The 144,179-nt window shown below is 38.1% G+C and overlaps 1 protein-coding gene across 4 annotated transcripts; it reads left to right on the top strand.

Annotated features, from left to right (window-relative positions):
* Positions 1-65,337: 65,337 nt before the first annotated feature.
* On the top strand, positions 65,338-140,646 carry Wars2 (tryptophanyl tRNA synthetase 2, mitochondrial). 4 transcript variants are annotated; one of them, XM_026413708.2, is made up of 7 exons: positions 65,338-65,432; positions 104,705-104,764; positions 107,876-108,133; positions 124,388-124,468; positions 126,843-126,928; positions 136,271-136,389; positions 137,931-140,646. In XM_026413708.2, the coding sequence occupies exons 1-7, from the start codon at positions 65,343-65,345 to the stop codon at positions 138,377-138,379; spliced, it is 1,143 nt and encodes a 380-aa protein (XP_026269493.1). In that variant the 5' UTR covers positions 65,338-65,342; the 3' UTR covers positions 138,380-140,646. The 4 variants fall into 4 exon arrangements, with proteins under 4 accessions (XP_026269493.1, XP_026269494.1, XP_077647212.1 ...); XM_026413709.2 differs by lacking the exon at positions 104,705-104,764; XM_077791086.1 differs by lacking the exons at positions 104,705-104,764; positions 107,876-108,133.
* The last annotated feature ends 3,533 nt before the right edge of the window (positions 140,647-144,179 follow it).

The following is a 144,179-nucleotide window of genomic DNA, read 5'->3' as shown; positions in this document are numbered from 1 at the left end:
AATTGAGAAGTACTTGATGTTTGTAGATATTTCCTGAAAGCAGGTAGGGAAATCAGGGCAAAGGAATATGAACAATGGAGAAGAACTCACAAATCTCAAGAAGGGATTGAAGCTGAGTATGAAGGCAGTGTCTCCAGAGAGCAACTTTCTAGAGCTTCCCTTGGGTGGACTCTAGGAGAGTGCATTGACTATAAAGAGAGCAAGTCCTCTTTAGACACAAAGAGATTTGACCTGAAGATGGGAAGTCATCCCTGCCTGTGCAAACCTGAGGCTAGTTTGCCCACGGGGCTCTTGCACAGGTCCTAACCTTGCTGACCCAACTTTTTTCCTGACTGGGGGGCTGTTCATTCCCTCTCCTTGAATCCCGTCTCTCCCCTACAGTGAATCAGACAGAGAAAAGGATGTCAAACTATGTTACACTGGTAGCTGCTTATTTAAGTCAGTTCTAAAACTCAAACTGTTCACCACCAACAGTGGGCAAGGCTTCTAACCTCTCCAGCCTGTTGTTGGGAATTCATTTGGGATAGCAACTATAGAAAACATACTAGATGTTCCTCAAACAATGATAAAGCAAACGACTATAGGATACAACAGTTCCATTGCTGGACATTTATGGAAAAGGAGTGAAATCAGCATCCTGAAGAGATGTCACCACTACCATGTTCATGGCAATACCATTCACAAGAGTCATTTTGTGAAAATGACCTGCATGTCCTTCAGGAGATGAATGTATAAAGAAAAGGTGGTCAATGCATACTGTGGCTGGTCAGCCTTCTGTCATGAAAAATTCCTGAGATAATCAACTTATAAACAGAAAAAGTTTATTTCGACTTCCATTTTTAGAGATTTCAGGCACAGTTGCACATCGTTTCAAAAACACAGCAAATGCTTAGCTCACCTCATAACAAGATGCAGAAAAGAGAGGAAGAGGAAGGGGTTGGAATCCTGCTATCCCCTTCAAGGTTATGCCCCCTATGATCTAAAGACCTCCCCCCTCTAGACCCTACTTCCCCTGATTGCACCAACCTGAGGACCAAGCCTTGACCATATGGGCCAAACTATAGCACATACAATGGAATATTACTCAGGCTTCAAAAAAGAAGGACTTCTTTCATATAAAACAATATACGTCAACCTCGAGGGTATTATGCTAAATGAAATAAGCCAATCACCAGAGAGAAAAGTACTCTATTATTGTGTTTTAGTCAGCATTTTTGCCGTTACGACTAAAGGATCCAACCAGCACAACAGTCACAACAGTAGAGTAAGAAAAGTTTATTTGGGGGCTCATGGTTTCAGAGGCCTCAATCCATAGACAGCAGGCTCCATTCCTCAGGGACCAAAGTGAGGCAGAACATAATGGCAGAGGGAAACAGCTCACATGATGATCAGGGAGGGGAGAGAGAGAGAGAGAGAGAGAGAGAGATCTCCACTTGCCAGATACAAATATATACTACAAAGCCATACCCCCCCCCCCGCCAGCCCCACCTCCTCTAGTGCACTCCACTTGCCTTCAGCTGCATCTCAATTAATCCCATCAGGTGATTAATTCACCAATTGGGTTAAGGCTCTCTTAACCCAGTCATTCCTCCTCTGAACCTTCTTGCATTGTCTCACACGTGAGCTTTTGGGGGACACCTCATATCCAAACCATACATTCTGAGGTGTCTAAAATGGTCAAATTCATGGAATCAGAGTAGAATTGTGGTTGCCAAGAGCCTGGTGGAGGCAGTAGGGGTACTTACTAATCAACAGGCATAAAGTTTCAGTTAAGCAAGATAAATAATAGAGATCTGCCTTAAAATACTGTACCTACAATCAACAATAAAGTGCTGTACATTAAAAAAAAATTTAGAGGGCAGAATGTGCATTAAATGATCTTAGCAAAGTAAAATAAAATCAGTCCCACTCTCCCACAAGCATACACAACAAAACCAATATCTTTAGAAGATGCTAGGAACCCATTTTTTTTTGAAAATTGGTAAATAAAGGTTTTGTTTTTTTTAAATCCAGCTTTTATCCTGCCTTTGCTATGCAAATTGTACAACAGCAAAAACAAAAAACACATGGTTACTTAATTGGAATATTTCAACAAATTCATGAAGAAAGAATGATAGAATTGGACTATCAGTGCAATCTTAATTAATCAAGGAATAAAACACTGAACCTCAGTGACTACTAACATCACAAGAAGAAAGACACTGAGACATGCATGCCCCCCTAGGGCAAAGCAAATCACCCTTGAGGTCTTCATGCCAAAAATAAAGAAAGGATCCTGCTGTTTTAGTCAGCTTTTTCTGCTGCTGTGACCAGAAAGACCCGAAAAGAACAGTCAGAAGAGGAAAGGTTTGTTTGGGGGCCCGTGGTTTCAGAGGTCTCCGTCCATAGATGGCCAACTCCATTCCTCAGGGCCCGAGATGTGGCAGAACATCACGGGGAAAAGTTGTGAAAGAGGAAAGTGGCTCAGGATGGGGTACTAGAAAACAGAAGGTGGGGTGGTGGGGGGCAAGCTCAGCCCCACAAGGACAAAAAATATACACCCTGAGACCAACACACCCTCCAGGGGATTCATGCACTGATTAGGTTAAGGCTCTCATAACCCAGACATTTCACCTCTTAACTTTCTTGCATTGACTCACACATGAGCTTTTTGGGGGACACCTCACATCTAAGCCATGACACCTGAATTAGCTTTTTATTTTATTTCATTTTATTTGTTACTGGGGATTGAACTGAGGGGGGTGCTTAACCACTGAGCTATATCCTCAGTCCTTTTTATTTTTAACACGTTTAATGGGTACCCTTGCCAGAGAGTGGGTGGTGTTTGAGAGAGGGACTTTAGAAGGTTTTTGTGTGCCTGGAAGAATTTCTTTAATCTCTTATCAAGGGCTGCAAGAATATCAACCTTAAAACAATTATTTCAACCTGCACATTTGCTTTTTAGTTTTCTGTACTTAACATTATATTTATCACTAAAAAGAGTTGTAAAAATAAAGATGAATTAATCAAGTAAAGGCAGTTTTAAAAGAAATGGGGAGGAAAAAACAGGAAATGGAGACAAAATATTAGGAATAAAGAGAAAAAAGTCACATTTGTTACAACACAACAAATTTTGCAGGAAAAGTAGAATCCATTCCCATACCACAAAAGATAATTCTTGGTTCAGGACTTCCCTAATGGATAAAAAAAATGTGGCATATGTACACAATGGAATTTTACTCAGCATTAAAAGAGAATAAAATCATGGTATTTGCAGATAAATGGATGGCATTGGAGAAGAGAATGCTAAGTGAAGTTAGCCAATCCCCCCAAAAAAACAAATGCTGAATATTTTCTCTGATATAAGGAGGCTGATTCATAGTGGGTTAGAGAAGGGGAGCATGGGAGGATTAGATTAATTCTAGATAGGGAAGAGGGGTGGGAGGGAAAGGGAGGGGGCAGGGGGTTAGAAATGATGGTGGAATGTGATGGACATCTTCTTATCCGAAGACTCGGATTGGGTGTCAACATACTTTATATAAAACAGATATGAAAAATTTGGGCATATAGTAAATAAGAATTATAATGCAAAAAAAACAAAGTACATGTATAAAGGCATGAATTGGCATGAACATGCTCTATATACAAAGATATGAAAATTTGTACTCTATATGTTTAATAAGAACTATAAGGCTTTCTGCTGTCATGTATTTTTAAAAATTAAAATCAATAAAAATTAAAAAATAAAAATAAAACTGACTATAAACAGGGGGAAATAAATAAATAAATAAAACACGTAATTGATTTTGCCCCCTGTCCCCTGTGATGGAATCCAGGTGGAGTTGAGAAGGTAACAGTAAAAGACAGAGATCAAGATGGCTAGCTGATAGTGTCCGTGTGGGTTGGGTGAACTGGCAACCGCACAGCTCAGATCACCATTTCATAAAGGCTTGGGCCGCAGCAGCCCTCAAGAAAGCACGTGGAATAGTTTCTACAGTGACTGAGTCATAGAGACACTCGTGTCACGGGAACAGCTGGAGAAGTCAGGACCCATGCAGGGAAATGTCATGCTGTCAGAACCACAGGAGCAGAGAAACTAGACCTCGGTAACAGAAACCTTTGTCTGCCTGTCCACATGTCTGTCAGCATGACATTTTGGGTCAATAAATATTCATCAAGATGCACCATTCCAGCTGACCTATGGGACCCTTTCCACTGGAGGAGAAAATAAACAAGGTTTGTGGGTGCAGAGGACATCGGCCCTTTCAGAGCTGCCATTGTACTCTGTGTGTGTGCCAAGAGCTCCAACAAATGTTTGCCCCGTCACCTTGAATCCCCTTGGATTTGTGTGTCTAATATCTGGTGTGGAGCCCATGCCTTCCCTGTATGTTAAACAGTAACACAGGCCATCAACACATCAGCGACGAGAGAATGACGTTCAAGGAGAGGTGAGTTAATCAATGAGTAAGTCTCTTTGTGATCTGCCAATAGGAGGGTTTGTTTCTCCCTCCTCAGTACCCCTAACATTCATTTCTACAACCCTGTCTGGGCTTTTCCTCTCATTACTATTGTCTTACTGGGAGACTGGGAGCCATTCATTTATTCACTCCATAACTATTTATTGAGGAGCTCATATCCAAAGCATTATGCTAGATAAAGAGGCAAGCATCATAGCCCCTCACAGAGCTAAGAGGCAAATATTATATAACACACAAATACATGCATAATTACACATACAGTGGATGCAAAAGAAGAAAAGGGCAAGATGGATGATTACACAGGGGATCTGTTGCATATTGCCAAATCAGGAAAGGCTTCAGTAAAAAAGAACAAATAGGGATTGCCCAGGCCAGGAGTAGAAGTGGGTAGTGGGCTGCTAGGCAGAGTGTGGCAAGAGCAGGGTGAGAGAGACCTTGGTGTGAACCAAAGATGGAGAGGGAGGCAGTGCCACAACAGGATGAGCCTGGTGGAGCTTGGTAAGGATTTTAGATGGGGCACATGAGGAGTCCAGTTACTTGGTGGAGAGAGGAGAAGGTGATGGTGAAGAAAAGTCCGCAGATTTGAGATGAATCAAGGAAGTATATCTGTAGTTTTCTCAGGTTCATGCGAGTGGTTAGGAACCATTCCACAGCTTCTGGAATGGACAACCAGGAAGTGAAGCTGCCATTTACTAACATAACTCATCATTAATATGAAACAAGAATAACAGCCACATGCACTCAAATGCTAACATATGACTAAACTCATTTATGACTATAAGTACAACTCTAAATTAAAAATTAGCAAATCTAATCTAATAGTGCAATACTAGTAGCTAATATTCATTAAGCATTAATATTTACCATAGATCCAACACTATTCCAATGTCTGCATTAACTCATTAATTAGTACTTGTTTTTAACTTAATTACTTGCATTAATTCATTGATCTCCACAGCCACGTGATGGGGAAAATAATAGTATTATCCACCTTTCACTGGTAGGTAATGTGGCTCAGAGATAGGAGCTACTTTCCCTTGTGTCAACATGGATGACACTAGCAGACACTGTGGTAAATAGAAATCAGAGACTTCTTCCCCTGTGTGATTCTATTTATATGAAGTTCAAGAACTGGTCATCCTAATCCATTGTGTCAGGACAGTGGTTAGCTCTGCGGGTAGAGATTGGGAGGGAACATGCAGGTGCCTTCTTGGGTGCTGAAACTGTTGTTTTTCCAGATGTTGGTGGTGACTATGTGAAATACACATACCATGTTATAAACTTAAGATTTATGCACTGTAGCTGGGTGGCACACATCTACAATCCTATTGACTTGGGAGGCTGAGGCAGAAGGATTGCAAGTTTAAGGCCAGCTTCAGTTACTTAGCAAGGCCCTAAGCAACTTAGTGAGACCCTATCTCAGTATTAAAAAAAAAAAAAATTAAAGGTCTGGGGATATGGCCCAGAGGTAAAGCACCCCTGGGTTCAATTCCCACAGTACCAAAAAAAAAGATTTACACACTGTGCTATATGTATTTTTTTATTTCAACAATGAACAAAGAGAGAGAGAGAGAGAGAGAGAGAGAGAGAGAGAGAGAGAGAGAGAAGGGACATGGAAGACAGGTAGAAGACAAATATTTACTATCTGTCTGTAAAAAGAGATGTAACCTCTATAAAATGTAAACATCAATCCATTAGTAGACAATAGACATAAACACACAGTTCACAAATAAAAAAATGATGTAATTATTTATGCAATCCTAAATGTCAAGTAGGAAAATATATGAAATATATAGAAGTAGTAAACAATGAAATACAAGTTAAAAAATATTGATAAGGTATTTTTCTCCTAACAAATTAATCAAAATAAAAATTTCTCATGTTACCAAATGTGCATGATAATGTAGAGAAATAGATACAAATGGGGCTTAAGGCAGTGAAAGTTATTACACATTTTCTGAGCCCAATTTATGCATATCAAAAGTCTTTTTAATTGTATACACTTTGAAACAGCCATCCTATTCCCATAAATTTATGATAAAGAATTACTTCAGATATTCTGTTCTATTACTATTCAGATAAGCACTACTATTTTATTCACAAAGCCAGCAATTTGGAAACTTCCTATGAATGGGTTAGTTAAAAAATACTGTATAGGGCTGGGGATGTGGCTCAAGTGGTATCGCGCTCGCCTGGGGTGTGTGCGGCCCGGGTTCGATCCTCAGCACCACATACAAAGATGTTGTGTCTGCTGAAAACTAAAAAATAAATAAAATTTAAAAAAAAAAATTGTATATTCACATAACACCACAATATGCAGCCATTAAATGATGTTGATCGGTATTATCATGGAAAGATATGACATATTATTTAAATTTTTAAAAATCATATGAGATTATTATATATATATGAGATTATATGTATATATAATATATATAAAGTTAAATACATTATATACCCTTGATTAAGTACATACATAATGTACTATTACATATTTACAACTTTGTTGGTGGGTTGGATGGTAACAAACTGAAAGGAGAGAGTAGTTATCAGCCAGTGGGATTGTTAGGTGAATACTATTTCTTTTCTACAATTTTTGTACTTCATGAAGTTTTACACAATGAGAACAAATTTCATAATCATATGTATAATATTCATATTAAAAAATTTAAAAAACACATTTGGCTAGATTTCCTGGAAATTTTCATTTATAAGCTTCATCTATCTTGTTTTTCTTTGCATAGTAAAATAAGTTTCAAAAGGCAGTAACCACTGATCATATGGTGCAGGGGCTCTTACCTGGGATCCTGATTCCCACCTGGGTAGAGTTGTTGACTTTATCTAATATCTTCTGAACATCTTTTCTAAGCTTGGAGAGTTCCCGATATTGTGATTCCCACATCAGGGATAGACCTCTCCGTCCCAGGCTTCTTTGCTGCTGACTTTAGTAAACTAGGCTTTGCCCATCAGATACATCTATGTGAATCCTTAGTGTGGAAGGTGAGACTACCGGAAGTAGGTATGCATGGCATCCATCCCAGGACGCAATGGCTGAGCTCCTGGAATCCACCAACAAGCCTTATCAAAGCAAGCAATAGTGTTTCTGCAAGAAGCAGAGCTGTTGCCAAGCATTGGCAGCAAAGGTGTTTTCACTGGACAAGCCATGCAATATGAATTAGTGTTAGTTCTGGCCTCATCATTTCTAAGTCAGCTTCTCTGGCCCTCCAGAGGATTCTCTGATTGCTCAATATTTTTAATAAAACCCATTTCTCTCTAAACTAGGCAGAGTGTATTCTATCATTTTTAACAAAGAACTGTGCCTGATAGTAGTACCTTCATTCACATTTTATAGATGAAGAAATTGAGTCTTTGAGAAATGAAGAAAAATTCTGAAGATTACACAGCTAATAAGTATTGAAACAAGACACAAGCCTGAGACTTTTGAATCAAAGTCTAGTCTCCTTCCACAAACCATGCTGATATCAGAAATACACTGACATGTGTTTTACAAAGATTATTAATAATTAGCCAAATTAGTTGGAGCATGAAATATTCCGGAGAGATCTTAAGATACTCAAATGTTCATTACAGAGCAAGCTCATCAATAAAAATAAGAGTTACCACTTAATAAGTAATTACTATGGAACAATATTGCATATCCACCAGCTGTAGGAAGGAACCCAGAGAGCATCTAACCACCTTCATTTAGAGATGAGGATACTGAGGTCTGAAACATGTTGGAATTTTCCTGTGTCATTAAGGGAAGGAAAAACAGATCTAGGAGAGAAAGCTAGGTTTGTTGACTCCGTATTTCCTTTATATCAGTGGAAGGTGAAGCCATTCATTACCCTACTTAGAAATGATAAAATCACACAAAACCAATTTATAAATGAAAATCTTGCTTAAATATAATAAGAAATAGATGTTAATAAATGCTAAATAAATACATAAGGAATAACAGCATTTAAAATATTGCCTGCCAGTCTCAGGAAAACTCTGAACTGTACCATCATCAACACTTGGAATAAGTAACTAAAAAGCCTAAAATAGCTTTTGAGGGAAACCTGGTGAAAACATCCCCTGGGAAACTGAGATTATATTTCTAGCCTGTTCTGAAATGCAAAATTTAATTGACCAGGCTTGAATAAAACAGTCCCTTTTGCAGAAATTAGGAAAATTGTTCAATCCCTTTTTAGTCCATAGGAATGTGGAACATTGAGAGTATAAATGTTTTAAATACAAGTATTTAAAAATAGGCATTGCTATGTACACATGCATAGATAATATTTTTGTTTCAATAAAATCTAAGATGTGTTATACTCAAGGGACCATTTCTATTGACTCAGAAGAGGGAGAAAAACAAGTTGTTACACAAGAAACCCTTAAATTTCTGATTCACTCCCACTTAAATCATCCAAATATTGCTTTTTATGGGCTATGTAATGGCCAAACAGTCTCTAAGGGGGTGTTAAAGTATTTCAAGCTTTGCTCCCCTTAAAATAAAATACTATAGAATAAAAATCTAAAAGGAGGAAGTAGGCTCCCAGTGAATCTACATGGCCTATAAAAGTTCTCATTGATCTAAGATGTTGAAGGGAGTTCTGAATTTTCTAAATTTTCCTTTTCCTGTTTAATAGTTGACCTTTACATAGAGGCTGCCTTGAGTGCTTAAAATATATCTTTCTATCAGAAGAATAAGCTTTGTCCCTGAAACCAGAGCACCCATTTTTTCCCCTCCTTGAGAAACTACTTTGAGATGTTTCAAAGTAAAGGTGAGTGCCAATCCAAACCACATGCTTTTACAACTCATTCAAGAGGTAAGTATTGGAAAACCACACTTAACTAAGAGAGTCTATTTTTTCAAAATCATTGAATGACTCAAATAATGGCTTGTGCAGTTCAGTAAAGGTTGAATCCAGTAGAATCACACATTTACACAACGAGGACCTGTTGCCTTCTTTACTGAGATGATTGCCTTTGAATGGTTAAAAGAAATTGGGTCATTTTTGCCTTAAGCTCTCCTTTATCTTACTTCTATGAGCCTGTTTATATAAATCACTTAGGTACTATAGAAAGAAGGTTTAATTAAGAGGGTGAGACATTTTTTTTTTCAAATAATAGTTTGACACTGTGCCAGTTTCCATTGCAGAAGAAATCCACTGTAATTTCCTGGTAATAGATGAACTGGCCTTTTTGATTTTTGTCTGCATAAAGACTCACTTGAATCTGAAGCAAGACTGGCAGGATAACATAGCATCTTAAGCAGAAGGCAGAGAAAGCCATTCAGAGAATAGCTAATTCATTCCACTATTATTTATTCAGTCCCTCCTACGGATGATCAACATGTTTGGCACTGGGGATGTAACAATCGACTAGAGAGAGACAGGTTTTTTCAGAGATATTGGATAAGAAGAGATCTGCTTGGGAGAGCTATATTTGACAACGTTGGGGACTTATCTGTAGCATGTTTCAGTTTTCAGAGGAAAGAAATGTGGAAGCCCAGATACCAACTGATGACTCACTTTTAGTCCTCTGGAATTCAGTTCCATGTTTTGAATACCTTTAAGAGCTCTCCCTGTCTGGGAGCTGACAACGCCACTCATTAAAGTTCATAGGATCCACTGGAATGGTCATCATTTACCTATTGTTACCGCCATTCTGTTCATTCCCAGCTTATGTCTTTGGCTCTTTCTTCACCATAAATATTGATAAGTCATTGAACTTGTAATCTTACAACTATCCTTTTTTTGCCACCTTCAAACTCATCTAGGTCCTATATGTTTAATACAATCCCAATAAATAATATTTGCAATATTTAAGAGGGACCTTGAAGGTATCGTAAAGATCACCAAGAAAAATAATCCATTATACTACTCACAGAAGTGCTGAAAAATCAAAGAAACAAGGTAATTAGCCCTACTAAACAATGCAATGTATTTTTAAATTCATTAAGTAAAATGTATTGGTACTAGATTTAAAAATGTAAAATATATAGTGTGGAATCAAGGGTTCAGAAACAGATTCAAATATCTATGAAACTTTGATTTATGATAAAGGTGACATTTCAGACTGGGTAGAGGAAAGGGAAGAATTCAAAATATGATGTTGGGCAACTAGCTGACCACTGGAAAAAAATATTAAAACTATATTTCTCTCGTCAAAAATAAATTCCAGATGTATTAAAGATATAAATGCAAGATATAAAAGATTTAGAAGAAAGCAGGAGGAATAACAGGGACCAGATTGACCTTCCTGCTTGAAACAACTGATAAAAGAAAGAACAAAATATAAGAAACAATGATTTTTAAACATTGGACAAGAAAGTACAGTGTTCCCTAAGAGACAGGAAACAAGTGACATGAGCTCAGGGATTGTCCCGGCTCACGGCTTGCAGAGTTTCAAGTCCTCAGCTTAGGGAGGAGGAAGCCTGCAGAAGCCCAGTGATCTCAATGGAGGTGATGGAGCTGAGAAGGCTGCTGATTCCATGGGTGGAATGTCAGAGAGAAAAGAGCCATGCAGAGAGACCACCCTGGGGATTGTCAAGAGTCCCTTTCTAGAATTCAGCCCAGTATTGCTTAGCAAATGTATGGGTCAAAAGTCATCTGAAAGGACTTGAGAGAAATGCCCAACACTAGGCTGGGAAGAGTTTCCATTTCCCCCAACCAGAGTGAAACACCTCCAAACTTTACAGGGCAGCAAGAAAAAGGATTCAGAAGAATTTTGCCTCTCTGATGAGGTAAAAATGTCCCTACCAAATACTACTTTAGCCCTGCCTAACAAGATTCAAATTCAGAACAAGACTTAAGAAAGGGCTGGAGGTATAGCTCTGTAGTAGATCACATGCTTAGCCTGTGGGTGGCCCCAGATTCAATCCTCAGCACAAAAAAACAAACATACAAACCAACAAAAAATATTCTTGACAAACTCAAGAATATTTACAGGATTACAATAATAATCAGTATCCAACAAGGTAAGGTTCACAATTTTTGATAAATACACACAGAGAATAATGTTCATTACCTTATTATTTATAAAACCAAGTAACTGGACATGGCCCTTCCTTCCTTAACTAACACATCACTTGAATGAATGAATTCTGATAACCCCTTTGATAGGGCCCACTACCCAGCCATTCAAAGAGAACTCTAGGAAATATTGTTAAAGTAGAAATTGAAAGTGTACATCAGTATGAATTGTGTGCTATCATTTATAGTATTAAAAATAAGATGCTTAGAACCTATACAAGGGTATCCAAGAAATTGTTACCAGTGGTTAATTCAGATACATAGAGTAGGAAAAAGCTTCACTTTTTTTATTTTTCATTATATTTACCCCACTACCTAAATTTAGATCAATACAGAAATACATTCAAGTATAAAATTTACATATTTACATACAAAAATATGTAAATGTGCATATATTTACATAGATGTAGATGTATGCTTGGGTCCAAAGCCCTGCTTCTTCCTGTCCTACCCAGAATCAACCTCCTCATCTTTTCTCATCATTCTGCACACCTTTCCCCACTTTGGACTCCCATTCCTCAGTTCCCCACTCTCTTGTGTTTCATTTCTTCTTCTCTAGCTATTTTCATCTACCTGCAATTATGTTTATCCAAAGTATTGAACTCCTTTCTATCCTCAACATGCTATGGGTTTTGGGGTTGTTGTTGTTGTTGTTGTTGTTGTTGTTGTTGTTGTTTGATCCTGAGGGTTGAACCCAGGGGGCCCACATCCCCAGTCCTTTTTTAAATGTTTTATTTTGAAACAACATCTGGCTAAGTTGCTGAGGCTGGCCTGGAACTAGTGGTCCTCCTGCATCAGCCTCCCACTTCGCTGGGATTACAGGCATGCACCCCGACACTTGGCAGCATCTCACTTCTTGATGGAATGATAATAGCTACAGCTAACTGAACACTGTACATACCAGACACATGTCTCAGTTCTTAATATATAAGTCTTTTAACCTTAAAGTAAATGAGGTAAGTGCTATTGTCACATTTCATAGCTCTGGAGACTGAGGGAAATGGAGGTTAGGTGACTTGTCTGAGATCACAGGTAAACAATAGAGCTGGGGGCCAACTCAGCAGCCTGAGACCAGGGTCTGTGTTTCCTACTGTTGCTTCCCTTACAAGGGTTTTACTTTGTTCTCCTCCCCACCCCCACAATTCTTTACCTCCCATTAATTTCTCAGACCCTGAAATCTGACTTTCACTCAGTAACTCCACCGCTGCAACAGTAAAAGAAATTTCTTTTCAAATCCTATTCTACTGATTCTCTTTGGCATTAGTCTCAAGCTCTATCCTTTTTCTCGCTCCTCCTTTATGTCCCTTATTCTTTCTATTATCTAGATGGTCAATCAGACACAAGAGCCCTCCTTCCTACCCACCTAATTTGGTTCGTTCAGGTTTTCTTACCATATCATCATAACTTCAGCCTCTCTCACTTCAAAGATAATTTTCATACCAGAACCAGAGTACTCTAAAGCAAAACCCTGCTCATTTTACTTCCATATTTAAAAGCCCCCTTGATGGCTCTTCATTGCCAACCCCTATGGCAACAAAACATCTAACTTCCCTAGTTTTTCATCCAAGGAATTTAATCACCTGCCCCCACATCGCTTTCCAGCCTCACCTATCTTGGGCTGCAGCTTCTTAAATTTATTTCCCTCACATGACGTCCCTGTGCTCTCAAATCTCTTGGCTTTTGCACATGTCATTCCCTCTGTCAAACAGCACCTCCTCTACAAAGTCTTCTGCTTCCCTAATAATAATTCCCTACCTCTAGAGCAACCTGACCTTGAATGCAACTCTCTATTATAACATATGTAACAGTTGATTGAACTAAACTTTTCATATGCCCATCTCTCCACTAAACTCTGGGCCTATGGTAAGACCCCACGTATTCAGTTTTCTATTCTCAGCACCAGGTAGACATATTTTGTTCTGTGAGATGTCAGAGATGGGAAATATCTTTGGAAAACATTTTAATTTCGTTTCAGATATGGTCACTAAAATGCGAGTTCTAGTTATGCTCTATCCAATTTATAAAACAAATAAACAAGCAAACAAACCCTATTTACTTCCCCCAAAGTGAAACATCCCTAAAAGTCTGTTGGATTTTGTGAGATATTTTTCTCAGACTTTTTATATCCGGATCACCTTACTTAATATCCCACATTAAAAGGAAGCAAAATGACAAGCAATAAATTTGGTCTTGTTTGAGCACCAAGATATTTTAGGTTGTCTTTTGAGGAATACAGACATTTGCAAAGTTTTAATGATTGATTGGACACAGCTAAAGAAAGTATCAGCATGAGAATCCAACATGGCGGCCGGCGAGGAAGCAGCGTCTCCAACGTCTCCACTTTAACGGGATATGAAAGACTCATCGAAACAGCTGCAGCCTAGCTACGGAGGAACTTCTACCATAACTTCCTTAAGAGGAGAGCTGCCGTGAACTGGTAGGTTTACTCGAAGTGACAGGTTGCCCCAGAGAAGTGGATCTTGGAAGGCCACGCGGGCACAGAGGTCTAGTCCCCCAACCATCAGCCGCTCCGGCAGGCGGCTCCCCCTGGAGGCCTAGCTCTCGCCCTGGGAGAAGCGGCCCCACCCGCCCGCTTCCTAACCTGGCAGCCACAGCTACTCAGCGATAAAGGTGCCCACGTGGCGGGTGCAGAAGTTAAGTCCTGTAGACGCCAGCCACCTTTGCAACCCGCGGGATCCCTGGGCGGCTTGGCCCGCCCCGCCCGAACCGGCAGTCCTCCGCCATACGGGCTCCCCCGGGAGGCCTAGCTCTCGCCCCGGGAGAAGCGGCCCCACCCGCCCGGTTTCTAACCAGGTGGCCTCAGCTACTTGGAGATAAAGGTGCCCTCGTGGTGGGTGCAGAAGTTAAGTCCTGCAGACGCCAGCCACCTTTGCAACCCGCGGGATCCCTGAGTGGCTTGGCCCGCCCCGCCGGAACCGGCAGTCCTCCGACATACAGGCTCCCCCGGGAGGCCTAGCTCTCGCCCTGGGAAAAGCGGCCCCACCCGCCCGGTTCCTAACCAGGCAGCCACAGCTACTCGGCAATAAAGGTGCCCACGTGGCGGGTGCAGAAGTTAAGTCCTGCAGACGCCGGCCACCTTTGCAACCCGCGGGATCCCTGGGCGGCTTGGCCCGCCCCGCCCGAACCGGCAGTCCTCCGCCATACGGGCTCCCCCGGGAGGCCTAGCTTTCGCCCCGGGAGAAGCGGCCCCACCCGCCCAGTTTCTAACCAGGTGGCCTCAGCTACTTGGAGATAAAGGTGCCCTCCTGGTGGGTGCAGAAGTTAAGTCCTGCAGACGCCAGCCACCTTTGCAACCCGCGGGATCCCTGAGTGGCTTGGCCCGCCCCGCCGGAACCGGCAGTCCTCCGACATACAGGCTCCCCCGGGAGGCCTAACTCTCGCCCTGGGAAAAGCGGCCCCACCCGCCCGGTTCCTAACCAGGCAGCCACAGCTACTCGGCAATAAAGGTGCCCACGTGGCGGGTGCAGAAGTTAAATCCTGCAGACGCCAGCCGCCTTTGCAACCCGCGGGAACCCTGAGTGGCTTGGCCCGCCCTGCCCAAGCGGCGGCGGGTGCAGAAGTTAAGTCCTGCGGACGCCAACCGCCTTTGCAACCCGCGGGATCCCTGGGCGGCTTGGCCCGCCCCGCCCGAACTGGCAGTCCTCCGCCATACGGGCTCCCCCAGGAGGCCTAGCTCTCGCCCCGGGAGAAGCGGCCCCACCCGCCCGGTTTCTAACCAGGTGGCCTCAGCTACTTGGAGATAAAGGTGCCCTCGTGGTGGGTGCAGAAGTTAAGTCCTGCAGACGCCAGCCACCTTTGCAACCCGCGGGATCCCTGAGTGGCTTGGCCCGCCCCGCCGGAACCGGCAGTCCTCCGACATACAGGCTCCCCCGGGAGGCCTAGCTCTCGCCCTGGGAAAAGCGGCCCCACCCGCCCGGTTCCTAACCAGGCAGCCACAGCTACTCGGCAATAAAGGTGCCCACGTGGCGGGTGCAGAAGTTAAGTCCTGCAGACGCCGGCCACCTTTGCAACCCGCGGGAACCCTGAGCGGCTTGGCCCGCCCTGCCCAAGCGGCGGCGGGTGCAGAAGTTAAGTCCTGCAGACGCCAACCGCCTTTGCAACCCGCGGGATCCCTGAGCGGCTTGGCCAGCCCCGCCCGAACCGGCAGTCCTCCACCATACGGGCTCCCCCGGGAGGCCTAGCTGTCGCCCAGGGAAAAGCGGCCCCACCCGCCCGGTTCCTAACCAGGCAGCCACAGCTACTCGGCAATAAAGGTGCCCTCGTGGTGGGTGCAGAAGTTAAGTCCTGCAGACGCCAGCCACCTTTGCAACTCGCGGGAACCCTGAGCGGCTTGGCCCGCCCCGCCCGAACCGGCGGCGGGTGCAGAAGTTAAGTCCTGCAGACGCCAGCCACCTTTGCAACCCGCGGGATCCCGGAGCGGCTTGGCCCGCCCCGCCTGAACCGGCAGTCCTCCGCCATCCAGGCTCCCCCGGGAGGCCCAGCTCTCGCCCTGGGAGAAGCGGCCCCACCCGCCCGGGTCCCAACCACGCGACCGCAGCTACTCGGCGATAAAGGTGCCCCCGCAGCGGGTGCAGGAGTTAAGTCCTGCTGATACCAGCCGCGTTTGCAAGCCGCCGGCACCCAGTGCGGCTTGGCCCACCCCGCCTGAACCGGCAGTCGGCCTCCACCATCCGGGCTCCCCCGGGAGGCCTAGCTCTCGCTCCGGGAGCAGCCCCCTGCAAGCTAGGGGAACCTTTGACCCATCGGGAGGTTAGGCCCAGCAACCTGCGGAGTGATAGAGGTGCCCCTCGTACCTGCTGGGTAGGCGGACCTTTGACCGACCAGCAGAGCAGACCTAGGGCCTCCCAGCGTGGTAGACGGATCACACCAATTGGAGGAGGATCACAGCCACTACATGCCCTGCAAGGGTGATTATTCAACTATACAAGAGCAATATAAATAAATAGAGGGAAAATTTCAAAACACAACAGTTTCACCAAGCAGAAAGAAACGCCAGCAGTATGAAAAGACAAGGAAAGAAAGGACCACAGGCAATGCAGGTCAACTCAACTTTAGAAGAGGTAATAGGTGCAACAGATGGAATGTCAGATAGAGAGATCAGGATATACATGCTTCAGATGATCTGGAGTCTCAAGGAAGACATGAGACAGCAAAATCAGATAATGAAAGATCACATTGACAAACAAATCCAGGAAGTAAAAGATCAATTTCACAGGGAGATAGAGGAAATAAAAAACAAACAAATAGAAATACTAGAATTGCAGGAAAAAATAAACCAACTTAAAAACTCAATTGAGAATACTACCAGCAGAGTAGATCACTTAGAAGAGAGAACATCAGACAATGAAGACAAAGTATTTCAACTGGAAAAGAACATAGACAGCTCAGCAAGTCTGCTAAGAAACCATGAACAGAACATCCAAGAAATATGGGACAATATCAAAAGACCAAATTTAAGAGTCATTGGGATACAGGAAGGCACAGAGCTCCAAACCAGAGGAATACACAGCCTATTCAATGAAATAATACGAGAAAACTTCCCAGACTTGAAGAATGAGACAGAATCCCAAATCCTAGAAGCCTACAGGACGCCGAATGTACAAAACCATAAGAGATCCACACCTAGACACATTATAGTGAAGATGTCCAACATACAGAATAAGGAAAGAATTTTAAAAGCTACAAGGGAAAGGAAGCAGATTACATTTAGGGGTAAACCAATCAGGATAACAGCTGATCTCTCAACACAGACTCTGAAAGCTAGAAGATCCTGGAATAACATATTTCAAACACTGAAAGAAAATGGGTTCCAACCAAGAATCGTGTATCCGGCAAAATTAAGCTTCAGGTTAGAAGATGAAATTAAAACCTTCCATGATAAACAAAAGTTAAAAGAATTCGCAGCTAGAAAACCATCTCTTCAAAAAATCCTTGGCAAAACATTGCAGGAAGAGGAAATGGAAAATAACATTGAAAACCAACAATGGGAGGTAGGACAGTAAAGGGGGGAAAGTAGTCAAAGAGGATAACAAATCAGGTTTAGTAACATTAACAAACAAATATGGATAGAAGTACAAACCATATCTCAATAATAACCCTAAATGTCAATGGCTTAAACTCACCAATTAAGAGACACAGGCTAGTAGAATGGATCACAAAACAAGACCCAACAATATGCTGTCTACAGGAGACGCATCTGATAGAAAAAGATATCCATAGACTGAAGGTGAAAGGTTGGGAAAAATCATACCACTCATATGGACAGCGGAAACAAGCAGGCGTGTCCATACTCATATCTAATAAAATAGATTTCAAGCCAAAGCTAATCAAAAGGGATAAAGAAGGACACTTCATACTGCTCAAGGGAACCATAAACCAACAAGACATAACAATCATAAATATATATGCCCCAAATAATGGTGCAGCGGTGTTCATCCAGCAAACTCTTCTCAAGTTCAAGAGTCTGATAGACCACCATACAATCATCATGGGAGACTTCAACACACCTCTCTCACCACTGGACAGATCTTCCAAACAAAAGTTAAACAAGGAAACTATAGAACTCAACAACACAATTAATAACCTAGACTTAATTGACATATATAGACTTTACCACCCAACATCAAGTAGTTACACTTTTTTTTCAGCAGCACATGGAACCTTCTCAAAAATAGACCATATATTATGTCACAGGGCAACTCTTAGACAATATAAAGGGGTAGAGATAATACCATGCATCTTATCTGATCATAATGGAATGAAACTGAAAATCAATGATAAAAGAAGAAAGGAAAAATCAAGCATCACTTGGAGAATGAACAACAGGTTGCTGAGTGACATATGGGTTATTGAAGACATCAAGGAGGAAATTAAAAAATTCCTAGAGTTAAATGAAAACACGGACACAACATATCGGAATCTATGGGACACATTGAAAGCAGTCCTAAGAGGAAAATTCATTGCTTGGAGTTCATTCCTCAAAAAAAGAAAAAACCAACAAATAAATGATCTCATACTTCATCTCAAAATCCTAGAAAAAGAGGAGCAAAACAACAGCAAAAGAAGTAGAAGGCAAGAAATAATCAAAATCAGAGCTGAAATTAATGAAATTGAAACAAAAGAAACAATTGAAAAAATTGACAAAACTAAAAGCTGGTTCTTTGAAAAAATAAATAAAATTGACAGACCCTTAGCCATGCTAACGAAGAGAAGAAGAGAGAGAACCCAGATTACTAGCATACGGGATGAAAAAGGCAATATCACAACAGACACTTCAGAAATACAGAAGATAATCAGAGACTATTTTGAAGCCTTATACTCCAATAAAATAGAAGATAGTGAAGGCATAGATAAATTCCTTAAGTCTTACGATCTGCCCAGATTGAACCAGGAGGATATAGACAACCTAAACAGACCAATAACAATAGAAGAAATAGAAGAAACCATCAAAAGACTACCAACTAAGAAAAGCCCAGGACCGGATGGGTATACAGCAGAGTTTTACAAAACCTTTAAAGAGGAACTAACACCAATACTTTTCAAGCTATTTCAGGAAATAGAAAAAGAGGGAGAACTTCCAAATTCATTCTACGAGGCCAACATCACCCTGATTCCGAAACCAGACAAAGACACTTCAAAGAAAGAAAACTACAGACCAATATCTCTAATGAACCTTGACGCAAAAATTCTCAATAAAATTCTGGCGAACTGGATTCAAATACATATCAAAAAAATTATACACCATGATCAAGTAGGATTCATCCATGGGATGCAAGGCTGGTTCAATATACGGAAATCAATAAATGTTATCCACCACATCAATAGACTAAAAAATAAGAACCATATGATAGTCTCGATAGACGCAGAAAAAGCATTCGACAAAGTACAGCATCCCTTTATGTTCAAAACTCTAGAAAAATTAGGGATAACAGGATCATACCTCAACATTGTAAAAGCAATATATGATAAGCCACAGGCCAGCATCATTCTGAATGGAGAAAAATTGAAGGCATTCCCTCTAAGATCTGGTACAAGACAGGGATGCCCTCTCTCACCACTTCTGTTCAACATAGTCCTCGAAACACTGGCAAGAGCAATTAGACAGACGAAAGAAATTAAAGGGATAAAAATTGGAAAAGAAGAACTTAAATTATCACTATTTGCAGATGATATGATTCTATACCTAGCAGACCCAAAAGGGTCTACAGAGAAGCTATTAGAGCTAATAAATGAATTCAGCAAAGTGGCAGGATATAAAATCAACACGCATAAATCAAAGGCATTCCTGTATATCAGCGACAAATCCTCTGAAACGGAAATGAGGACAACTACTCCATTCACAATATCCCCCCAAAAAATAAAATACTTGGGAATCAACCTAACAAAAGAGGTGAAAGATTTATACAATGAAAATTACAAAACCCTAAAGAAAGACATAGAAGAAGACCTTAGAAGATGGAAAAATATACCCTGCTCATGGATAGGCAGATCCAACATCATCAAAATGGCGATATTACCAAAAGTTCTCTATAAGTTCAATGCAATGCCAATCAAAATCCCAGCTGCATTTCTTGTAGAAATAGATAAAAGAATCATGAAATTCATATGGAATAATAAAAGACCCAGAATAGCAAAAACAATACTAAGCAGGAAGTGTGAATCAGGCGGTATAGCGATACCAGACTTCAAACTATACTACAGAGCAATAGTAACGAAAACAGCATGGTACTGGTACCAAAACAGGCGGGTGGACCAATGGTATAGAATAGAGGACACAGTAACCAATCCACAAAACTACAACTATCTTATATTTGATAAAGGGGCTAAAAGCATGCAATGGAGGAAGGATAGCATCTTCAACAAATGGTGCTGGGAAAACTGGAAATCCATTTGCATCAAAATGAATCTGAATCCCTATCTCTCGCCTTGCACAAAAGTTAACTCAAAATGGATCAAGGAGCTTGATATTAAATCAGAGACACGGCATCTGATAGAAGAAAAAGTTGGTTATGATCTACATACTGTGGGAGCAGGCTCCAAATTCCTCAATAGGACACCCATAGCGCAAGAGTTAACAACTAGAATCAACAAATGGGACTTACTCAAACTAAAAAGTTTTTTCTCAGCAAAAGAAACAATAAGAGAGATAAACAGGGAGCCTACATCCTGGGAACAAATCTTTACTCCACACACTTCAGATAGAGCCCTAATAACCAGAATATACAAAGAACTCAAAAAATTAGACAATAAGACAACAAGTAACCCAATCAATAAATGGGCAAAGGACCTGAACAGACACTTCTCAGAAGAGGACATACAATCAATCAATAAGTACATGAAAAAATGCTCACCATCGCTAGCAGTCAGAGAAATGCAAATCAAAACTACCCTAAGATACCATCTCACTCCAGTAAGATTGGCAGCCATTAGGAAGTCAAACAACAATAAGTGCTGGAGAGGATGTGGGGAAAAGGGCACTCTTGTTCATTGCTGGTGGGACTGCAAATTGGTGCAGCCAATTTGGAAAGCAGTATGGAGATTTCTTGGAAAGCTGGGAATGGAACCACCATTTGATCCAGCTATTCCCCTTCTCGGTCTATTCCCTAAAGACCTAATAAGAGCATGCTACAGGGACACTGCTACATCGATGTTCATAGCAGCACAATTCACGATAGCAAGATTGTGGAATCAGCCTAGATGCCCTTCAATAGATGAATGGATTAAAAAAATGTGGCATTTATACACAATGGAGTATTACTCTGCATTTAAAAATGATAAAATCATAGAATTTGGAGGGAAATGGATGGCATTAGAGCAGATTATGCTAAGTGAAGCTAGTCAATCTTTAAAAAACAAATACCAAATGACTCCTCTGATATAAGGGGAGGAAACAAGGACAGGGTAGGGACGAAGAGCTTGAGACGAAGATTTTCATTAACAGGGTTGAGAGGTGGGAGGGAAAGGAAACGAGAAGGGGAATCGCATGGAAATGGAAGGCGATCCTCAGGGTTATACAAAATGACATATAAGAGGAAAGGAGGGGTAAGACAAGATAATTCAAATGGAAGAAGTGATTTACAGTAGAAGGGGTAGAGAGAGAAAAGGGGAGGGGAGGGGAGGGGAGGGGGGATAGTAGAGAATAATACAGACAGCAGAATACATCAGACACTAGAAAGGCAATATGTCAATCAATGGAAGGGTAACTGATGTGATACAGCAATCTGTATACGGGATAAAATTGGGAGTTCATAACTCATTTGAATCAAACTGTGAAATATGATGTATGAGGAACTATGTAATGTTTTGAATGACCAACAATAAAAAAAATAAATAAATAAAAAAAAAAAAAAAAAAAAAAAAAAAAAAAGAAAGTATCAGCATGAAATAGAATAGTGGTTGGCAAATCTTTTCCATAAAGGGGCAGATAGTAAATATATTAGGTGATGCAGGCCCATTCTCTGTCACAACTACTCAGTTCTGCCAGTGTAGCACAAAAACAGCTATAGACAATCAAAACCAAATGAGCAGGGCTATGTACTAATAAAACTTTTATTAACGGATACTAAAATTTGAATTTTATATAATTTCCATGTGTCACAAAACATTAGTCTTTTTTTCCAACTATTTAAAAATGTAAAATCTATTCTTCATTTATCATCCACAGAAAAAGGGGCAGTGGATCAGATTGGGCCCTTGGGCTAAAGTCACTAACTTCTGAACTAGAAAGACAAATGCCTAGAAATACTGGTGGAGAAACAAAGTGATGGAAAGACACTAATTGCAAGTTTCATAAGTAAAGGGGAAAATAGAAAGGAAAGAGTTGGTTGAGATTTTTATAGAACTTATAAAGACACATTCATAACTTCAAGAAGCCCCAGCACTTATTTCTTTGTTTTTTAGGGGATTAAAAACACTCCCCACCTCCACACAATGGAACTGTAAACCACAAAAAACACACACACACACACACACACATGGAAAAAGTCATAAAAACACTAGAGAGAAAAGAAAGAAATTTTTTTTAAATGAGCTACAGTTAGATTTACAGCTGATTTTCCCATAGAAACAATGGAATCCAGAAAATAGTGAAATGATAACTTCAATGACAGGAAAAAAAAAAAAACCACAAATGCCCAACTGGAATTATTTACACAATAAATCTACCCTTTGAGACTAGAGATAAATTTTTAGGCAAAACCAGAATAGCTGAACACTACCAAAGAAAGTCCATAAGTTGTACTTCAAGAAAAAGAAAAATGATCCCAGAGTAAAGGTTAGAGCAAGGAGAATGGCAAAAAATAAAGGCAACATGAAGTGAATATTCACTATATAACACCCCAATATTAATATTTTCTTCTTGGTTTTTAAAAACAAAAAGGATAACAACAGGACATTAATCAAAAAGGCTTAAATGAAGTTTTATTGTTCTAATATCTTTTTCATTTTTCGGGTGAAATAAAAGGTATTCGTTAGTATTAGATTTTGATACAAGATATTATTGCTAGAGTCATAACCAAAATGATAAAAATAGTCTGTAGACCTTCAAAGTAAGGGCAAAACTGAGTGGATTTTTTTTAATCATCTATCCAGAAACATTAAGGAAAGAAATATCAAATAGAAGGAAAGGACAAAATAAGATGCAGCTTTAAATTCAACTGCATCAGTAGTTATATTAACTGTTAATGGACTAAATGTTTTAATAAAAGAAAAGGATTATCTGACTGGATTAAAAAACAATAATGAAATGCTACTTATAAGAGTTACATCTAAAATATAAGAATACAGAAACATTGAAACAAAAAGTGGAAAAATAATACATACAAACACAATCCAAATGAAAGGTTTTGAATATGTTAGTAGTAGACAAAATAAACTTTAGGGCAAAAAGCATGATTAATGATACAAAGTATTACTTTATAATAATCAAGAGTCAATCAAGGGAGATTTATAAAAAAAAATCATAAATTTGTACATATCTAGTTGGCTTTACTGGTGGGTTCTGTCAAAAATTCTTGGAAAAATTCTACTCTTTCACCCACCCACTAAATAAAAGACATATTATTCAATTCATCAAATGAAGATAGAATAACATTGATAGTCATGTCAACAAAGCCAATACAAGCAAAAAATACATGCCAATCTCATTTAGAAACACAGATGAGAAAATTCTAATTAAATACTAGCAAAGAGAATCTAGAAATATACAAAAAGGGCAATGCACAATGACTAAGTTGGGTGTATATTTGGAATGCAAATTGATTTAGCATATAAATAATCCATTAATTTGACTTACTTTACATAAAGAATAAAGGAGAAATTCATTTGATCATCTGAACAGGTAGCCACAAAGATATATGAAAACATCCAAAGTCCACTCTTGACAGAAAGACTTTTGAATGTGACAAAGAAACATACTTCAAACCTCATAAATAATGGTGACATTTTAAAAGCATCTTTTTTGAGGTAGGTAATAAGAAAAGAGGTCCACTATCTTCTATCTTCTGCTTGCTTTTCACATTGCATTAGAGATCTTATGCTATACAATAAGGCAAGAAAAAGAAAAATAGGTTTAAAAGACTAAGAAAAAAAAAAGAGAAATAAAATTTATTTCTAGAAAACAACATGCTTGTATGTATAGAAAAAGAAAATTACCTTATAAAATATCTTATAAATAATAAGATTTAGTAAGACTTTATCAAATTTTCTGAATACAAAATCAATAAATGAAAAGGTATTTTTGACTTCTATATGCCAGATACAAGCAGTTAAAAAAGAAAATATAAAAAGGATGCCAGTTTTAATAACGTTTAAACATTCATTATCTAGGCATATGCCAAACAAAAGATATGCAGAAAATCTGAGAGAGGGAAGTCTGAGAGGAAAATTATAGCATTTTATTCAGAAACATTAAAGAAGCCTAAATAAGTAGAAAAATATACAATATTCATGATTTGGAAAATTTAATGTTATAAAGATGTCAGATATCCCTAATTTCCTCACAGATTTAAATAAATCCCAAATAGGTTTTCATATATAAATATACAATATCATATATAAATATATATAACATATCATATATACATATATGTAAAATCACACACACATCCTTTCATCTCTCTGTGTGTTTTTTTTGTTTTGTTTTTTGTTGGTTTTTCTGGGGTTTTGTTTTGTTTTGGTTTGTTTTGTTGTTGTTTGTTTGTTGCAATATTCAGGATTGAATCCAGGGGCGTTCTACATTGAGTGCATCCCCAGTCCTTTATATTTTTTGTTTTGAGACAAGATCTCGCTAAATTGCCTAAGCTGGTCTTAGTCTCAGTCTCCTGAGTTCCTGGGATTACCCCATGCCCAACTTATGTGTATAACTTTGAAAACTAATTCTACAATAAATAATAAATCAAGCCAAGAATAACCAAGATACTCATATCAAAGAATAAAGAGGTTAAACTTTTTCCCCAGAGTATTAAGGCTTATTATAAGATTACAATAATTAAGAATGCTACCAGATTAGATAAATAGTTCAAGGGAGCAGAAAAGAGCCCAGAAACTGTCTCATTTGTAGAAGTGAACTTCATTTTATGAAAGAGGGAGAACTGCAGGGCAGTGAGCAAAGGTACATCTTTCCATAAATGATGCTGGGACAATCGCTATGCATGACAGTTGAGGAAAGAGGAATGAAATGGATCACTACTTCAAACAACTACCAAACCCTCAACTTATGAACCTGGATGGGAAGGGCAAAATTTTAAAGCCCAAAATTTTGGGCTGGGGTTGTGGCTCAGTGGTAGAGTGCAATAGTATAAAACCAGTCATCTGAATGATTCCCCAGTATTTCAATTCATATTTTAAATTTTTAATAGAAAATTATATTGTTCCAGCCATAAACTCCTCAAACAGAGAACTTGTATTCACATACAAATGATAATAGCTATCCTGTTTTGAGAATCTGAGAGTTTTAAGCCAGACTTTAAAGTGTGTTGAAGCCTTGATTTGTACTATTTGCACTGTGTATGTGGTCTCATCCAGTCTCCCCTGCCACCTACAATGTATGTCTGTTTATAACTGTTTTGCAAATATCATTCATGGACATTAGGTCCTTTGCACATATATCTAATGATCTAATGGCTGGAAGCTAAGATTTAAATGCAGGCATTTTGACTCTAATCCCTCAATATTTCCCTCTGTAATAATTTGTTTCCTCTAAAGAACTCAGGATATCATGCTAAAGGGATTGTGTTAGCAAAATACCAACTTCACTGAACACCTGACATATACATCACATCGTGGTAAATACTGAAGAAATTTGCAAAAGTGGTATGGTACTGTTGGGATACTAAAGGGTGCTAGACATAATGCCATGCCTTAAGGAACAAGCTGACATCACTTCAAGCCTGCAGTGCTATGATCCTGATTCAGGAGATAGTGGTGACACATCAAACAACTACAGAATATGCTAAAACGCCATGAAATTAAGATCTAAGCTATGTTACACACAAGCAGTACAATCAACTTCCCTCTTCTTATTACATTTAATTTTTAAATTGACATAATTTGTGCCTGTGACTGACTTCCACATGTAGTTTGAGGACTAGAAATATGCATCATATGCATGGTATCAAAATGAACTCTATTATATGTAAGTATAATGTGCTAAAAAGTTTTAAGAATTAAAAAAATATTTTAAAAAATGAGATAGAAATTTTAACTACCCTGATTTAAACAGTATATGTGAAGTATCATACCGTACTCCCTATATTTGTAGGATAAAAATTGTAATACCTGGGTGTGGTGGCACAAGCCTGTAATCTCAGTGGTTCAGGAGGCTGAGGCAGGAGGATCACAGGTTCAAAGCCAGCCTCAGCAAAAGCAAGGCCCTAAGTGACTCAGTGAGACCCTGTCTCTAAATAAAATACAAAATAGGGCTGGGGATGTGGCTCAGTACCCCTGAGTTCAATCCCCATTAACAACAACAACAACAAAAAGGTAATAAATAAATAAGGCAAAATTACAACAAGTTTAGTATGAAGATCTTAAATGGCTTTTATTCTCAGCTCTAGAATTGGGCGACATCAAGTAAGTGTTTATATGAGATGAGTAGAAGAGTTTGGCTTTATTAACAAAATGTGGATAAGGAAAGCAGAGCAGAGAACAAAAATTCAATCTGTTTCAAAGTTACTTTCCTTATGAAGGTTAAAACAGAGGGATGTCCCTGTCAGCTGAAACTGGCCTCTGAAACTTTGGCCATTCTCTCTCACTCCACTGATTTCTCAGAAGGTCCCATAAATGACTTAGTATTTGATCTGCAGTGTGAGTAACTCTATTTGGTTTGGTCATCTGGGCCTAGTACAGAAGTTCCATCCAAATCATGGCCTCTTATAAATTTCATTTAACAATAGTTACTTCTACATAACAATTGGTTCTCACAACAGGAAACTGAACTTTAATCATTTCCACTCTTATGATTAGACAGTGGGCCAGGAATGGGTGGAAAGAAAGAATAGCTTCCTGGTATTATGGGCCTAGAATAGCAGTTCTCAATCCCAGGCAACCAATCGCCACTCCTTACCTCACCCCTGCCTGGACACTAGGGCCCATGTGGTTATTACAACAGGGATAGAGTATATCTGCAATACCGGCTTCTAGTAGGAGAGGCCAGGATGCTGTCATACACCCTACAATGAAAGGACAACACCTCCCTCCCCCACTATTCCCGACAACAAAGATTTATCTGTCCCCAAATGCCAGTAAAGGAGGGTTGAGATACCCTGGCCTAGAAGAATCTTTTGGAGAAGCTCAGAGAGAACAGAATAGATTTGGGCATGTGCCTGGGACCTACATAATTAATCAGAAAGCAAAAAAAAAAAAAAAAGCAGAAAGCAAAAGTGCACGTGTGTGGGCATGCACACACACAAACACACATGCACACACACACACGCATGCATAATTAACTAGAAGAGAAGACTGAAGATTCCAATTTTATAATAACCAAAAAGAAATAAAAGTATTACAATTTATGAAAGGGGAACTTTAAAAAGCCACTAAGGGCTAGGGATGTAGCCCAGTGGTAGAGCACTTGCCTGGCATACACAAAGCTCCGGACTCCTTCCCCAAGTACTGATAAAAAAAAAAAAAAGCATGGACATTGAACTGACCAAGAATGTGCCCATCTCTACATGTGGAGATGAGTCTTTCGTGCATTTATGGGTGTGCGCTTCCCTCATAAGTGCCCTTTGCTTAAAAAAATAAAGAATAAAAAAATACAATTAAATGCTATTGAGGAAAGCACACAGATACACATAAACAAATGAAAAACCAGATCATGTTCTTGGTGAGGAGCAATCATTATCAAGATGACACCTACCTTCCCTGAACTGACCAATAAATTTAACGTGCCCCTGATTTTTTAAAATGTGAAAACAATTTTTTTGAACTAGACAACCTGATTCTCAAATTCAGATGTAAAAACAACGAGGGAAACAGAAAACTTCTGAAAGGAAGATAAGATTATTAAAAGGGAATTATTTATATTACATAATGAAAAGTTTTAAAAGCTAACAATAATTAAAATATAATAATTAAATATTGGCATGACAGGTCAATGAAACAGACTAGAAATCCCCAAAAGAGTCACAAACATGATGTAGATTTTATATTACAATGGTATAACATTACAAATCTATGAATAAAGGAAAATAAATCATTTAATAAATGATGTTGGGACAATTGGGTAGTCATCTGGAAAAAATACCTAGATTTATATCTTTCTTATTTTTGTATTTACTTTGTAGTGTTGAGATCAAACCCAGGGCCTCATTCACGCTAGACAAGTGCTGTACCACTGAACCACACACCCAATCTTATGTCTCATTAATATGAGTACTAGAAGAAACTGTGGGATTTTAAAGAATAATCTCAAAGTAGGAAAATCTTTTTTATGTATACCATAAAACCAAAATTCAGAAAGCATGAAATAATAGGTGAATATATTCATCTGTCTCATGACAAACAGAAAAATATATTTGTGACATTATAGTACAAGGAACTAATCTCCCTAATATGTATGAGTTCATCCAAATCCATAGAAGACCAACAACCCAATAAAAAATGTAAACAAAGGAAATGAACTGTTCACTGGAAAGGAAATGCAAATGATAAGAAACCCACAAGACTAAAAGAAACATACACAAATGGCCGGCTTCCCAGCCCCCACCGGATCATCAAAGTATTGTGTATGTGCGGATGTGGGGAAACAGGTATTCTCATATATTGGTGATGGGTGTATCTGTTAATACAATCAGTCAGTAGTTATCACATTATTAATGCACATATCTTTTAACCCAGAAGTTTTATCCCAAATGTCTACTTACACTTGTGTAAAAATGTATAAAGTTATTGAGTGAGGCATTGTCAGTAATTTTATAAAAATGGGTAAGTTCCCTAAATAATCATTGATAGTAACTCTGAAAAGTTGGAAAGATTTTAAATACCTATTAATTGCAGAGTATAAAATTATAGCACATTTATAATTACAGATATTACATAGCCATAAAAAGTACTATGAGAACTAGTTATGTGTGGATATATATTGGTCTCCAAATCTCTAAAATATATTAAGAGAGAAAACATGAGGAAAGCAGTGTGTGTGTGTGTGTGTGTGTGTGTGTGTGTGTGTGTGTGTTTTACACCACTAGTATATAAATAGAGGTGGGGAGATACACATGTACACACAGATATAAATACATATTGGTTGCATATGCATAAGATCTGTCTGGAATGATATATGCAGAGAGATAATAACGTTACTTCTTCAGTGTGGGATGAGCTAAATAACAAGAATAGAAGCAATAGTTTCTGCTCAATGTATATGCTTTTGTGGACACATTATTTTTCCTTATTTTTTGTATGGTATTTTAAAGTAAGTATTTTAAACTCAGACTATGGCAATGAAGTTTTGATTGTATTAGTAACATTGTATATTCCCTATCATTCAATGTTATTGCTTATCTTTATAAAAATTAAATGGGCAATTAGCAACAAACTTCTAATAGTGTTGAGGTCTGGTGCTCAGGGAGTGCAGAATTTTTGTTTTCAATGTTTTTATTAGTGCATCATAGTTATACATAACAGTGAGGCTCATTTTGACTTATTCATAAATGCATATGATATAATTTGCTTCATTATCAATCCCTACTACTTCCACTTTTCCTTTTCCCTTTCCTCCTCCTTCTCCCTAATCCCTATCCTCTATCTTACTGGTCTTCCTTCTATTTATTGTTTTTGCTTTTTAATTAGTGCATTATACTTACACATAAAAGTAGAATTCAATCTGACATATTCATACGTGACCATAATTTGTTCAGTTCCATTATGCAGTTTCTCTCCTTTCCCATCCTCAATACTCTTCTTCAATTCCACTGTTCTTCCTTCTATTTTAATGAGATACTCCCTTTTTAAGTTCCTTATTTCTCTCTAAGTTCCACACATGAAAGAGAACATTTGACTCTTGACTTTCTGAGTCTGGCTTATTTCACTTAGTATGATGTTGTCTATCCATTTTTTATCAAGTGACATTTTTTCATTCTTCTTTATAGCTTAATAAAACTCCATCATGTTTATATATCATATTTTTTCCTTATCCATTGTTCTGTTGGTGGACACCTAGGCTAATTCCATAACTTGGCTATTGTGAACTGTGCTGCTATAAACATGGGTAGGCATATATCACTAGAGTATGCTGCTTTAGTTCTTTCAGATAAAGGAATGGAATATCTGGGTTATTTCTAGTCTTTTGAGGAATCTCCATACTGTTCCAAAATGGTTGTACTTGTTTGCAATCCTACCAACCTTGCATGAGTGTAACTTTATCTCACTTCCTTGCCAGCAGTTATTGTTATTTGTATTCTTTATGGCTGCCATTTTACCTGAAATGAGATGGAATCTTAGTTTTTTTGCATCTCCCTGGTTGCTAAGAATGTTCAACATTTTTTATATATTTTTTGGCCATTTTTAGTTCTTCTTTTGAGAAATGTCCATTTTGTTCATTTGTCCATTTACTGATTGAGTTATTTTTTTTAATTATATATTCTGTATATTAGTGCCCTGCCTGAAGAGCAGCTGGCAAAGATTTTTCTCCCATTCTGTAGGTTTATCTCTTTGCACTCTTGTTTCCTTTGTTGTACAGAAAGTTTTTAATCTGAAGCCCATCTATTTATTATTGATCTTATTTCTTTTTAAATTTTTTGATTTGTTTTTTAAATTTTTTTATTTGTTCTTTTTAGTTATTCATGATAGTAGATATATTTTAACATATTATACAGACATGGAGTATAACTTTCCATTCTTATGGTTGTACAAGATGTGAAGTTACATAGTTCATGTATTGATTTTATTTCTTGAGCTTTAAGAGTCTTATTAAGGAAGTCAGTGACTATGCCAATATGTTGGAATGTTCAGGTACTATTTTTAAAACTTATATTTCAACATATTAGAAAATCTAAACAATCTTGTGTATGCTTTTATGTTTTTTGAATTTTGAACCACATATGGCTATAGCCTATATCAGTCATTAATAAAATTTTTAAACAAACCTCATAATCACTATGGCCTTCATCTCTGGCAGCCAAGTACTTTTCTTTCCTTTCTTCCCACCTTCCCTGGCCTTTACAGTCCACATTGCTTAGGAAAACTGAGAAGAGAGAGTTTAAAACTTGGGGATATCTTGCGTCTAAATGCTGGGTCTCTGCACAGGTTTGCAACGGTCTGATTTTAAATCCACAGGGGTAGAGAATTTAGCTTATTTTAAAATGGGGTGGAATTCAGAAAAGAACTGCCAAAATGATTAAATAGACTAGAGAGACTGGTTTCTAAAGAAAGATGAAAAGCCCTAAATGTGTGTCATTTGGCTAACTGACAGCAGGGCCTGGCTGCGGTTAGCACATACAAGTATTTGACAAGTTCAAAGACTAGGAAAGGAGAGGAGCAGTGGAGGAAAAAAGAAAATATGGAAAAAGAAAAACAAAATTAGAGATGTCCAAACAGAAGTCTTGGTCAGTCTGTCTGTCTGTCTCCAGAACAGCCTCTCTGGGGAAGCAGTGGATGTCTTGTTCCATGGAGCCCATCCTAGATCACCTTTACCTGCTTAGAACTATGAGCCCAGACTAGCTGCTGGGCCAGGGGCTGAGATGTCATCTCTCAGGCCTTTTATCTCTCTTTCCCCCTGCCTACCTCCCTGAGTTGATGCTCCCCTGAATCCAAGTAGACATTGATTTGCTTTTTCTCACTTCCTCTTGCATGTCCATTGAGGATCAGACAGCTTTTCGGGGGAGTACATGCAAAGAATATTACTCATTCAGTCATTTTTCAGAATCTGACTGGATGCCTGTGATGAGCTGGGAAACAAGACTGCAGTTCTCTGCTACCATGAAGGAGTTCAAGATAACTCACAATAGTTCTGTCATCAGTCACACAACTAGGTTAAAAAGTCCAGCTTAACAGTAGCACTGCTCTGTGCACTAAGGTTACTTGCTTAATTAGGCCCCATTGAGTCTATCCTTGGAGAATACAAAAAAAAAATCACATTGTTGCAATACCATTAAAATTAAATACTATGCTTGTTTGTAATCTATGTGCTTAATCTCTTTAGCTGCTGTATGGGTTGCATTTCTTGTATATCCTATTCACTAATCCTAAATTCATATTCCTTTGAGCTTGCATATCAATGTGCCAGACTATATGCTGGAGGATGTGCATATTGATATGGGAGGTATATATAAAAATCAGCATGTAGGTGAACTCATGCATGAGCCTATGTGAAATCACATAGGAATCTGTATGGGCATTTCTGGGTTTGGGTTTGTGTGTTGCTGTGTATCTAAGAAGACATATAAATGGGTAAAATTAGCCAAAAATAAAATTTAAGAAGTGTTCTGGTAGGGATTCCAAAACTAATACCTGAAGTATATTTTAAAATCCTTTGTGGTTTATGTTTATTTTTAAAAAAAAAAAATATTTATTTTTAGTTGTAATTGGATACCATACCTTTATTTTACTTATTTATTTTTATGTGGTACTGAGGATGGAACCCAGGGCCTTACACGTGCTAGGCAAGCGATCTACTGCTGAGCCACAACTCCAGCCCATTTTATGTTTATTTTAAAATTTCCCATTTTTCAAATGAAGGAACTGAACTGCGGCTGAAACTTGACGCTGATGTGCTTCTTATTTGGCAGCATCAGGTGAGGCCACACCCTTGCGGGCAGAGGGTAGGGTCTGAATGAATAATAATGAAAACTCTCAATTATCCTGGAGAAGAGGCAGCTTCTGGGTCAAGAGATGAAAAATTAGCAGTTAAGCCTTAGGCTGGGGATGAGGAAAGAATTACTTCTCTCTGGGTTCTGGTTCTCTTGGGATGAATCTCTATGAAGTCTAGACATGCTACAGGGCTTTTCCACGTGGCTGAAGAGAAGCTGGACTCTACCTTCTGGAACAAGGTCAGTGCCATAGCCAATGAGGGAGGCAAGCTCAAAGTTACTGTGCCATGATTAGGTTTGCATATAGACTGCAGAAAACCCCAAATAAGGGTGACCTAAACATACAAACAAGTCCAGAAGCAACTGGTTCAAAGATGCTGTGGTGGTTTCACCAGGTAATCGGGCACTGCATATCCTGCTTTCTCCTCTACCATCCTTAGAATCTACTCCAGCCTTGTCATCACATCCTTATCTTGGGCATCAGGAAAGTTGAAAAGGAAGCACCTTCTAGTTACATCAACTCCCACAAGGAGGCTTCCCTGAAGTTCATTTCTGCTGCATTAGCCAGAACTTAGACTTCTGAACATAATGTACTTGGTCCATCACCATCCCAAATAAAATTTCTTTTTTGTAATGAAAGGAGAAGAGAATGTTTATTGGATGGAAAGGTTTTCTGCAGCAGCTGAACAAAAAACATAGTCTAGAGCACACTGGTTGCCAGATGATTTGGGGTATACTTCCTTTGGTTTATACCTGAAGTTGTACCAACAAAGCAATAGTAACTGTTAAAATCTGTACTTGATTGTGCTGTGGGCTATTAAAGAAAGGGTCTGAATTCACTCTTGTGCAAAAGAAAAGCATCACCTAGAGGCAGTATAATAGTGTCACCAGTGGCCTCTGAGAGTACCACCCTGCAAGAACTACAGAGAAAATTCCAGAGCAGCAGAGCTACCTCATGCTCACAGGTAATGTGTCTACTGACAGAGGGAGGCATAAATAAGACATCTCCTATAGAATCCTTAGAAGACACCAGAAAATAAAAACACCTCCCAAGTAGGGCTGGGCTTGCTGTCCCACAGGTCAGGATTGTAACCCTCACAACAAAAGAGACAGTGCTATTCTACAAAGCAGGCTGCAAAGTGTATTAAGCCTATTATTTCAAGTGGACAGACAGGTTGAAGATACAAATTTGGTGCAGAAAAGATTGATGAATGGAATCTCATAATAGGAAATCGAGATAAAATAAAAATATCTTGGGACCCATCCTAACCTTATTAGACCAGTATTTTAGGGTAATCCTTTCTGTGCATAATCCCATAATTCCATTTTCTGACTCAAATATTGATCTGGGTAGACCATGAGCTAACATGGATTTTTTTTTTTTGGATACTAACATAATGCCTGTAGTTGACTTTTCCTCTACAACCAAGTTATCTCAAAGCAGTGGGATATACCAACAATCAAAAAGTAGTTTATTGTAAAAAAAAATGGGGAATTCCTTTACACTGTTGGTGAAAATGGAAATTAGAATAGCTATTATGGAAAATAGGATGAAGCTTCCTCAAAAAAAAAGTAAAAATAGAACTACCCATATCTCAGCTACTCCACTACTGGGACAATGTCCAGTGAAAATGAAATCAGTACATCAGAGATACCTAAACTCCCAAGTTTACTGCAGCACTATTCACAGTAGCTGAGGTATGGCTCCACCATGTTGTCCATCAGCAGATGAGTGGATGAAGATAAGGAAATATAAATATGCACAGCAAAATATTATTCAGTCATAAAGAATGGAATCCTGTTCTTTATGGCAATGTGGATGGAACTGGGGGACAAAATTTCAAGTGAAATAAGCCAAACACAGAAAAGACATATACCACAGGTTCTCTCTCATATGTGGAAGCTAAAAAGTTCAATCAGAAAGTAGAACAGCAATTACTGGAGGCTAGGAAGAAAGAAGGTAAGGATAGAGGGAGGTTTGGTAGCAGGTAAGAAAATATAGTTGTTTTCAGCAATTGATTATTTATTTCATAAATAACTATGAAAGGTGTTTCCAACACCATGAAATGATAGATGTTTAAGGAGACTGAAATGCTAATTTCCCTAATTTGATCTGTATATGTATTGTATATGTATTGAATTATCATACTGTACCACATAAATATATACAATAACATTATTATGTATCAAATTAAAAAACAGAATTTATAAGACAAATAATACTATTCCTGGAAGTATATGAATACTTGCTTGCTTTGCTTGATTGGCTTCATGCTTTGTTTATCATAACATGGATGATAACTCTGACAAAGAAGTATTTGTTACACTATGCTAATAAGAGTATTTTTAGTGATCACAGCTCATCACTCCTGACTGAAAATGAAATATCACTCAATGCTGGCTTTGCATTACAATTAATTAAGGTGTTATAATTATATATTTACAGATTTTTATTAAGGCTATATTTTAAAAGATATGATTATCTTTTTTGATTGCTGATGTTCCAGCCAGAAAAATAATTTTTGTTACTGCTAATCCAGGTCTTTATCTTTTAGCATGTTATTTACGTCCAAAATAATGATTTTTGTTGGGGAGAGGGGTGGATCACAGGATGTTTCTTCAGAGAATAATTATTGCACTATAATAGAACTGGCTGCAGTTGGGCGCCCTGAGAAGGCAGTGTGTCATAATCAGAGGCAGAAGACATGATTCATTACTGGGAACAGCAGGATGTGATCAGGCTACTTCTAGAAAGACGTGAGTAATTCCCTTAAGACAGTCTGCTCTCACACCAAGGAGTGTGGCCCTTCTCAGAAAAGGAGACTGCTGCTGAATCGAAAGCTGCAAGTGACCTTCCAAGGTCACTTAGTTCACTCCCTTCAGGCAGAAACCCTCAGAACCTATGTAATTAGATGATGAGGCAGCTGGTCTTAGAGACTCTGGGACAGAGTGCAGACATTCCAGAATCAGAACCTTGACTGTCAAGAAGTTCTTCTTGAGTTTACATAGAATTCCTCCTGCCCTCGCTAGTCTGCTTTTGCTTTTGTTTTTCTATTTTCTTCTCCTGGGAAACAAATAAGCTGCTCAGGAAATACAAAGAACGCAAGGAGCACAACTTGCTCAGGTGAACTCACTCTGTCTCCATTCTTTTCTGCAGGTCTGAAGAAGAGCAAATGCCTTTCTTGGCAGGAAGAGGGCACTGGCAAGAGGCAGTTGGTCTACCTGTTTGTGCATAACTAAAATTTTTTAAATCTCAAAGTAAAGCTCACCAGGGGATATTCACCAGTGCCAACCAAAAAAAAAAAAAGTAGGAAATAATGTGAAGGAGAGCAGCAACTCAAAAATGTATAAAAATGCAGAGCTGCACAGGGCTAAGTTGGCGCTTAAGCATAAGGGTGAGCAGGAGGTCTCTTTCACCCAGGTAATGATTGTATGAGCCCCATAAGGAGATGGTTAAATCAAACACTGAGATGACTGCTCTTAAGAGGGGAAAAATATGTCAATCACACTTTGCCTTTGACACAAGGAAATTCCTTGAAACTGAGAATGGAGAGTGGAAGGGAGGGAGAATGTCTCCTGATGTGGGTGGCCAGGAAACCAGGGGCCAGGAAAGCATGAGAGGAGAGAGGGAGAAAGAGACAGAGAGGGGGGGGAAAAAACACAAGATTGAATTCTAATCAAAATGCTATGAGGCGTTCACACCAGGCCTTGAGAGAATATTAACAAGGTTACCCGAGGGGGGGCCTTTAGCCCCAGGAATTATTAGTGAATATGGAATTATATTTGCACAAACACTACCAGATGCAGGGAACTAAATGTCCTGCAGATGTGGAAAGAGCCAGCGTATGTTCCAAATAGGCGGCAGCTTTATTTGTTTTACCCGTCCTCCAAGAGCCTGGGCAGCACGTTTCTAAGAGGTTACATTTCTGGAATGACCACCACAGCTTTAGCCTGCTCCCCAACTGCGGCTTCAACCAGCCTCCAAAGTGTCTGCCCAGGACGACGTGGAGTGTCCCCGAGGCAGCTTCAACAAACTTAACCAACTTAACTTCTACAATCTCTATTTTGTGGAGAAGGATCACAGTACTCCTAGAAGGATTTTTTTTTTTTTTTTGAAAGATGAAAGAGTTCAGAGCTAGGTAAATCACAGCAATTTCAAAGAGGAGTTTTGAACTCCAAAGTCGATGAAGAAATAGCAACACACAAAAGAAAATAGCAAAACACAAAAGGAACAAAAAGTTTCCTTTCCATATGAACCATCGGATCCTCACAACTCCACTTAATGTAGATTCCCCACGGCCAGAGGAGACACTGTGAATGAACATGAGGTTACACTCAAGGAGTCTCCTGAATATAAGACTTCAAACTCCCACGATCATCTTGCTTGCTTTAAGCAAGAACTGCCAGTATAGTGAGAAGGGATTGTTCACCGCACCAGCATGACCTGCAGAGATTGACATAAAGTCAATCACATGAGTCCCTTCTGAGCCTCTGGAAGGGGCTCTATCAATATGTGAATGTGGTGTTATGTTTTTGTACAATTTATAAATTTTTGAGGGGTAGGTGCTAAGTATTGAGCCCAAGGGTGCTTTACCATTAAACTACCTCTCCTGTACTTTTTTTTTTTTTTTTTGAGTGGGAGGGGGCAGGGTCTCACTAAGTTGCTGAGGCTGGCCTGATACTTTCAATATTCCTGCCTCAGCCCCCTGAATGGCTGGGATTACAGGTGTAGGCCATTAGACCCAGTCAGTTTATAAAACTGAAACTATTTAACACCAATTAATTAATAGTGCTCTGAATTCCCCTGTGTCACATTTCCCTTTGTGTAGGGCGACATAAAGTCGTGTTGAAAATATATTTAGCTTAAGCAGAATGCAATGTATTTATGTGGTTCACAACACTTCTCTGTGGAGTTGATTGCTAACTGTGCACTTATGTAAATGTATTCCAGAAACACTCAGCATTTATATATCTACATGTGTGTGTGTGTGGGGGGGGTAATATTAAAGATTTTTTAGGCAGTTAATATAAGGATTGTGCTATTTTCCTGGATTTTTTGAAATTTGTATTATTTTCCAACTTTTTTTTTAATTGGTGATTTGTTGTGATTTTTATGCTTAAATATTTACTATCTAATTTTGCAACCTGAATCAGTATTCTTTTTTCCTTAAAGAAGACTACCGGTCAGGCATGGAGGCACAAGCACGTAATCCCAGCTCTTTGGGAGCCTGAGGCAGGAGAATGGAAAGTTCGAGGCCAGTCTCAGCAAGTTAGTGAGACCCTGTCTCAAAAATAAAAATTTTAAAAAAGGACTGGGAATGTAGCTCAGCGGTAAAGTGCCCCTGGATTCAACCTCAATACAAAGAAGAAGAGGAGGAAGAGGAAAAGAAAGAGGAAGAAGCAGCTTACACTACCATCTAACCTAGACTGTGCCAGGTACCATCTAAGTACTTCTCAGACTTTCTTTTATTTTGCTCATCAGCTTATGACATAGGCTTTTTTTTTTTTTTGCAGATTTTACAAATAAGGAATCTGAAACTTTCTAGTCACATAGATTCTAAATGGATTTGCTTCCAAGATCTTCCCAGGCCAAGGGCAAAGGAAATCAGTCAGTCCTCTGTCCTCACTCTTGTTGTATTACCTGCCCCGGCTAAGGGCTTGCAGATTCCCGAGGTGCTCTTTCTGTCCCTTATCCAGTCTAGATGCCAAAGGCTTCCATGGATACCCTCCCCCTGCCACAGCACCCCCTAAACTACTTCATAGTTAATCGATCTTAAAGATCTCACGGTCGGAAAACTTTGCTTCATTTCCTCTCCATTACTCTGTGCCTTTATGGATCCTTCTGGTGGTTCCTTTTCTTGTAATATTTACTGATTTTTTGTGTGTGTGTGGTGTTTGTACTTCATAGAGAGAAACACGAAAAGCATCTGGGCTGAAGGATCTTTGAAAGGATTTTTTATTGATTTTTTTTTAATAAATGACAGCAGAATGCATTACAATCCTCATTACACATATACAGAACAATTTTTCATATCTCTATTTTTATATAAAGTATGTTGACACTAATTCGTGTTTTCATTCATGTACTTTGGATAATGATGTCTATTACATTCCATCATCTTTGCTAACCTCCTGCCCACTCTCTTTCCCTCCCACCCCTCTGCCCCATCTAGAGTTTGTCTATTCCTCCCATGCTCCCCCTCCCTATCCCACTATGAGTCAGCCTCCTTATATCAGAGAAAACATTTGGAATTTGGTTTTGGGGGATTGGCTAACTTCTCTTAGCATTGTCTTCTCCAATGCTATCCGTTTACCTGCAAATGCCATGATTTTATTCTCTTTTATTGCTGAGTAAAATTCCATTGTATATATATATGCCACATTTTTTATTTATTTGCATGTAGGTTGGCTCCACAGTTTAGCTATTGTGAATTGTGCTGCTATAACCATTGATGTGGCTGTGTCCCTGTAGTATGCTGTTTTTAAGTCCTTTGGGTATAGACCCAGGGGAAGGATAGCTGGGTCAAATGGAGGTTCCATTCCCAGATTTCCAAGGAATCTCCATACTGCTTTCCATATTGGCCGTAACAATCTGCAGTCTCAGGAGCAGTGTATGAGTGTACCTTTTTCCCTCACATCCTCACCAACAATTATTGTTTGTTTTCATAATAGCTACCATTGTGACTGAAGTGAGATGAAATCTTAAGAGTAGTTTTGATTTGCATTTCTCTAATTGCTAGAGATGTTGAACATTTTTTTCATATATTTGTTGATTGATAGTATATCCTCTTCTGAGAAGTGTCTGTTCAGGTCCTTGGACCATTTATTGATTAGGTAATTTGTTTGTTTTTTTTTTTTTTTTTGGTGTTTAGCTTTTTGAGTTCTTTATATACTCTAGGGATTAGTGCTCTTTCTGATGTGTGAGGGGTAAAAATTTGATCCAAGGATGTAGTCTCTCTATTCACCTCACAGATTGTTTCTTTTGCTGAGAAGAAACTTTTTAGCTTGAACCCATCCTATTTCATTTTGTCTTTACTTGAAATTCAAAACACTTCCACCAGCTCCTCCAGGAAGCCCACTGAATTAACTCCAAGCAGCAAAATGTCTGTGTGATCCTGAGTCCCTCTGTACTGTACTATTGGCTACTCCCGGCCACCCTGAATATGCTTCCTTATAGAAACATATTTTTTCTTATCAGAAAACAAAATCAACAATGCCTTACAATTTATCTGCTCCAATGAATATTTACGTTTCAGAAACATTGTGGGGACTCAGCAAAATTTTCAGGCTATATAATGTACAAAGGTGAGGTCTATGTATTTCTGGAGTGCACTTCAGTATCCATTATGTTGCTTTCAAAATGAAAAATAAGCAAGTTCATTTTGTGTAAAAACAGAAAACCTCATTTCTGTGATGGAATAAAAACTCAAACTCCTGGCCTGGTTCCCTAAATTCAAATGTATGTTCTAGTTCTTTCAGGGTGTAACAGCGGCAAACAACATTGCTTCTGTATCTTTCACTGTAAAATAAGGATTGTATTATTTCTTTCCCATCGACAAAAGTCTCCTGGGGCACAAGAGTTAAATGATTAATGACTGAAAGCTCTTGCACAAACACAAAATGCTTAATAAAAATAATCCCTCATTGCCACAGTGATAGGCACCAACGACTTGATGCTAAACCTGGACTGAGATGGAAGGCAATTCAGGTAAACTCTGGGTCTTTCCATGAATCCAGGCTTCTATTCCCCTTGAGAGCCAATCTCAGCTCCTATTCCTGACTTCTTCCATTGATAGGTCCCCTGTTCTTAGCCAGAACCACCCATAGGAACTGTAGCATGGGCCATGGTGAGGTCAATAGTTTTATCTTCTCTTCAAGTAGCATGCCTGCTCAGTCTATATTGCAACATTATTGGTAAAGCTATGTTATGAGATTTTTCTTCTAGTTTAGACCCTTTTTAAGAGAAGCCCTTGCATTGCTCTATAAAGTGTCTCTGAATCAAACATGATTTCTGTCATGACTATAGAACTGGGGTATGCTGGAGGAGTAAATACATACATACCAGTAGAAACTTGTAAAGATTATTTGCAAAGGAAACAAGTTCTAGCATAGTTTCAGGGTTTTGTGTTTGTTACTCAATACAATGTATTCCTCGTCTTCGGGTATGATAAGGCCACAAGAAATAATGATTTAAATCTGATCCCTGAGCAAATTCAGAAAACTCCACATGCAGTTTACTCAATCAACTTGGACATGTATCAGATTATCTTGCCCTAAAAGGTTTTCATTTTTTCTCTTTTCTAAGAGGATGAAGGGCTAAGTGAGCAAGTTCCTGTTAAAGAAGAGAATCACTGAGATTCATTATATTTCATAACACAGGACAAAGTAAGACAAGAAATTTGGGTTTTGGAATCACACAGACCTAGGTCCAGAATCCTAGTTACTAATCCAGTTACTAAGTGTGGGATCTTGGCACATATTTAATTTCCCTGAGTCTATTTCTTTGCTCATTAAGATAGAAAAATTGAAGCAATGTTGTTTGCTGCTATTATCCACTGAAAGAGCTAAAACCATACATTAATATTTGGGGAACCAGATCATGAGTTTGATGAGTTTTGTTCCACCATAGAAGCAATAGCGAAGATTCACTTATACAAATGAATTCTACCTTCAAAGATCTGACCATTTAGTTTCACTTTCTAAAATGCTGGGAAAGGTCTGTCCTTATGTATTCTGTTTTTGTCTAAAGCATATGCCAGTCATACTTCTATTTTACATGTTCTTAGAGCTGGGAGTGTAGGTCAGTGGTAGAGCATATGCTTAGAATGAGCAAGTCCCTGGGTTTAATTCTTAGCACCAAGATAAAATAAAATAAAATATATAGGTTCCTTAATTGTAAGGCTGAAATTGCTATCACAATATATGCAATGCAACTAATAAAAAAATGACCAGGCACACAAAAGAATCAGTTGAATAAAATCCATAAGTAAGAACTTAAAAAATAAATTAATCAAAAAGCACTCAAAATGATCTATATGATAGTAAATAAGGAGAATAAAAGTTATGTTAACTGTATTCCATGTTCAAAAAAATCTAGAGAAAAATCTAATGCATTAGGCAAAGATAGGAAAGATGTTTTTAAAAAATGAACTTCTACAGATGAAAACTAAAATTTCTGAAATGAAAAATACACTGGATGAGATTAACATCAGCTTAGACATCAAAAGGGAAATGTGAATTTGGAGATGTATTAATACAAACTATCCAAAGTGAAGCACAGAAGATTAAAAGAAAAAAAAATTTAAAGACTAAGAAAGAAGATTAACAAAGCATCATTGAACCATGGGACAACTTACAGCAGACAAATAAGTGTATAACTGGAGATGAAAAAAAAAGAACTCAAGGGAGAAAATAAAAAAAAAATTGGAGAAAAAATGGTGAAATATTTCCAAATTTAAAGAATATTGTAACCCACAGATCCAAAAAACTCAACAGACTCTAAGCACAAGAATTATCAAGAACACATGAGAATACCAAGATATGATCAAATTGCTTAAAATAGTGACTAAAGGAAAACTTTTAGAATAAACCCAAGAGCTAGGCACGGTGGCATACACCTGTAATCCCAGCAGCTCAGGAGGCTGAAGCAGGAGAATTTCAATTTCAAAGTCAGCTTCAGCAACTTAGCGAGACCCTCTCAAAATAACATATAAAAAGGGGTGGTGATGTGGCTCAGTGTTGTTAAGTACCCCTGGGTTCGATCCCTAATACCAAAACAAAGTAAAATAAAATAAGCATAAGAAAAAGTTCTACAATTAAACAGTAATGGAGATGACTTAGATTCCTTGTCCAAACTTATGCAAGTGAGATGATAATATAGCAATACCTTTAAAGTATTCAAACAAAGGTCACCATTAGCCTGATGCCAAAGTCAGACAGGGCACTACAAGAAAAGAAAATCACAGGTCAGTATCCTTGGTGAACGGAGACACAAATGCACTCAACAAAATACTAGCAAAACAAATTCAACAGCATATTAAAGGATCATTCATCAAAATCAAATGTGAGGGCTGGGATTGTGGCTCAGCAGTGGAGCGCTCGCCTAGCACGTGTGAGGTGCTGAGTTTGATCCTCAGCATCACATAAAAATATAAAGGTATTGTGTCCAACTACAGCTAAAAAAAATTTTTTTAATGATCAAATGTGTTTTACCCCTGAGATGCAAGTGTGTTTCAACATATGGAAATTAATAAATGTGATACCCCATATTAACAGCATGAAGTACAGAAGTCATGATTATCCCAATTAATGTAGAAAAGGTATTTGACAAACAAATTCCAACATCCTTTTATCATAAAAACTCTAAACAAATTATGTATAAAGGGAGTTTGCTTTGGACCTCAGCACAATAAAGGCAATGAGTGAGAAGTCCACATCACTCAATGGTGAAAAATTGAGAGCTTTTCCTCTAAGACCATAAGACAAGATGGTCTTTTGTTTGACCTAGTACTGGAACTCCTAAGCAATTAAGAGAAAGAAACAAAACACATCCAAAAGCCAAAGGAGGGAATCGCATTTTCACCATTTGAACATGACTTGTGATCGTATGTATAGTAAACCTCAAAGACTCCTCCAAAACAGACAAAAACTCATTAGAGCTAATAAACAAATTCATCAAAATTGTAGAATTAAAAAAAATCCATGTACAAAAATCACTGTCACCCACTAACAATGAACTATCTCAAAAAGAAATCAATAATCTCATTTACAATAGGTACAAAAAATTACTCTGAAATACATTTAACCAAGGAAGTACACTAAAAACTACAAGATGTTAATAAAAGGATTTGATAAAAACACAAATCAATATCCAATTTTCATTGATTAAAATAATTAATAATGCTAAAATGTCCATAGTACCGAAGGCAATCTACAGATTCAATACGATCCTTATCAGAATTCCATGACATTTATTATAGAAATTTTAAAAACCCTAAAATTTTTTTGGATGCATATAAGACCCCAAAATAGTTAAACAAAATGAACAAAGTCTGATTTCAATATTTAATAGAAATCTGTGGTATTCAAAACAGCATGGTACTGGCATAAAAATATACATATAGTACAAGGTAATAGAATATAGAGACCAGAAATAAATACATACATTTATGATCAATTGTTGTTGTTTTTTTTGACAAAGATGCCAGGAATTAACTATAAGAAAAGGACAGTCTCTTCAATAAACAGTGTTGGAAAAACACTGGCCTATAATTGATAAAGGGTTAATATCCAAATATTCATAAGGAACCCAAACAACTCTATAAAAAGGAAACAAATAACCTAATTTTAAAATGAGCAAGGACCTGAATAGATATTTCTCAAACAAAAATACACAAATGGCCATCAGAGATAAATGAAAAACTGTTCAACATCACAATCACTATTTAAATGCAAATTAAAACTACAATGAAATATCACCTCACACCTATTAGAATAGTTATCATCAAAAAGATAAAAGATTAAGTGTAAGTGAAAATGTGGAGAAAAGGAAACACTTGTGCACTGTTGGTAGGAATGTCTATTAGTGCAGTCAGTATGGAAAACTATATAGATGTTTCTCAAAAAGCTATAAATGGAATTACCATATAATGCAACAATCCCACTTCTGGGTATTTACCAAAAAATATTTTAAATCAGTGTTATCAAAGAGATGTCTGCACGCCCATGTTTAAGTTATGAAATCAACCAAACCATCTATCAACAGATGAATGGATAAAAAAACGTGGCATATGGACAAATGAAATAATATACAACCTTTCTAAAAAGGAAATTCCATCATTTACAACAACATGGGCAAATCTAGAGGACAGTATGCTAATTAAAATAAGACAGACAAATGAAAACAAATACTGCACCACCTCACATGTATGAGGAATCTAAAAGTCAAATCCATAAAAACAAAAGAGAATTATGGTAGTTATCAGAATCTGTGGAGAAGGTTAAGATGTAGGTCAAAGGATACAAAGTTTTGCTTAGACAATAGGAATAAATTCAAGAGCTTTATTGTAAATCATAAATGACTAAGTAAACAAAATGTTGCATACTTGAAATTTTCTAAAAGAATAGATTACACTTGCTCACCACAAGCACAAAAGTGAAGTGGTCTGTATGTCAATCCATATGTTAACTTCAGTATGTTAACTTCATTTAACTATTCATAATGTATATGTATATAAAAAACATGTTGTATACCATATATACATGTATACAATTTTTACTTGTCAACTTAAAAAAAATCACTAAGGGAAAATAACTGTTACACTAGAATTCTTTGGTCAAAAAAATAAAAATAAAAATCAATCTTTCAAAATGAAAGTAAAATAGTTTTTCAGACTATCAGAAAAGAAAGGCAAAAAAATCATCTATGGTCATCTCAATAGATTAAGAGGAAAAAATATCAAACAGAATCCAATACCTATCTCTGACCTTTTTTTAAATCATAACAAACTATGAATAGAAAAAACTTCCTGAAAAACAGTGTCTACGAAAAACCTACAGCTAACATCAAATTTAATAGTGAAATACTAAGTGGTTTCCCTCTGGGATCAGAAACAAGTCAAGGATGTTGCTCCCCCATCTATTTAATATTATACTGGAGATAATAGGACAATAAGGCAAGAAAAAGAAATAGATGGCATCCATATTGGGAAGAAAGAAGTAAAGCTGTCTATTCATAGATAACATCATCATCAACACAGGAACTCCTAAGCAAACACAAAAAGACAATAGAAGTAAGTGATAAGTTTAGCAACGTTAGAGGATTCAAGATCAATATTTAAAAAGTAATACTTCTGTGCAGTAGCTACAAATAGAAATTGAAATTTTAAAGTACCATTTACTATGGCATCAAAACATATAAAATAGAAATTAACCCTACAAATGATGGTTAACATTAGCATACTGCAAACTACAAAATATTGCTAGAAAAAAGTAAAGAAGACCTACATTAATAAATTCATGGATACATCAAATATTCAATATTTTAGGTACCAGTCTTCTGAAAATTATTCTTGGATTCGATGCATCATCATTTCAAATCCCCATAGTCCTCCTTTTGGAAAAATTGACAGACTGATTCTAAAATGTATATGAAACTGTATAGGTCTTGAAATACTCAAACACACTTTGGAAAAGCAGAATGAAGTTAGAAAACTCACACTACCTGACTCCATGACATATTACAAAGTTATAGCAATCAAGATGGTGTTGTATTGGTGTCAGGCAAGACAACAAATCTATGGAACAAAATAGAGTCCAGGAAAAAAACACACACACACAAATGGTCAACAGAATTTTGACAAAGGAGCAAAGACAATTAAGCAAAGATAGTCTTTGAATCGATGATCTAAAAACAAAAGAAAAGTCAACTTTAAAAGTCACACCATATACCAAAAATTATCTTAATATGGATTATACATATAAATGTAAAAACCTAAAATTATCAAACTCAGAGAAGTTTCTTTTCGCTGAGCCATTTGACATGAGTTACAGATAGGGTATTTCAACCCTAAGTACTTCAGTATGTCAGAAAGATTAATTATTCTGTATGTTAATGTTACTGTCATCACACCTGCTAAAGTTAAAATTGATACAATAATTTCACTTAATATACAGTCCATATTTAAATTTCCTCACTTGACCTAGAAATATCCTTTTCTTGCTGTTTATTTCAATTCAGGATCCAATTCAAGGTTATGAGCCACATCTAGTTTGCTTTTTCTTTTAATCTCCTACAATGTGGAATAGTCCCCTCCTGTTTCAGTCATCTATTTTACTGCTGTAACTAAAGGATCTGACCAGAACAATTTTAAAGGAGGAAAAGTTTATTGGAGGGCTCACAGTTTCAGAGGTCTTAGTCCATAGAATGCCTCAGGGCTCCAGGTGAGGCAGAACATCATGGCAGAAAAGTGTGGTAAGGAGAAACAGTTCACATGTTGATCAGGAAGCAGAGAGACAGACTCCACTCCCAGATACAAACATATACCCCAAAGCCACCCCCCCAGTGCCCCACCTCCTTCAGCCACACCCCACCTGCCTCCAGTTACCACTCAGTTAATACCATCAGGGATTAATTCTCTAACTAGTGTAAGGCTCTCACAACCATTTCTTCTCTGCACCTTTTTGCATTGTCTCACATGAGAGCTTTTGGGAGATACCTCACATCCAAACCATAACACCTCTCCCACCTGAACTTTTCACTTTTTATGAAACCGGTCTTTTTCAAAAAGTCCATGCCAGTAGTCATGTTGGATGCTCAACAATCTGAGTTTGTCTGGTTTCTCATGCATGGATGCAGGTTAAACATTCTAGCACCTATACTATGTAAGTGAAGTTAGACACTCCCATTTCATCCCCGAAGATATAACTAAAGTCAGTTTGTTCCATTGGTAATGATAGTTTACTCGCTTAGTGAAGTGGCATCTGGTGAATGTCTCTATTGTGAAGATATTTTTTCCCTTTGGGATGCATAAGTATCTGCTCTCCAACACAGTTTATCTTTGTTGTTCTTTACCTTAATCCGTTAGTTACTCCATTAGTGGTAACAAAATGGTAAATTTGTAATTTTATCATTCCTTTCATATATATATATATATATTAGTTAGCATTCTTCTACAAAGGAAAGTTTGTCCTTCCTTTCAGTATTTTTGTTGTTGTGATGGTGATTGTTTAGTATCACTATAAACACATTTTTTAATTTAGTGTGTTATATCTTAATGTTACTATATAATGTAGTTATGTATAATATAAGTAATGGGCAACTATTTTGGATTTCACACTGTCTCAAATGCAGTCATGAGGTGGGGGTGGGGGTGTCAAGCCTGTCCCTGGGTCCTTCAGATGCGTTGTTGTGCATTTCCTTGATGTCTAGGGCCACCTCATTCGTTCCCTCCTCCAAACTTAGAATCAGTCCTCTGCCCAAGAAGTCTTCCTGTTTTTAATAATGATATTTAGAAACCAAGACCTATTTCTAGGTGTGCAGAGCACTCCTGACACAGGGTTCATAGTGATATTTCAGAGTTCTTGCTCACCTTTCCCCACTCAAGAGTTATATCTCTTGTGCTAAACAGGGAGGACAGGAGTTTTCAATTCTCTAAACACATTTGCTTTATCCTTCAATGCAAATAATTCCAGTACTCCAATGCCACTCTTCACAACAAACCTACATAGTTCTAGATTTTATTACAGTTCTCTTAGTTCTTAATGCCGTTCAAATCACTCTGTTCAAGTTACTCTTCTTCTTTTTACCTGCAGGGTTATGTTATTAACTTGATAAGTGGTTAGGTTTATTATTTCTGATTATATTCAATGTTGAGATTTGTTTCTCTGGGTCTTTTCAATTTATTTTTGAACTTGTAAAACATTTATATAATTTGAAAATTCAAAAGATACAAAAAGATGTACTCAGGGATATCAAACTCCCATCCTTATTGTATCTAGCTCATTCCCATTCCCACCCATTCCCCCTCAGCTTTATAATCACTTTTATTTTTCCTTCCTGCATTTATTTTTTACAAAAACAAGCAAACACATACACATTCTTTTGCTTGTTTTTTTTTCAAACATAAAATTAGCATACTACATATGCTTTGTGGGACTTTGCTTATGTTTGTTCATTTCTCTGTTGCCTTTGTGAGTATATCCTGGGATGACTTCATAACAGGTCACGGAGAACTTCCTCGGGTTTTCATGTCCATATCTAGTCTTCTGTGGATGGATGTACCTTAGTTACCAGGGCCCTGTGAAAAGACAGGAAGTCATTTCCATTTCTTTTTTTCTATAATAAGTATTACAACAGTGAATAATTTTAAATATATGTTGTTTCACTTTTCTGCACGTGTATCTCCAGAGTTTTACATACTAGAGTGTATTAGTTTGCTAAGACTGCCATAACCAAAATACCATAGATTGAATGGCTTGAATGGCAGAAATTTATTTTTTCTAAAGTTTTGGAGGCTGGACATCCAAGATGAAGGTGCCATCAGTGTTGGTTTCTTCTGAGGCCTCTTTCCTTGGCTAGCACATACCTGCCTTCTCCCTGCATTTTCACATGGCCTCTGAATATTATCTGTGTCTTAATCTCCTCTCTGTCTCCTTCTTTCGCTCCTTCTTCTCCTTCTCCCTCTTTTGATCCCTCTCCCTCTCCCTCTCCTTCTTTTTCTTCTTTTTTTGGTACTGAGGATGCAACCCAGAGGTTCTCTACTTCTCTACTACTGAGCTACATCTCCAGCCCTGGAACTTATGACCCTCTTGCCTCAGCCTCCCAAAGAGCTGCACCCAGCAAATCTCCTCCACTTATGAGGACAGCAGTCTAGTGGGATTAAAGCCAAACTAAATGACCTCATTTCACCTTAATTGCCTCTTTAAAGGTTCTATCTCTAAATATCACCATATTCTGATTTATTGAGTATAATAAATACTGCAACATGTGAATTCGAAGTTGACCCAATTCGTTCCATAACAAAGAGTAAATGCTAGGTACTATCAAATTCTACTTCATGGGTTTTATACAATTTTACACTAATACTGGCAATCGAGCACTTATTTTTAATTTTCTCAAAATATAGTGCTTGCAGGACTACTACTACTTAGCAGCAGCCACACTAAAAGCTTTTCCTTTCACACACACAAAAAGAGTATAATTTTATTCCTGCTATTCCAGCTTTCCTTGATGAGAAAATCATGTTTGAGTTCCTTGAATTCCATGTTATACTTGCATAATTTTCCTTTTCACCAATTGCATATGAGATATTTAATGTTACAGAAACATTTTTGTAGCAGACCAGACTAGACTTTAAGTCACTGTAACTCAGATATTTTCTCTTGAATCTGGATATTGTTTTACCAAGAATTCTTTCCCTGAATATCTCCTTTATTAGAGTAATGATTCTCAGAGTGGGACATACGGGTTTTCCAAGCTAAAAAAAAAAAGTGTGAATTTACAGATGGATCCTCAGGTAGCCAAGTTTTCAAGTCTATGGGAGAACAGAGGGAATTGAGCAAAAACTCCATTGTCTAAGAACTTACCATGAGAAGCACAGATTTTATTTGTCTTTAGGGTATAAGAAATTACAACTAAGTACACTATAGTACATACTGATTGTTGTCTTTTACATTATAGGTATATCCTGTAAAGATAGTTCTCATTACAGGGAATATGACTCTCTTGATTCCTGCATTTTTTGGGGGTGGGGGGGTACTGGGGATTGAACTCAGGGGCACTTGACCACTAAGCCACATTCCCAGCCCTATTTTGTATTATATTTAGAGACAGGGTCTCAGCACCTTGCTTTTGCTGAGGCTGGCTTTGAACTGGCGATTCTCCAGCCATTGGGATTATAGGCATGCGCCACCCACCCAGCTTGAGCACCCCCATTCTGATAAATCTCCAATTCCTTCAGGTGAGTAGCCTGGAAGGCTTTTTCCTCCCCCACAGCCCCTCAGTTTGTCCTTATTACACAACTTTAACTCTAAGGGCTCCCTCCCTTGGTCTTTTTATAATGAATGGTTTTATATTCTAGATTTCTGTTACAATTGCAATTTTATTCCAAAAATTGTTATCTATGTTCTGAATCTCTAATCATTTTTAACCACAAAAGAAAACATTTTTACTGCATCAAGTTTACATGGTATAGATGTTGCTCTAGTTTGGACCTTAAATGGCCCCCAAAAGCCCACAAATTGAAGACTTGGTCTCAGCTGATGGCATAGTGGGAAGTGACGGAACCTTTAGGATGTGGGGCCTATTGGAAGGAAGTTAGATCGATAGGCATACCACTGAAGAGGATATTGGGAGCCCAGCTCCTCCTTTTCCTCTCTTTACTTTTCTATTCACCTCCATGAGGTGAACAGGTCTCTTCTACCTTGCACTCTGTCGTGATATACTGTGTTGTCACAAGCCCAGATCAACAAGGTCAAGGAGCCATGGACTGAAAACTTTGAAACTGTGAGCCAAAAAAATAAGCCTTTCTTCCTTCTAAGTGGATGAACTCAGGTATTTTGCCACATGGATGGAAAGCAAACACAAATATCTATGAAAGTTAAAAATAAAAGTCCCTTCCTGAACTCCAATGGTAACCTATGTTTATATGATTTTAATAACAAACAAACCAACCAATTTTCAGTGGTGGGAGCCATTGAAAATACACTTTCATGCATTATTGCTGGGTGTATGTTGGTTAACATTGTTGGAGATAAACTAGGAGATAATTATTAAGATATAAATGCTTTTAATGTCAGAATTTGTCATTCTACTTTTAGAAATTAACTCTGCTTTTTAGAAATTAACTCTTTTTTTCTTTCTTTTTTCATTTTTTAAATTTTATTTTGCTATACTGGAAATTAAACCAAGGGGTACTCTACCACTGAGCTACATGCCCAGACCTTTTTATATATTATTTTGAGACAGGGTCTCATTAAGATGCTGAGGCTGACCTTAAACTTGTGATCTTCCTGCCTTACTCTTTGGAGTCACTGGGATTACAAGTGTGCACTACATGCCAGGTAAGAATTATTTTCTTATGTGTTCAAATATATATATATATATATATATATATATATATATATATATATATAGGCTGGGGATATGGCTCAAGTGGTAGCGCGCTCGCCTGGCATGCGTGCAGCCAGGGTTCGATCCTCAGCACCACATACAAACAAAGATGTTGTGTTCGCCGAAAACTAAAAAATAAATATTAAAAATTCTCTCTCTCTCTCTCTCTCTCTCCCCCTCTCTCACTCTCTCTATAAAATATGTATATATATATATATTTACCTGTCACAGTAAGCACCTTAAAACAATCAAAATATCCACCAAAGAGATATTACATAAAGATACTTTCACTGAACATAAAAACAAAAAAAGACTCTCCCACTTTTTTTAAGACTGAGATATAACATGTTTAATATATGTAAAGATCCTCAAGTTATGATGAGGAAAAACTGTTTCGTAAAGCTGTTAGGGAACAAAGTATGTGTTATTTGTGACATCTTTGTAAAATACATAGAATACTTCTAGAAGGATGCTCCACAAATGGCTAGCACTGTTTTTCTTGGCAATGGGATTCAAGATCTAGGGGGAAGATATTAGAGAGGAGAATTTTTGCTTCTTGTTTTTCATTTTTCATTATAGTTGAAATATTTGCCCTGAATGTATTGCTTTTAACATAAAAAATATTTTAAATAAGCAATTTCCATGTTCTTGAGCTTGACTCCTGATTATTGTGCCCTGGTAGACAGATTGGAATGTATTTGTCTCCCACTCTTCCCTGAATGTTATTTTCTACATCCTTACTTTTCAATAGCCATTCTCCATGGGGGAAGAAAATGGCTGAGAAGTGTCTAAGTTATAGTTAGACTGAATGGAGGAAGAGAAGTGCGTTGGGATTTGTTTTACATAATTATTTGTTCTGTCATAATGACAGGTAAACTCCCAGGAGTCACACCAAGATATGCTTAAGTACCAGGGAAAATAGGAGGAAATTTCAAATGTAGAGTTTGAAGTGGCAAACATCCAGAGTATCTGATTCCTCATGGTCCTAGATTCCTAATTGTTTGTTATGTGTTTATTTTCTAAATTCTGGAAACCAGGAAATAGTTTTCTTACATCAGAAATCACATTACATTTGTAAAATGCAGATGCTGAATTGCTTTGCTGTCGAGGAAGATCTGACCAGTATTTATTGAGAAAGATCAAGAATTACTAGAGCTCTCTTGACTATGTTGGAACTACAATTTATTTATTTATTTATTTATTTATTTATTTTTTACAGCTACACTGAGAAGTATAGGTCAACTCTTATAGCTAACCAAGTTGACAGTCAGACAGCATTGTTCTGCTGGGCCATCCACATCTTTTTCTGAGAATTTACAGCTGGATCTCAGAGTTGCAGCACATTATGCTTGGCCATGTCATTCCATAGTACTGACATCTTCTAAAAGTGCTGGATGGCACATGTAAATTAAAATAAAATGAATATTTAATTTTGTTTTTAGAATATTTAGCAGTATTTTGCAATTTCCCCAGAGAACAGGAGGGTCCTTGGACCATTGCTAAGCTGAACTAGCTGTCCCTGCCAGAGAAGACAGTTGCTTCTGAGAGGTCAGAAATGGTATTAAATGTCACCAAGATTTGTCACTGTCACTTGTTTGATTTGAATTTTTTAAAAAAAAATTAAGGATTGCCTCTCCAGGTAGGCATCTGAACAGTTCAAGGATTTCTTGAAAGCTTGCATTGCGGATTAAGTGAAAGCAAAGCATGGGCACTTCTCCCACTGTCCCTGAGCAGTTCCAACCCTGGAACACCATCTGTGTCCTGGCTAAGCACAGAACGACTGAATGCTCAGTGCAACAAGAAACAGTTCCTCCCGTCATTCCTCTGTCCCATCCAAACATAGATATTTGCTTCAGTCTGCAAGGGACTAAATGCATGATTGATTTTTGTGTTAGTTCTGTGCAAACAAACTAATATCTGCCATCCACTTTAGAGCCTCCAAGCATTTTCTCCTCTTACATACCCTGAGCTCCTACCTCACAAGTTACAGGGTGATTACAACAGAATTTTTGATGTTCTCAATTTACACTCCTTGTCAGGCCTATCAAATCAGGTTGAAAACGTCAGTGGTGAGTCTATATTTGAGAATTGTTGTAGGCACATCTTAATGTTTTTTAAATAATCAATTACAACTTAAAACCATTTTCCAGCATCCTGAAATCTCATTTAGAAGTGAAAGTTGGACTTCAAAGTTTACCCAAACTAGTACCTATGTGGTTTTATTCTACTCAATTCAGCAGTTGTTCACTGAGCATTTGCTGTGCACAGGACTGTTGATGCCACACAGCCTCAAGCAAGCCCCAGAGGATGTTGGAGGTCTACAGAGAATGCAGACCGTCAGGAGATGGGACCGGATGTGAGAAAGACTGTGAAATCCAGGAGCACAGCACACTGTGGGAGCACCAGGAGGGGCACTAACTCCATCTTGGGAGAAAAACAGATCTCTTACAACTTCACATTTCCACAGGATGTTGAGGAAGAACATACTGTTTGGATTATAGAAAGTGGTGTGAAAGCATCCTGTTTGGGGAAAGCAAATGAAAACATGCATACTTTCCCCCTTGGCTTTGTCCATGTTCGTAATGTTTTCTTCCAAGTTCCTCCTCTTATCTCATCGTGGGCTTGTGACTCCTCATGAGCAGCACAGGATGCTGGCTCTAAATAGATTCCTGGGAAATGGATGGAAATGCCTGTGTCATGCCAGGGCGTGGGAGGCAGTGAGTGAAGGGGCCAGGCGAGAACACCAGGATCGGGGAAAGCACACCCACAACACAGCTGGCTCTGGTTAGCAAAACAACCAAGGCCAGGAGCGGAGCAAGCCAAAGGGCCAGAACCTTACAACGATCAGACCACTCTGTGGGATGTTACTTGGGGGATCCTTAACTTGACCCTCTCCATCTCAGTGCTGTCCTCCAGGCATGATTAGGTGACCTGGTGGGCCTCCACAGAAACCCTATCTCTGGTGACACTTGCTTTTGGTGGGGAAATTCTCTGCTTATTCATCACTCCTCTTAAGCTATAAGTTATGTAGTTAAAGATTTCGCTCCTACCTTCAGGTCTATCATAGCATCTGCATCACAATAGTTCTCAGAAAAAAATATATGTGTGTGTGTGTGTGTGTGTGTGTGTATCTATATATATATATATATATATATTTTAATGACACACACACACACATATGTATGTATATATATATATATATATATATATATATATATATTGCTGATTAAGTAAAAAGCATATTGTGGAAACCTCCAAATTAAAGAAACACAAAGTACTCTTAATCCTACTGCTTTAAAAGTCATGTAAAATAAGATGTAAAATTTCCTTTTTCATAGCCATCTTTTTTTCTTTACTAAAATAAATGTATCAATGTACACCATAAATGTTGGTTCAGTTGATGAATACATGAATGAATAAATAAACCTAATAGATTTAGAGCCAAGGAAAAGGATATCAGAAGTTAGGCCAATCATCAAAAGGCAACCAAAGAATCCAGAGATGATGGCCAAGAACCAGCCCATGAGCCCAGGCTGAGGTGCCTTTTCAAATCTCTTCCTCTGCTGAGGTGCATTCTAGAGTCAGTCTTGCTTGGAGGCTTCTGAAAGTGTGTGACTGGCTGGGTAACAGATGCAGGGTCAAAAAATACCCTTGTCCGTTGGAAACCTCCCTGTGAGGCAGCTCTCAATTTCTGCATCTGGAGGCCAAAGCATCAGCCCCAAGTCAGGCACAAATCCCACCCCACTGAATTCAGGGTTCACTGTCCACTCATTATAATCATCATTGCCAGCTTGCAAGCTCTTTGAGTGCAGGGATTATGTTCTTTTTATTATCTTAGTGCACTCAGTATCTGGATCAGTATTGCACCCAAATGGAGGGGAGGGATATTCAAGAGCTATATGCTAAATAATGAATTAGCAAATTATCCCTGCCTTACCTTCCCAGCATTTTCTTTTAAAGTGCAATAAGTAGAACTTGTGTTAGTTTCCAAATGCTGCTTTCACATTATCACAAACATGGTGGCTTAAAGCAACACAAGTTTATGACTTCGAAGTTCTTGAAGTAAGGAGTCTAAATTCAAGGTGCAGGCAGCTCCGTGTTCCTTGTGGAGGTTCCAGGGCAGAATCCATCTTTATCTTTTCCATCTGCATTTCTTGGCTCATGGCCCCTTTCCATTTTCTGACCTCTGTTTCCATCATCACTTTTCCTTCTCTGACTCTGACCCCCTGTTCCCTCTTAAAAGAATCTCCATGGGTCCACCAAAAATTATGAAAGGATAATCTCACCATCTCAAGATGATGAGCTTAATCACTCCCTTTTACTATAAGTTTCTGGAATGAGGATGTAAACATCTTTGGGGCCAGATATTTTTGTCTACCACAGAGCCTTTGGAGTGGGGGAGAGAAAGAAAGAGAGAAATTTGTATAGCTCCAGACTTTCCTCTGTATTTAAAGTAGAAGTTTGGCCTCATTCACTTTCTTTCTTTGATCAGATTCCTTATCTGTAACCTGAAAACATTTCTTCAATAAACATGCTATCATCCATGCATATTCTAAGCTTTGGAGATACAGAATAAGGTAAACAAAAGTCCCTGATGTCATGCTTATATTGTAGAGAATAAATAAAATGTTAGGTGGTGACAAATGTTTGTGGAGTAGAACAAGGTAGAGAGAAGGCAATAGGGAAAGAGACAGAGGGAGGCTGGGATGAAGAATGAAGATCATTTAGGTTGTATGGATTGCTATGGTTTGGATCTACTTTGAGAGTCCCCCAAGGCTTCATGTGTTGAAGTTTAATCCTCACTGTGAGATATTAAGAGGATGGAAACAATTTGACTGTGGTGTTTAGAGGTGGGGCATATGGGAGGCGGCTAGTAATTAGATAAGGTCATTAGTGTAGAGCCCCCATGATTGAATCCTGCTAGCTTTGTAAGAGGAGAGAGACCAAACACAAACATGTGTGTGCTCTTCATCTCATGCCATGTGATAGTTGTGCTACCTTGAGACTGCCAACAAGAAGGCAGTTACCAGATGAGGCTCCTAGACCTTGGTACTTTCAGAACTGAAATAAATCTCTTTTCTTTATAAAGTAGCCTGCCTCTGGTATTTTTGTATAGTAATGAAAAATGGATTAATACCTAGGTTTTAATAAACTTTGGATTTTTTCCAAATGATATGGAAAGACACTGGAGGATTGAATAGAGAGTGGCTGTAACCTGACTTGCATTTCAATGGTTCAAAGCTGATTGAGGGTATGCTGGAGGATACAAGGGTGGAAGCAGGGAGATGTATTAATTACTTACTCTCTTTACCATCATCCTTCTTTAAATCATGTCCATATCCATGGCGGCTTCTCTTTCCAGTTCCAAATTCTATTTAGTACTTTAAGACCTAGCTCAGTACTTGTCTTAGAGCTATAGTGGAACTCGGGGAACTTGTTATCCTTTGCTTTCATTGTCAGATGAGGAAACAGGGGCCTTGAACCCTTAGAGAGCACATTGTAACTGGTGAGTCCAGTATTGCCCATAGAATGATCTAAGGAAGTTGAAAGATCATCATGACACAAAGACACTTCTCCTGAGATTGTCTGCTGTTTGTTTTCTTTTCCAGTAAACTGAGATCTTGAAGAGTAAGGATAGTATTGTATCCAGCTTTGTGTGCATGAGAGACTTCTAGTAAGTGTTCGCTAGGTGAGTAAACAATGGAACACCAAGCTCCTGAAGAATCTGTGATTGTTTATAATTAGCATTGCATCTTCCCACTCTACCCTTTCACCATCTTGCAGTGTTGAATGTTCATATAATTGGAAGGGTCTAAGAATCTATGAGGGTTCTAAGAGAAGAGACCTTATTCCTTTTTAAACAAAAGGAGTGGCAATAGGATTGGAGTAGGTTCTTCCTAGCACAGTAAAACTAAGAGTTTGAGAACCCCGTCTTTTCCTTCCTCCATTATCCCCAAGCAGTTCTGGGATAAAATACATAGACAGCAAACCACATCCAATCCATAGATTTCAAGTAGTATGTTCTCAAAGAACTACTATTCATCTACAAAAACTAGAAATGTAACTGTAAAAAAACATGAAGAAAATCTAAATCATCTTCGAATTAATTTTCTAATCAGGCATTAAACTGCTGGAAGGCATGACCTTCATCATCTTGGTCTTAGAGAGCATTTGACACATCAAAGTGACCTGTCAGCACATCTGTCAGTGACCTTGTGGGCTCAGACTGAGGTATCTAATGCTCATATTATTATATATGGGTACTCTCAAGTGGCCGCATCCCGACCTCAGAACACATGTGATAAGACTCATTATTTATTTTAAATGTATTATCATTAACACTCTTTTCTAGTCAGTCCTAATTTTGTTCAATTCCTTTAACACTAGACTACCCAAGAAGCAGTTTCTGGTTTTTCTTCAGATTCACATTGTGGTAACTAAAGAATCACTCAGGTCCTCCCAGTGGAACCATATATCAAAATGAGAGGGCAGTTTCAGTCTGTCAGTCTGTAGGAGAATATTTCTAAACTACTGGGGGATCATTGGGTTCAAAAAGCTACACAATACATAAGCATAAGCTTGTATAGTGAAGGGTTAGAAGGAACTTTGAGAACCATCTGATTCAACCATTTCCATTTTTTTTTTTTCAGAGAACAAAACAGGCTGAGAAGTAAAGGCCATTCCAAGGTCACCTTGCTGGTTATGGCAAAGTAAGGACTGGGGACCAGTGCAACCACTACCTCCTGGAAAACTGTCTTTTCTCTCTTGCTTCTTACCAAAGGGAAGTTCACCCTTTTCCATGCACAACTGATAAGGACAGAGCCTTATAAAGAGATGCCGGCCACCAAGAACTTGACGGTAAATGAGGAGATGATGCAAGCACAAGGTCTGGATCCAGCAATGAATCATATCTTCAGTGTTTACATAAATTGTGTTTTGAATAATTTCCATAGAAATTATTTTACCCACCACAGGAATGCTATTCCCTCCCACAGGGATTTAACCAAACAGAAAGGGAAACAGAATGGAGGAAGAATAGTAATTTAGATTTATATATAAAACATTAGTGGGAATCTAAGTAATAACCCCCAAGTAATCAGAATATTTTATGCACTCTGATTTTTAGTGGAAAGAGCAAACCACAAGAAAGTAAGCATATATCAGAGAATTTTTAAATGCTTCCAGGGTTTATCTTAGGCTCAAAAAAACCTCTTTTTCCCCCCAATTCCCTGTACTATCTTTAATATATCCCTCTGCACATCCCCTTTTCCTCTGCACATGTGTTCATTTGTTCATTTAATCAATCTGCCAGTATTTACTGAGCAGGAGTTCAATAATGGCTTTGATGTGCCAAATACTCTGCTAAGTCCAAGATGATGAAGGTCATGCCTTCCAGCAGTTTAATGCCTGATTAGAAAATTATTTGAAGATGATTTAGATTTTTTTCATGTTTTTTACAGTTACATTTCTAGTTGTTGTAGATAGTACTTCTATACTGAGAATTTGCATTAGTCTTTCCAGATCTACTATCTACAATTTTTCATCCTAATTCTGTACTTCTGATGTAGGGGGAGGGACTGAACTTTATGGGCCTGATAAATCATGATCCTTTGCCTTGAGGTTCAATAAATGGGAAGAAACAAAAGAGCAGAGGATCAGACAGTGAGAGGAGGATTTATTCTCCCCTACCCTGACACACACCTTGTCCCCCAGGCCTGCCATGCTGTGGGTGGACAGTGGCACGTCTCCTAAAAGCTTATTAAAAGTAGCCTTCTCCAAAGACTCTCATTGGGTTAGCAGCTGTCATACAAGTCCTTGTGATTGCCGATTATCAAATAATAACATCTGAGAATTGTTGAGAAAAAAATTGCTGGGAGCTCAGGGAACATCTACCTAATGAAGCTACAGAGAATGAAGACAGGTCAAGATATTTTTCCTACTGAACCTTTGAAGAGAGGTCTTTGGGTGGCCATTCATGCTCTCAGTTCGTTGAGAAATTTCATATTTTCTTTCATTAACCTAAACATTGCCAAAGCAGGATGAGAAGCAGGGAAAATTTATTTGATTGACTGGAGCTGCCTGAAATAGTCTTGACAAAAAAATTCAGGTCATTCTCAATATCCATATCTCAGTATCTTCCATAGACATGGAGTCAGCAGATATGTTCTGACACGTGAATCCTAATTGTAACAGTATTTCTGCATCTCTAAACACTTTAAATTGGGACATATCAAAAACCCTTGTCAAGAACCGAAAGAGTTATAATGCCTGTCAAACAGCCATCCTAGTTTTTCACTCATTCTACATAAAAGGATAAGGGGGCACATGAAGGTTAAATGGTTCACTGAGATCAATAATGGGACTAGCATGAAAATTTTTCCCAAGTTAATGCTCAGTTTTACTTATTAAGGAGAAAAAGTGAAGATAAACATAGTTGATCATAATTATCAGTGTGTTTTGGAAAGTCCAGTGAAATCTGACTGGCTGAAATGGAATTTGACTGTGACAGTGAGGTTAGTGCTCTATTTTTAGAGGGATCAAAATGTATTTTACTCTTGTTTTTTACAAAGATCAAAATCTAAGCATTATGTATGACTTTCCATCGTCACAGCAAGTATCTTAGAATCACACCAGGTAGATAGGGTATGGAATGGGACTTACTGCCGTCTGATCAAACAGACGAGACAGAAAAGAGCCTCTTTAAAAGCCATTTTGGGAAGCTTTTTAAAGACCTTGCTGAAAAGTTTTTTATGTATAAGACAAACTCGGTAGTGGGAAGCCTGTTTCCTTGTTATGAAGTACCTGGGAGCTAAGGCTGATTAAAAAATACAATGTGAGAAAAGAGCATATAGATTTTTATCTTTAGGGCCATATCATCTAGAGAAGATACACCATGCACAGAGAGCCAATCAACTAAAATACTATTACAAAGTTTAATTTTGTTCCATTTCCTCCATGGAATATATGTCCTAATCCTAAAGATGAATGGCGGGGGTGGGGAACATTGAAAGTACTCTTGTAATTCTCCAAAACTGTTATATTATAGATACACATTTAAGGGAGCAAGTCACTCACTGTCCCATTGAAAGACCAGTTCTCCAATGTTGAAATGGTTATTTCAAAAAGAGTATGAAGGAGAAAACATGAAGCATTAACAGGAACTCCAGCCCTACAACATTCCTATATAATTTGGTTTCCTCTGGGTGCTGCACACTGAAGACTCTCCAATTAATAGAGTCCTTTTTCTGAAGATTAATGAATGCCAATTATTCACTTCAGTCTGCCCCATCTCTACCCACCCTCATCACCTTCTGCTAACCCAAATCAAAATGTCTTCATTGTATTAAGAGTGGGAGTCAGACTTTTTAAGACAAAAAGTTGAATCTGATAACACAAAAACTATTCCCCCTTTATTCTAGGGGAAAAGGACTCTGAGGGAAAAAAAAATTTTCTATTCATAGCCTTTTGTCTCTTCTGATTCTGTCAGATGACATCTTTTGGAAAGAAACGAATAGTGATGCCTTTCTTAAAACTGCTAAGTAGTCTCTCCAAATGCAAGATAAGCCTTCTGTTACACTAATTTGCACTCTCTAGTAGGAAAAGAACATCTTTTAACTATTAGGGATGGAGAAGTAAACATCAGCTTTTTTAAAAAATGAGATATTAACTTGTTCTAACTCTGAAGCCTGACTCAAGAATGTCACTTTCTATGAAACCTTTTTCCATCTCCTGCCATACTTCTTCAGCTTTACAGTGCTGTCACTGAAAAGTACAGCACTCATCTGAGGACAGAGGTTTCTCTGATTTCTGCTTGTATTGTTCTTTGATTTGAGTCAAAGTAATATCTGTGGACCAGGTTCATCAACTATAAAAGATTATTCTTAGCCAGGCATGGTGGCACACTCCTGTAATCCCAGAGGCTCAAGAAGCTGAGGCAGGAGGATCAAAAGTTCACATCCAGCCTCAGCAACTCCCTGTCTCTAAATAAAATATAAAATGGGCTGGGGATGTGGCTTAGTGGTTAAGTGCCCCAGGATTCAATACCAAAAAAAAAATTTACTTTTAGTGCAACACTTATATTTCATTTAAGTTATTAATTTACCCAAACAGCAGCCATAGTAAAATAAGATCATTAAAATGACACAGTTTTAAATGACACAGTTGGAGAATGAGGTATTCCATAAGTGAATTTTCCACAGAACCAAAATTTACCCTTGTATTATATGAAGTTTTTAAGTGTTAAATTAACCATAAAATGAGCGGTAGAATCAGAGTTAAGCCAAAGCTGAAAAAGAACCACCACCAAATCATTAGTTTCCCACACACTTTAATGACTCTCAGAAGTTATCTCCCCTAAGGGTAGAATCCCACTAACAACTGCCTCACTTTGACTTGGCTCCTTCAAATGGGTCCAGCATAAGATGGCATGACCAGAGCCTTGCGGCTGTACCCCCAGGATTATAAAAAGAAAGATTTCATCCATTCTGGAATCTCCTTCTCTGTTAGAAAAACACATCCAATCTAAATGAAAGGTCAGGGGTGAGTAGACTGTGCTTCAAGTAAGTTTTGAATACAATTGCCATCTAGATTTTGCAGTCTACAAAATTCTTCTTTAAGTGAATAAATGTGTAGGGCAACTCTCCATTTACCTTGATCAGCATCTAACACCAACCTGACACTTAGAATTAAATTAGAGAAACAAAACTGGATACTTTGAGACTTGAGGGCTGATTATACTACTAGCTAAGAGTGGATTTAAACTCTTCTCTTATCCCACTTAAATCTAACTAGGTATAAACCCTCCATTACTGAGGAATAGAGGTGTGTCTGCAGAAGTGGAGGTTCCCCTTGATGTTCTTGGACAAGGAAACCTAATCCTTTTTTTTTTCTGACACACATGGTTGCAATAGAAACCGTTCCTCAGTTGCTAGTCTGGTTTTAATCTGTTGCTTCTAGTGAGGGAGGATTTGCAGAGAATGTTAAGAAGAGAACAAAATTACCAGAACTTACTGTAAGTGTTGATGAGAAATCAAATTTTAAACAAGTGTTCAAAAGTATAAAGGTATGTAGACACATGTAATGTATGCTATAAGTATAGGACTGTACCATTTTGTAATCTTAGGTATATTTAAAGATTGCTTTTAATACATTTATATTTCATTTTACTGAAGTTATTCAGTTTACTCAAGTGACAGCTGTGATAAAACATAATCATAAAACACAATAATGCATCATTTATACAACACTATCGGAATATGAGGTATTCCATAAGTGAATTTTCCATGGAACTGAATTTACCCCTGTTATTATATAAACTTTTAAAATGTTAACCATTTTGTATGGAAACATTCCCAAAGTGTATTATAGAATTTTTCTTTAAAGGTAAACTAAAACATAACCTTTCTTTGAAGATTCATGGTTACCATTATTTTAATTTTATTTTATTTGAAGTACTGAGGGTCAAATTCAGGGCTTTGTGAGTGCTAGCAAAGTGCTGTACTACTGAGCTAATCTCCAGACCTTTTTATTTATTTATTTTTTTTTAATTTTGAGACAGGGTCTCACTAGGTTGCCTAAACTGGCCTGCAACTTGTGATCTTCCTGCCTCATCCTCCCAAGTAATGTGCTACCACACCCAGTTCATGGTTATCTTTATTAGAAATGTTTAAGTAGGCTAAATACATGTATATGGCTCTTCTTAATAGATGGTTAACAATGGTGACTTTTGTTCACTCTTTCCCTAAAATGAAAATGCTACTGTGGAAAACTACAAACAGAACTGGTTCACTTTTGATAGGTCCCCTGTTTTTTCCTGCTGTCAACTGTTTCTTCTAGCTATTAAATGTACATCAATCTTACATAATAAGCTGTGTAATTTGTTAAAATCAAATTTAGATTTAAAAGATGTGCCTACTCTATGGAAGGTGCTGGGGAGGGGAAGAAATATAAAATTCGTAAACAATTATAAAAACTGTATGGTCCATCCCTAAGACACAACCCAGCTGACTTGACATTCAAGACACTAGGTCATCACCATAGTGTGAAATGCCATTTTTTTTTGTTTGTTTCTAATAATGTCTTAAATCTTGCAAAATTACTAATTTTTAAAGATCAGTATATTGAGATAATCAGATTTGTGTTCTGATAAACATTCTTTAGTGGGCCTAAGTCTTGGAAATATCTCCTATGAAAATATTATCATGTTGAGTCTCAGTAGGTAATATTAAGAACTGCTTGAGGATATTTGACAGCTTTTGATTTGACATTTGACAGCTTTTGGTGAACTACAATCTCACTTCAAGTTTTTATCTTGCAATCTGAATGGTTGAGTATGTCAGAAATCTAGTTTTGCTAATTCCTAAGGTCATATAATCTAATAACTATTAAAATCGGGACTGTAATGTTTGCTCTATATATGAATATCAAACATTCAAGGACTAAGCTACATTTGACAAAGCTACATTTTACAATGGATATTCTATATCCTTCCTCCTGGCAAGGTCTCTATCTTGGCCTTCAGTAATGCCACATTCTTTTAAGTTCTCCAGTATTTCTTGACTACTTAATTTCCATCACCTGACAACTTCTATACCTCAAACTCTATCTGGTGGCTTCAAATACCATGTTTTGTAGTTCAAACTTCTCTCTCAAATTCCAGACTCATGGTATCTATTTAAAGGGCATCATGTTTGAAAATAGAAGAATCTCAAATTCAACAAACAAAAAAACTGATCTGTTTTGTTGATTTTATTGTATGGCTTATCAAGTATTGTCTTGCCCTGCTAGATTTCAGCTCCTTAATACTATAGGCATTTCTTATATAATTTATTTCCTGCATCTCCCCTTGGGAATCTCCAATATTTTATTGGATCAATTTATGAACAACAAAAAAAAAGGAATTCTGAAGAATCTCTTCCGATTATATTTTTACTGATTCTTACTGTAGACTTTTAGGTGCACTAACAGAAGCAGGACTGTATAAATGCTTCTTATAATTTAACCCCAATCTTTCACCAGGTATCACCTTCTTCCTGAAGGAACCTCTGGACTAGGATGGAGCACCACAGTCCTAATGACCCGTCCTGCTCAAACCTTGTATTTGCTTCTATAATACTTCATCAGTGTACATGGTTTATTTGTTACCCATTAGGTTGTACATTTCTTTTTTTTAATATTTATTTTTATTTTTTTTAGTTTTTGGCAGATACAACATCTTTGTATGTGGTGCCGAGGATCGAACTCGGGCCGCACTCATGCCAGGCAAGTGCGCTACCGCTTGAGCCACATCCCCAGCCCAGGTTGTACATTTCTTGATGGCAAAACACATACATGTGTTTTTTTATACCTTCACTAAGCAAAGCTTGCAGACCCAATGAGTTAATGGGCCACATAGGTCTCAAAAAGCCATTAAATTGTTCTATTAAAAAAAAAAAAGAGGGGCTGGGGATGTGGCTCAAGCGGTAGCGCGCCCGTCTAGCATGCACGCGGCCAGGGTTCGATCCTCAGCACCACATACCAACAAAGATGTTGTGTCTGCCGAAAACTAAGAAATAAAATGTTAAAATTCTCTCTCTCTCTCTCTCTCTTAAAAAAAAAAAAAAGAAAGAAAGAAAGAAAAAGAAACACTAGGAGGCTTAATTTCTATGGCAACATTTAGAAAGTTGCCCCTGGATGGCCAAGATTAAAAAAGCAATCTACCTTTCTTCCCAGTATACAGTGCTACTACTTATATAATCAGACTATGATTTATATCCTTTAAGTTTCTCCCTCAAGGAAGTCTACATAAAAATGAGGAATCCGGGGAAAAGTCCAGCCCCGTCGCACCGTGTCCCAAGCCCCCAAATAGTCCAACAGGCACCGGTCCTACAAGCGGCTAGACCCAACCCCAGGACATGCGCATGCGCAGCAAGCCAAAGCAGCTGTAGGCTGAGACTGCTCTCTGAGCAGACGTAATCCTGGACAACACGGCTCCGCCCTTCTCAAGATGGCGCTGCTCTCAATGCGGAAGGCGCGTGGGTGCTGGAGCTTCATCCGGGCATTTCATAAAGAACCTGAACCGGCTCCCGCTCCACAGGTAACCAAAGTCGATCCTTCTCTCACCAGCTTCCCATCCTGCGAGCTCCCTCTTATCCTCCTTCCTCTCCCTGTACTTATTTCTCTCTTCCCGCTGTCTCGGGAGAGTACTCGGCTGTTTCTCTTCTAAAACCTACTCGCCTATCACTGCCCGCCTACTTGGAGCGTGGAAACGTTGCAAAGATACGTGATGACGCAAGGTTGCCGGGGAAAGGAGCGCGCAGCCGCCTGACCATGTGACCTCATCTTGAATGCCGCGACCCTTGCGCGGCGGCTGTTACTAGGCAACGCGGGAAGCCAGTTCTTAGTGTGACGTTGTTAGGGAATACACCTGGTCATTCTAAGATTTCTCTCTTGCTCATGGTTCCATGCTTTTACCTTTCTTTTCCCATCTGCAAGGCAGGAGCCATGGGAGAACTTAGAGAAGGCGTCTTGTTAGAACTGAGTGGTTTAGATGGGTGCAGCCGCTTGTCCTTCTCTGGCAGTGTGGTATTTTTAAGAAACAGTGATCTTGCATTGTCATTCCTTCTTGGTGATCCTTAGGTCAGGCTTTGTGAAAGAATAACCGGAAGTTGCCACAATGAGTCGTCTTATCCTTCGCCTGACTGCACTACTATTACTATCATTCTAGTTAAGAGCAGGGCACGAATTTTCTCCTGAGAAAAACAGAGTTGGGGTTACCGTTTCATTCATTCAGACATTATTAAATGTCTTCTAAATGCAGGCTCAGTAGTAAACACTTTGACAATACGCTATCTATGGAGATATATTCTGAAATCTAGAGGGGAACATGGAATTCTGTGATTATTAGGTAATTTCCTGACACCTTGCATATCCATTGTCATTAATGTGTAGGTGTGCCGTGAGGGTGTCACAGTGTAACCAGTGTGTTGGAAAGAGCACTAGATCAGAAGTTAGGAAACAACGGCTGAGGTCTCATCTGCCACATGCTAGCTGTGTGCATGACAAGTCACAATCCCCTGGGCTTATTTTCTTTAACAGATCAAGTGGAATAAGAGTTGGACTGATTGACATGTTAACGTACTTTGGAGCTTTGGAAAATCTATGACTACATGAAAAAGTCAAAACAAAGCCAGTGAGAGTAAATGAAAACAAAGATTTAAGTTCAATTTATTTTTCTAATCATCCCATAAATTGCTTAATTTACCAAACTTCTCATTTCTTCATTGATTTTGAACCTTAGAATTCTTGTAAGGATAAAGAACATAATATACTGAAAGCTCTTTGTCAGCAAACAACTCTTCAGATGTTATTTTAAATTTTAGGAAGCAATGTTAGGTAAGAATTGATTCTAATTTACTTCATCAAATACTCTCTTTGAAGTTTGGGAGTTCGATTGTTCAGAACCAGAACTAATTGACAATTTATAGATAATGGCATATTAAAATGACTAAACCTTAGACACCAACTTTCCTTCATTCCAAACTAAGAATTAATTGTGCCTTAAGAGTACAGAATCAAAGAAAGAAGAAAAACAAATTAGAGCCCACTAATGATTGCCCAAGGAAAATTAGGACACTAAATCATTATAAATGCTAATGAAAAAAAATCAGACCTCTACTATTGTTTCAGTAGCATTTATGAATAGGGTTATTCTTAAAGTAAATCTACTGTTAATCTAGATTGTTTCAAGATGTAGAATTTCAAGAACAATATTAGTGTTTCCAAATTTGTAATTTAGCTTTGAGTATGAATGAAATGTATTTTTTCTTAAGTGTATAACTATATACCATTTCAGTTATTTACAATGATGGTTTGAGAGATTAATGCAGTCTTTTGAAAAACTAATTGAAAAAAGATAACAATAGTATTCATAATATGATTACAATATTATGTTTACATATAAATACTTATTTAAATATATACACTGATAAAAAAGTTGGAAGGAAACACCATTTTTAACTTTTTTGTTGTGTTTTGATCTTCCTAAATAGTGGATTAAAAGTAATTTCAGTTTTCTTTAAGCATTATTTTTCACATGTTCTATATTGAATATATATCACTTTTATAACCAGAAAAATTGAAATCATAAATCTCCTTGCAAACCTGTAGTCATTAATACTGTTTGTGATATTTTAAGTTTCTAAGAGAGATACTTGTGCTATGGTGCTGTTATTAAAATGGCCTCAGAAAGGACTACTAAAAATTTATGGCCACTTTTCCTATGTGTATCTTCTTTTTCTCTCAAAAAGCCTTCTTTGAAGTCAAAGGGATTTTGTGAACAGATGCAGAAATATGTGAAGGAAGAATTGGATTCTTAAGCCAGATGCATTAGACATTTTTATGATACCTCATAACCTTTGTAAAAAACAAAAAAATATTTTTCAAGTGTACATTACAATAGAAAGAAATGTATATTTATCATATGGGTGATTTTATCAGTAACCAAGAGATAGATAAGTTACTTGTTATTGGGTTTGGGCTGTGTACCTACCCCCTGAGGTAGAAAGCAAAAGTGGATGAATGATAGTGGTGCTCTATTAGAAGCTACCACTGATAGAGTATTGTGATTCTTAAGTTGTTTTAATGTTTGGGAGGATGTTTATTTTTTATTTATTTTGTGGGTATGGGGGACATAACCCAGGGGCACTTTACCATTGAACAACATCTCCCAGCCCTATTTAGTTTTTATTTTGAGAAAGGGTCTCACTAAATTGCTTAGGGCCTTGCTAAGTTGCTGAAGCTGGCCTTGGACTTGTTATTCTCCTAATCTCAGCCTCCCAATTGTCTTTTGTATAAAAAAAAAAAAAAAAAAAAAAAAAAAAAAAAACTTGGCATTGGGGATCTTTATGTTAAATGTAGTATTTTGTTCAGGTTAGGGAGAGAAGGGTTGGGATGTATCTCAGTGGTAGAGCAATACAAAAAGCCCTGAGTTTCATCTCCTGTACTGAAAAAAAGAAAAGGTGTGTGTGTGTGGGGGGGGTGTCCAGGAATAACAGTGTATCACACCATACTCATTGTGGAATATCTGCAATTTATATGAAAATGGTTTATTTTGCCAGGTGTTGCTTGACAGAAAACTGTTGAAATCTGACAAGATGAGAGTAGTCACAGAGTCAGAGGAATGAAAACCTGACATGTTTTATTTAAATGCTAGTGGCATTAGGTAAATTTAAGCCTGTCATCGTTGAGCAAACACAAGATACATAATTCTTTAAGCATTAATTCATGATTGTATTGTGCAAAGAGTGAAATATTGTTGGTTAGTGAATTTTTGCAAGAATATTTATAATCATTCAGCTGAAGTATAAAATGTCCACATTGTAGTACAGTTGAACAACATGCTTCAATATTAGCCATCATTAGCCTAGGTTTGGTCAATAGTAACATACTATTTCTGCAATTAATGATCTGTAAGTATAGCCATTACATGAAGAAATCATGTCTAAAAATGGCATTATATTAAATATCTGGTCTTGTGTTTAATTTTCACTACAAGTCTTCTTAAATTTTTTTATTTTAACATAATTTCAGACTTATAAAGTTGCAAAATTAGCTCAGAAAATTCCTGCACACCCTTCACCAAGTTTTGTCTTGCATAATCATAATTTAATTAGCAAAACCAAAAAAATTAACATTGGTACAGTACTATTAATTCAGCTATAGATCTAATTTACATTTCACTGGTTTTTCCACTAGTCATTTTCCTGGTCCAGGATCAAATCCAGGATCCTATATTGCATTTAGTTGCCATGTCTTCTCCACTCTGTGACACTTCTTCAGTCTTTCATCACTTTTGAAGACTGTTGGCTAATTGTTTCATAGAATGTCTCTCAGTGGATTTTTCCATTGATTCCTCATGATTACATTGAGCTTATGGATTTTGGCAAGAATACACAAAAGAGATGTTGTTCATAAAAAGGCTTTACAGTAGGTATTAAACATGAGGAAACAGCCTTTGGTTAATTAACTCATTCAGTGTAACACAGTTAATGAGTGATGAATTGGGATGGTAAATTTTACTTTGGGGATTTAGTTCTATATTTTGCAATTACTGTTTATTGTAGGTTTCTGTGATCCTACGGACATTTAATTGTGGTTGTGTTCTCAGTGATATTTCCCTTAGCTCTTTTCTGTCCAGGCAACACACAACATGAGCTAACCAGAAGGGAAACCTTTCAAGAGCTGCCGTAGCCATCCGAGAGTTGTGCTAGTTGAAAACTGCCAGTTTGATCAGGCTTATTTCATCTTTGTGTTTTTCTTAAATTTGTGTTGTATGAATCTACTCTCCTTTTAATCTCAGTCAGTGAATCCATTTGTATAAAATGCTCTTTTGATTGGTTGTTCATGTAAACTTAGTTTATGTAAGTACTTGTATTTCAGTTTTTTGAAAAATATCTCTGAGCAACAAATTGAAACTGATGGTGACTGCTGAAAATATAGAGGAGCAGTAGATAAATGCTGAGGATTTATGCTAGCATCTCTGATGGCATCCACAGCCAGGAAGTGCTGGAGAAAGTGGTGCTGCTGACCCCAACTCTTTCTCAGTATGTCTTTTGCATAACTGCAGGTTACAGAAGAATTGTCTGTGGATGCTGAGACAAATACATGTGCGAATCATGTGTGCGCATACACACACACACACACACACACACAGACACACACTTACTGTGTGCACCTACCTGCTGAGGTGCAAAGCAAAAGTGGATGAATCACAGTGGTGCTCTGTTAGAAACTGCCACTGATTGAGTATTCTTAAGTTGCTTTAATGTTTTGGAGAATTTTAAAAAACAATTCTCTTGCATAAAAAACTTATTTCTCTATATCTTTCAGAAAAGGAACACTTAGCTAGTACCTTTTATATGCCAAAGCCTCATGACATGTGCTATGCATGATTTATCTTCTTCTTTCAATGATCTTATAAATAGTATTTTACAAAAAAAAAAGGGGGGGGAGCTAAAAGAGATTAGGGAACTTTTTCAAGGCACAGAGCTAGTAAAGAGCAGTGCGAGGATCCCAACCCAGTTTGCCTATCTTTTTCCCACTTGATCAGTAGTCATTGCTTATCAAAGGAAATTTTACATGGGCCCCCTGTTAGAATGTAAAAGCAGACCTCTTCAGTATAAGAAGTGAAAGAGTATCTACCATCTGCTTGTTTGATTTCTTTCTCTCCATTTCCCTGACACACAACCCAAGGTCCTCTGAGATTGCACTACACAGTCTTTGCTTGCTTGCGTGCTTGTTTTTTCTTGAGATTGAACCCAGGAGTGCTTTATTGCTGACCCACATTCCCAGTTCTTTTTATTTTTTTATTTTTGAGACAGGGTCTCACTAAGTTGTTAATGCTGGTCTCCAATTTGCCATCCTCCTGCTTCAGCCTCCCAAGTTGCTGGGATTACAGGTGTGGCCAGCCAGTCTTGGATTTCTTAAGATGTAGTTTGAAAAACACTGCAGTTGCCTTAAACATCTGAGTGAGTTTCTCATTCAGGACCACACATAATAGATAAATTATTTTTAAAGAGATGCCCTGTAAATGAATGGTTTGGGGTTATTGACTTTGATGTGCATGTGTTTTATGACTAAAATATAATCATCTTTAGCTACATGAGTACATGAAATAAAAGCAAATCAATTTTTTCCTCCCTCTTTTCTCCTTTCATTCCTTTCTTTTTTTCTCACAGCTTATTTTTACATAGCGTGCTGATTTTTGTGCACAAAAGTGTTGGTACAGAAGTCACTCTCAACAGTGTAACTAGTCTGGCCTCCAGCCTCCTCCCAAATGGTACTGCTCTTCATTCTATTCTATCACCACCACTCCGGAGTTTTTCTTCTAAAGACCTAAGGTGTATATCTTCCTCCTAAATTTCCATAGGAAAAATTTACTCATTTAGGATCGAAGCCACTCTGCCATAGTATGAGACACTAGCTGCAGAAAGACAATTTATAGGCACAGAGATGATACACGGACTCCAGCTGGACTTAATTTAATTCTGGCATTTACAGTTTTCTCCCTATATCATTTCTTAGTGATATCCTATCTTTTATTGCCAGTCAGGAGCATAATACTTTTTCTTAAATTCCCTGCTTCCTGAACAAAGCAAGGTCATATCTAGGTCCTTGCACTGCCCCGTCATTTGAGTTATACTGGTCCTCTAATCATTAACCAAAATTCATCTGTTGCTCTTTTCTTTGCATACTTTTTTCTTGGCACAGATTTTTTCCTTTTCTTCCTCTTCCTCCTTCTCCTCCTCCTCCTCTTCCTCCTCTTCCTCCTCCTCCACCTTTTCCTTCTTCTCCTTCTCCTTCCTCCTCCTCCTCCTCCTTCTCCTTCTCCTTCCTCCTCCTCCTCCTCCTCCTCCTCTTTTTCTCCTTCTCCTCCTCCTTCTCCTTTTTCTTTTGAGCTACACTTCCACTTCCAATTGAACTTCCTTGGCTAACAATCTGCCTTTTTTACTACCCCTTTTCTTCCCTGGAAGCTGAATTCAGCCAACCTCATTACTAACCCTGAAGATTCACAACTTGGTCTTTTAACATCCCTTGCTGTCTATACCAGGACACTAATTTGCATTCAGGGATGTTGTCCTCTCCTTTTGATTGTTACTCATTACAGTGTCAGACAGCTCCACTAAAGACAGAGCTCTGAATGACTTTGGTTATGTTATTTCTTATCCCCATTTCTTGGGATGATATTTGTAGATTTTTCTGCAAGATATTTGGAATTACAAATAAAATAACAGACCTCACCTTGGTAAAGCATTTTTCCAGTGGAATTCTTGCTCTTCATTAATAATATCTTATTCTAATACAGTATGTCATACTTTCTTAAATGTTCCACATATTCTCATTTAATTCTGAGGATAACATATGAAGTTTCACTATTTGGCCATCTAAAATTTTTACTTACTGATTAAATTTTCGTTGTGCCTTCTCCCTCTCTGTTTTTATTTCTCTTGCCACCAGTTCTGTAATGTAATGATGACAAATCTAAATATGTAAACACCAGTGTTTTTTTAAGTTTTAATTCAGTGGGTATTATTCTGTTTGCATTTAAATTAGTTTAATTTTTAATTCAGTTTTGTACCCTCATCTGATAGAAATGTGATCATTTCAGTTGTTACTAAACATAATGATAATTGGAGAAAGGAAATGGTGTAATAATAGCAAATATTCATTGAATGCTTTCCTTGTGCCAAGCATAGTTTTAAGCACCTGATGTACATTCGCTCTTTCAATCCTCACAATTCAACAAGGTAGATGCTATTATTAACTGTTTTACAGATGAGGATGCTGGGAGGGTACGGGACCCACTCAAGGTCATGTAGCTAGCAAGTGTCAGAACCAAGATATAAACCTAGTTAGCCCAATTTCAAATCCTGTGCACTAACTATGATAAAAAGATTGCAAATCCTAAAACAAATTACACATGTTAATTCGCTGATAATTGCCTTGCAACTTTCAAATCTGTTCCATGAAAGCCACTCATATATCTTGCTATTGTGACATGCAGAGTTGAAATTATAAATCATCCTTTGTTGTTCCTGTTCTTATGGTCTTGTTTGGCTGGATGAATTATGAGAAAGGAGCAAAGCTGTCTTGTAAATTTATCTCTATGTCTCTATTTGGCTACTGCCACTAAGATTACCTTGAATAATATAAGGGCTTTTAACACATGAGTCCCTAGGTGCATGTAGGAAGTTCTATTTATACACAGTCCATAGCTGGAAGGTCAATCTGGGCAGAGCCCTGCAGGCGCAAGGGAGGTGGTGAGTGCTAAGGCTGATGGATGATCAGGGGACCACTATCTAGGGTCTAGTTGCGATTTATGGCTAGAGTACTTTCTTCAAGAAGTAGCAGAAGTACGAAGTGGGAAGGTGGGAGATGCAAGTAATTAGTGTCGTGGACCATTGCTGCACGGACTAAGGAATACTTTTATTTTAAAGTATTCTCATTTTAAAAAGTTATTAAAGAGGTCTCTGATTCACTAATTACCACTGAGTACATTAATTAGGTTGCTGATGAACCTTTAAAATTAACACCATTGAACAGAGTTGATCTCATACACCAAAAAAAGGGCTCCTTGTGAGCTTTGACTTATTTTCCCCATGAACACAGACCATACCTGTGGACCATTCTACTTGTCATTCATTGAGCCCCACTGTTTACTCCTTGTGTTACTTTGGATGCCTTTTCAGAAGCAGAAAAATGTAATAGTGAAGGGAAATGGAGCTGTTTACCCAAATCACTGATTTGGATTCTGTCACCCCCTAGAGAGAATGATCTAAGCAACCAGTTCTAAAAATTGCTACAAAAGAGAAGAGGACTCCTGGGCTGGGGGTGAGCTTCCAGTAGAAGGTAGAGCCACAAGAGAGATATTAAGGACCAGGTTATGTGATGTCCTTGCCAGTCTGGGAGAGAACACCACGTTGTCCCGCCATGGACGCTAGTTCCCTTGCCACTTGGGTTGTGAAGAAGAATTCCTCTTGACAGGTGACAGGCAACTTTAGCTTTTCCAGTGGCTGGCAGCTGTTCAGCCACCCCGTTGTCACCAAAATATAAAACATTCAGACTCAGCAACTTTGAGAAGCTAGTTTTGTTGAGGATAAATATGCACATCTTAAATTTGACTATTAAAAGGAAGTGTGGCAAAGCAGAAGGTACTTGACTATTTGGATCAATCAAGCCTGGGTCTACCACATATTGTCTCTCTAATGCCAGGCAAGTTTTTGGACCTCACCAAACCTCAGTTTTCTTATCTGAGAAGTATTAATAATACTCACATTGTAGGAATTTTATATGGATTTGAGATCCTGCTATATATATATTTCCCCCTGCCCTTGGCCACTTCATAGTGCCCAGTAGATCTTTCCTGCTTGATGATGACTGTTTCTTCAATAATATATAAGAAACTCAGCAAAATTTCTATCTGTTCTTATCAATCTTAATAGTTTCTTAATAGAATCTATATAGAATTTCCCCTCCTCTAACACCCTGACCAGATTAATCTCCCCAAAACAGAATTGTAATTTTGTTGTTCCTTTGCTCAGAAACCTCTGGGAACTTCTCATAAAGACTACACTCCTGATAACCTAACATTTAAGACTTTCTGCAGTCTGGATCCCAAAGTACTCCTCCAGGCCATTGCTATCCTACATGGATCCTTTGCTTTGTTTTTTAAAAACAATTCCAAGTTTGCTCAGATTGTTCCCTTTTACTTCTCAGATTGTTCCCCTTTGCCTTCTTTCCTTCCTTATCTTTCTGTATTTTTACTGCACTTTGAAAACAAAAATAGCTTTGAATATGAATGACACCTCAATAAAGTGATTTAAAACAAACTGCAACAACAAAACTCATAGAAATGCTGCAGAAAATTTTGTTTTGAAATTACACAGGACTTTGTACCTTTCTTATAGAAAGTGTGATTCCCCAGGCAGTGTGTGCTTTGAGGCCACCACCACCAGTTGTGAAAAAAGGAAGTGTCTTCCCATTGAGCTTTATCTATGATAGCTAATTGTGCAGGAAATGAGTTATTACTTAGGTCTTTGGTATGATGATTCCTGTCATTACTGAAGTATTTAATGAAAATCAAAATCAGTGAGGTAATACATGAGAAAATGCTTATTAGCATTGATATCAAGCATACTGTTGAGTATATAACAACACATTTTATGTATTTATTTACAAGAGATGTTTAATGTTTGTTGCAGTTAATAAGTAGTCTTATTATTTCTCAAAGTATCTAGATAGTTATAAGTTATTGAAAGATAATACCAATTTTATTTTGATGACTTTCCAGATTGACTAAGGGTTTCTATCTTGTTGCCATAACTGACTTTTATTTCTATTCTAGTCCTAATTTTATTTTTCACAAGTCATGCTAATTATACTGGGGCTTTTATTATACTGACATTTGTTACCTTTGTATATAGAAAAATATAGGCATAATTTAGGGTTAAGATTTAAAGATTTTATTTTGATCATAGGTTTCCTTAAAAAGCTATCTAGTTCAACACATATGCTATGTTATGATGATTGGTATCTTGTTTTTTGCTATTATAATCAAGGACTTACTTTCTTCACCTCAGGAAAGAGATTTTAAAAATTCATTAATTATATTGACATTGCCTTTCTTGCACTGTTACCCATTTTAAGTCTCTTTAAAACAACTTATGAAGCCATTCCTAGCCCCTTTGCTCTTTAGATATTGGTATGCTCAGCATAGACATGGAAAAAAGCCCTAAGTCTCATTGCATTGTTATCTGGTATATAGTCAGTACAGCTTTTGTAAGCTTCCAGTTTGATGCATCTTAACTTTTCCTTGCACTATAATGAGTGGAGTAATGCAAGCAGATTTTATAGCTAAAGGATCTAGATATTGCAAAGAATTTACATTTTTTTTCTTTTACAGTGGCTACTGGCATTTGGTAGTTGATCAGGAAAACTTTTTTGCTATACTTACTAACTTGTCATATGTGTTTAACCAAAACCTTCAACCAACCTAGCATAATCAGAACTGTCATGGAATATCATGTCTGATAGAGACAAGATGATTAATTTATCTTCCTGATAAATCTTCATCTTAGCATATTTGGGTTGCTACAACAAATACCATAGACTGTGATTTAAACAGTGGTTTATTTTTCACAGTTGTGGAGGCTGGGAAGACCCAGATCAAGGTGCTTGCAAATTCCATATCTGGTAAGGGCCTATTTCCTAATTCATAGATAGCTATAACCTCACATGGTAGAAGGAGCAAGTTAATTTTCTAGGTCTCTTTTATAAGGGCATTAATTTCATTTATAAGGGTTCCCCTGTCATGACCTAATCACCTCCTGAAGAACCTACCTCCAAATACCACCAAAGTGGGAGTAGAGTTCAACATATAAATTTTGAGGAGACACAAACATTGTCTATTTCAGCCTGTGACTTTAATGTCCAGACGTGTTGTAAAATCCAGGATTTTTGTTCCATAAATCTTTAAAGTGTCTTGGAGATTCCAATGTTTCAGCATCTACATGACATCTAATATACTGTTTTTTACATTCTAAAATGGAACAGAAATTCTTTAGGTGACCATATGTCCTTAATTTTGATTGGGAATATATTAACATATTCATGACTCAAGTAGAGACACAGTTTGCCTTAAGTTGTGTGTGTGTGTGTGTGTGTGTGTGTGTGTGTATATATATATTTTTTTTCTATCTAGCTGGTAGACTTTTTGGTTAGGTTTCAGTGATACCTGTCTTTTTTAAAGTCACATACCCACTTTTAGATCAACTATGTGGATATAGGGTCAGTCAGCTTCCATTGGACCACATGTTAGAAGAAACAAGGAGAGAGAAGTGTGGTTCTTCAAAAGGGAATAATAAAGCCAGACCTACTGAGGTGGTTACTGTCAGTTAAATAGTACTTAAATTTGTGTCTTCTACTGGGAGACCATTAAGAAAGGGATGTGAAGAGGAAAATAATATTTTTTTAAAAAAAATCAGAATCTTTAATGCTCTCTAGGTTCAACCTTGGAGAAGAGGCCAGAGTTGAAGAATTCAGAAGGGAAACAAGTGAGGAAAAAATCAGTATTGATACTGAAAGTTGATTACAATGAGACAAATGGTAAGAAAGGATTACTCTTGAAAAGCCCAATTCAGCAGGAAGTATCAGAGAAGGTAAAGGGAGTTATAAAGAATGGCCTTATCAAGTAAAGTTTGTGAAGGTGGGATATTTAGGGATGGAAGAAACTTGGCCATGATTGTAAGAGTCTGCAAAGATGGAAAGTTTGAAGAAAAGGGAAAGAAATGGAAGGAGGGCAGCAGATGATGGAACATTAGGAAACACAGATCAACTCTGAGACTGGGAGAAAGGTAAAGGTAGTTGTGGGTCTAATGAGTTTTCTGGGAGTGGTATGAGAAATGAATAATGGTGGGCATTATCTTTTTAGAGGACTTAGGCCTAAAGACATGGTATAGGTTGGTAGGTTAGATTCTGAAGTCAGATTCTCTATATTCAAATCCACATTCTTCAATTTAATAATTGGGTAATGGAAGTTGGTTTCCTTGGGTGAATTACTGAACCTCATTAGACTTCATTGTTTCATTTCATCTGTAAGATGAGGAAGAGCCTAGAGTTAAAAAGCTTGAATTCTATAGCCAGATTACCAGGGTTTGGAGCTAGTAAGTTCACTTAATAGCAGTATGATCTTGTCAAGACACTTAGCTTTTTGCTTCTGCAAAATGGAGACAATAATAGTATCTATCTTAGAAGGCCACTGTGAGGTTTAAGTGAGTTAGTATGTATAGGAATTTAGAATAGTATCAGGCACACTGTATAAGTTTATTTAAAGGGTTTGATAAACAGCATTATAACTAAATTATGCATTGTTTTGAAATTTTTCAAACTGCTCACCTCATAAGGCATTCAAATATAAAATGAGCTCCTAGCTGTTGATCTCTAGGGTTGGAATTTTGCTTGCCAATTAGGACATAAGGATAGCTGTGTTGCTCACAGGCAGGAAAGGGAAGAAGAGAGGACAGATAGGGACTGCTGCACCAGGAAAAAATGGAAAAATCAGAGGCAATAGTTTTCAAGTGAGTTTGATGAGCAACTATAATGTAAATGAAAGCATGAAATAGTTGAAAGGTGGAAGGTTGCACACCGAATAGAATATTGACATTTAAAATGTCAACAGTGAAGAAATTTTGTGATGAAAAGGTTCTAGGGTAGGACATGGGAATAAATTATTGAAGTTGAAGATACCAAACAAATGTATGTATGGAACCCTAATGTATTGGATGGATAATATACCTGATAATTGAACTCTTTTGGATAATGGAAATTGGGGGAGAAAGAGAACCATCTCCTAATCCTGTGATCAATTTAAGAGAATATTCAAGTGGTGGGAAGATAACAAGGGCTAAACAAGCTTAAACATCTGCTCTTGTTAATGTACCCAATTTCTATAATTTGTACCCAGTGTCTTCTGGAGTATTAAATAATTCTGTTTGGGAAAATATTATTTGGATATTTCACCTGGTGAATTCTTTCCTCATCTCTTCATAGAAGTAATAAAGTCATGAATATTTTTATGTATTGATTTATTTATAAACTATTCATCAAGCAGTATGTACTATGTTTTAGAAATATATCAGTGAAGAACGCAGACAAAAACTTACATTCTTCTAGTAGAAAAAGACAGTAAGGAAGTAATTAAAATATATAGTATGTTGGGGGATAGGAAATGACACAGAGAAATATATTAGGCAAGGACAAGAGATCTGGATTGCTAAGGGATATTGCATCTGTTCAGTTAGGTGGTCAGCAAAAGCCTTCAAGAAGGTGACTTTTGATGAAAGAACTGAAGGTGGTGATATGTACTTGGTTTATATCTAGGGGAGAAGCAATCCAGGAGAAAGAAAGAATGAAAAGACCATAAGGTAGGGCCTACACTGGCATGTCTGAAGACCAGCAAGGAGGCCCATATGACTGAAGCAAAGTGAACATTTTCTTTATTTAACAAATATTATGTAGTTGTCCTTTGATATAACTAATATTTAACAAATAGTTGTCCTTTGATATAACTCAAGGGGTTGGTTCCAGGACCCCCTGCAAATACCAAAATTCTAACAGGGGAATAATAGAGAGTGGAAGTGGGGAGGTTGATTGTATAGGGCCTTAGAAGCAATTTATTGGGATTGAGTTGGGAAATTACCGGAAGGCACTGTGTCGGGGTAATAACATCATCTGACATAGGTTTTAAAGGCTTACTCTATTAGGATTAAAAAAAAAAAAAAAAAGACTATAGAGGAACAGGAGTAGAAACAGGAAGACCAGTTAGGAAGCTAATATGAAATCCAAAGATGATGGGTGGCTTGTACTAGCGTGGATGGTGAAGATGGAGGGATTACACTATGGATTTGTTTGTGGGTTTTGTTTTTAATTTTTTATCGGTGTATTATATATAACAGTGAGATTCATTAGGCCATATTTGAATGTGTACATAACATAATTTGATCAATCTTATTCCCCAGTACCTTCCCTTTCCCTCCCTCCATTCCTCCCTCTGATCCACATGCTCTAGTATACTGATCTCCCTTCTATTATTATTGAAATAATAATCATGTTAATTATAATTGTATATAAGCATCATAATTATATGAGCAGGATTCCTGGTGGTATATTCATTATAATTACTTATATAAGCAGGATTCATTATGGTATGTTCATACATGGATGTAACATAATTTGATAAATTTCACTCCCCAAGATTTCCCCATGCCCTTCTTTCCAATCTCCCCCTCAATCTCTTTCCTCTACCCTGTTGGTTTCTCTCCTATTTTCATGGGATACCCCCTCTTTTTTGACAATTATTTTAAAGGAGGTAGAATCAGCAAGGTTTTCTGATTAATTAAATGAAAGAAAAGTGTTGACTGTGATTCCAAGGTTTCTGAGCAGAACAACTGGAATGAACTAAATGAATTTACACTTACTGAAATGGTAAGGAGTAAAATTTGGGGAGGAAGATAAGGAGTTGACATTAAGACATGTGGAGTTTAGATGCCTAGTGAACATCTAAGTGGATGTCAGATAGGCATTAGATATATGAGACCAGAGCTCAGGAGAGAGGTAGAAGGAGTCCTCAGAATAGACTTTTGCTTAAAGCCCTAAGATTGGGTATCACCATCTAGACAGTATGTTTAGAAAGAAAAGAGGTCCAAATACTAAATCTGGGCTTAACATTAAGATGTTGGGATAATGATAAGAACCATGCAAGATAATAATAGATAGATAGAAGAAAAAAATAGAAGGTGGCATCTTAGAAGCTAAATTAGGAAAATTTTTTACAGATTGACGTGTGTACACACACACACACATACACACACACTACATGCTCATGGATATGCACACACAAACTATATTATCATTTATGAAGATGGAGTGATCAGGAGTACCATCTCTATTTCTCCACTGAACACTATAGTCTCTATTTGCTGGCAGATTTAATTGGGAAGCCAAATTATTATAGTTTGAGTATGGAATCAGACAAAGGGAGTTCACTGAATCACCTCATTGGCTAAGGTAATATATGATAACTGGAAGATCCATCTCGAGTGTGGGACTCCTGTGCAGCGCATTGCTGACCCATGTCACAGCCCATTTCCCTTTCTTTATATCACCAGGCTTTCCAGTAGAACACCTTTGTCTAAGCTTATCCCCCTCGAGGGAAGGTACTCTTTCTTTAGATTTATTAATGTGCCTAATCATGATTCTAAATCTCATCCTCAGAGTTCTTAGGTTTTGGAGGTCTACTCTTTCCTTTGATTAAAATGTGGATCTTCTTCCTTGAAAAATATATGTGCATTCTCAAGATTTTGTATACAGTTTCACAAGTCCATAAACCTAGATTAAGAACTCCAACTTCAAGTTGATCTCTCTCTCTCTCTTTTATGGAATAACTCACAGAAGGTAAACATATTCCTATTTCAAGTATTGGGCCCACCTCCTCCCCCAAGTACAAAACTGTTTTTATGATCCACATCATAGGACTTTTATGGGAATACTGGAGGTATTTCTGATGTCATTAAGAAAATAATGGAGGTATTTCTGATGTCATTAAGAAAATCCTCTTAATGACATATCAGAAATATATGGGGAGTGAGACAGGCCTTCAAACCACATTCCTATTTGTACAAATGACTTTATAGTGAAGTTCTCATGTCTGTTTATATGATATCACAGATGTCTAAGGCTTATGCTAGTCAATTTAACCTTTGGTGGGCATGTGAGAATATCTTATTATAATTTGATGTTGCCTAAACATTTAGGAATATACTCCCCCATCACACACATGTACCTACATACTACCCACGCATATTTGGTTAAAGTTTTGAAGGAAATAGAGGAAGAGTGAAAATATTTGGCTGAAGGGAATGAAGAAAGCATTCCAGAATACTAAGACTAACACCCATTTGAACTTCACAGAAAGTATCATAAGAATGTCAGTGATTAGAACTGATCAGATATTTGGCTGTCTTTTTCAATCAGCAGATGGATTTGAACCAGATCACCACATCTATGGTTTAGTTTTGAAGAGAGAGAAAGGGAGAAAAAAAATTATTTGTCTCTTTGTTCAAAGGCCTTTTTTTTTGTATTGTAGATCCCTAAAAAGCTAGTAGAAGAGCCAGCCTTTCACATCCATTAAGGTTAGCCCTGAAACTGTTGAATTTGATCTCTTCCATTTGCCATCTGGATACAGTAGAGAAAAAGCTATTCTGCATTGGGCTGCTGGACACCATCCAGAAAATAATATGTCCGGGCATCAAAGGCTTGAGGCACTTGGTCCAGTCTGTCTAATGATCACAGGCAGGGTCTGCTCTCCAGTTTTGTAGTATGTTTTATTTTTGCAGTGACAATATATATCCCACTAAAATAGATCACAAGGATTACTGCCAACTTGTCAAAGCTGGGAGTCTTCTATCATAGACTTCAAAAAAAGGACCAGATTTTAATTGGGCAAAGCTTGATTTCCAAAATCCATCTCCCTTCATCTCAATCTATCCTTTTTCCTTATGGACAGCACTTACTGCAAAGATTCTGATTCATAGTTTGTTTGACTCCATGCCTAAGTCTCAAATTTAAAATGTCCTAAAGATTGACTTCATTTAAAATGGTATGCATCATCCTGTATAGAAAAGGGCCCAGTATCGGGCCGCTAATAACCACACTGGCGGCTTTCCAAGAATCTGACAACCATGTCTTATTATTCACACCAACTGGAGCCAATTGTGGCTGGATTTTCTTTTATTATTTTTATTATTCTGTTATTTTAAAATGTGGATAGGAAACAACAGCAGTGGCATGTCCTCTGGTCTCCTCTGGGATTGGGGAGGAGACTTGCATAATAGGACCTGTAACATAAGGGAGCATATGGCTGTGTTTTAAGGTAGCTGGAGGCCTACTAAGTCTTAGCTAGGATACAGCAGACTTTTTCTGGATCTTTGCAGGTTGTGCTTAGGAATGAATTTACAGCGTCTAAAGCAGATAAAATTGTAGGGAATTGTCATTTTGTCTATTACACTGAAAAGGGATAGCAGGAAAAGTTGCCAAATGCTAACCATGAAAATTACTTCCTTTTGGACGGAATGGTTCTCAAGCTGCACCCTACATAGTAGGGCAACTCCCAGATCTCCAAACCGGATCTCAGAAGTGGGGCAAGCTCTGGCTGAATTTTGGCTGGGTTACTGAAAGGTGTGTTGTGTACAATAGCACTTGGTCTTGTACCTTGTTTGTGTTCTCCAGTAAGACCAAAGTTATTGTTTATTCTGCCCTAGGCAGACTCTGTCAGAGGGACTTGACTCTCAGAATCTTCCTTCCATCTTCCTGTTCTTCTTCTCTTCCTTTGGATACCCTGATATTGAGAACAAATAGTTCTCCTAGATTAAGAAAAATAAAAAAATCTCCTGCAGACCATAAACCGAGCAAAGCAATGTTGCCAGTGTTGAGCAATATTGTCCCTGCTAAGCTTTGTGCACATACAGCTTCTATTTGGCCACTCTCAGATTAGCCTATTCCTTTCTATAGGTTGGTGTCTTTTTTCCTTGAGTGTTTACCTGTGCTGAGATCCCTTCTCTGGCCTTGAAAAAGGGAGGAAAAGAGGAGATATCAAGTTAGCAGTAGTTCGTCCCTCCCTTTCCACTGCCCTGAGAAGTCTGTTCATCCCTCCCTTTCCCCACCCGGTGACAAAGCTCTTTATTGTCTCCATAGTTTTTCCTTTTCCATGATGTCATATAGTTGTGATCATACAGTATGTAGCCCATTCAGAATGTTTTCTTTCACTAAATAATAAGCATATATATTTCCTGTCTTTTTGTGGCTTGATATCTTTTTTTTTTTTTTTTGGCAGGGGGCAGAGGGGGAGTAATCGGGGATTAAACTCAGGGGCACTCACCACTAAAACACATCCCTAGCCTTATTTTGTATTTTATTTAGATACAGGATCTCACTGAGTTGCTTTTGCTGAGCCTGGTTTGAACTACGATCCTCCTGCTTCAGCTTTGGGAGCCACTGTGATTACAAGCATGTGTTACTATGCCCGGCTCATTTCTTTTTGGTGCTAAATAATATTCCATTTTCTAGAACAAATCTTTACTCCTCACACTTCAGATAGAGCCCTAATATCCAGAGTATATAAAAACTCAAAAAATTAGACAATAAGATAACAAATAGCCCAATCAACAAATGGGCCAAGGACCTGAACAGACACTTCTCAGAGGAGGACATACAGTCAATCAACAAGTACATGGAAAAATGCTCACCATCTCTAGCAGTCAGAGAAATGCAAATCAAAACCACCCTAAGATACCATCTCACTCCAGTAAGATTGGCAGCCATTCTGAAGTCAAACAACAACAAGTGCTGGCGAGGATGTGGGGAAAAGGGTACACTTGCACATTGTTGGTGGGACTGCAAATTGGTGCAGCTAATTTGGAAAGCAGTATGGAGATTTCTTGGAAAGCTGGGAATGGAGCCACCATTTGACCCAGCTATTCCCCTTCTCGGTCTATTCCCTAAAGACCTAAAAAGAGCATGCTACAGGGACACTGCTGAACACGATGTTCATAGCAGCACAATTCACAATAGCAAGACTGTGGAAGCAACCTAGATGCCCTTCAATAGACGAATGGATAAAAAAAATGTGGCATTTATACACAATGGAGTATTACTCTGCATTAAAAAATGACAAAATCATAGAATTTGGAGGGAAATGGATGGCATTAGAGCAGATTATGCTAAGTGAAGCTAGCCAAGCCCTAAAAAACAAATGCCAAATGTCTTCTTTGATATAAGGAGAGTAACTAAGAACAGACTAGGGAAGAAGAGCACGAGAAGACTAACATTAAACAAGGATGAGAGGTGGGAGGGAAAGGGAGAGAGAAGGGAAATTGCATGGAAATGGAAGGAGACCCACAGGGTTATACAAAATTACATACAAGAGGAAGTGAGGGGAAAGGGAAAAATAATACAAGGGGGAGGAATGAATTACAGTAGAGGGGGTAGAGAGAGAAAAGGGGAGGGGAGGGGAGGGGAGGGGGGATAGTAGAGGATAGGAAAGGCAGCAGAATACAACAGACTTGAGTATGTCAATATGTAAATCAATGGAAGTGTAACTGATGTGATTCTCCAATCTGTATATGGGGTAAAAATGGGAGTTCATAACCCACTTGAATCAAAGTGTGAAATATGATATATCAAGAACTATGTAATGTTTTGAATAACCAACAATAATAAATAAATAAATTAATTAATTAATTTAAAAAACTAATATTCCATTTTCTAGAAGTACCACCATTTATCCATTCACTCTTCAGGGATATCTTGCCTGCTTCCTAGTTTTGGCAGTTATGAATAACTTGTGTGTGCTTTGTGTGGACATAAATTTTCATCTTATTTGGGTCGATACTAAGGAGTGTAATTTGCTGGATCCTAAGGTAAGGGTATGTTTTATTTTATAAGGATATGTCTTCCAAAGTGGCTCTACTTTTCACAGTCACAATAGATTTGACACTTTGAAAGTAAAAGCAAGTGCAACATGTCTTCCAATTCTGTTTAAAAATTTATCTTACATGTGTACATTTTTCTATTTTTTTAAATAAAGATGTGGATGGATACACTCCTGACTCTTAATATAATGGCCTTAGCTAGGTTTGATATAAAGAAGGAAAGGACTTTTTTTTATCCTTTTATTTATATAGCTTTACATTATTACTTTGTGTAGCTTTTTGTTACAAGAAACAAATGTTATAGTTCTTTCTTCAATCTAATAAAGAAGAGGAGAACAAGGTGACAATATGCTCCAAAGGCCCAGAAGTGTAAAAATTCTTCATTCCCCAGGAGGTTAGAGAGGGGAGATAGATATATATGGGGACAGTAGCATATGAAGATTAAAATGCTCTCATTATCAACTTGGCAGAGGCCTGATATTCCAGTGTAAAGCTCTGGTAAACTTGATGAGGCCCAGGCTTTCCACCCTCTGCCTAAACCCAAATGTTGGGTCCTGAATTACTAGTTACCTGAGAGAGGGTGCGAGAGACCAAACTGAGCTCCTGAACGAGGAAAGAGAGTCAGGGAGCCAGGCCTGGCTCCAGGGTTGGCTAACAGGGATGACAGAAAGGGCAAGACTCCTCTGTAAACAGCATGGCCCAGTCACTGTCCTTGTAGTGGATCAATTTAATGAGCAAGAACAAGTGAAGAAAGGAGGCTCTCTTCAGTGAGCATTACTGGCCGTAACAGAAAAATTAGAAAACTGCTCTGGAGGAGGTCCCATTAAACAAGTGAGAAGAAAGCAATGAGGAATTAACAAAGACAAAATTGAAGAAATCTGAGAGCCTAAAACATAAACAATTCATTGTAGCTTCATGAAAATGAAAGAAGAGTGTTTTAAAGGATGGTAATAAACTGCGTCACTTGATAGATTTAAAGAGATCTTTGGAAAGCAACAAGGTATCAGAGGGCAGTGGATTATGGGATGAGGATCATTTTGGGGTTTTGAAAAGCTTTAGTAATTCTGTGACTAAGAAACCAGATTGTGGAGGAAGTTATATGGGTAGCAGATGTAGGGTTCTCACAAGAATATTTGGGAGGAGTAGGAGGAGAAATAACCCACAACAGGGATAGACCTTTTCATGTTTTCACATAGTAGGGAAGACTTGAAGGACCTGGTAAAGAGAGAATGATTAAAGAGAGGCGAAGGAAAAGAAAATTTGATGGAGAAATATTCTGACAAACACAGAAGAGAGAATCAATAGCTCTGTGGAAAGGCGAATCTTAGAGGGTTATCTTTCTCTGAAGCAAAAGAGGAAAGAGGATACTTGTCAGCATGAAAGCATTTGGAAGTGCAAAGTAGAAAAGATGGTGCTACATACTGATCTCTGTAAAGCAAGAACTGAGGTGACCTGATAGGTGCAGGGCAGTCCCTGGGCTTAAGTAGACTGGAGATTTAAAAATGCCTCTAAGTAAAATGGACCAGTGGATTTGCTGTGTATGGCACAATGCTCACTGGACCATAGACTTCTCAAGGGCAGTGACTGTGTTTTATTTGTAATTTATCTCTGGATTAATGTTCTATTTTGTGTTTACTGTTATATCCTCACTAGCATTCAATGAATATCTGAATGGATGGATGGATTCAAGAGTGAATGATCTGGTGTCTGGTATATGCTCATTGAAAGGTTATTTTAATTGAATTAAACTACTATTGTCCCTAATGAAAGTCTCTATGAAATTAAATATAATCATTAAATTAAACCCACAACACTGTAGTTTGGAAACAGGACTTAATAAAGTTGGTGGTACTGTTTTTATGAGCAACAAATCATGAGTGTTGGCTTCCCTTAGGATATGGGATGGTAGCAGTGTTTTGTTTGGGCAGTGCTAGGTGAAAGGGTGTATTGTTAGATCTAGCACACATTGTTCTGCTGCTTGTAGCTCTAGAATCTGGCCCAGGTTTAGAAGTGTCATATCGACACTGTGGTTTCAGTGGCCCCAGAAGAACCTGCACCTCCTTGCTCTTACCTCCTTGTCAGAATGTTCCAGAACATTGAGACAGTTCACATCTCCCTATTTAAAAGTGAACAAATGACTAGCATGTGCTTTAGATAGACTTGGGGGCCTGTTTTCATAAATCTTATATTAGATGTGATAAGTGAAGGGCAAGATTTAATGGCATGTGCTTTTGCTTTAGTAAATGACTTTGAAAAGGAAGACAGGGACAGATACTACTTAAATAAAGAAAGGAAATAGCTTCTGGTCTTTTTTCTAAACGTGAAAAGGAAAGTGATGATAAGCTCTATCATTTAGTTAATAATTAAATGTTGAGGGGCTGGGGGTGTAGCACAGTGGTATAGCATGTACTTAGCATGCACAAGGCCCTGTGTTCAATCCCCAGCACCAAAAAATAATAATAACTCATAAATAAAATTTAAATAAATAAGAACAGATATAAAGAGATTAGTTTTTACAATAAAAGTAATTGTATACAAAACACTCTAAAGTATAAAAAGGAAGCTTTACTATAAGGCTAGTAAAATGTGACTTGTTCACTGGTAAAATCTTTTGGTTCTCTTCTTAAAAAAAAAAAAGCATGGATCTTATTTTGATTCTAAATCAATGAACTTATATTCCAGATTGGTTATTTCTTAGAAAAGGAAAGTTGAAGTGATTCTAATATGAAAGCATGCAGTTCTCCTCTGCTTACCAGCTTAACATGAAGAGTTTGCAGTTTCTTCCTTACTGAAGATGGTAACAGGACCAAAACATTTTACTCTGTGTCACTTTTGGTCGTTAGGAACTATCACAGTGGAGTCCTGACTCCTTGAACCATAGCAGCAGCAGAAGAGCAAAGAAGGAACTAGATTTCCAAATATTTTGTTTTCAGATGTTATTTGTTCTGTTGAAGTCATTTTTACAACATCTGATACTGATTTTGAGATTATTCATTTGTTCTTTTTTAAGTTTCAGATTTTTTAAAAATAAACACATTTCCACCCAATTTTCCCATAGATCCCATATCTGAACTCAAGACACCATGATCCTCTGGCTTTCTGCTGTTTCTGCCCTGGCCAGATTAGGGGTGCTCCTGGATGCCTGGCAGCGGCCACACAGCACTCGTCTTCCAGAAGAAAGGAAATGGCACTATATTATAGATTAGACACTCTCTCTACCTAAGGGCACAGTGGTATAGTGGTATATGTACTTAGCATGCACAAGGCCCTGTCTTCAGTCCCCAGCACCAAAAAAATAATAATAACCCATAAATAAAATTAAAATAAATAAGAACAGATATAAAGAGGTTATTTTTTTTTTACAGTAAAAGTAATAATATACCAAACACCCTAAAGTATAAAGGGCAGAACTAGTCAAAAGTCACACTGAAGCTGTACGTGAACTCCTTGTATATTTGTGGCTGCCTCTTAAACAGTACTGATAAAGTGTCGGGAAAATATCATATAAAATTCCCTCTGAACCTTCAGGTAGGATTTCTTGCACAATAAGGCGAGTTGAATAACTTTATAAGGGGGTTATAAAGGTAGTTGTTAAACACATATTAGTCTAAGAGCATTTTATGATAAATTCAATTAAAATTATAACACACCAGGAATTTAGAAAGTGGTCCGTAGTTGTAGGTATTGTTGACTAAAAAGTGGCTAGGATTTGGATGGGCAGTTGGGAAGGGCTCATTTGAAAATTCCCACTACTCGTCTTGGTGATTGTAGTCTTGCATTCCCAAAGCTTCATGGAGTGTTTATTTCTGCTTCATTCAAATACACATATTGAGCCTCCACCTGTCAGTGTTAGGAATAAACACATGGCTCTTGTTTTTGAGGATTTCACTGGCTGGTAAGGGTAGCAGATATAGGACAAGTAAATTACAGTCCAACCTTGTGCTGTAACAGAGTCAGAACAGAGTATTGTTCGTGCTTATACAGGCAAGTAATGAATTTTACCTCAAAGATTTGGAAAACACCACAAGTTTGGTGATGTTTGGAGGGTCTTAAAGGTAAACTGAAATTTGTCAGATAGCGAAGGATGTGTCAGGCAGAGGGCAGTGCATGTATAGAGGCTCAGAATTTAGAAAGAGTGTGGCTTTTTCAGGGAACTAAGAGTGCAATCTGCAGATTTGAGCTGGAGGAGGAAAAGGCTATAAACTTGAGCCTTATTCATTCAGCAATGCCAGTGGAGTAGTAGGTCAGCAAAGAAGTAAAAATTGCTATAAATACGAAGGAACTTGAAAAGTTCTTTGTTTCATAAATCATCTGATATATCATTGGACTGTTTTTTCTGCTGCAGCATTTTTAAAAATCATAAGTTTGTTACATTAGAAAATAAACAAAGAAAAACTCTTTCTTAAAACTGAACTGGTGACATTTCAGCAGCAGCCTCTCTGCCCAACTAGGGTTCTGCCTGTCCATGCAAAACAGTTCGTTCCATTTGGTCCTCACATTTCCAATTCTTCCTCATCGCTTAATGTTTCAGACATGAGCTTTTGCTGTTGCTTTCTTGTATCTGTGACTTTGTCATAAGGATATCAAAATGAAAGACTATTATTTTTCACAAAACATCCAAGAGTTTACTGACTAAGGCAAGTAATGGTGTGTGTTATTTGTGGTACCAAGTATTTTATCATTAATACCTGCTCAGCTCACAGTAATTTGTTGGCTAAATGAAAAATAATGTACCCTCACAGTACACTTTCAAAAGTGTATTTGGAATTGTTAAAAACTAGGAGCAACATTGTATTATTTATGCTAATTGCTTTATTAAAAGTTAGCTCTAAAGAGTTATGTACAACATTTTAAAATTTTCTATTTGGGAAAGAGGGGAGTCCCCCCAAATCATAAGTAAATTGCATTTAAGTTTTTTGCAGTTTGAGTATTGATTTTGTTGTGAAGCTGCTGAAAAATTATCTACTTACAAAAATAGAATATATCCATTTAAAAACAAAATGTATTAAAATGGATAAGATGTATAAAAATAAAATCAGAGTGGAGAATATATGGACTAGAAGTGTTTTCTTAAAAGAAACATGATAAATATTTCATTGGTAAATAAAGGCAGCTTTCTGGAGCTGTTGGAAAATGAAAATAAAATATAAATGAGAATAATTATTTTGATTTACACATTCACAACGTGGTTACTACAAATGCCAAATGAGATTATTGGGATTAGGGAAACAAAACTCTGATGCCACATTATTTTACAAATGAAATAAATGTTTCTTCAATTTATTTAGCAGTACATGACAAACCAAGTTCATAACTGAAAGAAAAATTGGTTTACGCAAACAATCAGAGAAGGAAAAGCTTTCTTAATTAAAGAATGTTCTTGAATGTTATTAGGTCAGTGAGACAATGGACTAAGGAATGTACAGTTGTTTTATACACGCACACAGAGTGAGTGTAAATCAGCATCAGGATTTACTTGTGCCACTGAGCACCACAGTGTGGGGCAGAGTTTTAGAGGAAGATCGAAGTGCTCGCCTGTGCAAAATTCTAAGATTTAATAGGAAGTTTGAGGAATTGAAAACTCTGTAATGCCTCCAATACTGACACTTCTTTGATACCATCCTCTCTGCATCTGGGTTGCCAGTTTTTTCAAAACTTTTATAAGAGGCCCAAAGATGTGACATACAGGAAGCGATGTGGCATGTCAAAAATATATTGGATTATTTGTTCTCTAACTTTATGGGCTGTCATTGAGAGCTTCCAGAGATTATAAACATACTCTTTTAAACATAAAGAGGGATGGTGAATTAATGATCAGCTGACACTGGTTTGAAAATTCAATTTTTTCTCTTTTTTTCTCCCAAGTTTATCAATTACATACACAGTGTTTTTAGAGATTCTTTCCGAAGAGCTTCAAAGAAAATTTATAGACATGTGTACTTAGTTTTCAAAAGTAAAAGAAATAGCTCATTGTTTATTTTCTAAGAAAAGCTATCTCTCTGGAGTGATTATGCAAAAAACAATCTATTAAAATTTCAAAGGAAAACCATTTCCTTTAGAAAGAGAACAACAGTGGCTCATGGCAGTTCAACGGGGCTGCATTTCATACTACCTCATCAGAGGAAAATAGTATATGCTCAGTATTTTGCAACAAAGGAAATAGTATTTGTTGACATTTACATTTTTCTGAGTGATTATAACTATTCGAAGGTCCCAACATATAACATAGTGGGAATTTTTCAGAGATACTGTTTAAATGGAAGAAATAAATGGAATGAAGCCAACCATGCGCAATAATTTTAAGGAATCAATGCAAATACGACCCTAGAACTTTGAACTGGTCCCAGAACAAAATAACAGCAACTTCATCTATGATTACACCCACTTAGTTGATCTGGGCTGGTTGTTTATTTGATGTGGTCTGCCCAGTAATGGTTCCCGTGTCTCAGCACCTATACAGTCATGGTTTGGCCAATCCCAGTAGTCCATGCAGAATGCTTTTATTCCATTCTGCAATGCCCCAGCATGGGCTTCTGCAGCTCTACAAGAGGAGCTCAGAGGCCTGGGTAATGACACTCTTACAGCAATGGCAGCCAGATTACAGATCCCAGGAGACACACTGTGTCAGTTTACTGCATTAGTCAAGTACACTAGTTTCCCAAGGCTGCAGTAACAGAGTACCTCAAACTGAACGACTTAATACAACAGAAGTTTATTCTCTCGTAGTTCTAGATCCTGGGAGCCTGGAAGCCTGGGAGTCTGAAATCAGAGTGTTGTTCCTCTGAAGCCTAGAGGAGACAATCACTCCTTGCCTCTTCCCAGCTTCTGGTGGCTCTCAGATGTCCTCGATGTGCCTTGGCTTGTAACCCCATCACTACAATCTGCCTCCATCATGCGTCTTCTTCCCTCTGTGTCTCTATGTGTCTTCTGAGGAAATGGGTTGTTGAATTTAGGGCCCACCGTAATCCAGGATGACCTCATTTTAACAGATTACAACTGCAAAAACCCTCTTTCCAAATAAGGTCATATTCTGAAGTTCCAGGTGGACATAAATTTAGGGGGACATGTTTGAGCCACTATACCAAGCAATGGAAATACTATAAATTTAATCTTATGTAGAAGAATGTCAGTTGTTATATAAATCTTTCTTCCATTTGGCACTTCATCGATCCTAAAGATGAATGAATATTCCTAGTGTTTTAGTTGTACATGATATTGACTCTAGTGCTAAGATTGAATGAAAAATAGCATGGCATAAAAATGTTAAATGTAAAACATTAATCTAAAATTTCCCATAAGACTTTTTACTTGGTTAATTGAGGCTAATTCATAGAGATACTTACCTCTACCATGTTTTATTAATCTTTATGTGTGTGAAATCATATTATAAAGAATCCATACACTAAATTAAGGGGTTTGGACTTAACCTTGTAGGAAAGGAAGAATCTAGTAGAGAATTCATTATTTTAAAAATATAGATCAGCTGATGGCATAGAGGATGTAGAAGTCAGAAGCTATTGAAACAGCACAGGTGAGATGATGATTGGAAGTGAAACTGTGTTAACGTCCTGTTGACTTAGTAATTTATTAGATGATGATAATAGCTAACATCTATTGAACACTTTCTACGTGCCAATCACTTTTAGTGCACCAATGTGTTTAATTATTATAATAATCCAATGATGTAGAACTATTCAAATTTTTATTTCAGATTAAGAAACTCAGTGACAGATTTTTGCCAAAGATCACATAGCTTTTAATTATAGAAACCAGGATTTGAACCTAAAAATGTAATGAGGGAAAAGAAGGAATCTGAGGACAACTTAAGGAGACTGGTTCTGTCATTAGGCTGGACTGAGAAGACTGAAGCAAAGCAGGTTTGAGAGGAGCTGACCAGGTTGTGAGCCAGTAGATTTTGTTTTAGATATAGTAGTAAATTCAAAATCTACTGGTGGGAAATCCAAATGGATATGTCCAGTAGCTCTCTGAAAGTACTGAAAATGATATATGATGTTAACATTCATTTTCTCTGAATGAAGATAATACTGTCTTTTAATATATACTTTTTGTAGCTTAAGTAAAATATTAAAAACTATTGATGCTATCTTATAGATCTGAATTTAGGGTAAGGAAGGGTGGGTGCTTTTAACAGAATGAATATCTTTGTGATGAAATATTGTTATGTCTTTCTTATATTAAGTTAGGTAAGTAAATAACTACCTTATTTAGAACTTTGTAGAATTTTTTGGCGAATCAGATAGAGGGAGAAATTAGTGACAAACATGTAACCAGCTGGTCAAAAGTGAATTTTCTGCATCACAAATCCCCCTTACTCACCTTTTCCTCCAAGCTTTCCGCCAGACATACCCCTGCATTGCTCTAGCCACAGGGTATTCTGCGTCAAACCTGGCTGTTTATGGGAACTGCTTTTGTTGAAATCATTAAAGAAAGAAATGCCTGTGAGTTCTCCTTCTGAAGCACTGCCTGTTTTCTGTGTCATTTTGGTCTCATTAATCAGCGCTCCAGTAAGGCAGACACTGTGCTGTGTATTTTACTGTCCCCAGCACAGCGGCTTCTACATCTCTGCCCGGAGGCCGATGCATTGGGGAAAAGGAGAGAGGGAAACCATCAATCTTCCCAGTTGCTCTGTCAGCAGCGATTCCTTCCCCCTTCCTGTTGGCTGTCTCTCTCACCACCTGTGTTTAGAATTAGCACTGGAGCTGATGCCCAGATGAATAAGAACTACTGTCCTTGTCACCTGCCCCAGTACGGGCCACCACTTCTTAATGACAACAAGTATATCAAGCAGTGAAGTAAGCAGTGTAGGAGACTCACACATCCCCTTAAAAGTTTATTATAACATAAAATTAAAAGAGAGTTTAAGTCATACATTCTAGAGGGTAGCATCACTTATGGATCAAAGGGGTAAAAGCAAATATCTTGAGTGCCCTTGATATCTTCTCATGGTCTGGCTCTGAATCATGTGTGGCTGAAGTTGATCCACCTGGGTCTACATCCTAGCTCCACCATTTACAATCCATGTACTACTCATTTAACCCCTCTGTGCCTCAGTTTTCTTATCAGTAAAATGGGGATGATAGTACTACCTACCTCACACTTTTTGCAAGGATTGAGATAATGCATTCATCATTCTTGCTGTAGGACTTCCCAGTAAATACTCAATAAATGCTAGCTATCATTAACTTCCTTGTTACAATAAAACTGAGGCTCAGAGAGGTAAATAATATGTGAAAAGTACCAGAAGGAATAGAAGAAATTGAATCTAGCACTCTCTGATACTTGAAACTTACGTACTTTATATCATACTATATTATTTCCATCAGTTTACAAATAACTTCATATGTGACCTTTACACATCATTAACATTACATCTTTATTTCCCACTATGTAAAATGGAAATTGTAATTACTGATATGCTTGTTAGTATAAGACTTTTTTTTGGTGGGAGGGGGAGTAGTAGTGGGACTTTAAGCCAGGGGCAGTTTACCACTGGGCTACGTCTCCAGCTCTTTTATTATTTTTGTTTTTGACACAGGGTCTTACTGAATTGCTTAGGTCCTCACTAATTTTCTGAGGCTGGCCTTGAACTTGCAATCCTCCTGTCTCAGCCTTTCTAGCTGCTGGGATTAGAGGCATATATCACTGCACTCAGCTAATACAAGACTCTAAAAGTTATATGCCAGTTAGCTTAATCAAGCTCTATGCAGAAAAACTTGGTAACAGAAAATGTTCACATTCTTAAAAAGCAATTAAACAATACAAAAGTGTCAAAAAGGACATTATTATTCCCTTGCTCCCTGGGTAACCACAAATAAGCTAGGTGTGTATCCTTCCTTCCTTTTCAGCATTTATCTATTTAACAAATGTTTTATGTAAAACAGCTTTGGGCTGAGTGATGTCCTTGGTCCTGTTACTGTTCTTCTTCCCATTTTACAGATGAGGAGGTTCTGTGATTTGCACAAGGAAACAGCTAAGATATTATTGGGTGTCAAAGTTCTGGCTCCAGAATCAGGCTTCTCCACTCCAACAATTTTTGGAGGGCCTACATCATTCTTACCTGTTTCATAATATTCCATTGTTGAAAAAGAAAACTAACTTATTTACTACCCTATTGATGGATATTCATTGTAGTTCTTTAATAACTAAACAATCACATAGGAATTATCAGGTGTCCTTACATTCTTGTGTATTTCTATAGGACAGATTTCCATATGCTGAATGGTTCAATCAAAATAAAACACTTAACATTTGACCTCAATAAATGGTTAGATAACTTATGAAGTTATGAAGTACCTGCCAGGCACTGAGCATTTTATACTTAGCGTCCTCTTACCCCACTCACTATGAGGGTAGCTACTATTATTACCCCATCTTTTAGATGCTCAAGACTACGTAAGTAATGGAGCAAGGACTTGCATTCAGGCAATCTGGCACTAGATGCTGCTTTCTAACCATAACCAGACTAGTTATTATCATATTTTACTCTTTGTCATTCTTCTAACTTACTCCAAAATTGGATTAACAATCTCAGCTGACATGAGGGTCTGGACTGAATGTGGTTGGAACAATCCTACAGAATTCTATTAACCTCCACGTTGGGTGATAAGGGAGGGAGCCGTGACTCCCTGGGAAGTGAGACTTGTTTCACCTGGTAGAAGTTGGGATGGCCAAAGAGATACCTTTTTTGTGTGTGAATTATCTTTATGCCTTGAAAATAATTTTAGAACGGTTTGCTCTGTACTATGGGTTCCTTTGCCTCTCTCCCACAGATTCAGAACACTTGAAAGAATATGGAATTATTATTTCATATGTTGTGTGGAAGAATTTTGGCACCTCAGCTTCACGTGCTAAGCCTACCTATTCTTTTTTATGTAATTTTTAAAATTTATATATGACAGCAGAATGCATTACAATTCTTATTACATATATAGAGCACACTTTTTTATATCTCTGGTTGTATTCATAGTATATTTACACCATTTCGTGTCTTCATACATGTACTTTGGATAGTAATGATCATCACATTCCACCATCATTAATTACCCCATGCCTCCTCCCTTCCCCTCCCACCCCTCTGCCCCATCTAGAGTTGTCTATTCCTCCCATGGTCCCATTCCCTATCCCACTATGAATCAGCCTCCTTATATCAAAGAAAACATTTGGCAGTTGGTTTTTTGGGATTGGCTAACTTCACTTAGCATTCTCTTCTCTAACTCCATCCATTTCCTGCAAATGCCATGATTTTATTCTCTTTTATTGCTGAGTAATAGTCCATTGTGTATATATGCCACATTTTTTTTTATCCATTCACCTATTGAAGGGCATCTAGGTTGGCTCCACAGTTTAGCTATTGTGAATTGTGCTGCTATAAACATTGATGTGGCTGTGTCCCTGTAGTATGCTGTTTTTAAATCCTTTGGGTATAGACCGAGGATAGGGACAGCTAGGTCAAATGGTGGTTCCATTCCCAATTTTCCAAGAAATCTCCATACTGCTTTCCATATTGGCTGCACCAATTTGCAATAAGCCTACCTGTTCTTAGACCAGGTTTTGGTCAACCATCTGAGCTCACCATGAGACCCCCTACAGTGTGCTTGAGTGTTGAATCCAGACTCAGGTAAGAGAGGTTATCAAAAGGAGTGTTTGTCAGAAAGGGTAATGGGCAGAGAAGAGCTCCAGGCAGAGATAATTTTGTCTTATGTTGCAATTGTGTTGTTAAAATATCCTAGTGAGATCGTTTTGTTGGTGAAGTCCAAGCTATATATGCTTTCTGAATCCCTGAGCCATAAGGCTTTATGGAACTGGACATTGCCAAGTAACTCTACCTGACCATCTGAGAGGGTGTGCTTACTGCCTGTCAGGTGTCTTCTTTCACCATGGTAAGGCTGGAACCACACCTTCACACTCTGCTGACCTCCATGGCTGCCACATGTGATAGTTGAACTGCCTGAAACCCAAGGGACCTCTGACCATACATTAATAGATGATCGTCTCAGAGATTTTATTGCCTTGAAATGTAGCTTATAAACAAGTGAACATACTCTTCAGATTTTTTTACAGTCTTTTCATTTGTGTGTTTCCATATTTCCTAGCAGGTTGGCAGCTTTTGAGAATAATTATGTAGTAATTGGCTTAGAACTCTGGATTCCCAATCTTGACCTCACATTAGAATCACCTGGGGAGCTCTTAAAACTCCTGATGTTCATGCCAAATCCCAGACTGACTAAATCGGCATCTCTTGCAGGGGGGTGGTGGTGATAGCAAGGGGACTTAGGCATTGATTATTTTAGAAAGCTCCCAGATGATTAGTCTGCAGCCAAGATTGAGAGCTATGAGGTTAGAAGATATCTTCTCCTTTTCATTCATAGTGTTTTCATTGGTACCTCATGTTATGCTGCTGAAGTTAATTTTAAGAATAGATTATTGAAGCCCAAAAGCCTCTCTCAAATTTAGCGTGCATCAGAATCACCTGGAAGAGTTGTTAAAGCACAGATTGCATAACTTCTCCTATTTCTTCTTCTGGGTTAAGCCCACTGTTAGAATTCCTGATTTTGTAGGTCAAGGAGGAGATCCAAGAATTTGCATTTCTAATCAGCTCCCAAGTTTGTGAGCAGATGAAAGGATTGAGCACAGATTCTCAAAGTGTGTTCCCTGGGCCACCTTCCTTCTGCTCTTTGCCACCAATGGTGGCCAGAGCAGCCACCTCAGATAGTTCAAACTCAAAATAACAGTGTTGGAAAACACTGTGAATGCTGGTGGAGGCCTCATATTGCCCCACCTTCAAGTAATCATCCAACCTAATTAAAAGCAATATATATGCAAAAGCAACCTCCTCTTCATGCAAAACCGCTCCCCTTAAGTCCCTTCAACTTCAGAATTGGAGCCAACCCTGGATAAGTGTCTAGTGTCCCAATGTGGCACTTGGATTTCATTTTCCCACAGAAACAATTTTATGAATGTTTAGGTACAGCCAAAATCATGCTGTTATAACCATTCTTCAGGAATATTGTAGCTCAAAGAGGCTTTGATGGGCTGCCTCCCGGGAGCTTAACCTCCATCTAAAGAACTGAGTTTCTAAGTTGCATAAAACCAATTTTAAAACAGACTCTTAGAACAAAACTTGTTTAGCAACTGCCTGTAATGGGAACATTCGGTTCATTTTGTTTGTAGTTCATTTTTCTCTTTACGTTGGGAGCCAAAGTTCTAGGAAAAGGTTTGTCAGGCATTCAGTTAACATTTATTAGGTGCCTACCATATACCTGGCACTGTGCTGTTTCCTGGAGATATAAAGATGAAAAAGACAGCCCCTGCCCTAGAGGAGCTCATATTCTAAGTGGGAAAATATTTACTAAGCAAATAAGAAAATATTTACCAGGTTACCAATGTGACATATGCAATAATGAAAAAATGGATGAAGGAGGAATCTGTTCTGCCTGGAGGGAGGGGGAGGGAGGAAAGGAAGAGGAGGAAAAGGAGTGGGTCCAGGTAGGAGAGATTGATGGGGAAAGCCGAGTGTTTAAGAGGATTACAATTATTTAGATTGTTGGGGGTTGAAGACCAAGGAGAGTTCTTCAAGCAGAAAAGTGGGTGGACATTCTAGGGTGATGGGACAGTGTGACTGCAGAGAGGAATGAGCTGCACAAGAAAGTCAAGGAATCGGGTGAGCTCCCCATTTAGTGAGATTGAAGGACATCAACTACCTCCTCCCATTTAAGCCTTCTCCGAGGGGTAGAAATAAAAGAAAAAGTTACTCTAAGTCGGTATATGTGGTGTTTACACTTTTATCCCAGACTCTTTTTTTAAAATTTTTATTAGTGTGTTGTATTTATATAATGAGTACATTGTGACATATTCATATGTGCACATTACATAATTTGCCCTTCCTTCTCCCAGCCCCAGCCCCCTTAACCCATTCTTCTCTTCTGACCCTCCCTTCTTTCTATTTACATGTTTTTCATTAAAATATCCTAGTGATATTTTATAAATATACATAGAAGTGGGATTTATTGTAATAAAGGACTTTCTTTTCCTGTCTATTTCTCACCACCCTGAGGAAGACAATTTTAATTTTCAATAGAATATTAAAGCTTCTGAGACATCTTGAATCAAGTAGTTTCAGACTATGCTCTGACAAGACCACTCTCGGGTTGGCTGGGATGAACACAGAGCAGGGAAGGCCTCCTGGACCCCCCTCACTGGGTCGACCATTTTCCAATCACCTACCGAGCTCTTCTTTGGGAACATCTGTTAAGAATATTTAATTCAAAAAGGGGTACACAACTTTTTTAAAAATTTTAAAAATGATATTCTAATTCTCACACATTTCAGTAATAGTCTGAGGACTTTGGTGTGGGTGTCCAGATCTCTCAGCTCCTGGCAAGTTGGTAAGTATTCTCACATAATGAGCTGAAGAGGGACCTTGGGCAGATATTGATGTGGATGTGTGAATGTGGTTATGATTGGCAGGATATGTCTTCAGATGGCCACAAAAATAGGTAATGATAATAAAATTGCATCCCAGTCTGAACACTTTAAGAACCTAGGTTAGAATTTTCTTATGAGGAAAAACTAATCTTAAGCATTTCAGCACATTTTTTTATACTTAAGTTTTAGTATTTCTTGATCTCTTGACTGTATTTACTGTGCATTTAATAGAAAAATAAATTATGCCATGATCATTAGAATGTACCCGGCAAGAACATGATCCTTGCTGGTTTGATGTAGCAAGCAGTATTATTAGGAATTAAAAATATTTCACATTATATGTCAAGTAGTGTTAATGCCTTGTTTAGATGATATATGTTAACTTAGTTTTTACTCACCTTTCTAATGAAAACTAAAGGGACTTATAGTTTATTCAATATTTAAATGTGGCTTAGCTGCCCTGAGATGATGATGGGAGTCAAACTATCAGGACTTTGAATTTTATCATTTCTGTCAGATAAGGAGGTGCTCACTAAGAGGCTGTTTGCCAAAGGGAGGGGGGAAAAAAGAGATCGAGAGATCTGAAGAAAATAACCCAAAGAAATGTTTAAGCCCAAAAGAAATAGCTACAGAAGAAAAGAACATTGTAAATGTACCAGCCTGCTGTCTTAGTCCATGTGTGCTACTGTAACAAACCACAGACCATTTATAAAGGTAGTTTATAAGGTTTTTTGTTTGTTTGTTTTTGTGGTATTGGGGTCAAACCTGGGGCCTTGTGCGTGCTAGGCAACTGCTCTACCACTGAGCCAGGTCCCCCAGCCCTGGATGGCTTATAAAGACCAGAAATTTATTTCTTACAGTTATGGAGGCTGGAAGTCCCAGGTCAAGGCACCAGCACTGGTGTCTAGTGAGAGCTGCTCTGTTTCCAACATGTTCTTTTATTGCTGCATCCTCTAGAGGAGAGGAACACTATTATCACATGGCAGAAGGAATGGAAGGGCAAAACAGAGTGCACTTTCTCAGAAGCCTCTTTTGTAAGGGCATTACTCCTAATCACTTCAACAAAGGCCCACCTCTTCTTACTACTACAAAGGGGATCAATTTGCAACTTGAAATTTGGAGGGCTTGCATATTCAAAGGATTGAGGCTGGGAAGAACATTGTCCGCAGGTTGGCAGTGCTGAGTTGTGGATTCTGGTGCCCCTGCTGTGTCACCAGTGGTGTGCTCTTGGCCTTGTGATTAACACCTCTTCAGAGTACCTTCTTCTGAGAAGTGTGTTGGGGTCAGGGACTGGTGAGAGTTGGGGTGTCTAAAAAACCAGGCCAGTCATTTCTTGATGCTTTTATTAGTGCATTATAGTTATATATAATAGTGGTGTTCATTTTGACATATTGCAAATGCATACAATTTTAATCCCCAGTGCTTCCCCTTTCTGCCCTCCCCCTGATCTCCTTCCTCTATTCTGTTGGTCTTAAGTTTAGTTTTTTATTGGTTCATTATAATTATACATAAAAGTGGAACACTTTGTGCTATTTTCATACATGTACATGACATAATCTGATCAGTCTCATTCTTCAATTTCCCCTTCTCATCCCTCCTCCTTCCACCTAGATCTCCTTCCAGGACTGCTCTTCTATTTTCCTGAGATCCTCATTTTTATTCCTTATTTCTCTCTAGCTTCTACATATGAGAGAAGACATTCTTCGACCCTTGACTTTCTGACTTATTTCACTTAGCATGCTGTTCTGTAGTTTCATCCTTTTACCAGTAAATGACATCATTTCACCCTTCTTTATGACTGAGTAGAACTCTATCATGTATATATGCCACATTTTCTTTACCCATTGTCTGTTGATGGGCAAAAGCCGATTCCACAAATGTGGCTCTTGTGAATTGCACTGCTATAAACATCTGTATGCATATTATCACTATTGTAAGCTGATTCTAGTTCTTTGAGGAGTGGGATAGCTGGGTCGTGTGGTCATATGGAGTCTTTCGAGGACTCTCCATACTGTTTTCCAAAGTCCTTTCCTAATTTGCAGTCCTGCCAATAAGGTGTCAATGTACCTTTTCATTGCATCTCTGCCAGCTCTTATTGTATTCTCGATAGCTGCCATCCTAACCTGTGTGAGGTGGATATCAGTGTAGTTCTGATTTGCATTTCCCTGGTTGCTGAGGATGTTGAACATTTTTTTTATATATTTGTGGGCCATTGTATTTCTCTTTTTGAGAAGTGTATATTTAGTTCATCTGCCCGTTATTGTGTTATTTGTTTTATTAAATTTTTCAAGTTTTTTAATATATTCTGAATATTAATCCCCGTATGAAGAGCAGGTGGCAAAGATTTTCTCCCATTCAGTAGGATCTCTCTTCACAGTCTTGTTTCCTTTGCTCTACAGAAGCTTTTTAATTTGAGGGCATCCCATTTGTTGATTCCTGGTTTTATTTCTTCAGCTTTAGAAGTTGTTAAGACAGTCAGTGCCTGGGCTGTTATGCTGGGGCATTAACTCTGTTTTCTTCTAGCAGTTGCAGTGTTTCTCATCTACTTTCCTAGGTCTTTGATCCATTTCAAGTTGATTTTTGTGTAGGGCAAGAGATGAAGGATCTAATTTTATTCTTCTAAGTGTAGCTATCCAGTTTTCTTGGGAATATTTGTTAAAAATATCATTTCTTCAATGGCTGTTTTTAAGTCAGGCCAATCTTAAAGTCAAGAAGTTTTAAAGTGGATGCAACTCTGTGTGACAGAAGCAACACAGAACCCAGTGGCCACAGTTTCAATCCAGATCTGACTCACCTGCCTGTGACCCTAGGTAGTTAAGTTAGCCTTGTAGTGTCCTTCCACGGACAGTGATGCCAATGATTCCTACCTGCCTTAAACAAAATGAGGTCTATGAAAGGGCCAGGGACTACTTCTGATAGCTAAATTCATCACAAGAAGAAAAACACATCTGTGAAAGTATTTTATCAGCTGATCAAAGGATAGCCCAGTACATGTTGGGAAAGCTCTCAAAATTTGGAAGTGACTGAAGCCTGTAGAAAACTTTAAAAAAATGTGAAAGTTTTTGCTTTTAAATTCATTTACTAGACTAACAATATATATTAAGTGCTTATCATAGATGTCCTTAATAAACTCACAGTTAATAAGTTAGTCATTCCTTTGTTTTGTTTTGGGGTACTACAGGATTGAAAGTAAAAAAAGAAAAAAAAAAGAAAGAAAAAGGGACCTCATGAAAAATAGAAGCAACACTCTTAGAGTAAAGAAAGGAAATCTGGAAGGAGGAAGGGTAAAGAAAAGGTACTGGGGAATGAAATTTAGCAAACTATGTTATGTGCATATATGAATATGTCACAACGAGTCCCACTACTATGTGTAGTAATAATGCAACAATTAAAAAAAATAGAATGATTGAACAATTGATGTTACAGCTGTGTAATAGTAGGACTTTTTTTTGGGGGGGGGTACCAGGAATTGAATTCATGGGCACCTGCCTACTGAACCACATCCCCAGCCCTATTTTGTATTTTATTTAGAGACAGGATCTCACAAGCTGTTTAGCACCTCACTTTTGCTAAGGCTGGCTTTGAATTCGAGATCCTTCTCTCTCAGCCTCCCAAACTGCTGGGATTACAGGCATGGGCCACCTTGCCTCGCATAGCAGGACTTTTTAAGGAGTCTTGAAACCTTTGGTTGAAATTTTTGTTTTCCACAACCATACTGAAGTTGAGTGTTTTACAGCCTACTTTTAATGTTTTCTATTTGGGATTAAAGGCAGAAACTCTCAAGTGAATCACAAGCATTGTCCTTTGCCATACTTAATAGCTTAGAACTTTTCAATTAATTTTGAGTAGTCACTGAAATTAAGAAAATTATAGGGCTGGGGATGTGGCTCAAGCAGTAGCGCACTTGCCTGTCATGCGCCGGGTGCTGGGTTTGATCCTCAGCACCACATAAAAATAAAATAAAGATGTTGTTTCCACCAAACACTAAAAAAATAAATATTAAAAATTCTCTCTCTCTCTCAAAAAGAAAATTATAAATTTTTTTGTGTTTGTGAAATTGGTAAATCTGTTCTACCTCTGATTTGAAAATCCATTCTCTGTTCTGGAATATATCAAGTGCCAATGGTAGTGCTGAAAAACAAGCCAATGGATGCATTGGTTGCAAATGGCATTTGTTAAGGAACTGTGCCTTGAATAAAACTGAAGACCTGATTTGTAAAAATGCTCACTTTTGCTCCTCTGCCCAGCCTGGTGGAATTGTAGGCTGGTGCTCCTGCCTGCCCCATGGGTGAGTGAGCTCCTGTAGGCTCGTCTTGAAGCTGTTTTCTTTGCGGTTTGCCCCGGTCCACGGGGAAGCTGTGCATTCATTTTCATTCTTCTCCAGCTCCAGTGCTTTTGAACACAGAACCCCCATCCTCCCACCTCCCAAACTCTACATTCCAACGCTGTGATCTCATGGTACCAGGCGTATCTCCCCTGCCATGCCGGCAGGCTGCCCGCTGACTCTTGCAGGGGAACAGAGGGGAACATAAACTCACGGTGGAAGAGCAGGATGCTCTGTGTATATTTTTAAGACCAGGAATCCAGTTCCCATTTAGAGGCTGTATTTTTTTTAATAGCTCCTTGAAAATTGAACAAAACATTTCTTGTTGTTCTTATTTCTTGATCATATCATTCCCTCTGCCCCGATGTATAGAATCTCAGAAACTAGAGAATGGAAAAGATGGATTAGATCATGTCTAGCCCATTCCCACTGGTCAAAATTCTTTTTTCCCACAGTCTCTCCTCTAGTGCTTTTCTTTTCTAGTTTTCTCAAGAATTTGTTTTCTCCATTTCTCCTGGGGAATAATTTCTTAGTTTGACCATGGAGGAATTTATGGGGAAATATTCAGATTCTTTTTTTTTTTCAGCTTAATATTCCTGGTCTTCATAACCCTTTACATTACCATAAACAGTTCCTCTTTTTCCTAGGTCAAGTATTTCTGGATGGTATTTTTTTTTCCCTTCCATTTATTAAGTTCAGAGTTTATTTTTCTGCTTTGCTTTCTCTCTTCATCCATCAGCCTTAAAGCTCATTAATCATTTTTTACTGCACTGAAAACTCTTTTGCTTATTCCCATATCAGGAACCCAGAGCTGGTTAAGGTCCCTAGGTACTGGAGGAGGCTTCACTAAGATGTACTATGAGTACATGTGTTTCTCTCTCCTTCCCTCCCCCCTCCCTCCCTCCCTCCCTCAATTCTCAACTAGAAACTGTTTGTAAATTGTGATTTAAAGAGTTAGTTATTTGAAGGCCTAGTGTGAGTGTGTTTGTTTGTGATTTTGAGTGGTCAGATGACATTTGTTCTCAGTTATGTCAGTGATATTTTTCGTATCCTCAGAGCTGCAGATCTTTTGATCTCCTCCTGAGGGCTTGGATCAAGTACAATTCTGGACCTAAGGTAACTGTAATGTGGCATTCTGTTTTAGAGCTGTCATCCTAGGAGTAGAAAGGGAAATAAACTGATATTTGTAGGAGTTGAAATTCTGGGGGAAAGGGTTGGGGAGATTTTGAGTCGTCTTTTAACATCCACGTATTTAAAGCAGATTAGATTTCAGTGTTGGGTATAAAGATAAATCTTCATCTGCTATACAGTTTCCTGGATTGGGTTAGGGAGGTGGTTCTACCCAAAGCCATGTTATAAGACTCCATGTAATCCCAGTCAAAAATATCAACAGATTGTTTTTTCTCTCTCAGGACTTGACAAGATGATTCTAAAATGTATTAAGTATAAAGGAGCAAGATCAAGTGAAATGTTCTTGAAAAATAGAAAGACCTGATCTACCAGATCCCAAGACTTATTTAAAAAGCAGTGTCCTACTGGCACACATACAAATAGACTAATGGGACAGAAATGAAAGACCAGATCCTTAACAGATTCTCCATGTGGTGAATCCTTTATGACAGCTGTGGTATTCCAGAGTAATGTGAAGAAGCAGTCTTTTCAATTCAAGGTGCTAGAACCATCAGATATCCATGTACAGGGACCATCCCCCCACCCCCTACACACACACATTAAAAGAAAGAAAGTAGAAATGATGGGGGCGGGGTTGTGGCTCAGTGGTAGAGCACTTGCCTAGCATGCTCAAGGCACTGAGTTCCATTCCCAGGTATCACATAAAAAATAAATAAATAAACAAATAAAATAAAGGTAAAAAAAAAAAAAGAAAGAAATCGGATGCCTATCCCAGGCTATATGCAAAAACTCCAGATGGATACCAGCATAAATGTGAAAGATAGAACTTTAAGTGCACACACACTCACGCACACACACACAAACACACATGCTTGATATATATATGTATGTATACATGCACACATCTCCATGACTTTAGGGTATTGAATGTTTTCTTCTATGATAAAAAAGAAATCTGTAGTCAAAATTTATGTATTTGGCTGATAAAGTTAGAAACCTCTCATAGTCAAAAGATATGTAAAAAGACAAATAGGCACACAGTAAAAGAATATATTTTTATGTATAATTGAGAAAGTATTAGTTATATAGAATATATACCAATTTTTTTTGGGGGGGGTGCTAGGGATTGAACCCAGGGCCTTGTGCATGCAAGGTAAGCACTCTACCATTTGAGCTATATCCCTGGCCCCTATATTCCAATATTTAAATAAATAAAAGATAATCCATTCTGAGAAAAATAGACAAAACAATTAAAATAGACTCTTGACTAAAGAAGTAAAAATAGCCAATAATCATAAAAGTCTCAACTTCTTTAACAAACAAAGAGGTGAAATTAAATCATAATTAGATTCTACTTCGTGTCGTAGAATCTACATGTTAGTAAAACACCAAAGGCTGGCAACACCAGGTTATGAGGGGAGGTGGAACAAGAAGAGCTGGTGGTAGAAATGCAAAGGAGTAGTTCACCACATGGTAGGTAGTTGCAGGTGTGAGTGTACACCTTTTTGATTCAGCAGCTGGGTCTCTACACGTGAACACTAGAGAAACTTGCACTGTACACAAAGAGAAATAGACTTTTTTTGTTCCTATAACTTTATTTTGCAAATTGTCAAGCCTATGGAAAAGTGGCAAATAAGCATACCATATATGATAAAGCCTTCATAGACGCTGGCTAAGCAAAATATGGTAGTTTGTGGAGAGAGCATGCCTGGGCTTTGAAGTCAGTGAGTGATACTTGCACTGAAATCCCAATTCCATCACTTATAGCTCTGTCATCAAGGGAGACCTATTAAAATCTGTAAGCCTCGGTTTTCTCATCTGCCCTGGATACAATAATATGCCTACCATATCAATAGCATAAGGATTAACTATATCAATGTTTATAAGGCACTGAGATAAAGTGTCAGCAACATAGTAGTTGCCCTGTAAACTATGGTCACTATTATTATTTTTTGTTGTAATGGTGGTTAAAATGATAATGATGTATTTTTATATTTCCAGAGCCTTTTAATTACAGCACATTTATTGATACATACTCATTGTGAATTTTTTCACCATAGAATATTAAGTAATTCTGGGGGGAAACGGCATTTTATTTAACCCTGTATTGCATTTTTTCATTTTCCTATTAAAATTTTGTTATTAGAAAGTACAATCCAAAGAGAAAACATGATCATGACAAAAAAAATGTTTTTATAATTTAGGAAATTATGCAGAATTAAAAACTTCTTTTGAAAAATAAAAATGTAATTTTATCAAAATTAAAAGAAACTGAGGGCTGGGGTTGTGGCTCAATGGCAGAGCGCTTGCCTCGCACATGTAAGGCATTGGGTTCAATCCTCAGCACCACATTAAAATAAACAAACAAAATAAAGATATTGTGTCCATGTATAACTAAAAAAAAAAGAAACTGAAGCACAAAAAAGTTTTTAAAAAGTTCTTTAAAACATAATATGAGAAATAAAAAGTGTTTCCTAATTTCTAATCCAAGAATCTACACAGTAAATTATACTATCAGTAATTATTTTAAAAAAACACACACACTTTAATAAATAGCAGTAGCCTTTAGCACTAAAGCTGTGGCCTTCATTTCTTTAACTACAAAATAAGTGAAATCACATGAAAAACCTTTGAGCTTCTTACTCTCTAGTGAAATATGACTCTATGTCTGAGGACTTTCTCACTGACCACCAGAACCACAGTCGTCTTTTCTTCTTGGGAACTGCTGCCTATACCTCACTCTTCTACTTTCCTACCTAGTCATGATTATGTTGCCCCATTGTACCTTTACTTATCTTTTCATAAACATCCTGTATCTCCAGTTAGATCATATTTTCTTGGGGTTGCAGACCTCTTTTTATGTATCATTATGTTTAAAAGGTTTTAAGTGTAAAAAAAAAAATTAAATGTGATGGTCTTTAATAGCACCTAGTGTGGTGATTTTGCACAGTGTAAGTACAGGATAAATGCTTGATGCAAATGACTGTCAGATTACGGTTGGCAAAAATAGGATTAGCCATCGTAGTCATTGTAACATGAGCATAGGATTTGGGATCCTGCCTCAAAAGCAAATATGTCTATTTTCCTTTGTTTTAGAAAGACAGTATGGAGCGGATATTTTCTGGTATTCAGCCTACAGGAATCCTCCACTTGGGAAATTACCTAGGAGCCATTGAGAGCTGGGTGAGGTTACAGGATGAATATGACACAGTGCTATACAGCATCGTAGACCTCCACTCCATCACCATCCCTCAAGACCCCACCATTCTTCGGCAGAGCATCCTGGACATGACTGCAGCTCTTCTTGCTTGTGGTATAAATCCAGAGAAAAGCATCCTTTTTCAACAATCTCAGGTCAGCATCTCGGATTAGAATCGAGAACAATATTTACTTTCAGATTATTTAAGGAAAAATTTGAATGATTCATACAGCTCCCGTTCATTTTTTTTTAATTGTTCAAGGGCAGCTTCATCAAATGCAATTGTTTTTGTTTAATGTTTTGTCTATATACCTATCATTATGTATCCATATATTTCTTTTTTTTAATTTAGTTTTTAGTTGTAATTGGACACAGTACCTTTATTTTATTTATGTTTATGTGGGGCTGAGGATTGAATTCAGGGCCTTGCATGGGCTAGGTGAGCACTCTACTGCTGAGACACAATCCCAACCCAAGTATCCTTATATTTCAATAGTGTTTTTTAACTTATCTTCCACTGGGCTTGGCAAATTTATAGTTCTTCATCTAGCAAAAAAAGTTGTATCTCTAATAGTTTTAATCCTGGAATGTTTTTTTCCTTTGCTCTATTGCAAGAATCATTGAACCAACGATTTTGTGCTATTGACTAATCTCTTTATGATCAAGGACAGAATTTAGTGACCAGTGGTTTTATGTAATTCCAATGTTGCTTTCTTGGGTATTGCATTTGGAAGGCCTATTGGATAATCCCCATTGTTCATTCTTTGTCTAATAGCTTTTGAGAAGATTTGATAGAACAAGCTGGGAAATTGGAAGACAAAGTCCCAGTGTCTTGTGTCCAAGCCAAGAAAGGCTTCAGAGCAAAGCCAAAATATTTGACTCATATCTTTACTATGGATGAATCAGTTTATTCTTGGACATGCAGAGAGCCTGGCCCAGAGAGAGGACAATTATGAAATGCTTTAACAAAGAAGATAAAAATTCTAACTGATCCATGCCCTCATTACATATCTGCTTTAACCTGCAGCAAAACCTCAGCCAAGGAATGACCTCCCTTGATTATAATCTTCTATCATTATTTTAATATGTTTTATTGTCCACAGAACTTAATGTAATGATTCACATAGATCAACCCATTACATATGCAGTAAGGCTGGGGGTATAGTTCAACGGTAGAGCACTTGCCTAGCAATCCTCAACACCTCAAAACACAAATACACACACACACACACACGCACACGCACACGCACATGCATGTACACACACACTGAAAAGTGTCTTCAAAAAATAAACAAGGATCAAACCCAGTGCCTCTCCCATTAAAAAGGTAAAGGAATTCTGTTCATCTACAACTAAAAAAATATTTTAAAAAATAAAATAAATGAGTTTATCAACTTAAGCTTGTTGCCAATATGTAGATATTTGATAAAATAATAGAGTGGAATTGCTAAATGGCAATTTACTCCAACTTCCTTATAATTCATCACTAAGCCTTTACTTACACATGATTTTCAAATTCAATGTTGGACAGCTCTAATTGCTATAAGGTTCTAGCTCACATTGAGCAAACATCTGCCTCTCTATAATTTGCATCATTCATTTAATTTCTGCTGTCTAAGTATAGACAATAAATAACTCTCTCTTCACACACCTGTTCTTCAAATACTTGGAAACCTGGATTATGTGCCATCCCTAGTCTACAGGTTTTACCTTATTCCAACCAGTTGTCCCCGCTTCTCTCACTCTTGTTCATCGTATCTCAGAAGCACTCTCACCTTCTCTCTGAAAATATGAAACTCTCATATTTCATGAAATAATGTTTCTTCAAACTCTTTGCATCTATTTCTGACATTGGAAAGCTGGTCATCATCAGAGCCACTTCTTGAGTCACCTAATGCATTTTGCAAAGCACATTCATCTTCACTCCATCTAAGCTGTTTTTGATATAAGCGCTCTTTTGATCCTTATTTGATGTTATTTCTAAAAATTTTAGTCCCGGCAACAAGTACCTACACCTATATTTCTTAGGTGAATATGTCTACTCTCCACAAAATAACCACTTACAGGATTGCTTTTGTAAGTAATCTTTAAAATTAAAGGCTTATTTATAGCCATATCCAAAGACTACACTTTGAACTTATTCCTCCAGGAATAATTACCATATGGTAATCTTTCTCTATTAACATATTATAAATGTTGTCTCCTTTGTAAAGGATTTTTGGCAGTGACCTTCATAAACACTTAAAATTTTCTTTTTTTTTTTTTAAAGAGAGTGAGAGAGGAGAGAGAGAGAGAGAATTTTTTTAATATTTATTTTTTAGTATTCGGCGGACACAACATCTTTGTTTGTATGTAATGCTGAGGATCGAACCCGGGCCGCACGCATGGCAGGCGAGCGCACTACCGCTTGAGCCACATCCCCAGCCCCTTAAAATTTTCAATAATTCCACTGTACTTTGTCATTTAAAATAGCAATTATGATAGAGTAAAACCTCAATATGAGAGACTTTGTAAGGGCTCTCTCATAAATGAAGGATAAAAAATTTCTCCATCTCTTGAAAGGTGACTAAGGAGATCATTGGTTCCAAGAAGGCTGTGGGTGTAGGTAGGTCAAATAGTGGAGGTGACCAGTGTTGACAGGCATGTGCCTGCCTCCTGGTAGCCTCAGTGCAGCCCCGAGCCGTCACAGTTCCCTCTCTGCCATCTCCGACTTCAGCTCTGTTGGGGTGGATTTTGATAGTTTGCCAGTAAAACTTAAAGGGAGTATTTGTTTTGCCTACCTTTCACAACTTTTCTATCAAAGCAAATGTGAAAGATCTCCTCAGGTGTCTTTCTGACCACAAAACATGCAGACTTAGCCATTCTCTTCTTTTTTGGATAAGGCAACCAACCTTATTGTGTAGATACACCAGATATTTTATCAGACTCGCATTCCTCTTTTTAAATATTAATGGAAGAGAACTTTTTAAGAATAGTGTATTGTGATTCTCATCACTTAACACGATGTGGCTTATCTCATCAAGTTATTTTCTTGTTGCTGTTGAAGCATTTTAATGCAGATACTACACATTATAGCATTTTTCTTCCTTAATAATTCAGTATGCCTCTCTATAAGTTAATTAATTTTTTGTGTGTGGGGTGGGTGGTACCAGGGACTGAACTAAGGGGCACTTGACCACTGAGTCACATCCCCAACTCTATTTTTTATATTTTATTTAGAGACAAGGTCTCACTGAGTTGTTTAGCACCTCACTTTTTACTGAGGCTGGCTTTGAACTCATGATCCTCCTGTCTCAGCCTCCCAGGCAGCTGGGATTACAGGCGTGCACCACCTTGCCCGGCAAGTTGAGTAAGTTTTTGTATATAATCATAATGCTATCATCACACCTAGCAAAGTTATTAATTCTATATTATTACCTAATACCCAGATTACTCTGATTCTCCCCAAAATGTTTTTGGAGTTAGCTTCTTTGATGGATGATCTACCAAAATCCACACATCATATTTTATTATAGATTGAAATCTTTATGTGTATATGTGCTCTTTGATTTGTTGATCATGTTTTATTTTATTTCCTATAAAGTAAGTCCTTCTGCATTTAAAAAATTTTAAACTTCAATTTTTATGGTTTTACTTTTTTTATACCTTTGATAGATTGATCAAGTTTTCTTTTACTTGCTATAAAGTTAATTCTTATAAACTTAAAAATAAACCTTAATGTTGTGTTGCTGTCCCTTTGCACTAATCTGTGTAATCAGATGTTTGGTGACTATAAACTGCTGTCCCATGGAGTTGCTCGTCCTTCTGTTCCTTAGTTTAAATAGAATGTGTGCTTGCCTGGTGCCCACAGAGCTCCTCGAGAGAAGTATTATGTATTGGTTCCTTTAGAAAGACCATAAAGCTTCAGTCGTTCATAGATAGTGATGGAAACATCCTCCTCATGTTTTATCTTCAGACTGTGAAGGCGTGTATTAGCTTTTGCTTCTTAGAACCATTTCTAGAAGAAGTATAATTGAATAAGCTAGTCTCCAGAACAATTATTTCTAAACACAGGGCCCCCTGTGTGCAGTGCTATAGCATGTGAAAGAATCATCATAGGCTGTGATTTATGGTTGTGATCCAAAAATCAATAATTAACTATGTCTTTGTTTTCCCATTTATTTTAATTGACAAAGATTGTATATATTTATGTATACAATGTGTGATGTTTTGGTATATGTATAGGTTGCAGAATGGCTAAATCAAGCCAATTAGCATATGTATTGCCTCACATACTTTCATGTGGTGAGGCAATATTTTTGCAATATTCAAGCATACTCTACATTGTTATATAGCCACCATATTATACAGTAGGTCTATTAAACTGTATTCCTCCTGTGATTTTATATCCTGTGTCCTTTAATGAACATTCCCATTTTGCCTCACTCTCCCCTGATAATCACCATTCTAGTCTCTGCTTCTATGAGTTTAACTCTTTTAGATTCTACATGTGGTCTCTATGGTATTTATCTTTCTGTGCTTGGCTTATTTCATTGAACATAATATCCTCCAGGTACATCCATGTTGTTACGAATGAAAGGATTTTCTTTCCTTCTTTTTTAGTTCTGAATAGTGTTTTATGGTATGTATATGCCACATTTTCATTATCCTTCGTCTGTTGGTTGACACTTAGGCTGATTTCCGTATCTTGGGTATTGCAAATAATGCTATGTTAACCATGGGAATGCAGGTAGCTCTTTCACATATTGGTTTCCTATCCTTTGGATATATATCACTGGTGGGTTTATATGCAATTCTATTTTTAAGTTATTGGGGAACCTCCATACCACTTTCCATAATGGCTATTCTAATTTCCAGTACCACTAACATCATGCAAGAGTCCCCTTTCACTAGTAACCATTCAAGCAGGTGTGAGATAATCAATCCATGAAGTGTTCAATGGATGGGGACAGAAAAAATAATAATAATCGGCATCAGCATTTTAAGATTCATTAAAAAGGGAAGTCATGTTTATTAGAAAACTAATATTTTTAAGAGTAAGGTTTACCCAGCCCTTTCATATGCATGACTTTTCTTTTTCTTTTTTTTTTTTTTTTGAGAGAGAAATTTTTTAATATTTATTTTTTTTTAGTTTTTGGTGGACACAACATCTTTGTTTGTATGTGGTGTTGAGGATCGAACCCGGGCCACACGCATGCCAGGCAAATGCGCTACTGCTTGAGCCACATCCCCAGCCCATTACTTTTCTCTTAATGATCAGAATATCCACAAAAGTGACTGTTATCTTTCTTTTACAAATGATTAAATTGGAGTCTGAGGAGATTAAAAGGATTTTAAAATGTACTTAAAACCATCTTAGAGGCATCTCCTATTTTGTAAATGTTCAAGGTATGTAACTTCTTGACAGCTTTAGATGGCAAAGCCAGGACTCTGTTTTCTCACCAAGGGACAGCTTTTAGAGGGTGTGCTCCTGGGGCAGGAATCTTATTCTGCCCCCTGCTGGTCACCCCTTTCCAGGCCTTTGCCTCAGGGTCTGCTGGCTGAGGGACCATGGGGAGCCGAAGCAGAACTCCAGGGGGCCCTCCTTCCCTCTTGCCTGGACAACTGAATTCCCCTTTCACCCCTGCCTTGCTCTCACAGAATGGCAGTCCATTCTCCGTGTGGCAGCCACGTTCATACTTTTACTAAAAATATATCAATGCTTCTCTCCTGCCCTAAGTAAAAATCTAATCTCAATTTAGTTAGAAAGGCCTTCTACAGTGAGCCCCAGGGATCAACAGGCCAGCATTTCTTTCACTACACCCACCAAGTTATGGAGACTTTATTTTTTTTAAATATTTTCTTAGTTGTTAATGGACTCTATTTATCTATTTGTTTGTTGAGAATCGAACCCAGGGTCTCACACATGCTGGGCGAGTGCTGTACCCCGGAGCCACAACCCCATCCCTATGTGGACTTTATATTGTCAAATCCCTCTGTGGACTTTATATTGTCAGTATGTTTTGTGTTCGGATGATTCAGTTCAGTTTCACAAGTTATCTCTTTAAAGCAGACGTTGAAGAACTTTTTTCTGTTTTCATTTGGAGAGAGTTTGTTGGATCAATCAATTCTTAATTTATAAGCAGATAATTAAATGATCATTTGTCTACATTTAGAAAATGGTTTTGGGGGGCTGGGGATATAGCTTAGTTGGTAGAGTGCTTGCCTTGCAAGCATAAGGCCCTGAGTTTGATCCCCAGCACCCACCCCCCAAAAAAAGAAGAAAGAAAGAAAATGGTTTTTGTTAGTTCCTTTATATTGAGAGTTTTCAACTACATTTAAGCATTTCATTGATCCTGAAATATGTGATAGAGAGGATAAGAATTTAGAAAGCATTTATACTTAAAATAGTGGGCGCCAATGCCAGTTACAATTAATTCCACCTGCACCTACACAGGCACAATTATTGGTAAGTTAAATTAAGAATTTTTGAAATTACGAATCAGAGAAAAAATATTCTTTTATGTTATGTGATGTGCTTTTCTCAAATGTATCCACTGTGTTCAGTGTATTTTTACATTTATTACATTTTTGTATTTTTACGTTTACATATATTTTTACAAATATTTACTACTAAAGCATAAAAACGGTTTCCTCATGTGCTATTGTTGTACATCAGAAAGAGTCCTAGTAATGATGTGAAATAGGGAAAGAATTTAGCTATGCTATAATGCTGATTTTACCAATAATTTTCATCTCCAATCCTTTGCATTCTTTCTCAGCAGCCTGACTGGAACAATTTAGACTTATTGAAGATTCTTCTCATTATTTTCTTTTTCTTTCTCTCCCACTGGCCTGTAGTCATGGTTCTTCCCCTACAATATGTTTGCCATATGTGAAGAATTTTACAGACCCTCTCTTTTAAAAGGTGTGTGTGTGTGTGTGTGTGTGTGTGTGTGTGTGTGTACGCATGCACATGTGCAAGTGCAAACACACATGTGTATACACACACAGTGGGGAGAGACAGAGAATGCCTGGCAGAGATTTCCATCTCAATGCCAGAGTCAGGGGTCAGGCAGAACCGGCCTCAGTGCAGATCCAGTCTGAGCCCCCCAGATGTCTCTGAGGCACAGGTATCCACACGCTCCCTGCAATCTCATCACCCTGCAGATGGAAGGTAGGAAGTGGAAAAAGACATAGCTTTGGGCCCTGGCTTCCTGCCGAGGCCAGGAAAAAGAGCCAGCTGAGGCCATCGGACATCATGTTACAAAAGGTCCAAAGCCGTCCCCAGAAAAGTCAAGGGAGGAAAATGGAATCTGCAGCTTTGGAATGTGGCCTTGTTCTCTGATTAGTTGTGTTTTGTTTCCCAGGAAACTCAAATCAATAATAATAATAAATAAATAAAAGGGAACTGTAGGGATAGCAGTTTCTGAATGAAGGCCAAAGGAACTGACTACAGGCATCTTGCCTCGCTGTATACAAACGAAAGTTACACCCGACCCCACTGGCCCTTCTTTTAGAGGTATAGAAACAAGGCCCCAAAGTGGACGGTCTGTGTTGTCCTCCGTCTATCCTGGTGGTTTTGGAAGCGCATTTGAGTACATGGTTAGGTTTGTTGAATCCTGAGTTGATAAAAACCATCAGTAGGTGTATGTTCGGCTCCTGGTAGAAAGGGGACAAACAACCAGCAGCATGGAGGGACAGGCTTGGGGGGGTCTGTTTGTAAAGGTGGCATTACCTCCCCAGTTCCTCCTGGAGGCAAGGATCCAAGTGGCCTGTGGTATAAATAAGGGGAAGTTAGGAAAATGATCAGCAAACTCTTAACACGTTTCCCTCTCTTCAGAGTCTCCACCAGTACCTCTCCCTGGCCCAGATCTGCACCCCTGTGTGCCTTGATGAGCAAGGTGCAGTGTGCATGTTGCGTCCGTCCCACACACAGAAACAGGTTCGAGTTGATGATACCTTCCAGAAGAGTTCCTTTCTTGCCATCAGATCCGTGGTGGAAAGAGTACAGGCTTTGGAACTGGACCCATTTAGCTGGTATGTCACTGTCACCTGTTCTCAGTTGTGATACACTGGGCCGGTTCCTCAGCTTTCCTTAACCCTCCTTAGAACGTCTCTAATAGGGATTTAAGTAAAATGGTGCATCATGCTTGGCCCTCCGTATACTGCTCCCCAGGGGCTCCCTGATTTTGCAAAGGATTTGTACAAAGGTAAATTGGGATTAGAAGGTGGAGGTCAAAATAATGGCAATGCTCCTTTTATCCTTAATAATAAAAGAGTTTCAGGAGAGTTTCTTGTTAAAGGATTTTCTTCTGGGGTAAGCTTTTAAGAACTATTTCAGCCATTCAGAAAAGTGTAAAGATGATTGAAATTCTAGCCTTTTAGCATACTTGCTTCATGTAGTTTTGTTTCTTAGAAATAAAACTTTGCAAATATAATAGAAACTTTTTGTTTAGCTCACTCTAATCCCATTTCACTCTCTGCCTCCCCCAGAGGTAACCACTCTATTGATTTCGATATTTATCATTCCCACATGTGTTTATATTTTTATTTAATATGATATGGCCCTAATTTATATGATTTATTTTGCATTTTTAAAACTTTATGTAAATGATATTATGCTACATATCTTCTTGCATGCATAATTATTTTGTTCAATGTTACATGTCTGAGATTAGTCTATTTTGACTGTTGAATAGTATTCCATTAGTCGGGCTCTGTCACAATTTATTTACCCAGTTTCCTGGCCAAGGGTATATAGATTTTTTTTCAGCTTTTAATTACTATAAACAATACTACAGGGCATACTTGGAAACAACTTGTGTGTACATCTGAAAGACTTGGGCATACTTGGAAACAACTTGTGTGTACATCTGAAAGACTTTCTCTAAGTATAGATGCCTAAGAGTGGAATCATGAGGATATATGATGTATATGTGGTCAACTTCACTGGCTTTGCCAGACTGCTCTCCAAATTGGATTCTAATTGACATTCCCACTAACAGGAGAGTTCTTGTTGGTCTAATTCCTCAGCAGTATTTGTATTATTAGACATTTTACTTTTGCCATTATTATCGATGGAATATGCTATCTTATTGTTTCAATATGAATTTCCCTGAAAACTAGTAAGGTTAGGCACGTTTATCAACCCTTTTAATTTCTTCTGTAAATTTTTCATATCTTTTAGTCATTTTGCAATTGTGTGTGTGTATGTGCGTGTGTGTGTGTGTGTGTGTGTGTGTGTGTGTGATTTGAGGATTGAGCCCAGGGTGTCATGCATGCTTGGCAAGCACTCTACCACAGAGCTACATCCCCAGCTTGTTTATATTTTCTTAATGTTTTGTAGGAGTTCTTTACATATCCTGAATATTAATCCTTTGTTATATATTGTCTTTTTTTTTAGACCATGGTTTGTCTTTTTAAATGCTGTCTATTGTACAGAAGTTTTCATGTTAATGTACATAATTCAGTCTTTTCCTTTGTGATTCTGTGCTTCTGAAGTGTTTTTTAAAGTAATTCTTTCTTGGCTTAATGGCATGAAGCTATTCTTTATTATCTCCAAAATGTATTTTAAGACTGACTTATATAAAACAAAACACATTTTGTTTATAAGATTAAAAAAAACACAAACATGTAGTTAATATCACCAGCTATATCATCAGGGAAGTCTGCAAGTGTTGGGAAACTGTGTAGCACATAGTGATGGATACTTGTTTTCAAAAATTCTCATTTGCATTGGAAAGCTAAAATTTTACCACTTTTTTTACCCACAGCTTCTGGGTTGTTTTTCTTGAAATATCCATTGTTCTTTGTTTCTGATGAGTTTAGCTAGAGGCTACTCTGAATCTTTTTAGAGAACAAATGATTTTGTGAGGCTGGCTACTGTATCTTTGTTGCCTGTTTCATTACTCTATCTATTGTCTTTGAAATTACTTCCTTGTTCTTTACTAACTTTCTAGTGGACCTTATTAATTTGCAACCATTCTTCTTTTCTAATATAAACATTTTCTAATAATAATAATTTTCTAATAATAACGTTAATAAGCACTCTGTTTTATTTATTGACATAGCCTAGCAAAAGCTGATAAATACAATGCTACAGGTAAAGAAAAAATGCATACACACATATACGTGAATACATATTAAGCAACAGAATTTAGATGGAAATGACTTTAAGTCAGGAACTGGCTGAGAGAAGCAACTCGTTTAGCTTTGGAAGTGTTAGATAAAGAAATAGGCAACGCCAAGTGTGTAGAGACCAATATTCATTGGCAAATACAAGTACTGACAGGAGGCAGAGCAGTTGGAAAGAGAGTTTATCATTGATACAGATTTATTTTAATTAAAATCAGATTCCCAAACAAGGTTCTTGTTAAGGGGATTTGTCATGGGGATGATAAGAGTCTAATAAAAATAACTCAGCATGAAATTGCTAGTTTCCAAGAGGAAGAAATAAATGGGAATTTGTGAGTCTGAACAGTCTTCCAAGTGTCCTATCTCAAACTTACAGGACCTGATTCCTGGAAAGATAACATTTATATGGGAAATAGTAAAACCTTAAGGGACAGAGAGTATCTTAGAGATTTGATTCAGGAATTACTGAACCAAGTAATTGCTTAGCTAGGTGTGATTGATACCTACAGCTATATCTTTTGGAATCATGTTTCCTTGTACTCTTCTTGTTAATTAAATATTTTTTATTTTTTTAAATATAATGAAATACAGATAATGATATGCCAAGCATTTGGGAATGCTGAATGAAGATTCTTAATATCTGGATTTACTTTGACTTCTTATATTGAAAAAAAAAAAATATATATATATATATATACAGATGAAGCTAAAAGTCTCTTTAATCCTTCTCCTGGCCCAGCCTCTTTACCTCCATCCCCTGCATCACTTTTCTCTAACTCCAGGCAATCAAAACCTTAGATTCATGGTATATCAATCTAGTTCATATTTCACACGCTCATATTTTGTTCTTATAATTCCATCAAAATATATATAACTTGTTTTGTGGTTTAAAATTTTTACATGAGGGGTGTAATGCTGTACGACCTTTTTGCAGTTTTCTTTTTTTTTTCATGAAACTGGGTTTTTATATTCTATGTTTATTCAAGTAAATCTAGCTTATTTCTTATATTCGTGAACAGTGTGCCATTATGCCACATTTATTATACCACATTTTAACAGGCATTTCTTATTATTAAATTTTTAACTTTATTCATACATTCATTTCATGGATATTTAATAAGCACTCACTATATCCTAGGTACTCAGTACTCATGTTATATCAGTGACTAAATCAGACCAAAATCTCTGCCATCATAGTACTTACATTCTGTTGGGAAAACGTAAAATAAATAGTAACCATATTAAATAAGCCAAACACAAAGTGTATTAAACAGTGACAAATGATATGGGAAAAGATGAAGGAGAATTGGGAGCGGGGTGGAGGGGATAAGCCCTCTTGATAAAATAATATTTGAGCAGATGTCAGGTGAGTATCAGGAGGTTGAGAATTATTGCAGAGGAAAGAGCCATGGCAAAGCCCCTAGGGTGAGGGTGTATCAGTGTATTCCAGGAACCTGAGACCAGCTTGCTGGAGGAGCCTGCCGAGTGACATAGAGTAACAGTGTTGAGCAGGGGAAATGACCTTGCCTGGTCTCACAGTTCATTACGGGACTTTGCCTTTTACTCTGAGGAAATGAGAATCTAAGGGTTTTGTGCCAAGAAGTGATCTGATCTATGTTTTGAAAGGCTCCCTTTGGCTGCTCTGTTACTAATAGGCTCTAGGGGACCTGGGGTAGAAGCAGAGACCACTGAGGACGTTATTATGGTGAGCCAGAGGAGAGAGTTGGTGCCCTGGGCCACAGGGGCAGAAGTGGTGAAGTCCTGAATATATTTTGAAGATAGAGGCAACAAGATTTGTAGGTGGGTTAGCTACAGGGTGTGAGAAAACAGGAGTGAAGGATGGCACAAGGTTTCTACCTAAGCAACTTCCAGGGTAGAGTTTCCATCCAGGAACAGGACAGGTCTGGGATGGGGGATCAGGAGGTCAGTTTCAGTGAAGTTGAGCTCGGGATGTCCATTAGATGTCCACACGGCGATGCTGAACAGGTGGTCGGGTACCTGAATCTGGAGCTCATCAGAGCAGTGTGGCTGGGGTGTAAGTTTGAAATCATCAGTCACATGAACCACACTTAAAGCAATGGAAAGGAGATGAAATTGCAAAGGGAGTGAGTGTAATGAGGAATAGAAGTAAAGAAACAGGACTGAAACCTCGGTGTGCACAGTATGATGGCAGCTCTGGCCTCCTTCTTTTTCTTCAAAGTTGGGAACCCATTTTCTCCTCTAACCACATTGAAAGGATGTAGAGTCGGCTTTGATTTGGGGGCCATCTGTTTCTCGATGGAGTGATTGTTTTTTTGTTTGTTTGTTTCTTCTAATTCTCTCTTCAGTTGTATGCAATCTAGTATTTATCACATCTATTGAGTTTTTTACTACCTGACTCAAGTTTTTTTCAGTTTTTTTATATAAACTTTATATTAGCTACAACAAACATGCCTACTAGCACAAAATCATAAATCTGTTTTCACAAACTGAATGCACACATGTAAGTGCTAGCATGTTCTTCATTTCTCTTTCAAATTACTTACTACCTTGGCTCCCAAGGCAACCTATTTGTGAATGTTGTATAAATTTTCTTTTTCAATATGCACTCATTTTGTTGGTATGTACCTGGCTTCTTTCTTCCACTCATTCATGTTGTTCCATTTAATTGTTCATTAATCCTCCTTGCTATTGCCTATTCTTTGTATGCTGCGATCTATGTGTCTACTCAACTACACGTGGAAAATTTAGATTGTTTCAAATTTGGGATTGTTACAGTGTGCCTGCACATTTATTTTGGGAAAATATATGAAGACATTTATGCTGAATATATACCTAGAAATAAATTTGGGGGTCAGAAGACAAGTGAATGTTGAGCTCTAGGGTATATCCGTTTTCTGAAGTCGGTAGACCAGTTTACATCCCACAACAGTGTGTGGGATTTACTCAACATCCTCACCACTCCCGATACTGTTGGATTTTTCATTTCAATCATTCTGTGAATGTGTAGTGGTATATCATACATAGCTTTAGTTTGCCTTTAAGGCATGCAATAAAGAGAAGTTCCTGATTTTAATGCAGTTTATGTTACCAAGGGTTATTCTTCATGTTTAGCACTTTGTGGATCCTGTTTCTGAAAAGTCCTTACTAAGTTAAAAGTGCAGTGAACTGATTTGAATTCTTCTGCAAATTTCAAAAATACCTATAATGATTAAGGAGAGTATTTCAGTGTGCTGTAAAGAATTTCAGAGGCTTCCCAAGAGTACAGTTCTCTCATTCCATTTTGGAAGATCTTTTGTTCCTTCCTATCGAACCCAGAAATTCTGTAAAGTATATTTCTTACCCCATTTGTTTTTAATTGCCCTGTCTTCTATTCTCAGAGATAACAGAGCTCATTAGAAGTGAATTCCTCTGAATTGTCCATTCTCCACTCCTAGCTCACAAGATATACCTCGGCCACATTCACCTCTTACTACAGCGGAAGACATTTTAGTCCTCTGTTTCTCTGCCTTTGTTCGGCACCTTTCCCTTTCCTCCTTCAAAAACATTGTTCTTTGATTTACCCTCTTCCTGTATCTTCCTGGCTCTCCTCCTACTTAGTACATAAGACCGTAGGACTTTCCTCCCTTAAAAAACAAAATGTTTGCTCTCTAACTGCTCTTTGTTACCCATCTCTTATCTTTCCCTAAAAAAAGAAGTATTACACATATAAATAAAATTTCATAGAATTAAATAGACCCTTTTTAGATTTCACTATGTAAGACTGGTGAAATCTAACTCGGGTAGGATGGATTGTTTGAAGTTCAGTTTCTTCGTTGTGATGTTTAACTATAGTTAATGCAAGTTGTTGCCATAGGGGGAGATTAGGTGAAGGTTATATGGGAATTTTCTGTAGTATTTCTAAAAATTATCTATAATAATAATAATATTGATTAATATGTGCTAGGTATTATTCTAAGTACCTTCTTGTGGGTACTATTATTTTTTTTCATTTTATAAGTAACAAAACATCGACATAGGGAGATTAAGTTACTTACCCAGGGTCACCCAGCTACTAAGTAGCAGAACTAGCATTCAGATCCAGGTAGCTTTACTGCAGAGGTGGCCCTCCTAACCCCCTCTGCTATGCTCCTCAGACCTGCTCCTCAGACCTCTCTTCATATCCTGCATCCTAGCCCCACTCTTAATGCCCTTGTAATCCATCTCAATCACTCCCTTGAAATGGCTTCTGTCTGGATCAGCATCAAGTTGACAAATCTAATGGCCCTATTATTCCCGAGCCTTTCATAGACTTTGTACATTGAGAAGTATTTACTGAGCACATATAATGTCAGGCTGTGTTTCATAGGAGTGAACGAGACAGGCAAAACTGCTGTGGCTGATGAATACATGACTTGACTTGTTACAATTAGAGGGTCAGAAATCTTCAGTTTTTTTTCAACTTAATCACAGTTGACTTGTTTGTGGCCAGTCTCTTGTCCCATACCTTTGTTTTTTTATGGCTAAAACAGATCTTATTATTTTGTGGCTTCACAGTGCAAGAAAATATTGTAATTAGTTACCTACCATATTTTCTTTTTCCTCAAGTAAAATTGTCATGAATAGGAAGAGAACTAAATTCTGAAGTCCTTCTTTTCTTGTGCAATTATTGAAGCTGGATTATGAAAAATCAATCACCTTTGACCTACTTTTTCTGCATGAGAATAATTTGAATTAACTTGATGCCCTCTATTTTGGAAACACTAGGAAGATCTCTGAAAAACATTAAGTAAGTTTCATTCCATATGTCCAAATAAAAAGCTTATCCAAGGAAAATACTTGAGTTCATGGAGACATTGATAGTTTTTTTTTTTTTTTTTTCTGTATCACCAAAGCTAAGCATGTGAACCAGAGATGAAGGGAAGGAGTCATCTTGTCTCTTTCCACATGTCCATGGTTATTTTCTGTGTTTTCATTCCTTTCCCCAACCCAGTAAAGAGGGGAAAAAAAATTATCTTACATTTCTTCATGCCTAAAAACAGCCTTGTATTAGTTCTACCAGGAGTGCCTTTGGCTTGATGGACTAGAGGCTACTCTAATCCCCTTGCTTACATCCCCAGTTGCTGTTTTGTCTGATAGCTGTTTGTTTATAGCAGCAGTCAGCAATTTGCTTGGAGACTCCTGTCAAAGTCACTGGCCTCCATGAAACCCAAATGCCTCTTGGAAGAAATACAACAGGTTCAGCCCAGCAACTGGCAAAACTTTAAAAGTGATTCCTTGTCAAACACGTGGGAAACAACTCTTCCCTCCCTATAACTTGAGGGAAAAAAATGAGAAACTATCTTACAATAGATGGTGATTCCTTGCTAGTAAAATCAGCCTGGACTGGTTCAGCCCCATTTCTTTATGTTCCTTTTGCAAAACCCACAAAGAACACATTTGGGGCCACTTTGCAGAGTTGGCAACAGTCTCTGCTTTTTAAGGAAATCATATGGACCCCCCCACACACACACAAAGCCACAGTCGATGAACGGCTGGGAATCTCCAGGGCTCAAAGCGGGATGCATAGGACTTAACTTCTGGGTGATCAGTTAGAATGTGGCCAGGGCCCAAGAATCATCCCAGTTTCTGCCAGCGTTGGTTGCTTCATTAAATTTGATTCAAACAAAAACAAGTTGGGAAAGTTGATATTTTCCTGTTGATTAGAAAAAGAGAAGGAAGTCGAGGAAGAACTAGAAATGATAAAAATACCCTTCCAGATGATGGGCTGATAAAGTAATCCCTAAAATTCAAATCACTCTAGATCTCAAGAATTCAATCTTTAACTGTGGTGCCTTTTTCTGCCATATATATATGATGTATTATAGTTCTTTTTCATATACTTTAAAGTTATTTAGAGAGGACTTGGAACCTGTGTGTGTGTGTGTGTGTGTGTGTGTGTGTGTGTATGTGTGTGTGTATGTGTGTGTGTATGTGTGTGTGTATATGTTGTTTTAGTAAGTTTAGCTTTTGAAGGGTAAAATAGGTGGCTTAGGACATAATGAATCCCTCTCACTGAAGATATTGAAACAGACTGGTCACCTCCTTGCTAGGGATGCTGTGGAGAACTTAAACACTTGAGTAGTGTGTGCATGAGTTGGCCTTTATAATTTCTTCCTCGCCTAAGATTCTATGCAGCATGAATCACAACGAAGCCCTCTCCACCTGTCCTTCTTTCAATAACCTTGATCTGGCGTGTTTTCAGTGGCTTATGACAATACCTGCTGTCTGTTGAGTTGGTTTCCAGGCAAGGAAACACTGGCCACCTTTGTTGATGTTCTGTTTTATTTCTTTAGGTGTCTGAACACACACAATTAAATTGGATCCTTACCTGCATGGTCAGGCTGCCTCGGTTACAGCATTTACACCAGTGGAAGGTAAATATCAGTGATCTGCTTAAAAATCAGAAAGGAAACCATTTTCCCTTCTGGTTACGTGTGTGTTGGGCCCCGGGAGCCCTGAGTTTGCTTTCCTCTGTGGAATGCAACCCCGGAAGGCTGGGACAGCCTCTTCCACCTCTCTACTCCAGGGCATTAAACAAAATGTGACTTGGGTTCACCAAGATTTCTTCTCATTTAAAAATCTTTTTTTTTTTTTTTTGTCTGTGTTTGGATAGACTTGGTAATGATTTGAAATGTACCACGTTATAATTAACAAATAATCACAGTTTCTGGATTCCTGCTGTTGCCCCCCATCCCCACGGGAATTAACTGGCAGTAAGGAAGAAATGTTTTCACTGTGGGGAGAAGAGACAACATATTTTATTTAACTTTTAAACAAGTTGAGTCCAGGCAACAGTTCAAACCCACAGAAAAAAATTAAGGATATACTTTCACTACGAAGTTTGATGGAGAAAAATAAATTGTATAATTCAAAGTACTTTACTTCCACTTATTTTTTTTTTTTTTTTTGCAATTGGATAACTTGAGGGTAGGTAGCCCCAGTTATGTCAACACGACTTGCAGTTTCAAGCTGGCTTTGAGCATACTTTCAGGGCCATTGGCCTCAAGTGGGTCTTCGGAAGCCTTTGCCTACCGGATAGAAACAGCTTTGTAGTGACCGTGCCTGAAAGCTGTGGTCCAACGTCTGTGTCTCCCCATAGTTCTTGGTGAGTCGGACCCCCACAGGAGAAGCCTTTGAGAGGTGATCAGGTCTCAGGGTAGAGCCTCATGAATGGGATTTAGTGCTCTTAGAGAAGAGGCCCCTGGGAGACCTTTATTCCTTTCCCTCAGGCAAGGACAAGAGAAGGCACCATCACAGAGCCAGGCAGTGGGTCCTGTCTAGACACTGACTTCGCCTTAGCCTTAGCTTCTCTCATGTTCTATATTTTGATTTTAGGTTAAGATTATCATAATACTCTACCACTACGTTGAATGGTGAAATCCTTTTTTGTAGGAACCTAATACTAATTAGGAACTGCTCTCCTTAGGAAATAGCTTCTAAGGGTCTTGTGAGCACATTGGTTTTCCTGAGAAGCCTCCCCACTGGTCCATGATTTCTATTTATAGGAAACATGTCGATTTCAAACCCTCATCCTGGGGGTGATACTGCCTTCTCTGGGCCTTCATTCTCTAGTGAATTACAGCAATGTCTTCTGCAAGTCTTCTGTCATGCTAGATGCTGAAGATAGTGCAGTCAACAAGGCAGAGTAGCCCTGCAGGAGGCTTGTAGTCTATTTAGAGAAAGACATTATACAAGTCACAACATGTGAAAGTGCTCTGAGGGCAGGATATCAGGGCCCTGGGAAGATCTGCTTGATTTTGATGGGAGAGTGGGCGTGAGGTTAAGGTTATTTGGAGGATTAATGAGTAACAAGTGGCAAGGCAGATGTAACAGGTGCTCTATAAGCAATGTTCTTCATGTCTCCTTGCTTGCTTTGTAATTCTAGGTCCAGTATGCGAATATTAAAAAGACTCTAAATCTAATGCTTTGCTAACTTTTAAAAATTGAATTATTTTCCCATTTGCTCATTTCCAAATTAAATGTTCATGATTTTATCCTGTGATAATTGTTAACCAACCCTTATCAGATAAATTGTAATAAGGGAATGTTAACTCATGTTAATTTGTGGAAATTTAATTTCGTGATCATTTCTTTTCTTATCTGTGAAATCTGGAATTTATCTGATTTGGAAACCTAGAAAATGCCTTAGTATGTACTTTAATGAAATGAGTAAAAAGTAGTAGCGGTGTGGGATCCTTCCATCGGGCAAGGGGCTGTGGGATAGCTCAGTGTTACAATACATGCTTAGCATGAGGGTACTTGGTTTCAATCCCAGTACCAGAAACACATGCATAAATCAAATAAAGGGACAGTAGTAAAATTGATTCACCTTGAGCCGGGCATGGGGTGCATACCTGTAATCCCAGCAGCTTGGAGAGTGAGACAGAAGGATCATGAGTTCGAAGTTCAGCAACATAGTGAGACCCTGAGCAACTCAGCAAGACCCTGTCTGTAAATAAAATATAAGAAAGGGCTAGGGATGTGGCTTAGTGGTTAAGCACCCTGGGTTCAATTCCTGGTACCAGGAAAAAAAAAAATGAAGAAAAATTGATTCACCTTATTCCTGCCCAGACCTGGAGCATGAAGACAAACCAGCTCAAGACGGCTAGAGTTGCTAAAAGGAATTGAGATATAATGTTATTACAGGTGGCTTCAGATCACACTTTGCTTACTTTAAAAATTTCTTAATTGAGCAATATAATTAGATTCAAATCAGATTTCTTTCCCTCCTCTTTTCATCCCCCACAGGCAAAGACTGCCAAGCAGAAGCACGACGGGACAGTGGGCCTGCTCACATACCCAGTACTCCAGGCAGCTGACGTTCTCTCCTACAAGTAAGGAGAGAGGCCACCCCTGTTCTCATACATCACCATGATAAAAAAAAAAAAAAGTGTTTTAACCCATCTGGCAAAGGCTTGGTTCGTGGAGAAGGGGCATGCAGAAAGAGTTAGACACGTGAATAAGTTTATATCTATTCTCTAATAACAGATACTAAAATATGGAAGTATGCTTCAATGAGAAACTAAAAATACTTAGCGCTGACACTTAGTTAGCACTTACTGTATATTGGGAGCTTTTATAAATGCTTAATGTATACTCATCCTGATAACAACCTTGTAAAATTTGCACTATTATTTTTCATGTCTCACTGATGAGGCAACTGAGTGGTTGGCAGCATGCTGAGACAGGATTTGAGTGCCAAAAGTGTTGGGTCCGTGCCTCTTTACCTCAGTGCCATATATATTTCCTCACAAACAAACTTCAAGTTTTAAATGTTGATTTTTTTTTTAAGTAATCAACACTCTAAAGTAATGCCGACCAATAGGACTTGCTGTGAGCCTGGGAATGTTCTACATCTGCACTTTCTGAATCCAGAAACACCAGCCACATGTAGCTATTGAGCCCTTGAGATGTTGCTAGTGTGACATAGAAACTGAATTTAAAATTTTTCTTTAATCAACGTAAATAGCCACCTGTGGGTAGTGGCTACATATTTAACCGGAAGGTTGAGAGCAAAATATTTTGAACATGATGTATGAAACACCCTCACTTTTCTTGGACCTGTAATCCATCCAGTTGACTACTGCTGCCATTTATAGGCCTCAAAAATACACAACAAAGAATGCCCCTCTCTGTGCTCTCTGTTGTACCAGCCAGGACTTGGGATCTCATTTCTCCCCCGGCTCTTCCCCGCTTTCTCTCCATTAGCCTCTCTTGGCCGGCCCCCACCCCTTTGACTTTCTAGAAGCAAAGCCTCCCAGGCAAGTGCACTCCTGGCCTTTGCCTTGTTGCTGGGAAAGCATCAGGGACTGTTGTCTCATCCCTCTCCCCCTAAAGCCATGATTGTCCCCTAGGAGAACTAGAATTCTTTTGCCTGTGAACCTGATGATAGCATACAGATGACAGTATCCTCCTCACTGAAGGGCTTCAAAGCCCTTGGACAATTACGATGGAAACAGCCCAAAGAATAGTTGCCTAACTCCACAAACAGGCAACGTCCATGAGAGCAAGCAACCTGTCTTTAATTATGATCAAAACTTGCACATGGGATTATGTGTCTGCTTGTTGTATCAACTTAAATGCTAGACTCTTGATATCTTGGGAAGCCAATGATATTTTAAAGGAAGCAGAATGAAGTCTAATTATATGGTCATAAAATATACTGGAGGGCTGGGGCTGTAGCTCAGTGACAGAGCACTTGCCTAGCATGCATCAAAATAAATACATAAATGATTTTTTAAAATTAATATAAAATACACTGCAATACACATTATGTGAATGTGGGCTCTTTCAAAAATATCTTGCTGTATTTCACTCACCCTTCCTGTGACAATGTGGGATGACACAGTGCCTACATGATGAGATGGAAGTAAACAGTAAGCACTAAGCACTTGCACACCATGGCTGTCGGTTTTGCAACTTGAGATTTGACAGCAAAATTAACACATTTTTTTTCCTTCTACATGATTTCTCAGAGGATTCACTGGTCCTATAAATCTTAGGAACCTTGCATATGATTTCTTTTCCTTTCCTTTAGCTGAAAACTGTCCCACATTTTCATTTAGAGGAAGCACTTTGCAGCTTCTCTTAGACATGTGTGAATTGCCAGCATGACTGACCTTGTGTCAGGGCCATTATTAAGTAAGATATGAGTTACTTGGGCACAAGCCCCCAACACTGCAGCTGTCATCTGGTGACCATGGTAGCTACCAGGTGATTCATGGGCTGGTTGCATATACAACATGGATATGCTGGACCAAAGGATGATTCACATCCCAAGCAGGATGAATGGGGGCAGGAAATGGTGAGAGATTTTATCATACTGCTTAGAATGTCATGCCCATTAAAACTTATGAATCGATTATTTCTGGAATTTTTGGAATATTTTTGGACCACAGTTAACCCCAACAAACTACAACTGCAGAAATTAAAAGTTTGGATAAGGGGGAAATACTGTATGTTTTTCTCAATTTCCCAAAATACAATTGGAAGAATCGTGAAATATTCCAGTTCTCTTATCCATAAGTGGATTCATGGATATACCTGTGGGGGTTATTGAGCAAATTATGTACGAATTGATATCACCTGGTATTTTAAGATATAAGAGGAACTTCTAAAAAAGACTGACATTGGCAAAAATAGCCTCTTAAGATCTCAAAACTTGTTTTATGTGCTGTCCTTTTTAAAGCCAGGCTTGAGGCTGTGAATGCCCTTTTATCTCATGCAAAACTGTAAGTATTTCAGACATGGACGGTAAACCTTGAAAGTCTCTGATGACTTCTTGTCTGTCTTACTTTCTTCAACATCAGCAGGATTCTCACATAAAAATACTTGACCCCAAGGATAGGCATTTATTTTTCAGTCTATTATCCCCGAGCCTGCTCTCTGTAGCAAAGAAATTCCCATGCAATACATATCCCTCCTTTAATGTTTGCTGGTCTATTTGGTGGTTAGAACTTGTCTTAAGGAAAGCATGAGGTGCCTCTCTCTTGACTACCTTCTAAAAGGAGGATAATAGTGGAGGGATTCTTATCTATCCTCATCAACATTCTGGCATTTTAGTTACAGATTGTTCACATAGATAGAGATGTTTTTCTGTACAACTAGATAATTATCTGTGTTCAAGATGAGTGCCTACTACCTTAGCCTTCCAGCTATCTGCCAGATCTGGTGCCATAATTAGATAATAGACATGGGCAGACATCTGCCTGCTCCTATTCTTAGGAAGAACAGCCCAACATTTGCCTCCCTGGTTTCAGGTTAGACAACCTGCACTCGTGGGGTTATTGTTTATTTGTTTTTGTTTTGTTTCAGATATTTCTGGATTTTGGAAAAGGTCATAGCCAGAATGTCTATGAATATTTACATTATAAATATAGACAGATAGTTTGGTAGGTTGAAGGATTGATAAAACATTTGTTTTGTTTTGTTTTCTGCCAGTAAATCTATGTGGCCTCTTCATAAACCGTTGCTATAAGTTAAATATAGATTTAATGTTTGTTGTTATCAAAATCAGCTTAGAACATAAGTGGTGCTGTGGGCTGGAGGACAAACACAAGAGAAAGAAAAATCTTCCAGATAGGTTAATAAAAGATTTACATAATGTTTTGGTGGAACTTGGTAAGGAACCCAAGAATGGAGAACTGAGACTGTCTTTAATTTGAAAACATAATATCAGCAGCCATTTGAAGGAAGATAAAATACTCAAAAATAGCAAGTATTCATAATTTTTATTTTGTACCCTGCATTATTTATCTGAATTCCTAATTTCAATAGACTGGCTATATATTAAGTATATATTTCTTTCTCTGTTTCTCTTCATATATGTGTCTTTCCCCCTCAGATACACACATGTAATTTTTATTCAAATTCAGCGACTATTTGGTAAGTCACTAATTCAGAAAAAGAAACTGTACATGGCCTTGAGAGAGAGAGAAGGAAGGATTGACATGTGTCCATCATTGTTTGCCAGATATTATAATAGCCGTGACACACATTATCTATTCAGATTCTCACAGCAGCTCTGTAGGATAGATGGGTGATAGTATTCCCATTTTACAGATAAAGAAATTAACTTTCAGGGAAGACTTGTTATGTCTACTCACACTGGAGAACAATTGACTGTCTAATAGGTCATCTTTCTCAACAATTTGAACTGAAGCTGGGCACAGTGGTGCACTTTCAGAGCCTTGGGAGGCTGAAAAGGATCACAGGTTCAAGGCTGGCCTCAGCCACTTAGCAAGGCCCTAGGCAATTTAGCAAGACGCTGTCTCTAAATAAGTAAATAAATAGATAGGATGGGGGAATATAGTTCAGTGGTAAAGTGCCCCTGAGTTCAATCCCAATACAATAAATAAATAAATAAATAAATAAACAAACAAACAAACAAACAAACTGAGAAACATGAGAGGAGGATAAGAAGATAGTGAAAGCAAGAGCTGATATGAGGGAACAGGGACCTTAAGAAATGGAGTGGGCTGGGTTGTAGCTGAGTGGTAGAGCATTTGCCTAGCATTCATGAAGCCCTGGGTTCAATCCCCAGCACAGGAAAAAGAACTGAGTAAGAAGAAACCAAGCCATTAGTCATCTTGCTATCATGTGACAAAAGACCTGAGGTAAGTCGACTTAAAGGAGGAAAGGTCTATTATAGTTTCAGAGGTTTCAGTACATGGTCCCTTGACCGTCACTTTGAACCTGTGGTGAAGCACAACATTATGGTGGGAAGCATGTGGCGAGGCCAGCTAGAAAGCAAAACAGACTCAGGAAGGAGCCAGTGGCCCGCTATTCCTTTCAAGGGCATCCTCCAGTGAGTTCACTTCCTTCCACTAAGTTTCACCTCCTGAAGGTTCCACCACCTCCCAGTGGGGAAGTGGACGTATGAAATCAACACAAACCAAACCAAAACCAAAAAGTAGGGAGAGTAAAACGGACAATACCTCAGTAAGTCGAGTCAGAGAAAAGTTTTCATAATGTATGAGGGTCAGACTTCTGCCCTTGATAACCTTTCTGAGAGCTTGTCTTAAAAGTTTAGAGTTCCTAAAACTCCTTTGAAGACTTCCAGTTCTTAAACTGCTTCCTTTCTCTGTGAGACCAGGCTATCCTGGGTTTTTATGAGATCCTGCAAGCAGCTGCCTGATCCTCATTTCTGCAGACTGCCAATACCCCCATATTCATCCACAACTCTCTGAACAATCATTTCTTCTCTTTCTCTTTCTTCTTTCTAGCCATCAGGCAAGTGCTACACTAAACCAAAACCCTAGGAAGGCAATCTGAAATAGGTTCTAGGCTGCTGGCCCTTAAAAATAGGGAGACAGCATAGAAGGAAGAGAGCTGAGCTAAGATGTCAGCAGACAATTATACTCTCCAAAAACAGAGTGGGAAGCTTTTTGTACATTTTAAGGACAGAATAAATTTCATATAATTTATCCTTAAATAACTGATTAAAATACAGAAAATGAGTTACAGATGCACAGCTAGGATGAACTTTTCAGAGGCGATTTCACTGGTCTAATTTGGACCATGATGAAGAGGAAGGAGAAGCAGCCAAATGTAAGATTTTTTTGGTTTGGGGGTGTGGCACTAGGATTGAACTCCGAAGCACTTTACCACTGAGCTACATCTCCAGCCATTTTTACTTTTTTTTTTTTTTTCGAAACAGAGTCTCACTAAGTTGCTGGGGCTAGCCTTCAACTTGTCATCCTCCTGCATTAGCCTCCCAATTTTCTGGGATTACAGGTGTGCACCCTGGTGCCCCACCAAATGCAGGAGATTTTTAGGAGGTCAGAGTGAAAGGATGTGCAGGATGTGTCCTGGACTGGATGTGCAGGAGTGTGGGCTGTCAGGGGTGACCACACATTTCTTAAGTAACTAGATTGATGGTGTTGCAATGAGAATACTGAAAGAGGACTAACCGGAAAAAATGTGTAGCTTTATTCAATATCTATCCTCCTGGAGATGGTAACCACTTTATTATATCTCTCACAGTACCCAGCACTGGACCTTTCACATTGTGGGTCTTCTAAATCATTGATGAATTAGAGTTATTATAGCACATCCAACAATTGCCCAGTGATGGGGGATCAGTCCTTTATGATAGGAAAGACAACACCAAACCCCTGTTCCGTCAGGCTGGGTAAAGGCAGCAGCATTGAAAATTCACAAACACTAGCCAAGAAAGTAGGAGGGAGGGGGGGACGACAAGAGAACAAATCTCTGCTAGCAGATATATGTAAGCAATGATTATTCATCTGGACACTAATTCTGCCAGGGGGGTGGGGTGGATCCCAAGTAAATGAAGATGCAATAAGGAACTAAGCAAAAGAAAAATGGTTTAGTCACCAAAGAAGAAGATCAGACGCATTATTATGTGACAGAAGTTATAACAATCAAAATTATGAAAGACTTTTGTTTTATGTTGTGTCTAAGAAAGCACAGTCAGGGTAAGGGAAAAAAAAAGAAAATGGAGAAAAAGAAAAAGAGTAGGCACATTAATATGGATATCATTAAGCTGGGTATAAATTTTAAAAGAACAGCACTAAATTATTTGAAGTGAAAGGAAGAGTATGAGGAGAGAGGTTAAAAACGTGAAAAGAATAAGCCCCATAAGTGAGTAGAATCAAAGACAGGCTGAATTAATGTGAAGTGTAAACTCAATGGATAAGAAGTAAAGGCCAAGATAAATTATAGGAGGTGAAAGGAAAAGCAGGAGCAGGAGGAGGAGAGACCAGAAACAAACAAACGAAAGTCAGATGCAAAAGCCACGTGGCGCAATGGGACCAGGTGAAAAAAATTAAAATTTTTGTATTCCTTTTTTTAAAAAAAAAAAATCAAAACCTCGCCAAATTGTAAGAAAAGAGGCAGGGATCCGACATAAGGCAAGACGCACACAGCGTCATTATGAAAACTAAATGTGTTTTCTGTTTAGTTTGGTTGCTTGGTGAATCTGGAACCATTTTGGCATGTGGAAATATTCATTCTGATGTGCTTAAAGTGTATTGATTATGGTAATTGTTTTTTCTGTGTTAGTTGCAGTCCATTCTGATTTCCTATGGGCTACTGTAATTGCTTTTTAACCTGCTCTGCTGGCTAATTTGGTTTGGGGGAGTCAAAGTGACCTCTGCACGTCAGCCTCACTCTAATTACCAGACAGGAGCAACCAGGTCCAAAGAAGGGAAATTCTCAAAGGTGAGGCATGAATGGGTTGCACCCAGGGCCTGCATATTTTTTTTTTTTTAACCACTGAGCCAGTGAGGCATGAATGGGTTGCACCCAGGGCCTGCATATTTTTTTTTTTTTTAACCACTGAGCCAGTGGCTTTCTGCTCCACGCTGTGTGGAAGAGAACAATGGACATGACCCTCACAGTCCTTTAGTAGAATTTCCTACTTTTATTTACTGACTTAAGAACAGAAAGCACTTCCTGATTCATCTTCTTTGTCCCTGAAGTTTACCTTTCCATTCATTGCTCTGTCTCTGCTGTTTTCTTTAAATTAAAAGAGTTCTCAGAATTCTATTAGCATACTGTTTGTATTCGGGGACCACCTGATAGGTGAAATGTCCGTTTTCTACCATTATCAGGATTGCCACTCAGGTCTCTGAGCATCTCTGGGACTATGTGTTTGTGGTAGGAGTCAGCTACCAAAAAAGGAAATGATCTCTTTGAAAAATGTCACAGTGCACCTCACATCAAGGACCCTTCTAAGTATCTTTCTTGTGCCATTTTGTCCTTCATTATGTCAACTCTTAATACGGCATATCGCCAGCAAGGGTTACTGAGCCCTTAGCATCAAGCACTATGTTTGTTATCCTTGAAACCACCCAATGAGATAAGCAGCATTATGATCCCCACTTACAGAGACATTGAAAGCTTGGAAAGGGTAAGAAACTTGCCCAAGATAACTGACTGCTTCTCCCAGGGGGTAATATTAAACTTGCTTGAAAGGAACTAGCTGTGTAGCTGGGCGTAGTGGTACATGCTGTAATCCCAGCAGCTCAGGAGGCTGAGACAGAAGGATCACAAGTTCATAAGCCAGCCTAAGTAATTTAGCAAAGCCCTGAGCAACTTAGCAAGACCTTGTCTCAAAATAAAAATATAAATAAACTGGCTGGGGATGTAGCTCAGTGGTTAAGCACTGCTGGGGCTCAATTTCTAGTACCCAAAAAGAAAAGAAACTATGGCACTTTATTTATTATACTTGTATTATCAAATATCAAATATAAACTTACCAATCAAGATATGAAATACTAACATCACCTATCTCCATCCACAGTAACACTTCAGTACAGTTTTCCCCACTAGATCTTCTCTGAAATGGTTAATTCTTCTTGATGAACCTCATCATGATCTGACCCTACAAATTTTGTATGTGTAATTAAAATCATTATAAATAGATTCTCCACATTCTGATATTTTTGGTTTCACGTCTTTGTTTTTTAATAAAATATCATAGATAAAATTCAGGCCTCCTGTGTTCCTTTCCTCAGACCCATCTCCTTCTCTCTTTCTCTAGAAGCAGCTATGGTCATGAATTTGGGGAGACCCCTCCAGTGTGTTTTCGTACTTATCACTCCAGATCTATGCCCCTATAAGCAATGTGTAGTATTTTCCTGTGTAATTTTATTATTTACGTAAATGCCAATGTGTACCCTAGGTGTTTTCTGAAATTTGCTTCCTTCATTCAGCATTGTTTTTGAGATTTGTTATGGTTTGGATATGAGTTATCTCCCCAAAGCTGCTGTGTTGATGCAAGAATTCTCAGAGGTGGGAAGATTAGACAATGAGAGCTGTAACTCAATCCGACCATGCTAGTATAAAAGGACTAACTTGGTGGTAACTGTAGGCAGGTTGGTTGTGACTGGAGGCCAGAGGTCCCGGGGGGCGTGCCTTGGAAGGGTTCATCTACTCTGTGGTTCCTTACCCTTTCTCTGCCTCCTGCCACCATGAATGGAGCAGCTCCTCCACCATGGCCTTCCACCATGATGTTGTGAAACCTCTGAAACCGTGAGCCATAAGATACTTTTTCTCCTCTAAGTTGTTCAAGTCAGGTATTTTCAGCAACAAGAAGCTGAAAAACGCAAGGCCTATCTATTATTGTACCTGGAGATGTTGTTTATTTACATTCCTTCCAGCATCTTAATTCTCCTGTGATTGCAATTGACTTGAAAATGAAGTAGTGTGTTCCAAAAAAATCTTGAATCACTCCCTGTGTGACAGGGAGGGAAAACACTTGCCTGAGAGAGAGCTTTCTGCCATATCTGATTTGAAGATGGGGAGGAGTGTCTTTCAAGTGCAAGCCACAGCTCTGAGTAAAAAGCATCTGGTCAGGCTCGGGTTATATGTGCTGACTGAGTGAGGGAATGAGGAGGGGTTTTAGAATACAATTATGTGTAACGCATATGCTATTGAGGATCCCGTGCCTCCCTCCCAGCGAGATCCTGTCACACTGGTGTTGATGGCTGTATTCCTCTGCTACGGAAGAAACTGAACCAGAGTAGACAAACATCTCTCCAGCATTTGTCTGATACATGGATAAAGACTTGGGTCTCAACGTTCCCTCTGTAGTTTGTGAACATTTGTTGAACACCAACAATGAAATAGACACAGGAAATGCAGCTGCTTGCAATATCAATTCCATCTAAGAAGAAGCCTTGCTGAGTTTTTCCTGTCTTTTATTAAAGGTCCACACACGTTCCTGTCGGGGAGGACCAAATCCAGCACATGGAACTAGTTCAGGACCTAGCACAAGGTTTCAACAAGAAGTATGGGGAGTTCTTTCCAGTGCCCAAATCCATCCTCAGTAAGTAACAAACACATGATTGTTAAATCCGGGCATATTTTGAAGTGAAAACTGGATAATAGATGGAGGCTGGGAACTGTCTGAGGACAAAACTTGGCTTTCTCCTAGACAAACTTCAGGATTTGGAACTCGAATCTTCATTGTTTCTGTCATGCAGGACTAGCACGTCACACTAGATTATTGAAAAAGATAACTAAAATGTTTGAGAAGTATGGAAGAAACTGCAAACTAAAAATAATGGTTTTAATTTGTAAAGTACTATATAATTTACCTAATAGATATATTTAAAATAACAAACTTTATTGGATAGGACAGATATCTTCACCTCTTTTATGGGTAAAGAAACAAAGGTTTGGCAAGGCTCACTTTGTGTCCAAGTCACATGTCTAGTTGTGGCAGAGTTGGGTCCTATGCTGAGCATTTGTAAGCCCAAAGCCTGCTTACCTTGCCTTCCTGAATACTCACTCAGTCTACATCAAATAAGAGGGAATCTGTAATCCTCATATTCTGTCTTCTTAAGTGAACCTCGGAGATGGAATGTACAATCCACCTGCTGGGTCTCAGAGATCAGCCTCAGCCTCCATTGTTATGTTAGTCTGGAACCTTCTTGATGCTGTAAGTCTACCAGCATTCTGATAGACTTGTAAATTTTGTGGCAGGGGCAGAGATCATGGAACCTAAGCACTGTTCATGTTTATTAAGCTGACAGTATTTAAAGGAGTATAATATGATCCTAGATTCAACTCAGAGACATAAGTCAGGTATAAATTTCTAGGTGATTTCAAAAATTCACACAAATAAATTCAAGAAATCCCATGCATTGAAGTCAGACTTCTTTTAACAATCAGATTTTAATGTATAATGGTGTATTAAGAATTATAATGCAAATAAATAAGTAAATAAGATTTTAATATATGACCTATTATTATTTTACCTCTTTCAATTTTATATGCTTCTGTAATAGCCATAAAATAGGCAACTATTAATAACACTGGTTTATGAAGCACAGCTTAACATCTTGATTCTATCAGAGCAATAAACAAGCCATTTCTCGTGTGTATGTGTGTGTGTGTATAATCCTGGGTAAAGAAATGGAAGGATTACTGCAGATTGTTAAAACTGGTTGGGGAGTAGAAACGGCAATGGTTGCAGGGGGTAAATAAATGATTACTAATAGGGAAGAGCAGAGAGGAGAAGAAACAATACTTTTTTAAAAGTTATACACAGCAAAAGCAGTATGATTGGCATAATTCCATCTGGGTAAGAGTATACATTTTAGGTGGACAAATGCATTAAAAGATCCTGAAAGTATGGAGAAAATGTTAACAGTTTTACATAATTCAGATAATCTTTACTTTCATACTGACATAAATTGCTGGACTTTTTCACAATGAACATTTGCTATTTTTATAACCAGACAGGTAAAAAAGTCATTGGTATTCTTGATATCTTCCAGATCCCGGCAGTGAGTCTTGCTGATTTATTTGTGTTTTTGTTTTTGTTTTTGTTTTTTTGGCATGTGTGTTGGTGTTTTGACCTAGCATCCATGAAGAAGGTAAAATCCCTCCGTGACCCTTCTTCCAAAATGTCAAAATCTGACCCTGACAAACTGGCCACCATCCGAATAACAGACAGCCCAGAGGAGATAGTGCAGAAATTCCGCAAGGCTGTCACAGACTTCACCTCAGAGGTCACCTACGAGCCTGCCAGCCGAGAGGGCGTCTCCAACATGGTCTCTATCCACGCTGCGGTGACAGGGCTCACCACAGAGGAGGTGGTCCGCCGCAGCACAGGCATCGACACTGCCCGCTACAAACTGGTGGTGGCAGATGCTGTGATTGAGAAATTTGCTCCAATTAAAAATGAAATTGAAAAACTGAAGATGGACAAGGCATATTTAGAGAAGGTTTTACAAGCAGGGTCAGCAAAAGCCAAAGAATTAGCCTATCCTGTCCTCCAGGAGGTGAAGAAATTGGTAGGAATTCTATAGGAAGTTTGAACCAACCACAAAAGGCTTTTGTATCTTACAGTCTGTGCACTTCAACAAAGGCAGCTTTCTTTCAAACAAAAATAATTAATATAAATTATAGTTTGGGACATTTAATTTGATCTAGCTGATTATTGTCTTCATTTGATGACAATGCTTTGTAGCCCTCAAATACAGCAATGTTCCAAATCCCATCAACAAAATGCTGTGATCAGAAAAACAAAAACAGCAAATCGTGAAAGAAGGTATAGCAGTCTGAATCCCCAGCTATTTGAAGCACACTCCTTGGACTGAAATATCTGAACAAATGTGATTGAGGTGAGCAATAACTTGGGAAATGAGATGATTTGTGCTCTTGATATTTACTGAAACAAGTGTTCATCCCAACCCTTTTAAAAAGCAGCACACAAAGGCCTTAGATTTATAATCCTTCAGATGCCAATTGATACAGTTTGTATACAGGGTCTCATAAAAGTGGGTTGATTATTATTATTCATCTTTTTAATTTTTTTCTTTTTCACTACTGTACTGGGCATCGAACCCCAGGCCTCCCACATGCCAGGCAAGTGCTCTACTTCTGAGCTACACTCCCAGCTCCTGAATTAAGTTATTAATAAGTCCCCTCTTTTTTTTGTTTTTGCATTCCTTGGAATTAGACTCATCAACCCCCTATGAAATGTATAGGAAAGGAATTGCCATTTTACACATGAGGAAAATGAGGCCCAGAGAATACAATAAACTCATAACAGTATTACTCAGAAAGAAGCAAATCCAAGAGTAAAACCTTTTATAAATTTTAAAATAAAACAGTAAAACCTTTGCTCTTTCTAAGATTAGGGTTTTTTTTTCATCTGCACAAAGCCTTGAAAGGCAGCATTTTTGCATCTTCAAACATTCTGATTTTGAAGAACACAAATTAAAAGATGCTTTTACCTTCAGCCTAGCTCTATCCTTACAGCTTATGTGGGTCTTCTGTTGGCAGCATAGAGTTGGTCTGTTTTTTATCTTTTCAGCCACTTCTTGTCTTTTGATTAGAAAATTTAATCCATCTATATTCTAGGTGTGTTTTTTTTGTTTTGTTTTGTTTTGTTTTGTTTTTGGTGGTGGTGGTTCTGAGGGCTGAACCCAGGGCCTTGTGCATGTGAAGCAAGCACTCTACCAACTGAGCTATATATGCCCAGCCTCAAGGTGATTTTTGATAAAGAACTACAGGAAATTATCAAATCACAAAGATAAATAAGGAAAGAGGAAGAAAGAAGCTACAAAATAACCAGAAAACTGATGTTGTTTATATCAACCAACAGCTGCCTAAGTCTGGATTCAGCCAATCTTGGCCATGTTTCCCCCACAAAATTGCAAACGCAGGTTTCAGGTTCTGTCTTCTGTGCTTATTCCAGGGATTTCAAAGTATATTCTGCCAGACTCCAATAGTGGTGAGACCTGACATGTCAGATAACCCGCTGAGGAGAAGCTTCCCATTTCACCTCTACCTCAGTCTAAGTGATTCCAAATCACCCTAACACCTGGTTTCTCTACACTTCCATTTCCTACACCTGACATTGAAAGCAGTAATCCTGATCACACACCAGGACCTGATGAGATTGATTCTGTGATGGAAATTTCTTGGGAAGTTTTTTTGCCATTACTATTTATACCTATATGCCTAGAATGTTGGACAAATAATTTTTTTTAATTTTACTTATAGTAGAGCTGTCCTTTCAGCAGAACAGATATAAATCCACAAAATGGTATCCTAGAGCCTAAATTAAAAGAAGCTTATGGGCTAGAGTTGTAGCTCAGCAGCAGAGCACTTGCCTACCATGTGGGAAGCCCTGAGTTTGATCCTCAGCACCACATAAAAATAATTAAGTAAGGGCTGGGGATATAGCTCAGCTCATAGAGTGCTTGCCTCGCATGCACAAGGCCCTGGGTTCAATCCCCAGCCTCATACACACACACACAAAAAAAAAAAATGCATACAAAAAATTATGCATTCAAAATAAATAAGTAAAATAAAGGTATTGTGTTCAACCACAACTGGAAAAATAAATATTAAAAACAACAATGAAACACTTTTGAGGATTCTTAGAGCTAGCCTGGCTCATGGGAAAAGAAAACATGTTACCTTTGGATCTTTTCTTGGAATGGAATATCTACAGTCCTAGATCATCTTTGGGTATATATATCTTCCAAGTCATACTTACTCTCTTTTCCCCCCCTTTCAAAGGAAACCTATTCTAAATACTGGAAAATGTCAAAATAAAGATGAATTTATCAAACTAGTTGTTTATCTTGTCTGTGTGGTTTCTGCCTTCTTACAATATTTTTCTCCAAAGAAATGAAGGCCCTATGGAAAATAATCTTAGGGAAGGAAAACTAGACAACATGTGATAACTTCCAAGGAGCAAAATCTGCAGAGGTGTGGTTGAACTTATGTGTATCCCATTGTTATTCTTTGAAAATAACCCTAGTGCTTAAGTTGAGAATTAGCCCACAATGATTAAAAACCTTGGTTAATGTGTTAGGGTTCTGCAGAGAAACATAATCAGTAAGTTATATGTACATGTACATGAGGGGATTAACTGCAGGAATTGGCTCACCTGATTATGGAGGCTGAGAAGTCCCATAATATGATATCTATAAGCTGGGGACTCAGGAAAACTAGTGGTGTCATTCAGTCCAGATCCACAGGCCAGAGAATCAGGGGAGGTGATGGTGTAACTTCCAGTCTGAGGTCCAACACCTGAGAATCTCGTGTAAATCCCAGAGTCTGAAGTCTCAAGAACCAAGAACTCTTATGTCCCAGGACAAGAGAAGGTAGATATCTCTGCTTAAGAAAAGAGCAAATTGACTCTTCCTCCATCTTTCTGTTCTATTTGGATGGTCCCTCTATGGATTAGATATTGTCTACCTACATTGGTGAGGGCAGATCTTTACTTAGTCTACTGATTTGAATCCAAGTCTTTTCTGCATAGTCTTTTTAATAGAGATGAAGAATCACAGGGAAATATATTATCATGATTCATTACAAAAGGGGATTTTCATTATTATTTTCTATGTTTTATAGACAGCTGAAATGGTGCAAAATATGTCAGATGGTAGTATAATGGTCAGTAGCTTATGCGCTGTAGCTCCACCTACTGACAAACCTTACCACAAACCCGCTGGCTCCAACTAGGTACTCAGAACATTGTCGGTATTATCTTGCTCTTTGCAGGTTCTTCATAAACATTTATCAAAATAATGAAGATGGGTTGGAAATTTCTAATAAAATGTGATATTTCTTGCTCCCAGAAACCCTCCTGACACACATTATAAAGATGATTATCATAAAACAACTAACACTGTTGGGTTCTGGTGATGTATTAGACACAGTATTAAATGTCATATAACAGTGTATAGTAGTCAGTTTTCCACCACTATAACAAATACCGGTGATAATAAACTTATACAGAGAAAAGCCTTATTTTGGCTTACAGTTTTAGAGGTTTAGTCCATAATTAATTGGCTCCATTGCTTTTGTTCCTGTCTCAGGATAACTCATCATATTGGGGAATACATGGTGGAGTAAAGTTGCTCACTTCATGGTGAGCTAAAGAGAAAAAAAACAGGAGCTGAGACCCACTGTTCTTTCCAAGATACAACCTTGATGACCAGAAGACTGCACAGTAGCCTCACTTCTTAAAGTTTCCTCCACCTCCAAGTAGCACCATGTTGGAGACCATGCCTTTACCACGAGGGTCTTTAGAGGACACTTAGGATTCAAACTATAGCATAGTGTTTCTCTAAGAGAGGTCCCAGACCAGCGACATGAGAATCATTCTGAGATCTCATCAGGAATGTCAATACTCTGGCTCTACTACAGACCTACCTGGGATATGAACTCTGAATTTTTTTACATTAACAGCCTTCCAGGTGGTCCTGATACCTGCTAAACTTTGAGAACCACCACTTCATATGAATTCTCTCATTTAATCCTCATAGCTAATAATATAGTACCACGATATTACCAACCATCCAATCATCCATGACTAAGGTTGAACCTGAAGAGCAGGAGGTTGAGAAACTTGCCCAACATAGTTCAGCTTCTATGAAGTACAATCAGGCTCAAACTCAGCTTATAAGGGGTGGACTCAGGATCTGGAGCTCACTAGCCACAGTGGCCTCCACACAATGTCTTCTGTATGTATGGAAGTAATGTACATGGTGATGGCTTTATTTCTGGCAAAGTCCCAAGGAATTGCAGGACATCACATAGCAAAAGGCAGGGGGTGGGAGGGTCTCTTCTGGGTCTCTTTTTATAAAGCCACCAATATCAGTCAAGGGGGGTTCCACCCTGATGACCTTATCTAAACCTAATTACCTCTCAAAGGCCTATAAATACTATTGTCCAATTAGGTTTCCACCTTCTTGATACCTCACAATTGAGACTAGACTTCAAGAGGTGTTTCTAAAGGGGCAAACCATATTCAAACCACAGCAAAATGTCACATTCAGTAGTCCTCAGATAAATAAAACAGTTAATACTTGATGTCATTGTGTTGGCTCTATTGAAAGCAAACTTTATTTTTTTTAACATAAGCTTCCCATTCTTATCCACATATGCACATAATAAGTCAAGACTATGCTTGTCACTTTCTAAAAGTGTTTCTGAAAAGTAGATGATCTGATTCGACTTAGAATAGTGTTCTGATTTTACAGATTTCCTTTTTTTGAGTAATATTTAAACATGCACACTCTTCCTGGGAGTACAGCTGTGTCCCGTTTCCTGTGTGTGAATGCAGAGATGAAGAAGTGCTGTGTACATGGCCCTTACCACCAGGTCTCCCCTACCAACATGTCCCACGGGGAAGCCCACTGGAAGCAATTGTCAGTTCAAATAAATGGGTTATCTAAGAGTTCCCTGAGTTTGCAAAAGCCTCCACCCAAAAGAGTGGGTTCTGTGATGATTTACACAACAAACAACAACATGGCATGGCTTATCCAGATTGACCCAGGAGACAACCCTTGGAAAGAAAAATTCCCTCCATGAACTAGGCAACCAGGGAGCAAGAAATGTCTAGTTCCTCAGCAGGTATCACCAGAAAAAAAAAAATTCTTGCCCTAGAAGAGGAGGTGAGTACTCAGGAAAATGCAGGGTGATGGAGTGGTTTTGTGATGGTTTTCTCTCCCGGGCCACTCACATAAAAATTAACAAATAGAGTTTCTGAGGTTGCCAGCTCTTCAGTGAATAATTATTATTCTCTCACTGTTTTCTTACCCTCCTTTTCTCCTTGCTAATTTCTATTTCTCGCCTGCATCCCGCACAGGCGGTGGAAATGGAGTTCCCCTCGGTGGAATGGGCTGGCTGAGAAATAAAAGCTAAGAAAAATAGAAGGACGAAAAAAAAAACCCACAGGACACAGAAAGTAGTTTCCAGCGCGGGGCAGGACGGGCAAGCCGATCAGATGGATCCAGCTTCTATAGTCTGGCAAAATGGAGCCTGCTTTATTTATATGGCAGGGTTGGGGGTGGGACGTCAAAGGCAGGGATTAGGTTTCAAGGGTGGAGTCTTTGCAGTCAGCAGGTTGATTGACATCTTGGCCCATCACACTCATCTCAGGTGCTGTGTGGGATCTCTGGCTGAGCTTGAAGGGCAAGTTCACCTGCATCAGGCAATCAATCCTTGTAGTGGTGCCATGGGAGGTTCCCAATGCCAGACTTATCTTCTTATTAAGCTACTATGTGCAACATAGTCCACACACAGCCCACAGAGGGCTCATGACATCTAATCATCTTCAAAGCTCCCACAAGCTCAATCCAA

Source organism: Urocitellus parryii, chromosome 11 (assembly GCF_045843805.1).
Source record: "Urocitellus parryii isolate mUroPar1 chromosome 11, mUroPar1.hap1, whole genome shotgun sequence".
NCBI classification, from domain to species: Eukaryota; Metazoa; Chordata; class Mammalia; order Rodentia; family Sciuridae; genus Urocitellus; species Urocitellus parryii.
The sequence above is the reverse complement of the archived record's forward strand: the minus strand, read 5'-3'. Positions and strand labels throughout refer to the sequence as shown.

Excerpts from the sequence above, each read along its gene's own strand:
- Wars2 (XM_026413708.2), top strand. The coding sequence starts at position 65,343 with ATGGCGCTGCTCTCAATGCGGAAGGCGCGTGGGTGCTGGAGCTTCATC. Across the intron at positions 108,134-124,387 it reads TCCTTTTTCAACAATCTCAG|GTGTCTGAACACACACAATT; the intron begins GTCAGCATCTCG and ends TTATTTCTTTAG. Across the intron at positions 126,929-136,270 it reads GCTGACGTTCTCTCCTACAA|GTCCACACACGTTCCTGTCG; the intron begins GTAAGGAGAGAG and ends CTTTTATTAAAG.